Raw genomic sequence first — 144179 nt, 5'->3', positions numbered from 1 at the left:
CTTCATCTGTTTGAGGGTGAATTGTGGCTGGGAGTTTGATCTTTCTCCTTAAAGCTGCCATATTTGCATCCCTCAATTTTAATATTTCTTGTATGCCCTTGATATCTTTGGGATCATGCCCAATCTCAATAATTATGTCTTCTAAGGACCTTATTCTGTTGTCCTTTGCTTGAGATGATGCCCTTTCCAACTCAAGTTGGGCAGCTGTATTATTAAGGCTATTTTCCAGCCTATAATTGTCCAGTGTTTTGTCAGCCAAGGAGGCATAGACCATCTCACCTGTTTGCTTATGCAACTAAATTTTATCCATTGGGTGGATGTCTTTGGCAAGGACCTCAAGATTGGTCCTTATATAATCTGCATGAGACTGGGGCTGTGCTACAGCTGGCAAGAAATGACTCATGATCATTTTGCCTTCACTAACATCAAAAGCAGACATCAGTCTTTGCTGGTTAGTGGGAGCCATCTTCAGCAAATGATTATAGAGCTGTATTTTTATGGGCTCACTTCTTTTCTTTATGTCTATGAACTGTTGTTTGATGCTCAGTTCACCCTCCCTCTGCTGGCTAGAGGAGCTGACTTCTCCTCCCACAGTTTTATTCTGTTCCTCTTGGAAGGAACTTGCAGATGCTTCCCTGCTAGGTGGGCCCATGCCCAGAGACTGCCCTGTTGGCATTTCCTCATCAGAGAAAGGGTTCAATCTCTGTCTTTTCTCACCATGACTTTCTGATGTGGTCAAGGGAGTCTCTCTGTCCCTTTTTCTGCTAGTATCCTCCTTTTGTGAAGTTTGGAGGATTGATGCATCAACTGATGTTTCTTGCCTAGGAGGCACCGTATTTTGTGCCTGCTGTTCTGTGGAAATTGGGGCCTCAACTGCCCCTTCTTGCTGTGGGGGCTACTCTTTACTATGCTGCCCTTCTTCTTGCTGCAATTCCTATTGTTGTTGTTGTTGTACCTGTTGCTGCTGTTGCTGCACCTTCTCATGCGGTGGCTTTTCAGTATCCATCTCTTTTTCTTTGCCCTTGCTAGATATATCTTCAGTGGCTTTGGGTGCTTGCTGATTTACAGTCGAGGAGGATGCAACTGCTCCCACTTGTGTGCTTGGTAGTGAAAACACCTGTGAACAAAGTTCAAGGTCAGCCATCTTTTTAAGATTCCTCACCGCTCTTTGATTCAGCTCTTCTTGTGTGACCGGCTCTTCTAGGGTTCCTCTCCTCCATTTTGCTTGGTTTGCATGTTTTTCAATGTGAGGGATCTTTACATGATCATAGCCAGAGAGCCTATATCTGAGCCTTCTCAAAGTGATGAAGTGGTTGGGGTCATAAGGTTTCCAGAGGAAACTGGTTTGAAGGCCAAGGGACTCAAGCATCCTGTCTGCTTCTCTCCAACCTTCCTCCCTTTGGTTATAGACAAAGTGGCCAAGTTGGTTCCTAACTTTTAACTGTGCTTTCTTGCCTTTGCCTAAAAAGTGAAGCACATCAACATTGCCAAACTGCCTGACGTATTCTAGGGAAAATAGCCTCATAGGCACATATCTGGGTAGTCTGTAGGGAGGCAGTTCACACCCATACATCCTGATGACGGTGTGGTGCTGGTAAAAGTACCAGTCCCCAATGCTGTATGATTTGGATAACTGCAGGATCCTTTGCATTTCATCTGTGAGCCTTGGAGGAGGTGAGCCCATCATCATTGACATAGCTGGGTGGATGAACTGATCTATGAACTCACAATAAGTATAAGGAGTTTCAAATCTACAATGGAGAACAGATGACCAATAGACCACTGATCTTGGATTGCCTTGGGCATCCTCTCTTTTGATTGGGAAAGAGAATTTCTGATGTTGATGATATAAGATCAAGTGGTAAATGTAGGAGGTATACCTGAACACTCTTTCTCTTGCTAGGTTCATTAGTTGCTCATGTATTTTGTCTGCTATATAAGTGGCATAGTCATAGCAGATAGGAGACTTGCCAGGAGCAAACATGAGCATGATTACCAGCACAGTTTGATCAACAAACTCAATGGAGTTGTAGCCCAAAATGGGACTAATCATGTCTGCTAGATCTCTGCCCAGTTGGTTGAGGTACACTTGATTGATAGGAGGATACTTCACAAAGTCAGAGCCAATGTATAGCTGGTTTAGTTTGGTGACCTGAGCATCTATCATTCTGGCTCCTTGATTTATTAGGTCTACAAGTGATAGAGGGACTAGTTTCTTCTCAGTCCTGAAGCAGAGCATATCCTTGATAGCTTCTGGGGTGACATAAAACACAGCTGATCCTGAAGGGTCAAGAACTGCCCTCTGAGTGGGGTCATAGTTTTCAGCACACAAATGGATCAAATCAGGGAATTGGTTAACTTGAGGGAGCTTGAAAATAGGGAGGAATGAGTCCCATATGCCCAGCACATCTGTTCCAGCCTCATGCTTGGCCTTCAATTCATTAAGCAGGTGGATGTGGAACTTAGTACCCATCAGCATTTCCTCTGAAATTTGATAGTCCATGTCTGCCAGAGACTGCCATTCCAATTGTCTCTGAGGGGCATTCAATGGAGCAATGTTCAACGCTATTGGAGCTACTGGTGGATCCATGATTTCACCTAAGATTTATGGATGGAGTTGCTATGCAGAGCAACACAAAGAGTTTTCTTCAACGAAAAAAATGTGAATTGTATGGCACAGAGGGTGAGTGAAACAGCTGCAGCAATTGAAATACTGTTTAATGTGTGAATAAGACCAATGTGTGGTCTCAATCTGTCTTTTTTAACAGGTAGGTGCAGTTTCAGTAAGTTGTTTCGCGATTGCGCGAACAAAGTGCAGTTTTTTATGAAAATATGGTCAAACAAGGCTCAGCTAGTGTTTTTCGAGCTCACAGTTGTAAATGGGGGCTAGGCACCAAGATTTCGCCAGTGAATTTTGCGAGTTTTTTGTCGTTTAAGCTCTTTTGAGGGAATTCACAGACAAAGTAGGCATATGAAGAATTTATAATGGAGAATACCTGGTAAAGAGCGAGCAATGGTCACGGATGACTGTGGAAATAGCGCGCTGGACGTCTCCGAGTCGATTTCAGCAAAGGTGGTATAATTTGGACGTAAAATCATGCAGAGAAAGCCACAGCTCTTGCGGCAAAATGTATGAAAAAATGCTAAAATTGGCCTAAATATGGATTTTTGGCATATTGGCGCGTTTTTTTCTTGGATGATGTCAGCATGATGTCATCAGGTGTGGTCAAGGTCGGATGACGTCAACGTGACGTCATCGGGTGAGGTGGCAGGCTCTGATTGGTCCACGGGGATGATGAAGTGGCAAGACAGATCATCATGGGGGCGGACGCAGGGGCTGACGCGACGGCGGGGTGGCACTGACGTGGGTATGACGTGGTGGTGACGCTGGCTGGGCGGATTGACCAAAACCGGAAACGGTTAGCGGTTTCTCATCGCACCGCTTGTGATACGGAAGAGGGATTTGTCAGGCGTACCTCCGATAAACTGTGGGGATGACGCATGGCGGAGGCCTGACGTCACCTTCTGACAGATATCGGAAGGTATCTGTCGGACGTCGGGGCCGGTCCAATATGGATTGAGGCCGTCCGATCAAAAGCGCTCGATCGGACGGTTGACGGGTCGCTGAGTTGATCGGATGATACGGACGGGGATGAGGATTAAAATAATATATTTTTGGGGCGCGCGCTCAGCGGAAACTTTTGCAATATAGTGTTTGTAATGTTTTCAAATGAAAAATAATGCGGCCTCGACACTTTGGAAAATTGATACAAGTGGGTTTTGATATTATTTTGCAATTTAGAGCGGGTATGGGTAAAATGGGTCTTTTTATAAGGTTTTCTTAGTAAATGAAGGTTTTAAAGGGCAAAATGAATTCAGAGGAGGAGGGGGGGGGTTAGGCTTAGGTTTATCAAAGTGACCAGATGTCATTTCGATCCCTGACAGAAGGCATATGGCTATAATGCCAAGGGGAGGGATATTTATACAATGTTTAGGGTTTATACACCATGGTGTTATAATACTAGGGAAAGGGTAATATAGGGGAGTTACATAATAGAGTTAGGGTTAATATGGATGAAAAGGAGTGGATGAGGAGAGATAACACTAAGCTTTTTTGAAAACAACTTAGCTTAAGGAGTAGATCAAAATGAAAAGAGTTTTTAGACAAGAAATGTGGCTTCTAATAGGACTTAAGAACCATCATAGAGCCATGAATTGTTTCATGAATCACAACTGATGAGGGGATATTAGTAATGAATGAGAAAGGGAATAAGTGGGAAGTTAGACATGCTTCTTTGCTTGCTACAACTTGATAGAGAAGAAGACTTCTCCATCCATTGACTTTGCTTTGTGAAATAGGTTAGCATACCTTCAATTGTAAGGAATGATACTTCTGCAACCCCAACTGCCTACCCATCTACTTGCCTAGCATTTTTTGTTTCTTCTTGGAGGGTGCACTTAGGCTTGCAGACCCTTATTTGCCTTTTCTTTTCTTTGGCTTTTTTCTTTTGTGTTTCTATCTACTTCTACCCTTATTTCCTCCAAGGTTCCAGATTAAGCTGTTGGGAGCCTTTCTTCTCTACCTAAACTACTTGTCTGCCAAGATTAAACAGTTTGTACAAACTTCTTTCTCTATTCTACAACTGAAAATTCAAAACATGGCATGATCCAGATTAGGCTGTTGGAACATCCATCAAAATTTGAGTCCCCATCAAGCTATAAGCACAGATTATATTCTTATGAAAATATGTGATCTTTGCATCATCAAAGCAGAGCATATTTGGGCCTTTTCAATGCCAATCATGAAATATGAAACCTATTGGTATAGGTAGCTAACAGAAGCCTGCAAACTTGGTTGCCGAGCATCTGAACGTTGTAGACTTCTGTGGACTGATGCTAGGGACCCTGTGGGACCTCTCCTAGCCCTCCTGACCTTTCCCAAGCTTTCTCTCCCTTCGCACCACCTCTGCACAGCCAAACCCTAATAAGAAACAAAACCATAATCACTCCATCCACTTAAGCAAAAATACAAAAACAATGTTCTTTTCAATGAAAGTAGTTTGAGTTCATGCATTTCACATCACTAGAAGTAATGACATCATTTTTAGACATTTTCACTCTCACTATTGCATCATAGAGGTTAAACTAGTCAGATTAGGGTTTACTAGGGTTTCCATGCTTTGGTTGGCTTTCAGTTCATTTTTGCAAAGTAGATCAATTTCCCTTGAGATAGCCTTCGTCCATCATTTAGAAAGCTTCTTCTGAGAGCATATAGAAGTTGGCTTGAGCCCTAGCGGACTTGTGCCAGCTGACCAAGTGACAGCTGCGACAAGAGCTAGTACTTGTGCATACAGCACCGTCGCTTCCAAGTTTGTACGAACTACCGGGTTGATAAAATTAGAGATAGGGAGCCCCAGGAGTTGTAGCATTATTGCTACAATACTGGAGCCCACCAAAAATCTGATGGGAACTATGATACCAGCTTTGTACAACTTGTTCACTTCCTTTTTGATTGAGGGCAGCAGCTTTGGATTTATTCTTCTTAGCTTTTGGCGAAAAGGCTTTTGATTTGGCTTGATCGGGATCACATGTTGAATTATGCTCGTGTCATAAGCCTTCAAATCTGAATAATCCCAAGCGAATACATCAGTAAAAGAGGATAACAAACTGATATATTTTTCCTTCACCTGTGGGGGCAGTGCTTTTGATAATTTCACCATCTTGGGATGTTTAGCTGATCCAATGTTCACATCTTCAACTCCTTTTTCAGTTGGTAGCAAGGTCGGTTTTTTAGCCACATCATCCTAATCGAAAAGCTCCTCTAAAGGTATTAGACCTTTTGGAATGATGTTATCTTTGAGCTGCAAAACTTCCATCTGATTGACTTCTATATTCTCATCACCATTATCATACTCCATATCAATAGAAATGTCCTTGAATTTACCTTTATTTTGTAGAAATTCATTGATCTCCTCATCATCTTGGAACACTTGCCAATACCTTTGATTGTCGGGAACAGCCGGGTGATGCTTCACGTGAATCTAAAACTTATTGTTTGAGTTCATAGGAATCTTCAAATTGCTTGTTGTTGTTGCAAGTGAATCTGCAATGACATTCTGAGCACGGGGCACACAAGTGATAGTATAATCAGAAAATACTTTCAAGATATCCAACACCGCATTGCGGTAGGCCCACATCCAAGGATGCTTTTCTTGGTACTCACCTTTCACCTGCTTGATGACTAACTCAGAGTCACCATACACTGAAATCCTCTTAGCATTTAATTTTCTAAGAAATTTCAAACCAGCAATCAACGCTTCATATTCAGTCTCATTGTTTGAACAGTCAAAAGCTAATTTATAAGAGCAGGCCCTTACATTGCTTGGCACTTTGTTTGGGGCGAAAACCGGGCTGCGTATCCAAATACCAATTCCATCACCTTCTCTTCCTACAGCGCTGTCAAAGTCCATACTCCATAGGCCTATTTCATCCTCTTCTAAATGTTGAAACTCTTTTTCTTTACCTTGCTGTCCATCATTATGTTGTTACTGTCGGACTACTGATTTTTTAGTGATGCCATCAAGTCTTTGCCTTCTTGTCTCAAGACTTCTCTAAATTTTCAGTAATCTCAGGTATGTCTTCTACTTCCACTAGTTGGCTATTTACATCATTAAAACTATCTAAATACAAAACAAATGACTCTAGATCAGTATGTACATAGTTGATCAGATGATTTACCAGTTTCTCCTTGCTAGTGATCATGTACTTCATTTTCTGCTCCCGGTATAGTTTCCTCATCTGATCGAACATGGGAATCGTAGCATAGGAGAAATCAAGTTGCATTGTCCCTTCAATCTTTGCTCCCCAAGATCTAGAAAGAAGCATGCCAAATATGGGAGGTATATCCATCACCACCATGTCCATCAAAACATTCTTGGTCGGAATCTGATCCAAACTGACCACCAAATCTTTGATAAGCCCGATGCACCTTACTCTACCGGAATTGAAAGAGTAAAGGTCATGGTATTTCCTAGTGACATCCAATCCCAATTTCTCCATGATGGCTTTTGGCATAAGATTATGAGAAGCTCTGGAATCAAACATAGCATTATGTAAAATAAAGTCATGCACCCTGAGACTGATGTAGAAAGGAGCAACATCACTATCTTGATATTGACCTTCCAAAGCTGGCCCAAAGATCAATTCAAGACTGTCATCCTCCAAATTTACTATATCTCATGATGGATCTAAGCTCAAAATTTTTGACACCTGACCTTTATAATTGTTGTTCTTCATCAACTTGGTCAAAGGAATGGACATTTTCAACTTAGCAATTTCATTTTCTAAGTTAAAAACTAAAAATTTTTCTACCTCTTTTGCTGGAACATCCTTCTTTTCCATTTTCTCCTTTGACACATTTGGTTGGGTTGGTCTTTCATTCGCTGATGTCATTTTGCTGCTGCAAGGATCAACTATCTCTTTTCCCTTTTTCTGCACATTGGGAGGATCATTCTTTGACACTGCTGCCTCCTTCCTTTTCTGAATTGGATTTACAGGAACATCTCTATTTCGAAGTGAATATTGCCGTTGATGAGCTGATAAAACATTCATATATCCTCTTTGGTAATCATCGGACTCTTCCTCAAGAACCGTCTCATTTTCCAAAATAAAATCTTCATCCCCACGTTCTACTGGATTCTCGGAGTACTCCTCATCTTTAGTGATGTAACTTGGCATGTCATTGGGCGTAAAGAAATGATTTTCTTCTCCAATCACATTATCTTCCTCTTCTAATTCCAGACCAAGTACAACATTCTGTTGTAGAGGTGTCTGCACTTGCTTCTGCACTGTTTGATCTTGGGCTCGCTGCTCTCTTTGTTTGATCTTATATTGGGGCTGCTACTGGCCACGAAAATTAGGATTTCTGATTTTTAGTTCAGGCTTGTCAAGTTTTAGTCTATCCAACATCTGTTCCACCTTTCGAAGCACTTGATCTGATGAGGAAGATTCTTCTTTTATTGTAACTTTCTTTTCAGCTCTTGCTCTAGCTCTTTTGGCCAGTAGATTTGCTTCAACGCTGATAGCAATCTTCTGCATGTCTTCCAAGGTAGCCAGATCCCTTTCTCTTAATTGGTAAGCCATATTAGTGTCAAAACTGTCCGGAAACTTAATCAAGGCTAGCCCCATGGGTGGCTTTAGGTGATCAGGGATTGCATTGTAAACTGAATTGAATCTAATGTAGTAATCTTGAACAAACTCACCAGCATTTCATTTGATGTGCTCGTACTCAGAAAGAATCTGAAGGGGATTTTTCTTCACTTCCCAACAGTTTAAGAATTGTCTCTGTAGATTAGCCAGTGTAGTGAAGCTTGCAGCCGGCAAGGCCCTGAACCATTTCCTTACTTCACCACCAAATGTTTGTACAAACAGTCTCATGGTTACATTTTTTGCATCAATCTCATGAAGATCGAAGAAATCCATCATCCTGTCCACATGTTGCTGAATTGTGACACCATGACAAGTGCCATCAAACAAATGAATTTTTCTTTGATAATCGGCTGGCATATCATCCAGATTTTGAGGTAGTACAAGAGGTGCAAAACAAGCAGCCATTGCTTTTGGTGGATTTGCAATCGGTCTTGGGGATGTGGGGGGAGTAGGTGGAGCCGATGTATGGGGGGTATGAGGAGGTGTATATGGAGGTGAAGAAATCTTGGCTATTTTAGGAGTAGAAGGAGGCGATACTACTACAGATTTTTGATCAGAAATAGTAGGCTGCACAGGAATGGTAGGAATGAAAGGAGGTTTGGTGGGAATTATTGAACTAGACGCAATTGCGGATGACCCAAGGGTTGTAGAAGCAGTCTCTAGGAAATCAACAATATTAGAAGCCACAATTGTAGTCTGGAGTTGGTTCAAAATATAATCATCAATGGATTTATTAGCCCTTTCAGTTTCAAGATTTCTAATAAACTTAGGATTTAAGGCAGTTGAAGCAACGACACTTTCAGATTTGGTTTCGAACAAAGACAACTCAAATTGCTCATCAAATTCAAGATCCTCAATATACTCAAAACCAACAGGACACGATTGAGCTTTGAACACGGGAATAACAGAACTTCCTTGGCGAATGATTCTTGGAATAAGATTGGGATTGTCGTAGATAGGAGGGGGATCAGGATCCAGATTTGCTCTGGTATGTCTTCTAGAAGCCAGTGTGCTATTATTTTCAAGAAATCAAAAGGACATTAACAACATGTTCAGCCTATCAAATCCTCAACTTACCATCCAAAAGCTTAGAATTCTCAGAAGTACTCGGGTGATCTACAAGTTAGATACTATGTTTATAATACTAGACTGGAGATTGACTGAAGTAGCATTTATCTACTTGCGCTAATGCAAAGCAAAAGCATTTCGAAGGCTACCTGGCTAATCTTCAGGCTCCGTCTGTAGTTTATAAAATAAAGAATACCAAAAAACAAATAATTCAGTTCCCCAGTATGGTCGACACTATGTTAGGGCGTAGACTTACCTCAAGCTGAAAAGGTAGGATCCAAAGCCAACATCAAACTATGCTCAGCCTTGTAGCTAGCCCTACGAGGACAGGAGAGGGCTCTCTCTGGGTCAATCTCAACAAAAGATAATCAATGGGGCTTGAGATGACTGAAATAAAACTAATTTTAGGCTAGGTATGAAGTACAAGGATTTGATTTGATTTTTTGGGGGTTTTGTTGGAATCAAGGGAAAAGCAAATTTTGGGGTATGAGGATTGAGGCTTAGTTCTGTAGAGATCTCGATGGGGCAAGGTAGGCGATCATTTTGGCACTTAAATTTTAATGAGATGGAGGGAAAATACAGGTGAGTGTTGAAGAGGGAAATAGCAATCAAGAATCCTCCCCAAACAGCTGAAAACATCAAACAACTAAAGCAAACCTCAAGTAGAGCATTGCACTTTCAATGAATTCTACTTACACTCTTGTTTGTTTAGTTCAGAAGAAATAAGATAGATGATGCCATACATAAAAAAAATTCACAACTACAAAGAGAAGCACTGTACCAATACAAATTTCCACATGAATGCCAAAGAGTGTTGCAAATCCTGGTCTCAATTCCTTAGCCAAAATACTAAAAATGAATGTACAATGAAGCTCAAAGCTTTCTCAAGAGTCCAACAATGCTAATGACTGAAAAACAACATAATATAGACAAACATAGCTCCTCATTGCCTCTAGGGGTCAAGCTCATAAGTCTAGGAGCTGATCCACCTGATTCTAAACTGAGAACTAGAAACTAGGCAAGATAACAGCATGCCTCTAAAAACAAGGGAATTGATTCATTCAGTTTCAAACAACCTCTAAACTGATGAATCTACCTATACAAGTGAAAATCAAATATATTTACATCATAATACATAAATATTCATCAAATTACATCATAAATTTTTCGTTATCAAAGTGAAAAAGTCAAACTAGGCGAAGCTGGGCGAAAAACAGAGCAAAACTTGGTCAAACTGGCAATTTTCCCTCTATGCGCCGTGCCTGATTCTCTATGCATAGCGCATGTTTGGACCCATTTTTGGAGGTCTTTGCGATGTCCAAATGAGCTCAAGGTGTGCTTACTAGAAAGGTCTACCTGTCTACTTTCCAACCCAAGTGGAAGTTTTCAATTTGGCCTCCATTTTCCCCCCCAGGAGTCCATTCTCCCAACGCTGCTTCTTGTGTGTCAAAATAGGGGCAGTGAGGTCATTTTTTTGAGTGTTTTTTGACCTTTTGAGGGCTCAAAACCTGCCCAAATTTCTTGGTCATTGGTAGGCAAGCATAAATTTTCATGAAAAATCCAGAAATGCAAAGTTTTTGTGATTTGGAGCCCTCTAGCAAAAGCGAGTGCCACGTGGCGCGGCGCATAGGGAGGAAAACTCTGCTTTTTGTGCCAAAAATTTTCAAAAATGCAAAAATTGCTCCAAAATTATTGAAATTTGGGCTGAGTCTTCTCTATCAAGTGTTGTGATGGGCTAAGGAAGCCTCAACCAAGATTTGAAGTCCATCATCCTCTTTTTGCCTCTTTGATGCTCTCTTTAGCTTTGCTTTCAAATTCCTGATTTGTGCTTGGCACACCAAGTTTTGGGACAAGTAATGATATGACAAGTTTCTAATCATATTCTTCTCATTTATTTCCTTCTCTAGCTTCCTCTCCAAGTGGATATTGACTCTTTCGAGCCATGACTCCCTATCGGCATTGATCTCTTGCTCCAAGGAAGTGAACTCCACCCTCCTCCTTCGGGCACTATGGCGGTTTTGCCGAATATTATATAACTCCATCACCACCTGCTGATCCTCAAGCTGCTTCTTCCTCTGCTCCAAATACTGTATATTCCACTGGGCTCTATCCAAGTTGGTGGACAAGGCATCAATGTCCGCCTGTTGCTCCTCGATGATCTGTCTAAGGTTTGCACTTTGTGGGCCCATGTTAGTATCATCACCCTCAATGAGGATGAAATCAGTCTCTCGCTCACCTGATGGTCCTTCTTCCTATATAGACCTCTTGCCTCGATCCTAAATCTGCTGTGCTGATGGAGGAAGCGAGGCCCCTTCCACCCCAGGTGGAGATAACACTCGCTGCGCTACTACAAACAACCCTCTAGTGCCTTTCTGATAAGAGATGAACACCGGTACACCAGCGGTCTCATGGCCCTGCTGATAAAAAGGTCCACCTATCTCATACCCAACCTCTGAAGGTCCCTGTGAAGCTTTGAAAAATTCACGAGAGATGAAGTCATCCCAAGTGATGCCCTATAAACCAAGTTGATGAACGACCACAATTTTGATGAGAGCAAAATGATAAAGACTGTTGAACTGCTGCTGAAGGGTCTTGTGCTGCACAAGAGTGGTCATCTTCTCTATGTTTCAGCGTATGAAATAGGGAATGTTCATCATTTTCACCTGAGTGAAATGTATCATCAGCCTGATGTGATAAGCATACAATCGGGAGAACCGGCCCTCACAGGTGAAATACTTCATGATGAGTTTCATTAAAGGAGCATACTCATCCTTGAGAAACCGAAAAGGAAACACTCTCTTGAGCTGCCTCAGAAAACCAAGTTTGATGTATGGTTCATAGTGTTGCCAGTCAATATTCTATCTCTTATTCCATGGTTCTCCAATGTTTGGTATGCCGGTTGCCAATGAAATGGTTTCTGGTGTTAATGTGAAAGTAACACTAACAAGAGTGGCTTGATCACCATGCAAATGCAACACAAATAAGCGGGCCAACTCATGATGAAACTGAATATTAGCAACCTTTTCACAAAATTCATAACATGACTAATGCTGGAAATAGAAGATGGCAAGAGGGCAGGCCTGCAACTCGGCAAGAGTGGTAGGTTCTTCTCTGATATGTCTGCCACCTCTATGAGGCCTCCTGGGTGCATGTCCCTCCGTGGGTGAGTCACTTTGGGTCTCTTCTTCATAATCATATGAAGGATCAGATGCCATAACTACTGGTAGACAAATTGCCTTGAAGAAATAAGAGCTAATGTGTCAAACTGTGGTGGACTATTTTTGGTGATGTGCTTGATCTCTGCCACCAAGGGAAAACAGTGAAACAAGGGATTGTTAGGAGAGGGGAAAACTAGTGGGAAATTTGGGACTGTTGGGATAGACTTAGTTAGGGAAATATGGGATATTATGGGAGTTCTTGTATAGGATTAGGGTTTGGGGTTTACATTTGGAAATTTGGGAAAGGGATTTTGGGATAGGGAATTAATGAACATAGGGGGGTAGGGGAACTTTGGGAATGATGAAATCAAAGGACAAATGAGATGAGGGAGTGAACTTGGTGACAAAACAATGATTTGAAACCCTAGCAGCAAATTTCTTTGAAGTATTTCAAAAGGTAGGGTTTGATTGTTTTACACAAGCACCATGAAACACACACCATCAACAACCATTAATCTTGTATGACAAACCACGAATGAAGTTCAACCTACTTGTATCAATGTGTTTTGAGTGATTTTGGAGTGGATTTGGTAAATTTTGGGCTTCCTGGCTGTATGCGCCGCGCAGCATGCCCAGTGCGTCGCGCCCCACCAATACGCCACGCCCGTGTTAAAATGCATTGCGTGCTAAGGCCAAGTGCGCCGCGCCAGCTGTATGCGCTGCGCCTCCTACCTAGTGCGTGGCGCTGGTATTCTTACAAAGATTTTCGCCCAATTTCTCACTTTCTCACCAAATTTTCTCTATCTTGCTTCTATTTTGCAAATGAGCTTATCACGTGAAGGAATAGCTTATAAACAAAGAGATTTTGAAATTTTGGCTCATGAAACCCACTTTTATAATGTTTTGGATTTGAATTTATCTTTAAACTCCGTTTTTGAAATTTTTCACTGCTTTTTTCACTTTGTGATGAATTTAATGACCTGAGCTTTCTTGTTTTTACAGGTGTTGGAGCTTCTTGGCTAAGGAAAGAAACCAGGATGCAGATGAATGAATTTACAATGAGGATAAAAAAATTTTCTTGATTTTCTAACAATTAAAGCTAAATACTCTGTTTTTTTCCTCAAAACAGAGTTTTGAGGAAAAACACATTTTTGAACATTTGGCGATGCAATTTATTGATGTTGAAACCTCCTCATGGCCTGCTGGCAATTATTGGAAAATTTAACACATTTTTTGACGAAACCCTAATGAAACCCTAGACCTAACTGACCATGAAACCCTAAAGACAATCTTTGCAATTGTCAGGATAAAAAGAAGGCTGTATATGTTTTTCTTAATGATCAAATATGTGCCAGCAGGTAGATAACATGAGGGAAACTGGAGGAATGCCACTACCGTCAGATGATCTATGTGCCTAATGGAATGCAAGTGACTAGGCGGGACACCTAATATGAAATGCAACAATAGGATTTGATCTCTGATGGAGGGATGACAATACCGACTCTAACAGGATACATGACAACAGATGAACAACATATTATTGATTATTTCTTGCAATTATTTGCAACTACACCTTCCAACAGTTACAATTCAGGTGGCTCTTCAGTTGTGTGTGACTTACAAAGTCACATTCCATGGCAATGCAATTTCTTGAGAGGGGTGGATTGTCTTCACATTTCTCTTCAAGATTTCAGCTTTCTCCAAAACTCCAAATGCTCACAAATGTTATGTGAGAAAGGTGTGAGACAAATAGAGGGGTGGGAGATCTCTTTATAGCAATTTGCTCAGTTTAATGCTTTGATTTTTTTTAGTTTTTTAATTTAGTACTGATTTTTTCTTGGATTCTGTATGGGGTCATGATGCATCTTCTTAGCTATGTTGGGCTTATTTGGTACCAAGTTGGCCCATCGAGCCAAGTCAGACCAAGTTTTAGAGCACTAGTGTTGGGCCCTTGTCCATTGTCTCATCAAATTCAAAATAGGAGATAGATTTCAGATGATTTTCATTTGTAATTTAGAGAGGGAAATATTTGAATTTTGAAGAGAAAAATATTAAAAACAGGGATAGATTTTACAGCATATACATTTGCAATTTAAAGAGAGGGAAAACATGCCTGAAAATGAAAATAATGGGCAGTGGGCACAAGAATTTGGTCCACAACTCCTCCAAGCTTCAAGATACATTATAGCCTTTTGGTTATTAAGCTGCTTAAATCCATTGCAAAAAACCTCAAACAAATGCCAAACTAACACCAAGCTCAAGCGTCACATTGCTCTTCAAGATTTCAGCTCTGCTCCAGAACTTGAAATGCTCACAAATGCTCTGCGAAAAAGGTGTGAGACAAATAGAGGGGTGGGATGTCTCTTTATAGAACATTTTTCTTGGATTCTGTATGGGGTCATCATGCGTCTACCTGGATGAGTAGGTATTATTTGGTACCAAACTGACCCATCAAGCCAAGTCGAACCAAGTTTTAGAACAATAGTGTTGGGCCCTTGTCCATTGTCTCATAATATACTCAAAAGAAAATAATACTAAGTATAGTTGGGTTGTTGTCCACTAAATATAATAGAAGAAAGACATGCCAGTGTTGTATATAGCTTGGCTACTAGCCACTAAATCCTATGCTATTAGAACAATAGAAATAAAATATATAAACTAAACCCTCATAGAGAGGGGGACCTAAGATTCTTCATGTTATTCATTCACTTCAAGGAAATGGGATGGTGGATGTCTTCTCCAGCCTCGTGGTCTTCCCTTTGTCTCTCATCCCTAGCTTTTGGAGCAAGCTCTAAACCTTGGAGGGATTTCAACAAGTAGTATTCATCATTGAATTGTTGTAGCTTTCCTTTGATACCATTCAATAGGGGGTTCTTCTTTGAGGTTGATTCCATGTGACAGGTTATCATTTCTTTGGCATGCTATTATAGATCTATGGTCAAAGAGGGGTTGTTCTTCTTGTTTCTTGAAAACTCTGCATTGGGGATGATGTGAGACAAGTCCTTTTCTATATGCTTATTGTTGGTAGCAACTTTTTTTCCATTAACCTACTCCTCTAGTTTGCCAAGATTATGAACTGCGTTGTATTTGTGCCACTTATTGAAACCTTGTGCTATACATTGAGACTCACCTTTTTGCATTTTGTTCCCGTTCTTTCAACAGAATCTTCTTGAATGCTTATCTTTAGTGAATTTATATCCATAAATTCTTTGGCCTAAACATGTCTTTGAATATATAATAAATAAAGCTTGTCAATATTTTCTTTTCAATTATTAAGTTATAGGTATCATGTTTTATAAATGTTAAATTTAATATATTTATTATTTGATAGATGTTATATTGAAAAAATTATATCTATGTTTTCTATATAGATATATTTGAATTTAATGGTGAATTTTATTGAATTTTTGTATGGGGTGATTTTTTTTTTAAATTTGATGTTCAAACATGAACACAAACCAGGTAACTATGATTTTGGGGAGATGTACAAGGTGAAGTGTGCTATTTATGATAGTGTTGACTACCCTTCCACATCTCTTCTCTGCTAGAGATTTATGAGTTAAGCCTGTGGTATCATGGGTTTAGTGCAATAGCATTAAACCTTAGTCGAAAGAGACTTCAATCTTCCTAGCCACTTTGACATTACCAAAAAACCATTTTGGATCGCTCAACCTAAGTCATTAGTGATCTTCTCATTATATACATGAAAACCTTGAAGAAGGAGTGTAACTCTTACAACAACCTTGGGATTTCACCATTGTTTAATGCATGCTAATTTATGGAATCTATCTTATCAAACATCATTTATATGAAAATATTGGTTGAGTATCATCCTTGGGATTTCACCATTTTCTGATGCATAGAATTGGGTGGAATCCCTCTGATCAAACATCATTTATATGTAGGCCTTGGTTGAGTTTTATTCCTATGTCTCCAATGGATTCTGGAAAGGCAAGCAGGAGACTAATGGCATGAATTCCACTGTCTTGCTATGGCATAAGGTTTGGAGTGTGGTTTACAACATTCTCTTGTGTGGATATATTCACATGATTGTTCTTGAATGTTTCAAAAATATGAGAAATAAACCAATATCCAAAATTAAATACAAACAATATCATTCAGCCAACAATGAAGCTTTCAAAACCTTGCCAAATTTTTAAAGTACAACACCCTAGAGTCAAGGTAATGATAATATGGATTCCTTTCAAAGATTGTTCATTCAGAATGCCTATCTATATATGAATCTATGAATTTATGTTAGTTTAATACTAACAAAAAGATATAATGCTTAGAAGATCCATGAGATTTAAGCAGATATGTGCTATGCAATATTTCATTGGCTTCAAGGATTTGCACAACAAATGTATTGATCACGACAAATGAACAATGTTTTAGAAGTTGTAATTGGTATTTAAACTAAAGGGTCAGACTAGACTAGAACCATAAAATAAACTGGTGACTAGAAATTTATGAAGGATTTGGGTTGTGTGATTCTCTTATAGCCCATCAATAGTCATTTATTGGTGTTTGAGCCCATACACATCAGTGAGGGCATTATGTTCTATGCAATTCATAGTAGTATTCTACCCTTTCATTGTTCAATTTGATAAATGCTTGTAGGTAGAAAGCCATGTGTACCAAGTTCGAATTTATAGGGATTATAAGGTAGTCAACTATTGGGCTCAACCCCCACAAGTGATTTTCGAAAACAACTTTAGTATACCCTCAGAATTGATGGTAAGTTGACAAGTGGCATAGTGGTTTGATATCTGAAATACATGGACGACATGATGAGCATAATAGTGCAACTTCGAGGTTATGCATGGCTATTCATGCTAATTGGTATGGTTGCCCAAAGTGTCTGTAGTAGAATTTGCAACAACTTCACAAATTATGGGATCTCTTTTGACTTTGAGATCCATTCATCACAAAGAATACAATCTGTTTGCTAGAGTCATTTCTTATATGGAGGAACAACAAGTTATTTGTCTGTCTAGTCTATTACTTCTAACATTGATGTCCAAGGTGGAATTTTACACATTTATTACATACATGGCTACTTATTTGGGAGAAAGCACTTTTAGTGCACTAGGTCATGGTTTGGATCTATTCTGTGTGCACCATTTATGGAGAACCTTTGGAAAAAAAAATTCAATTATTCATGCCTAACTTGACTTCTAATGTTAACTACAACATAAGAAAGGCACAATAATTGCTTCACTCACTAATCCTCATTGGAATAACATTTGGCTTTTCATTCATTTCTAGGTTCACAGGTCCTTGCTCAAAGGTTTAACTAATTCCTGATGTTGCAAAATACTCAACTTGGACATGCATCACAAGAAAATTCCTCACCCCAAAATCCTTCCATCCTTGATGTATCAAGTAGAAACATTTGGCATGTGAAGGGTTAATTTTTGCAGGTGGAGTTGTCATTGAAACAAGACTGCAAGCTAAGGAAAATTGGAGCAATAATATCAAATTAGATGTTTCCCAATATGAACTCTCTCACATCCCAAAGGTTACGACATGACGATATTGGTCACTTTTGTAGTTCTCCTAAATAGAAGCTTGAATTCTGGATCATTGATTTTGGGTTGTAATGCATTACACCAAAGCTAGTTAAGTTCCATTTTGCACAATTGATTTTCTTTGGAAAATGCTCAGTGTGCAAACCTGACTACAGTTAGTGCCAGTGGTGTCATGGAAGTAGGAACAGAAGGTGATACTAATATTGTAGTGGGAAATTTACAGTCTCCATTTCCATTCCCATTGGTGGCATGCCTAGAAAAACACTAGGCATGCCCCATGTTTCATCTTCTAATTTACAACAAACTAGTAGCACTAGCCTTGTAGAAAATTTCATTAGCACTGACATTCAACAGCCCAAATGGGAAGGTGTTTTGTTCAAAAATCATGGCGATGTTGGAGGATCATCTGATTATGGAAATAATTCATCTAATCATATTTTTCTGATAACAAAAGCAACTTATTATGCCCCAAAATTTTAACTACCACCTTCACTCCTTCTAGTTACAGCACAACCAAATTCTAATTCTATGGATCACTGTAGTAACACTCCAAGTGTCATTTACTTATTTGATGATGACTAGAGCTATTGTAAAATATTTGTTGTTTATTAGTTTTGCAGCTAATGCTAGAAACCTCCAAAGGCTTTATGTAAATATACATTTTTTGTTATTGCTTACTAGAAAATCGTATTTGTTAGATTAAGAAAGTGGATAGAGATGTCGGAATTCCAAATTGCTAACAAATTCTATGTGAGTTAGCTACCAAAATTCTATATTCAGGTTTTATTGTTATTGGGAAAGTGTTGTTACAAACACATTGTCATGAGGAAATTGAATCATTTCAGTTTTTGTGGATTAATCAAATGAGGCACCTCAACTTTGATGTTGATGTTGGGAACATGAGTGGATATAGCACTAACACACTGTCAATAAAGATTATCCCTAGCCAACAGGGCTTGGTATTGTATGTGCAATCCCAAAGGCCTTAGAAACAACAAAGATTACAAAGTTGTTGAAGGTATTTTAACTAGAATGACCATTTAAAGTTCTAGAAGTTGAAAACATATTTTCCCTACATATTGAGACTCCGAGTAGTACTAGATCTTATATTTAATGAATAATTAGGGAGAATCATTACAAGGAACACTTAATTAGGAACTCTTGCATATGGAAGGAAATAAGGCTTACTATGTAAGAATCAAGATTGAATAATTGTACTCAAAGGAAGGAATAGATGAAGGAAAGTCTAGAATTGATATTTTCTATGGATACTAAAAAAGGCCTGCCAAAGCCTCCTCACATACATGGAATAGAACATCATTAAGCTCACTTTGTTTTGCAAGTGATGAAACACTAATTGTTTTAGCTGTAGAGTCATCTAGAAGAGCCCTCGAAATGACGAAGGTCAAGCCAGAGGATGTTGACTTGGTTTTGATGTGTACATCTACTCCAGATGATCTTTTTGGTGGTGCCCCTTAAGTAAGGATCATATGATATTTATTCGATCTATAGCTGAATAATTATCATTAACTTTTTATGACACTTTAATGTATTTGTACTCCATATTTTTTTGTTTTCCCATGTTTCTGCTTGGTTAAAATTGTTTGTGTTAATGTTTTCCATAATATGGGGGCTACTTGGACTAGAGATATTATGCTATATTTTTAGAATTTTTATGGGAATTTATTAGTTCTAGAATCTATATCATGATGGTATCATATTTTATTGATGTTATAGCAGTTAACATGGAGTTTATATACATTTCACTGAGTGGCAAACAATTCTTTTTTATCATGTATTGATTGGCTTGGTGAGCAATTGTGTTTGTCTAGGCTAATCTCAATTCAGAGGTGTTGGATTTTCAAATTATACAATTCACAATTTTGTTGATATCAAAACTCCTCATATTGCCGTGTTTTTTGTTTTGAGATGACGTTTGTAGCCAATATTTGGGCTTTGTTGTGACAATTTTTGTGTATAAGTTGATATAAAGGATGCCTTTAAAGTTTAAACTCATTACCTTTGTTGCATTAATTAAAAGAGAAGAATCTTCCTAATCTAAAAATCAATTGTAGTGACATTGAAGTTAAATGTGAAGTTATGCGTGCATTTATTCGTTAAGTTGTTAATGTTAGTTTCTATTGTAGTGAATCACTTTGATGTTGAGTTGTTTTGTTATAATTATCATTTCAATGGCTAGAAACATGTCTTGAATTCATGTAAGTGTTTCCTTGGGGTGTGTTGAAAATCCTTTGAAATAGGCACATGGGGGAGCAAGTAAATGCAGATTTGATCAAGCTTATTCTTAAAGGAATAGAAAGGGATATGGTGAGAAACTAGAGGCCTAAACATTTTACTTAATGCTTTGTACAGTTTCAAGGTTTGAGAAAGTTTTATCTATCATCATGTTCAAGGTTTTTTCTCAATGTCTATTCTACCCTTATGTGCTACGATGTTGGTCACTTCACTAACACTATTATTTAGTCTTGCCTTAGTCTTCGAGACACCCCTTTATTCACTATTGATATGGACATGTGGATGTTGCTTACAAAAATATTGTTATGAATTGCGATGTTCTCATGGCAAGATGGTCTTAAAAATTATCAATAGTCAATGGTGGTTATGACTTATCAAATTATCAATTATAATACATGGATGGCTAATAGTAACATGCATTAGAATTTTCTTTTTTGGTTTTGGTTATAAGCTTGTAGTTTTACTCTTGTCATTCCTTAATGGTTTTGATTATTGACTGTTTTTTTTTAATTGTCTTTCTTTATATATATTACAAAATATTTTTGTACTTGCCATTTTCCTACTATATTTGGATCCTAGCTTTTCAAAAATTTGGCAAATCTATGTCCAGATCCCTATTTGTATCCTGTTGAACTTAGATTGTAATTTATCTTTGCATCATGTCACCATCTAGCCATGCATTCCCAAGCAACTTCCTCCATTTGTTCTCAATGGTGGGATAAGAACTAAGGGTGTTGTTGAATGTTTAATACAAAGATTGAGTTAACTCTTTTCCTGTTAGGATTGTGGTCTTTGTGCCATAATCACCCTCATGTTTTGGATGGATTGGGATTCTAAAGGTATCCCTAGCAGGATGAGTAGTGGAGTCTTCATAACTATGGGTTTCATTATCATGTTCACTTCCATTTCTTCCTATTTCTTCTTGCATATATTTTGCCTCATGTTATAGCTTTCAATAGCATATTACATGTCAAATTATAATTTGGCTGAGTTTTTAGATAAATATTGAATTTTCCCTAGTATATTTTCTAGGTGTTGTTTTGATTGTCAGTGTATGTATAACCACCACCCCACCAATTTCCATGGGACAATAATTTCATAACATTTCATCCCCAACTATTTGGCAATGGTTCCATGTAGGATCCTTTTTATGTTTGGGAGACATGGAATTTTTTCTACCACATAAATAATTTGCAAATAAAGCCTTACATTTAATTTCTAGATTTTTTGAAAAAACTCTCTTAAGAGAAATAGGGTTTGAAGAATATTTGTAAATACCTTTGCAAGTTCCAAGTATTCACTCTGAATCAGTTCCAAGACCAGATCTAAATCAATTGTAGGAACATATTGAATCAACATCTGGAATCGGCAAAAGAGTAGCTCCAAAAACCAGTGTTGCAAACATTGTGATTATCATGGTCCTAGTATTATTGCAATGTCACAAATTTTACCCCAGAATGATATTATTGCCGATAAATTGTGAAGTGTTTTCATTCTCAAAAAAAGCATGAGAATATTGTAAATATCTTGATATTATCATGAGATGCATGAAATAATTTTCCCTACTCATTGATGGAAGGGCATAAAGTCAATTATTTGTGTCTTTGAATAGTTTTCTATTTTTAATTTTGCCTATATTTTGTGATATTTTCCTGATGTCAATATTTTGTTTTCCTTATTCTTGGTGATATTTTTGCTGGCATGATGTTTACAACATTACAAAAAATGCAAGAATCACCCCAATCAAATCTTCAACTCAATACTCCAAGTCTTAATCCAAATAAGGTTTAGTAATAGATCCAAGAAACTCACCAATCAAATCTTGAGTGCTCCAAATCATCAAATGAAACTCTATGAATCGGATTGAGAAGCACTATGAATTAACTCAAGAATATTGTTGAATCAACACTCTTTTCTCCTCAAATGATCAATGAGACGGTTGTGAAGAAAATATAGGGGGAATGATTAAATAGATGGGAAATGAGGTTTATGCCAGTTTTAGGATTTTTTGTAGGTTTATTTTTTCCTTTTTTCTGGGTTTGGGGCTGCAATGGTACAGAATTGGTCAAACTATCTAGTTTTATCATTTTTTTCCTAAACTGGAAGTTTTGGGAAAAACTGATCAATTCTAGTTTCATGGGTGGGTATTGACTGGAAATGCTCAAAGCAGTACTAGAACTAGTTACTTCTAGTTTGGATTGTCAATTTTCAAATTTGAGCAACACTAAGCTGAACATGGATCTAAAGATGTTAAATACAAGTTGATGATAGAATGGTTGACATTATCCTTTGCTATTCTTGTACCCTATTAGAGCCTAGATTGACCTCCGGCTGAAAGGAGGCAATTCTAGGGTAACCACAAACCATGCTTAACCTAGTAGCTAGCACTACCAGGTCGGAGAGGGATCTCTCCTTATGAATCTCAGTCAAGATGATTGGATCAGATATGGATTTTAGGCTAGGTATAGTAGCTCTAGGGTTTTTGTTTGATTTTGTTGGTTTTTTTGTTGGATCAAATGGAGCAGACAGCTTTGGGTCAGGGAAATCAAGTCAGGAATGCAGGGTGTTATATGGGCGAGGTAGGTAGGTGTTTTAGCACTTAAAATTGAGTGAGATGGTAGGTCTAAGACTGGTGAGGAGCCGAGGAGGGCATGAAAAGCTCATTAGTCCTCTTCAAACAGTAGAAAACATCAAAAACTAAATGGATTCCTAAGGCAGAGCACTGTAACCAATGTATTCTACCTATTTATCTTGATTTCATTTAGTTAGAAGCATGAATAAGATTGTGGCACACATAACACATGAGAAAAAATAATAACAACAAAAGAAACTATGCATAAACACTTTACCATAAGTATCCCACAAAAATAGTTGTAAATCCTGGTTTATTTCCTTGCCAAACTATAGTAAAGATGTACAATGTAGCTTAGAGCATCCAAGAGAGTCCAACCCTTGCTAATGACTGAAAAAATACATAATATAGACATAAAACCACCTAAGCTAGAAATCAGGGGTCGAATCCAAGAGATAAGGAACTGTTACAACCATTTCCAAACAGGGAACAAGAATATAGGTAGTGGAACAACTTGCCTCTATAAGCATGGAAACTGATTCATTGACCCCCAAACCAACTCAAACTGATGAATCTACCCTCTAAGTTCATTTCTCAATTAAATTTACATACCATAGCATTAATTACAATCATAAATTCATCCATGAAGAGATAAAGAGTCAACTCGTAGAGAAAAACTAGGCAAAAAGTGAATTTTTGAGCAAACTGGCTCTATGCGTAGCGCCACTAGCGAGGTGCGTAGCGCCACTTCACAGCTACTTTTGGAGGCCTTAACCTTAGCCAAATTGAGCCCAAGATATCTAATTGGAAAGGTTTTATTGTCTAGTTTCTGGAACATCTTGAATGTTTTCATTTGGACGTAATTTTCCCCCTCAAAAGTGAAGTCTCCCAAGGCTGATTCTATGTGTCCAAAAAGAGGCAGAGAGGTCATTTTTTGGTAGTTTTTTGACCTTTAGGTGACCTATTTTTGCTCCAAAATTGTTGATATTTTATGGGTTTGATGCTATCATCATGCTGAATCTACATATGTAAGCCATTTCTTGAAAATTTCCTCCAATGAAAAGCGTAGCGCCGGTGGCGCTACGCACCTACGACAATGTTCTGTGTTTCAAAATTTCAAAAATTGAAAATGACCAAAATTTGTCAAAACTTGCCCAGATTTGGCACAAGGCACCACCATTAGTTGCTTTGATGGGCTAGTGAGTCTTCAGCCAAGATTCTCAACTTTTCTTGCTCCTTCTTGCTCTTTAAGGCCTTCCTCAACCTAGCCTTAAGCTTCCTTATCCTTATGTTGCATATTTTATTACGAGTCATGTAGTGATAGGCCATGTGGCGAAGCATCTTCTTGTCTCTGTTGACCTTTTCAATCAACCCCTCAAGGTGTATTTTGACCCTCTCTAGGAATCCTTCCTCCTTTATGAGGCTTCCTTTCTTGTATGTTTCTCTCCCGGGAACTGTCACTAAGGGTGTCTTCTTCAAATTCATATTCGTTGTTTCTTTCCATTGTTTCTTGTGGATATGGGCACTTATGAACAATGATGGGATAGGGTGGATGAAATACAGATTATTATGAAGATATTTTGAGAAATGAGTAGGGTTTAGGGATATGAATATGTTTTAAGGAGCATATGGTTTAGGGAATATAGGGTTTGGAGAGTGTAAGTGGGACTATGAGAATGGGGAAAATGTATGGGGGGAATGGGATTTAGGGAAATAGGTGGATGGGGATGGGATTTGGTCTAGGGAAGAACGGAAAATATGGGGTAAGTGGAACAATGGAGAAATGGTGAAAACTAGGGTTTCACTTCTTGAGAGACAAAATCACCAAAGGCTGATGCAAAAACCCTTTTCAACAAGAATGATTGAGTTACTTACTTGAAAAGAGGTAATTTGGGAGTTTTGAGGAAAATTGGGGTGATTTGGAAATTTGGAGTGATTTGGAATGATCTAGAGCTTAGCTGCCAAGTGCGCGGTGCCTCACCCAGGTGCAGTAGCACCCGTTCACTTTTACACTGAGGAAATCTGCCAGGTGCGTAGTGCCAGCCTCTAGTGCGTAGCACCTTTTTTTAGGACACTTTTGACGGCCTTCTTGGTGTCCAAATTAGGCGGGGATAGCTCATTGGAAATCTTGTCGATTCCTCTTTTCAGAAAATCTTTAATTTTTCAATTTGGAGTTCATTTTCCCTGTCAATAGTCCAATCTCCCAAGACTAGTCAAAATATGAAGAATGAGGCTGCCAAAATGCATAGTGCTGTTGTAGTCAACTTTTGAAGGTCTTCCTCAACTCCAAATTGAGCTCATGATAGCTCATTGGAAATATATTTGTGTCTACTTATTAGTTGACTCATAAAGGAAGTATTTTGTCATTCTATCTAGGATAAAAATTGATTTGACGAAGGTCACTCCAGAGGTGCAACAACCCTCATGAGGCAAATGATGTTTTTGACATTTCACCCAAACCATGAAACCTGTGTAAAAAATGAAAGAGGTTTTTTTTCTCGGGTCAATGATGGAAAAAAACCTCTATAACTTTTGTCAAATTCATATTCTATTTCTCATAAACATCATTTGAATAAAACCTATCCCGATATGTGGAACAGGGGATTTGTAGAAATGAAGGGAAATGAAGGGGATAAGGGGCTTCTAAATTCTTGAGAAAATTTTGGAAAATAGGGAGGGATGTTAGGAAGCAGTGGAAAGTGGAATTTCAAATATTGAGTGAGGGGAAGGGGTCCAAAAGGGAAAAACACAGGCCTAGCCTAGAAAATTTTCAAATTGTAGCAATAAGCTAGGGTTTGTAGGAAAATGATGAATTTGAGGGATATCAGTGATGGGAAGTTCTTAAGAAGGTATATTAAGGATAAGGGAAGGTGTATGAGCATTAGGATACAATGTTTTTTGATGATTTGACCATCCAAGAAAAATTACCTTCAAAACCATAGGAGAGGGAAATGAGCCTTACCCAAGTACAACTAAAGCACGAACAAGATGTAAAATGACCCATTGGAACCAGAAATGATGATGAAATTTTTTTGAGTGATAGTACACTCAGCTAAATGGTGACATGGACTGACACATGGAAAACTTTGAAAGGAGTGAAAACAAATCCTAGACCTAATACCTAGTGACCAAATTTTACTTGAAGACTCATTGAAATGACAAAATTTGACTTTGACACCATAAGACCACTTTGTAAGAGCATTTTTTATTGCTGGTGAAGGCTTCAAAGACTAAAACTAATACGTCCCCCACCAAAAAAAAAGAAAATAAAAATATCATACCCATTGTTCTGGGGTTTTGGGGATTAAGGAAATGTCCCTTTGTGCAATGGATTTCATTAGGGATGAAGGGACTTGCTGGCCATACCCGAGACATTCCTGGAAAATTTCAGGGACGTTCTTGTATATAATTTCTCTTATATAGGGTAGGTCTTGTATATAATTGCTCATATCAAAATTCTTTTGCTGCATATGGAGGAATCTGTACATGTTGTGCAAATTTCTGACTTAAAGCATATGATTGTTATCCTAGTTTAGTCTGTTGCTTCTCACAAATAGTTTGTATTGAATTGTGAAAATCCTTCTTCTTTTTGAATGAAATTGTGCCTCTTGTTTGGAAATCTGAGTCAAAGATGATCATTCTATCATATTTTAGTATGTTATTCCTTGCAATTAGTTTATAGTGCCTTGTCATAATATATGCAAAGCATCCTTATTTTCCACATGCTAAGCATCCCTATTTTCCTTATTTTATTAGCTTGCTTCTTAGTGACTTAAGAGACTTTTTTATAACAACATCACTGTGAATATCCTCTATCCTTTTGGAACATACTTGTATTTACCATTTAGCCACCTATTCATGAATTTGTTTGAGTTGAGTCTCATACCAGTTCAAAATCCAATCAAAAAATCATTAAGGAAATAACCTATAAGACGTATAGAAAAGAAGCTTGTAATTGTTTTTTCATTCCCTAAGGATACTTTTTCGTTCCCTTTTTTAAAGTTGAATTTTTGCTTGTACAGTGAAACCCTCATAGCTTAGAGTTGCCACTTGCTAGCATATCCAAAGAGGTTTTCAGTACCTTTACAGATCAAATAGGGCATGTGTAGATCACCATATATAAAATTCTATAAACTCACCATATATAAAATTTATAGAATTTTATATATGGTGATCTAGACATGCCCTATTTGATCTGTAAAGGTATTGAAAACCTCTTTGCATATTGCATAAAGACAAAAAATTACAAATGGTTAAAACAATTGATACTAGATGGAGGTTAGAACACAAGCAAATTAGAAGCAGAGCATAACCAAGACGAGAAAGTGAGCATATTTTTGATGACTAACTAGACTAACTGACAAAACATATGAAATATCACAGTTAATCAGATTCTATTTTAATCATTCAGCATAATTTGATGGTCCTTTAACCCACATGTCCCATGGTCAGTAAACCACACTTCAGTCAATAGTTAGGTTTAATGTTTTGAATTTTTCAATAGATGAGCTTCCTTCAATGTTGTGGGCCTTATGATTGAGGCTACATTTGTTATCTATGCAAGGTAGCAACCAATTTCAAATGTATTTACACAGACTTAATCAAAGAACTTCACTGTAAGAGTTTCTCATTAGGATATATTTTGCAATCACTTCCATGACTTGGTGTCTTCAAAACTTGTTCTTGTGTGCATGTGTGTATTAATGTTTTAAAAAATGCCAGTTCTCTATTAGTAGTATTTGCTTCTCACATATGTAACAAAATGGTACCACAAAGTATTCCATCTATATCAATAATTATGTTGGTATATGAACATATTTCTACAACTACATTCATATTGGGTTTGAATGAAATTTGCATGAGGTAGCCACCACAAAGTGGATTGCCTCATGATATTCAAATGAAAAGTAATTGATATTAGTGATTGTGCATGTGTTGATTTTATGGAAATATATAATTGTTCAGTTTTTAAATGGGATCCAACCAAGGGTATATAAAATATTTTGTTTTCTCACTCTCAAAAGTTCCAATTTTTTGGATTTCATGTTACTGTTAGGATTACGTTTTTGCATGCTAACAACCTATGTCTTTAGGACATAACCTTTTTCCCCTTAACCATATTAAATTGGTATTTCTTGTGTCAATTTGTATAATTTTAACAAATACAATTTACTATGTGTAGATTTTAGATATTTTTTTGTAAAGTTTTGCATTAATTATTCATACTCATGATTCTATATTAGAAAAAAAATGCAATTTTGATATCAGGTACAAAGTGAGGTGGGTTGTATAAAAGCCTTGGATTTCGGCATTACAACTTCTTGTAATGGCTTTGTGTTGGGCCTTGTAACAACTACATGTTTCCTAAAAGGTGAGTTGTTGTGTTTATTTTGATCGTTGATAAATCCAATTTTTTTGTATAATTCATTTACTTATGGTTAGTATCCTTGGAACAATGACAGGTGGTGGATTTAAACATGTTTTTGTTATTGGAGCAGATTCTCATTCTAGATATGTTGATTGGACAGACCACAACTCCTGTGTTCTTTTCGGGGATGGAGCTGGTGTTGTGCTGTTACAGGTAGACATCCTTTTTTAGCCTTGCAAATTAAATTACCTTTACAAAAGTCTCACTGCTTTGACTACAGTAGCTCCCATATTTATTAATCCCTTTCTATTTTTAAACATGATTTTATACATTTCTATTTATATGTAAACTAAAAACTTCTTAAGTAATTGACATATCCTTTCAAGTGTTGGTATTTTTACCTTGTTGTCGCTATAATCTTACACATTGGAATACATAATTAGATGCTATATTGATTAGCTCATTTTGGTTGTCACAATAACTGTTAGGGCTGAAACATCAACCATTTTGAAATAATGGCTACTTGCATAACCTACACAATTTGCATGATGACAAACTTATACTTTCCAAAGCTCTTTTCTAAATCTATTTCCTTGAGTAAATTTTTCCTTTTACTTTAGGTAATGTAGATTGCTACTGTATGAAATATGCTATGATATAATTTCCTGGATAAATAGACAGAAGTGTTGTACAACATAGTCTTTCTTAAATATAAAGAAACAATATTTCCAAATACAAAGTTTATTAATTAAGAACATCTTTTAGACTTCTTTGATAAGTTATGATTATATTTCGGTAGGGGATTTTGTGTATGCTGATATTGTGTTGTCTCTTTGGTTTCTGTCAAGTAACAATGGTTAATAAGGAATGTGTTCTTGAGTAGTAGGCACACATATTATTATACTATTGATAGGAAACTCCATGGTTTTTAGGCATGGCAACAAAAACGTAGATGTCAGTGGGATATCCAAAGTCAGTGTTGGATGATTTAATACTAGTGATGATTTTGATTCCTTTTTAGATAAAGAATGTCACGAGTCAAATTCAAATAAATAGAAGCAGCTCAAGAATGAAGGTGAAGATATTGCTTTCTGTCCAAGTCAATTTCTTTTATTTGTTGGTTGTGTCATGTTTTGAGTGCGGACTTGTGAAATTCCAAATTGCATGTTGGTTTATGTAAAGGGGATATATATATATATATATATATATATATATATATATATATATATATATATATAATTTTTTTTTCATATGTCGTTCATGGTTTTCGGAGATCCGTGTTACATTTGCACAGAAGTTTAGATATCATTCAGATATCTAAACACCAAACAACAACAACATTGAGATTTTTCTTTCACTCAACCTATAACATATTGCATTTGTCTTCATCAATGTTCTTCTTCCATATGCTATTCACTTATGACATTTCCTTTGCAATATTTGGTGCATTTGTTAGTTATAAGTCATTTATAGATTATAAATGTCTTCAGAGTTTCACTTCTAATTGAGTATTCAACTGAACATATTGATTCTTTTATACATAATTATTTTTCCCTCCACCCACTTTTCATAACTTTCATAACCATTAGGCAAGGACTTGCAACTTCGATGTTGCTTTGCTTGTTTAGTAAAATATTATCTAGATTTCAATTTATTGAAAGTTGTAGAATTTACAATTTATGAAGTTTCAAGGTCTAATTTTTAAAATTCTAATTCTTTAAAGGGTGCTAGCTCAATGGAAGAGCACCTGCTTCACAAGCAGGAAATTGGTGGTTCAATTCCATTGTGCCCTGACATCCATATGGAATGGCGAAGATCCATTTTTGGTGATGGAGGCTCTTTTGACCATCACCAATGAGCTTTGGTGACATTTTTCTATCCTCACCAAAATACGAAATGGTGATGGCCAACGAATGCCACCATATATATGCATCAATAGTGATGGCCCTCAAAGGTTTGTAATCATAAATCATTGTTGTTGATATTAAATGGTGATGGTCATTGTCCATCATTATAGTCATTATTTGTGATGGATATTGAATGTCACCACAACCCCTATACTTTTGGCAATGCAACTTTTGGTGACAGTCAACAAACCTCATCATATATATGCACTAATAGTGATGGCCATGAAAGATCCATCACAATAAATTGTTGTTGTTCATATGAAATGGTGATGCTCACTATTTGTCATTATAATCAATATTCGTGACAGACCTTGAATGTTACCATAACACCTATAATTTTGGTGAAGCCACATTTGGTGACGTTTAGTTTTTGGTCACGGAGGCTATGGTCTGTCACCATTACTCATATGAAATTGTGACGCTCGTTATCCATCATTATATATCATTATTGGTGATGGACTTTGAATGTCACTACAACACCTATACTTTTAGCAACTCCACCTTTGGTGATGTTCAGTTTTTGGTGACGGAGGGTATGGTTCATCACCATTGCTCATATGAAATGGCAACGGTCACAATCTATCATTATAAATCATTATTGGTGATGGATTATGAATGTCACTACACACCTATACTTTTAGCAATGCCACCTTTGGTGACATTTAGTTTTTGGCGACGAAGGCTCTTTTGACTGTCACCAATGAGCTTATGGTGACATTTTTCACCCCTCACTATGGTCTTTTTCTTACTATTATCCTTATCCCAATTTCTCTTCTCTTTCTACTTCACACTCCATCCTTCTAGTTAGTTAGGGCTTGGCTAACTGGATTTTCCCTTTCCTACCATTTTGCCTCCCATTTTCTCCCCATCTATCATTTTCCCTCTTCCTAGGTCTATTCTAGAATTGACAAGGTGTGAGGGAGGAGGAAAATCCATTCATGTGTGCTAATAGGTTGCAAAATATATCCCCGCCCTCATTGACTACATCAAGGCATGTAAATATTATGCCTGTGAGTGTTTGTGAGTCTCTTCTTAGGTCTTGGGTCGAATTATTTTTTCTCTTTCTACTATATGAGTCGAGATATATGCTATTTAACCCCCTCATTTATATAATTCCTTATACTTGTATCATGCCCCTGATATAAAGACATATGTATAGGTTATTATGGTATATGTTGAACTTTGGTTATTACGCTCACCTTGAAGTCACTGAGGTTCCACTCCCCCTATTTAATACAAGGTTCATTGAGTTAGAAAAATGTGCCATCAATAATTATAAGTGGTTACCTTAAGGAAGGACCATTGTTGAAGCCTCATCAATGGATATTGGGTCGATGGTTAGGGTTTTGATTCAGTTAGACACTATTCACTATTATATTTATGGCAATAGAGTAGTTATGATCTTCCCCATGTACACAAGGATAACTAAGAAGTGTTTCCCATAATCATGCAAGTGGAACATCAACATGTACATTAGGGTAACCAAATAATATTTATCATATTTATACAATGCAAGGTGATAAGAAAATATTTACAATATATAAATGAATGTACTAAGATCAGGACCATTAGCATAATATCTACATACTTACCACAAGACGAGGGTCATTACAACCCCTTAAAAATAGCCATAAGGACTTCCTCTTTTGGATCTCCTTGACCACAAGGGTTTAATTAAAAAACACATAGTTCCTTTAAAGATTTGAAGGTTGAGGAAACCACTTCAAGCCCTTGAACTTAAAGATAATCAAATATTTGTAATTTGTTACAATAATAAGTCCATTATGTACACTCCTCATCTTAGAGTTGGGTAGAGAGGGAGAATACTTGATTGATGCCAACCTTGTAAATCAAGAACTTTTCCTGCTCATTGGTTGGACTCTCCACCTCTAGTTGACACCACTAACACAACCAAAAGTCCAAGATACCCATAAGATGTGCCCTACACCCAAGGGCTTAGACTACACCTCCATAAAATGTACCTTCAACTTTAGATGTCCCAAAACAGTAATATCCTAACCCAATATAGCCTATTTGTTAGATTTTTGTAACTTTCTCCTTAACTAACACTTTTTTTTTAACTTTTTAATCCACTTAACATATACTCTCTCTTGTTTGCACCCACCTAGTATACAAGAACACTTATGTTTTTAATAAAACCAAGTTAAGAGGTCATGTTTCTTTCTTACACTTAAAGGTTTTCAATACAACCAAGTTAAGTGCATGTGTTTCCTTTTCAAATTCCAAAAGTAGAACATGTCTATCTCTATAAACTAACAACAAAATCATTGCATAAAAAAGGTAAGCTTAAAATTAAATTAAAATTATATTATTATTATTATGATAAATACACCAAATATGGAAAAAATCTTTTCAAACACAACCATTGAAAAAGTGTTAGTTTGTCAAATGGAACTACAAAATTATTAAACCATCCTAGATCCATATTAACCTGGATCTATTAAGCACCGAGAGGGATCCATTTTCTTGATGTGAAAACCTCTTTTTTGGTGCTTGATAGATACAGGTTAAGATGGATCTAGGCTGGTTATATAATACTATATAATATCTATATTTGTATCTATGTGTCTCTTTCTTATTCCCTCTCTCTATATCACCCCCAAAACATACACACTCTCTCTCCATATCTCTCTCTCTCTCCCTCCCTCTTCCTCTCTGCCTCTCTCTCTTTCCTCTATCTCTCCTCTCTCCATTGCTCCCTTGTCACTCCCTCTCTCTCTCTACCTTTATCTCTCTATGTCTTTTTTCTTCCTTCCCTCTCTCCCCCTCCAACTTCATCTCTCTCTCCTCTCTCTTAGTCCTCTCTCTCCCTTTATCTCTCACCTCTCTCTGTCCCCCCCATCTTGCTCTCTTTTTCCCTTCTCTCCCTATATTTATCCCCACCTATTCTCTCTCTTCCCTCCTCTCTTCTCTCCCTCTCTCTCTATCCATCTATCCCTTGTCACTCCGTCTCTCTACACCTATATCTCCCTATGCCTTAGTTCTTTCCTCCCTCTCTCTTCCCTTCCAACTCCATATCTCTCTCTCCCCCCTCTCTTATTCTCTCTCTCCCCCTCCAACTCCATATCTCTCTCCCCTCTCTCTCTTCCTACCTCCTCTCCATCTCCCCCCATCACTCTCTCTTTCTCTCTCTCTCTCTCTCTCCACCCTCCATCTTTGTCACTACCTCCCTCCCCCTCTCTTCCCTTCACTTTGCTTGCTATCATCACTTGGATCCTTAGTTAAGATAGATCTATGTTGGTTCTTACTAATATTTGTATTAGATAAATTTCACATCTTTAAATATAAAAGTATTCTCATTTTTAATTTTATTAAAACCTTAATTTATTTTTTATGGGAATAATTTTAGTAGCCGTGAGGATAGAGGGTTTATATATATCTCAAAACTAATTACAACCCTTTTATCCATGGTAAAGTGGGGGTGAATATCGATGGTTAAGAATCTTTTCATATTGTTATAAAATATTTAGATTGTCAAATAAGATATGATATTTTTGGCATATGGTATTGATAAGCCATGGTATTATCCCATGCTACTGTAACAACGTCTATTCACAAGTTCATAATATCAATGATATCTGTGATTAAGAATCCTATCATCTTCTTATAAAATATTTTGATTTTGAAATAAGTTATGTTTTTTGGGCATGTGGTATTGATAAGCCATGGTATTGGCCCATGGTATTGTAACAAAGTCTATTTACAAGCTAATAATATCCATGGTAAAGTGAGAATGAATATCCATGGTTAAGAATATTTTCATATTGTTATAAAATAATTTGATTGTGAAATCAGTTATGTTCTTAGAGCATGTGGTATTGATAAGGCATAGTAGTGGTCCATGGTATTATAACAAAGCCAAATTTTTACAAGTTAATAATATCCACTGTAAAGTGGGGGGTGAATATCCATGGTTAAGAATGTTGTCATATTGTTATAAAATATTTTGGTTGTGAAATAAGTTATGGTTTTTGGGCTTGAGGTATTGATAAGCCATGGTATTGGATCATGGTATTATAACAAAACCTATTCACAAGTTAATAACAAAATCAAAATATAACAAATTGAATTTTATTATTTTTATTATTAATTGAGCCAACATTTAGATTTTTGCACTCATCATCATACTTTTGGCTTTTATTATTATTATTTAACTAAGCCCATATTTAGAATTGATTACATAATTACATCACACCTACACATCTACTCTATAATATATAAATATTCTATTTATTGTTTTTTAGGGAGGAAAATTTTAACATTTTTGAAAAAATTCAGCCTTAATTTTGATGTAACAAATCCCTCCCAAATCCATTCTTCATTTAGGTTCTAAAACAAGTAGTATATTTTCACTTTTCATAGGGCGAAGGGAAAACCAGTAGCACATTTTCACTTTTCACAGGGTGGGAGGGAAAACGAGATTGAAGAGATATTTTCACTTTTCAAAGGGCGGAGGGAAAACAAGTAGCACATTTTCACTTTTCATAGGGTGGGAGGGAAAACAAGATTGAAGAGAACAAGTAGTATATTTTTTCTTTTCATAGGGCAGAGGGAAAACGAGTAGCAAATTTTCAGTTTTCACAAGGTGGGAGGGAAAACGAGATTGAAGAGAGTTGTGAATTAAGGTTTTACTAGTAGCAGACTTATATCGAACCCTACCATTGGATCTTTAGTCCATTAATGGCACCCAGGTATGTTTCATTTATAACCTCATTGCATTTCCAACCCACTTTTAGTCTTCTTCCACACAGGGAGAAGTACACACACCTCAAATCTCTGGTTCAAAATTGACTTTTTTTTCCATCCTTGCTTTTAAGTTTATGCTTTAATCTTTGCGCTACACTTTGTTACCGTCCACCCCACTTTTAACCTTCTTCCACACAGGGAGGAGTACACAAACCTCATATCTCTAGTTCAAAATTCACTATTTTTTTCATCCTTTCTTTTAAGTTTATGTTTTAATCTCTGTGCCACACTTTGTCACTATTTGCAGGTATGGCATTGGCATTTGATGACTTTGGAGGGATGGCATTGGAATTTGATGACTTTGGGAGGCCATTTATCATAATAAAGAAGCGGAGGTAGAAGACCCAAATGAGAGGCTTAGATGTTCAAAATGTCTAACATTGTGGTCACCGGGGCTATTATGAGAATACTACGCACCTCACTCGACTCCAATGGAATAAAAATGACGCTCTAGAATCCCTGTGGTGATGTCATCATTAGTAAGCTCCTATTCCTTTTATTCATTCTCCGTAGCATTTACTTTAAAACTTGTATGATTCATAACTAAAAATTACTTAAATTTTCTATAAAGATTGAAATAAGCCAATACTCTGCAATCTACTCACTCTTTCTCATAGACCCCAAGGCCCACCGAGCTAGATGTCTGCCTACTAAAGCTCTTAAAATTGGCGAATGCATTCAGATATCTTTTGGATCATTGGATGTCTAATGTGGATTAAGGGCATTTCAACCACTAGATTTGTATGTTCCATATTCCATAATGTTGGTTCCATTTATAGGTGCATGTCAGTTTTAGTTGTGGGTAGAGCATGACACAATCATTTTGGATAGATTTCAAGAACTTGCTATTTAAAGTAGTTCTCCTATTTTATAGGAGATAAATTTTTAGTGCCTGCATGTTAAACATAGCTACATGGTATTGGTCCATGCATGTAACTTTTATGCACTTTGAGGATGTGGTACTTCAGTTTACCACCCAAATTCACACAAATTTATGAAGTAAATGAACTAAATAATTCACACAAAAACTGAACCCAAATCCACACAAATTTACAAAGTAATTGAATTTGAATTGTTTCTGTTATTAACTATTTACTATTGAATTGTTTCCGTTATTAACTATTTACTATTGTGAAGCCTGCAACTATAGATTTATGCAACCTAAATGCACACAACCATTCCATTATTCACGAATCCATAAATCACAAATGCTAATCTGTTATTAACTATTTACTATTGTTAGGCATGAAACTATGGATTTATGTGACCTAAATGCACACAACCATTCCATTATTCATGAATCCATAAATCAAAAATGCCGCTAACACAAGCAATTAGAGAGGCAACCTAAAAACATTAATTCAGCCATGAAATAAACCATAAAAAATTAGTAATAATTCAATACAATTCATATATACATTGAGGAATACTTAGCTATCTACAATTAGTTGCAGAAGAGGGAAGTAATATCACAACCATATAATCAAAGATCAATCACAATTCAAATTTTACTCGATCACTGGCTTCATCATTGACATTATCACAATTTCACTTGATCACATGATCCATTGTTAGTAAGATCTTTTTTTGACAATAGACCACACATAAGGGTATGTAGGCATATTATCTTACTGTCCATAAGCATCTCTGAAATATAATCTATTCATGAGTATAATTGATGGCCTTTACTATATTGGAGCTAAGAAGTTGCTAAATTGAATATTAATTTTTGAAAAGGATAGTGAGTAATTTCACTACGTTTTTTTGTTTATAAATCTTCATCCCAGGCCTGTAATTGTTCCTGGATGATAGGTATAGAAAAAACAACATGATGCACTTCTTTTATTCACATTATTGTTTGTCAAGTCTATGCTTCGATCAAGACATCATAGCCCTTTTGACGATGCAAAAAAAAAAAAAAAAATTAATACTTGGTGAATAATCTGAGTAAGTGCCTTGGTGTTGCTATGCACATACTTATGGACAAGAACAAGAAAGTGAAAAATATTTGTAAGATTGGTTAGAACATAGATTTAATACTGACCACTAGATCCATAAATAATGATCTCAAAATGATAGTAGATAATCGTCCCTTCAAATAATGATCCTCATATGTCTCGGGTTATTTTTGTTTTATTCCACCTTCCATGGCGTTGATCTATTATGTGGAAGAAATTTTCCAATGCAGGCTGCTAAATTAACAAACCAACTTCATAGGGCTCCAATTGACATTCTTATGTCCAACTTCTAATTTCTAGTCTTTAAGCTCTCTCACAATGGTATATATATATTGATGGGCCTTTCTGGACTATCTATATAAACAACTGATATTTCACTAGATAGAAAATGGAGTTAGCAACCTGAAGTTTTCTATCAATTTTTTTTTTTAAAAGAGAGTCCTCTAGTTTTTCTCTCAAGGTTCCTCTCAGGCTTCCTTGTTTCCCTTCATGTTCACTTCCTTCATTTATTTTGGCTATAATATTTCTCAATTGCGCTATTTCTATGGTTTTAGAGTTGTAGTAATTGTTCTCAACATCTCTGTAATTTTTTAATTTCTTCGATATATGCTTCTCCAATTCACGTCCACTCCTCCACATACCATGTTTTTTCTCTTTTCGCAACTGGCTTTTGGACATCATACTTCCTGTTCTCATAGTGGAGCTGTTTCTCTCCCCTGAATCTCCTTTGTCGGATTTGCAACAAAGGAGGGAGAAAACATCTTCTTTGTTAGATTTTCCTCACTGCAGGTTCTTCCTGCTTTAATACCAATTGATGGGTGCTATAAAATGCAAAACATGTAGATAAGAAATAAAATTTACTACCCATCACAGTGTACGGTGTTAATCACAATCAATGTATTTCGCTAAACAGAGGCCAAACAATTCCACATGACGATTTTATCTTTAAACTTGTATTATAACATTCAAGTAAATTAGTGAAATAATAGTGATTCTACTCAATTACATTCACTTTAAAACATAAATTGATCCTCATGCTCGGGATTGAGAAATGATAAATAAAAGGAAATACTCTATTTCTCATAGAACAATGGGTTGCATGGTTTCTTGTTTAGGCAGAGATTCCATGCTAGTTCTCTTTCCAGGAGTTTACCCTTCTCACTGCTCCATGTTTATTCCTTAACAATCTCCTTCATTATCAGTGGAGTGATCTTCCTCAATTTCCCAATGATATGCCTCAATTGATCCAAGGATCTTCTTGCCCAATGATTTTGCTCAATTGTAGTTGTGTAGAATACATAAGCCCTCTATAGTAACATCATCAGATGTGAGTACCAAATACACAACATTTCCATTCTCCAGCGGAGCTTGGAAGAAATTTCTCCTTACACCAGAGCTATAATTTGGCTCCGCTTCAGAGATATGCTGAGGGAATAACCATCATCGAACTCCTGCTTTCCTAGACTTTTATTTTCCATGTTGATGGCCTTGTTGGATTGACCACGGTATCTCCAAGTGGTTTTACACCAGCTGTACAAAGAGGGCTGTAGGGTCTTGTTGGCTTCCAAGGACTAAACAAAATATGCCACAATGGAATGTTGAGCAGGGTTGAATCTGCCATACCAAATCAGTTGAACATCGACAGTAGGACTACGAGTGAGTAGGGGACCATCGTGATAAGTTAAAACAAGGGGTTGCTATTCAGCCAATATGGAGGAACACAAATCAATTAGAAGAAGTAGACATACAATAAACTTAAACCATCCCATTCCCAAAATTAGAGGTACCCTACTGTTGTTGGGAAAAGTATCCAATACGGAATGACCCTATCCCACTCTAAGGGTGATAGTACCTCAGCAACAATCAAAGCAAAGCTATCTAAGATTTCTTCTTTATGAAAGTAAAATAGGGGAGAAAGAGATCCACTAACCGATGTCTTTCGCTAATGGTTGATCCAATCTTCTCTCCTTGCTGCTTGCTCCCAGCTCCTTGCTCTTTCACTGGCCCAGCTACACCAAGATCCTGCAAAATGGCAAGAGAGGGAAACTACAAGAAGCATTAATTCATAATTGATTCAACGATTAGAATAAATCAAATACACAAGTATAACAATACATCATTGAGACACATGTATATAGAAGAACCTCAAATGCTTTATTAATGGAAGAAGTAAAGTTCAGAAAGTGATACAACCATAAGAGGCCCAATCCAGCATCACCTTCCCAGCAGAAAGAAATCTCCTCTTCACCTCCTTCAAAGCAAATCACCCAATAGTTCTAAACTCAAACCAACAACAATTCTTTACATTCACAAGATTCTAGCCTCCCTAGACCTCATGAGAGAGATCTATATATAGGAGTTTTGGAGAAAGGATGAGTCAGCTTGAGACTGGCATGAAGCTGACTAGTGTCCTCTCTCACTTCAGTTATTCTTTAGTTCTTGAGTCCACTTGGAGGTTCTTGCTTCCACTTGGAGATCTAGAACCTCTTACTCATCACCAGTCGAATTCCTTGATCCAAGTGTCATTTTGGAAGCTTCCTGGGCATTGACACCTTGAGGAATGATTGTTCCACATGTCCAAACTCGCCCAGCACAGGTAGCCTTCTTTGTAGTTGACATTCAACGCAGGTAGATAGTGGAGCACTTGACATTCAGCGCAGATGCTCAGTGGAGCAGTTGACATGATCCAAAATTGCCTTGTTTTTGAGTGTTTTCAGGTGGAGAACTGTTATTCAGTGCTGTGGTTTGCTGGCCTTGTTCCTCTAGGGGTAGGAACAACATGTTTAGGGACTTTGGATCCCTTAGATTATGGACATTTCATGCTTCATGCTGTAAGGCACAAAAATTTCTATAACAGTTGCCCCCTAAAGTATGAGGTCGTTTATCGGGTGAAATGCTTTATCAGGAGGATCCGAAGTTCATTCAATCGCTGAGAGGTGACCTGTAATAAGATATAATACAATACATTATTTTTCATACTGCTTTCATGATCTAGCTGATGCGGGCATTCCCATGCTCAGCTTTATAAATACATTTTTCTGTACATAGAACAGACGATCGTCTGATGGTAGACTGATAATTCTCTGCTGAAATTATCATCCTTTGAGTAGGATGATCATCTGCTGCACATGTTAATGTCTTTATTTCCTGAATATATATCGCAACCCGGATGGATGAAACTAGATCCGGGGTCTTCAAACTCGTTCGATCTTCACTCTAAGTACAAGTCGATCCATGTGAGAATTGCGCTGAAGTCGAACATGGAAAGACATCGCTTGATTACCGGTCAATGACGTAAACCGTTAACAAGCGTGAGAGGAATCACCGATAATGATAATGACCCTCAAGGTACTGTAGTACAATTCACGTGGTGTGAATATAGGACTTGGCGTTGAACACCACGCAAAATCTTCTGGTCAAAGGTCATTGATGTATACTTGTCGCCAGAAGTGAGAAACTTGCCATTGAGGCATGCAAGCTTCAAAGTACTGAAGGGGTTGTTCCTAGATCAACTCCTTGGATAATGAGCTGATGTCGACAAGGAGCGATCCGTCAAAGGAGGGCCTTAATGAATCCCACATCAGTGACACGGAACGGAGCTAATGATTTTAATGGAGGTGAAAATGATCTGTGACATATGATTCAGGGTGGCGGTCATGAATGTATGAAAGATGATGTATGGTAGGGGATGGGACACGGTTGACTCTTTCTGGACAACATCTCTTGAACATATAATGACACTGATACGATGGATCGGTAGCATTACCCCAAATGTGGATGGTTTGGCGAGACCATGGTGATGAGACCGGTGAATGAAACAACCCAACCTGATGTGGTACGGAGGAAAAGTGTCATGTTCAAGAGCGACTTGCTACCATTAAAGCTTTGAGGTTCTCCCAATTTTTCCCCAGTCATTTCTGACCAGTACCTCTTTATTTTTGTCAAGCTTGAGGAGGATAACATATGCTTGTTCTATAACCTGCCCTTCGGGCAAGCCCATCGCTATGTTTTAACGAGCCTAGTGATAGGGAAACTCGTTCTCGTCTAAAGACAAGTTTGTCGCTATTTAATCATTTTAACGAGTCTAACGACAAGGAAAACTCGGTCCTTTTCATTTTTAGAGAGTCTGAAAAGGTACATAAAGTCAACTCCACAATTCCTTTTTCGTCATCTAATCCCTTAAGTCCGAAAAAGTATAAAACAATACGAAAGGGATGAGTTTTCGATAACTTTAACGAGCCGAATAAAACAAGCGCTCGACCTTTTTGTGCAATAATCCCTCAGGTCCAAAAAGATTAAAATCTAGAGGAGGGATAGCTCTTCCAGTCCTTTAACGAGCTGGAAGGCCAAAACTCGGCAAACTTTTCATATTTTACGAGTCAGTTGAAAAGAGCTCAAAGAAGACTCGTCTTTTGAGGAACGAGTGATAAACAGGGATATCAACTGATTCCAGGTACAGGTTGGAATTTTCCAATCACGGCAGTGTCACAAGGATGGCTAGGTGAAATCACTCTTCGCAGCTGTTCCTCAAAATGGGTAAACAATCATATGGAGGTGAACGATCGGCCAAATGAAGGTGGAGGTGGCGGGTGCAAACACGACCATGGGCTTTTTATGGCTGATAAATTTACGATCACAACGGTTATTTACCGGGATAGGTTCATTTTTTAGATAAAAATGAGCTTAAACTCTGGAGGAAACATTGCTCACTGCTTTTATTTATTTTTTAACGAGCATGAAGACCGCGTTAAAACTGCTCGGATCTTGCATTTATTTTTTAACGAGCATGAACTTTATGCTAAAACTGCTCGAATCTTGCGTTTATTTTTTAACGAGCATGAACTTTATGCTAAAACTGCTCGATATACCAGTCATAAGATAAGAAATGTCCCCTGTGAGATCTCTATTTTTTAAGGAGTTTCATCTTCACTAAGCTTTACTCCATATCCTTTCTTTATGCAAGTTTGGAAACGGCTAACCCAAAAAATAGATAAATAACCGCTCTTAGCTTGCACTCCAAAAGGTTTGCATGCCCCCAGGTATAAAATACAATTTCAAGGTTGCCCCTCCTCCTTCTCACCTCTGCTTTTCTTTGGGTGTTCACAGCTACTTGTCGTCTTGCCAGTCTAATGTTAACGATACTTGTCTTCTCGTTATTTTTAATGGGTCTTATGCGATACTTGTCTTCTTGTCAGCCCAACTTTTAACAGATCTTTTGCAAGATCGCAAGAGAACAGCTACTTGCGACAAGAGAGCAGCTACTTGCGACAAGAGAAGAACACTACTCAAAGACAAAACATTGGTGTTATTGAGGGAGGCTTACCTCTTTCTGGTTACCCAAAGATTATCTCGTTAATCTTTCAAACAAAACACTTCCTCGGCAATGCCTACCAAAATAGACAAGGGTGAATGACTGGTGCCAAACACGTAACCTTGACAAAAGAATCCTATTCCAGAACAACCCCTCTTCCATCCACGGACGGGGTACGGACTAGTAATATTCTCTCGCGGAAATTCTACCTTATACCTAGGGTTTTTTCTGCCCAAAGCAGACCAGGATGCATGCCCCTTGGGTTCCAGTCCCATCTTTCCGAATCACTCGCACTCATCGGGAAGGAGGACTGGGGGTGGAGACATTTCTTGATTGAATAGACCATTCAGGGTTGGTATGTGACTATTTGCGATGCGTGATCCCGGAAATGAAAGTTGGTCTACGAGCTTGACCATTCTTCCTTCGTGTGGAAAACACATTACTCTAAAGAGTGAGGAGACTATTGCTCCCATGCAATATATATAGTCTCGTCCAAGGAGTAGGTTATAATCCAAGGGTCCTTGGATGACCATCACGTTCATTTGAATGGTCTTCCCTTTCAATGTAACAGGCACATTGGGGAGGATCCCTAATGGTCGACTGGTTCCTTTATCGAAACCCGAGAGATTTCTTATCTCAGGCAAAAGCGCCGGGGAACCCAGTGCTTTCCAAGCAACAGAGGAAAGGATACTCACAGATGCCCCTTCATCAATGATAGTGCTAGCCATTACCATTCTGTATATTTGGACTATGATTCTGAATGGTATACTGGCTGGCAACCGGGGTCTGCCTAGTTGGTTCCAATCAAAGGACATAACCAGGTTGCTTGGTGGTGGGACCGAATACACGGCCGGATATGACCCTGACGATGTTCCTTCCTGCGATAAAGGAATGGGCACATTGCCCTGACGCTCGTCAGAGTCTGTGTTGATGAAAAGAATCTGGATGGTGTCATCCTTATTCTCTTCAGTGAGGGTGTCATTTGAAGATGAATCTTCAGTGACGGTGCCATTTGAAGATGAAACTTCTGAAGGGAGAACCGGGTCAACTGCCGCTTCGACCTTTGGACTTTCATCCGGTCTGGATTCAGTAGGTTCATTTTCAATGACTGACGCTTCAGCTGACCACTTGAGCGGGCCAGCTGTATTTTCAACCAACGAAGGACTTGGCACGAGTTTTTCGTATCCAGGAGGAAGTCTCAACGGTGAAACCGGAAGATCTTCCAAAACTCTCTTCACTTCGTCTAAGAAGGGAGAACGGTGGATGGCGTGATCGCCTTCACACAGTCTGCAGGGGGATCTTGTTCCCCCTCTTTGTCTTCAACCTTCACTTTCGCTGGTTGACGGTAAGCATTCAACATGGCTATCAGAGGTTGATGCTCCCGAATTGTGCAAACGAGGGGACCAGTCCCTTAGTATCTGGGGAATACAGGGACAATCTCTATGGAAGTGGTCTCCTCTACATATGACACATGGTGATTTAGGCCTGGTCTGTGCTGTGTGTGGATTTTTGTCAGATGTCTTTTGCTTGCCACCAGTCGCCTTAGGCTCCTTCTTCTTCTTCTCTGTCTTCTTCTTCTCCTTCTTCTCCATGGGAGCTTGGCTTTTGCCGGCTCTACCTTGCGAAGATGAAGGATTGGAGGAAGAGTTATAGGAAGTAGAAGGCTGGTGGGCAGCTCTAGACTGATCTAACTGTTGACTCGACTGTTCAGGAACCATGGTGTTCTGAACTACATTAGTTGAGAATAGCCAAATTGGCAGGCCAATTGTCAGTCCTGGAAGCGACAATATGGCCATGTGGGGTGCACCAACTTCCCCCCAAGAGGAGAAAGGACTAGGATTTCCATCATGGGGAATTCCTTGGTTGGTGTGTTCCATGTTCTCAACCTACAGATCAACGTAGGAATAGGAGGTGATTATGTTCCGTTTAAAATAAATTTTATAACGATGCTTTAGACACAACTTGCTTTTTCACTTTTTAAGAGTCGAGAAAAAGCTAAAGATGACTCTAGTCTCCTTCGATGTTTTAACGAGCCCGAAGTGACAAATGCTCGGATGGACTTTTTCAGTTATAGAGTTTGAAAAAGGCCAAAAGAAACTGCTCTGGAGATCTAGGCAGAGGGTGTGCCAAACTTTTCGCAAAACCACAGAATACGTTTTACGGTACGGGTGGTCGATCTTCGTGAATGCTGTGTTCACTGCATTGCAATCAGTAGGGCGGCCGACACGGCTTCCTATGGATAAAGGCTTTGTTCCTATAGGGGTCTCCCAATATATACGCGACGGTACATGGGAGCACAAGTCCGTATTGATACTTATCGCTTCACCGTGGAGGAATCACCCAACCACTCAACGCTAAGATATCACGTTTAACGACGCCGGAACACGTCTCTAGCTTAGACCTCTATGTGTTTGTGTTATGTTTCAATGCGTTGTTATGTAAATTCAATTTATTTTAGGTTGATCTTGTTTAGCAGTTTGCCTTTATGGATCACCACGAGATGTATGGTACAACTCCTAAATGCAGTCTAAAGATGAGAAGCAAGCTTTTTCAATCTTTTCAACTTATGAAAATCTTAACTACTGAGGGAAAAGAAAGACATCATCTTTTCACACAGATCATAGAGCACACACTAATGCACTTTTTTCCTAAATCAACATGCAAGCTGTCAAAATGCACATGCACAATGCAGGTATTTCTTTTCTCTTTCTTAATGTTGATGTACTACAAAAGAAAGCTGTTGTATAACTTTGAATTCAATTTCAAGTGAAAGCAAACAAGCTTTTGTCCAAAATCAAAAGACACCTTAAGGTTTACTTGTTTCAACACTAGAAATACATAAATTCAAACCATATGACGAAAGCAAAAGCTCAATCAGCTATGAACAGCAAACAAACTAACTCTTAAGATCAAAACGACACTTATCACAGGTCTAGATCTAAGAGGTCACAGCAAGACTAGTTCACTTTCGTTATGGGAAACTGCAAATGATATAAGAAATACACAAAGAACAAATACAGTTTCTTTATACAACCGAGGCGGAATAGTGGCAAAGAAAGGTGGTTTCAGATAGGTACATTGACTGATAACAGGCTGCAAAAACAGGGATGAAAACAGGGCAACAGAAAGCAGAGAACCTCAGTTGCACTAGGCCACACTAGTCCAGCGCAGGTAGAACACTGTCAGTTTGAAATTCAGCGCAGGTAGCCCCTTCGGGACCTGCGATGAAATGCAGACTGCCTTCACAGTGCCTGCAATGAAGAGAGAAACTCTCGTTTTTCTCAGGTTCTGGGTCACAGATTGCTCAAAAATCAACAGTTTTTGGCCAAATCAAAGCTACCAATCAGTACACACTAAAGGATGACTCAAAGGAGGATGAAAAGCTATCACTAAGAGCTGTTCAGAGTCCTTGTGGATCAGCTCTTCAAATCATAAACATGCCTAGAAACTGAGCTAGAGTAGCTGCCCTCTACTTTGCATTTGAAAGATCCAAATGCAGTTCGATTCGGTACTCCCTGTGTTTAGGAAATGAATAGCAAAAACACAAACAACCAACAAGATACGATCCCCAGCGGAGTCGCCAATTTGTTGTTGGGAAAAGTATCCAATACGGAATGACCCTATCCCACTCTAAGTGTGATAGTACCTCAGCAACAATCAAAGCAAAGCTATCTAAGATTTCTTCTTTATGAAAGTAAAATAGGGGAGAAAGAGATCCACTAACCGATGTCTTTCGCTAATGGTTGATCCAATCTTCTCTCCTTGCTGCTTGCTCCTAGCTCCTTGCTCTTTCACTGGCCCAGCTACACCAAGATCCTGCAAAATGGCAAGAGAGGGAAACTACAAGAAGCATTCATTCATAATTGATTCAAGGATTAGAATAAATCAAATACACAAGTATAACAATACATCATTGAGACACATGTATATAGAAGAACCTCAAATGCTTTATTAATGGAAGAAGTAAAGTTCAGGAAGTGATACAACCATAAGAAGCCTAATCCAACATCACCTTCCCAGCAGAAAGAAATCTCCTCTTCACCTCCTTCAAAGCAAATCACCCAATAGTTATAAACTCAAACCAACAGCAATTCTTTACATTCACAAGATTCCAGCCTCCCTAGACCTCATGAGAGAGATCTATATATAGGAGTTTTGGAGAAAGGATGAGTCAGCTTGAGACTGGCATGAAGTTGACTAGTGTCCTCTCTCACTTCAGTTATTCTTCAGTTCTTGAGTCCACTTGGAGGTTCTTGCTTCCACTTGGAGATCTAGAACCTCTTACACATCACTAGTCGAATTCCTTGATCCAAGTGTCATTTTGAAAGCTTCCTGGGCATTGACACCTTGAGGAATGACTGTGCCACATGTCCAAACTCGCCCATGGCAGGTAGCCTTCTTTGCAGTTGACATTCAACGTTGGTAGACAGTGGAGCACTTGACATTCAGCGCAGATGCTCAGTGGAGCAGTTGACATGATCCAGAATTGCCTTGTTTTTGAGTGTTTTCAGGTGGAGAACTGTTATTCAGTGCTGTGGTTTGCTGGCCTTGTTTCTCTAGGGGTAGGAACAACATGTTTAGGGACTTTGGATCCCTTAGATTATGGACATTTCATGCTTCATGCTGTAAGGCACAAAAATGTCTATAACACCTACAAACCCTAGTGCTGCTGGGTTTTGCATCACAGACAAGAAATTCCTAAATTTGTTTCTCCCTCCTTTGGATTTTCCTCACTGTAGGTTATTCCTGCTTTAATACTAATCGATGGGTGGTGGAAAATGAAAAACCTGCACAAATACGTAGTAATTTGTTATAGGTAGATAAGAAATAAAATTTACTACCCATCTCAGTGGATGGTGTCAATCACAATCAATGTACATCACTAAATAGAATCCAAACAATTCCACATGAATATTTTATCATTGAATTTGTATTATAACATTCAAGTAAATCGATTAAATAACAATGATGCTACTCAATTACATTCATTGTGCATCATAAATTGATCCTCATGCGCGGGATTAAGAAAGGATGAATAAAAATAAATACTCTATTTCTCACACAAAAATGGGTTGAATGGTTTCTTGTTTAGGCACAAATTCCATGCTAGTTCTCTTTCCATGAATTTACCCTTCTTACTACTTAGAGATTATTCATTAACAATCTCCTTCATTTTCAGTGGAGTGATCTTCCTCAATTGCCCGGTGATATGCCTCAACTTCTCCAAGGATATTCTTTCCCAATTATTTTGCTCAAATGCATTTGTGGAAGTTGATGCCTTATTCTAGAGAGAGTCTCTTGCTTCTCTTAATTTGTTTTCCTCAGTGAATTCTTCCACTTTAGCCTACTGATTTTTGGTCTATGTTAAAATTTCTTTCTCAGTGATCTCCTCCTTTTCAATGAATGTCTTAATTATTACTGGAGTTGATTTATGTCTCATCATTTAGCAAGATGTTTTTGAAATAGCAAGATCCATGATGCCATGCCATCACATCATGTTGTATTTATGTTATTTCGGTATCTCTTTGTTTTTGTCTTATTTCTCTAGTAGTATAAATATGTCATCTCAACTCCTCTTGCTTTTATTATTGTTCCAGTGTAATGGGTGAATAAACTAAGTACATTGTATCTTTCCATTCCTGCTGGTTATTTTTAGAAATGTCATGTTTAAAACGGGAGTTGGTGAAACTAAGAGTGATCTCCTATGGGCTCATGTAAGTCTCACAAGCACAAATTGATGACTAAACATGAACGAGATGTTGGAATTTAAACACTAATGGACTGGGGATGCTCTTGCATCACTCATTCCAATGTCTAGCATGTTGTTTCTTAAGAAACCAATTTCCTGGCTGTAGAGAAATTGTGCTTAAGACATTAATAAATATTATTTACTATCACTTATTGTTTGTTGTGTTTGGAAATGAAGGACCTGGAAAACTTGGTCTTTTAACCCTTAATACATGCATGACTGGAACATCTCAGAATGCCATTTGTTGCTAGATATAAATGATGAGTGACAAAATCTTGAAGGAGAAGTTAAATATAATATGTTGGTTTTTCACAGAAACTACTATCTGTAACTTAGAAGAATTATGGAAATGAGAACTGAATCATAGACAATATGCTGCTTAACGTAGAAACTACTATCTAAGATTCTTGAAGAAGTTAAAGATAATATGCTAGTCTTTCACATAACTATTATCTATAACTTAGAAAGGAAGGTGAAACTTCAAGTATAGGAGTGCTCTTTTAAGGAATTTTAACTTTATCTACATAAAAAAATGAAGACCTCCAGCTTCATTACTATACTTAAAAGAAGAAAACATAACATGACACATCACAGAGAAGGTTAGAAAATTATACCCAATAACTCATGGAAACTTCTGATTCTCTCATTAATCAATGATGATATCAGGAATACAGTGGCCTAGTCTCCAGGTTCTCCAAAATTCAAACCCTTTCTTTGTAAATTTTCATCTTTTTATACATTGTGGAATAGTTGTTGATTTCTAAAACTGCCCAAATTATTTAATTGCTTCTTTAACTATATAAAGTAAAAACTATTACAGAATTTTATAGAGGTTAAAAGACACCTCAAATAACATGAAATAACAGGAACATAACTGAATTGAGAAGAGGACGATAACTGCTAGCTTGCTCTGTTAATCTGCTGCCGAGTTCCTTCGTATATTCCCTAATGATGTTTAATTCACTTTAGCCATAATGAAATGTGTTTACTTGTGTAATCCCGAGCTTACATATGTATCAGGTGCATTTCAATTAGCTAGAACACCAAGAAGCTTGACCAACTGCCTTTTCTTCAAATTTGGCTTTAACACTGATTTTTTCCTTTACATAACAAAATTAACGCAAAGCAAGAAAAAGAGGAACTGAAAAAGAATTAACCTAGTTCAATAACTCCATCGGATCCATCCTTTCATAGTTGCATTAACTTCCCATCGCAAATTGCAATTGGCCCATTTTATTGTTATATCAACCCAATCCTTAATAAACTGCGGCATGACGGACGCGATGGAGTTATAAAACGCAATATATATCATATTGGGTCCAGCCATTGCATATGCATAAATCCTTCATATTTGTGCTATTTCTATTATATACCTTTTATAATAGAAATATGCCATAAAACATGCCTTTTCCGCCAATATAATGCTTGCAATGCGATATTTAAATCCCCGTCGTTGATTCTCTGCCACCAGATCAACGGCTGTTGTCTTCTCCGAACAACACAACTTGCCTGATAGATCCCCACCGTAGATCTGTGCTTAATGGATCTGACAGTCTACAAATATTTTGGGTGGGACATAAGCCCGGAGAATACCTACCCAAAATGGGTGGTTTTCTCTCTCCACCCAGTTACTGTGTGTCAAACGATAAGTGGGATCGGGTGAGCTCCACTAAAAACCACTTACTATTTTTGCTCCAGCAGAAATCTCGCTTGTAAATTTAAATTTGCCTTTCCATACGCCTTGCGGACCCACCAAGACTTTACAACAAAATATATATATTTCAGGTTCGCCATTGCAAATCACAATCGGCGGAACACATATACATGTATATGAAGGGCTTTTTGATACAATTGAACTGCCGAAATTATAAACACAATGAATATATGTTTTAGGTCTGGTTATTGTGAATTGCAATCGACAATTGGTGAATGAACCAATACATATGCCTTCGACACTTTATGGACCCGTCGGGCTTTTAAATATAATATATATATTTCAGGTCAGGATCTTTAACACTTTATAACTTGTTTCTTTTGTGATTTTGATACACAATATGCTTTGCGATATATATACGTATACATTCATATAACCATTGGCTTAATCCTTGGCTATACCGAGGTCAATTCTTTTATTTTTACTTGTTCCTTTACAAAGAAAACATACCTGATATACCATTATTACTTCTTCCTTTTGATTTTATATATTTTTTGAAATATTTTCAAGTTCTTGTATGAAAAATGAATACTACAAGCAACAAAAATGCATGTTACAACATCTGGCTGCACCTGGGGATAGTGCTTTTACCATAGAAGCACTATGATTCGCAAATTAGTGCCTTCACCTCAATCATGGAGTCATATATTGCTTTGCATAAATTGAAATGCTATGGCATTTGTACACTGATTTCACTCCGGTATTTACAATGAGATGATGCTTATTCTTCAGAACTGGAAGTAATGCTTTAAGTATTGCCCATTGATAGGTAGCTGTAGAGTTTCACCATCAAGATTCTCAAGAATGAAGGTATTATTAGATCTTACTTCATAAATTCTAAAAGGGTCATACCAGAGAGGATCAAACTTCCCATGTTTACCCTTATCTTCTCTTCTGGTATCCCATCTTAATACTAAATTTGCAACTTTAAAATCAATTTCCTTGGCTTTTCTGTCAAAAATATTTTTCATCTTGGATTAATACATAATCAAGTTGTCTCTTACCTTGTCCCTGTTCTCGTTTAGCTCCACCACTTTTTTCATTCTTCTTATCAAAGCATTTGGTTCTTCTTTCACCTTTTGAATCATTGCAATCACCGGCTTCACAAGTTGACTTGGAAACAGAGCCTGAGTTCCATATACTAATTCAAAAGGTGATTTCCCTGTAGCTCTTCTTGTTGTTACTCTAGCAACCCACAGAGAAAACTTTAACTTAGAATCCTAATCTCTTTGATTTTATACAATGGTTTTCTTAAGGATCTTCATCAAAGTTTTGTTAGTAGATTCAGCTAATCCATTTCCCTGAGGATGGTAAGTGATTGAATGGGACAAAATAACATTATACGTGTGAAGAAAAGCATTGAACTTACTTGAATTGAAGACTTGAGCATTGTCTGTTATAATTTTAATGGGGCATCCAAATCTGCTAAAAATATTTTCCTCCAGGAACTTCATTACTATCTGATCATTTGCTCTCTTACTAGGAATTGCCTCTACCCATTTGGTGAAGTAATTAGTTGCTGTGAGAACCCACCTATGCTATCTACATGAAGGTGGATTGATTTCTCCAACAAAGTCCAATCCCCATTGTCTAAATGGATCCTCTATGAAAACTGGAATCAAAGGTAAAGGGGCTAATCTCTTTTTCTCAACAAAAAGCTAACACTTCTGACAACTTCTAACAAACTTATATGTATCACCAAATAAATTAGGCCAATAAAATCTTGCCTGAAGGATCTTATGTGTAGTTTCTTTCCAATTGTAATGTCCTCCACAAAACCCCTCATGATAATCTTTGATTGTTTCTGTAAATTCATCCCCTATTAAACATAGCAATAAAATTCTAGCAAGATCCTTCCAGTACAATTTGCCTTCCACAATCACATATGGTTGTGCCTTGATCTTTAGTGCCCTATAATTTGTTCTATCTAAGGATTGGGGACAAGAAATAAATCACAAATGATGAATTATATGCTTATACCATTCTGAACACAAAAAATTATACCTGATCTTCATACCTGGATCTTGCTCTCCTTCATTTTCTTCAGTTGCTTTTTCATCCACAGGTGCTAACAAGTTAATTCCCAATGCCTAAAAGTTTGATTCTATCAACATTTTTGCCAATCCTTGTCATTTCACCAACTTTGTGGGTTTTATGTCCAAATCATATTCTTGGATCTTGGTTGTCCACTTTCCTCTCTTGCCTTCTACATCTCCTTGTAGTAATGCATCTTTCACTATAGCATTTGGCACATATGCAATGATTTGTGACTATAACACATAAGTTATAAAAGCTTTCAGGGCTTTTACCAAAGCATACACCTATTTCTCAAGAATATTATATTTCAGCTTAGAATCCCTAAGAATCTTACTGAAGAATGCAATTGGCTGCTCTTTCTCTTCATCATTCTTCTATAGTAAGACAACAACTATTGAACTTGATGATGCAAATGAAAAAACTTGGAAAGGCTTTTGGTAATTAGGGCTGATTAAAATTGGAGTTGCCTGTAATGCCTCTTTAATCCTCGAAAATGATTCTCTAGCTTCTTTGTTCCAATTCACTTCATTCTCCTTCTTTACAATATTAGTAATTTCTTTTACAATTTCTGCATAGTTGGATACAAATCTTCAAAGGAAGTTTACCTTTCCCAGAAACTTTTGAATATCCTTTTTACTCCTAGGCAATGGTATTTTTTGCACATCTTATACTCTGGCTAGATCTATTTTCACTCCATCTCTGGAAACAATGTGTCCCAATAGTTTTCCTTCCTCCAGAGAAAAAATGGATTTCTTGGGATTTAAGGAAAGTCCAAATCTTCTACATTTATCAAAAGAACTTTTCAAATGGTCCAAATGTTCTTCATCAGACTTTGAGAAAATAGTAATATCATCCAAATATATTACTACAAACTTATCTCCAAAAAAAGCGATGTCCATAGCCCTTTGAAATGTAGCACCTACATTCATCAATCCGAAAGGCATTCATGCATACATAAATGTTCTCCAAGGAGTTGTGAACACTGCTTTCTTCTGATCCTCCTTGTCCACAGCCACCTGGTTATAACTAGAAAATCCATCTAGCATTAACATTCTAAAAGATCCTATTACCTTTTGCAGCACATGATCCATCTTAGGCAATGGATAATTATCTTTCAAAGAAGCCCTGTTGAGATTTCTGAAGTCCACACATAACCTTATTTCTCCATTTTTCTTTCTCACAGGTACTAAATTAGCCACCCAATCAGAATACCTGAGTGGGACTATTATTTTGGCATCAAGCAACTTCTTGCTCTACTTTTCAATTGATGGTAGAAGCAGAGGTTTTATCTGTCTAAGCTTCTATTTGTAGGGTTTAATTCCCTCCTTCAAAGGAATCTTATGCAGAATAATATTTACATCATAGGTTTTGAGATCCTCATAGGACCATGCAAAGACATCAACATAATTCTTGAAAATTTTAATATATATTTCTTGAAAATTAGGTGAAACTCCACCATATAATTTGACTAACCTGGGATTCTCCTGAGTTCCAATGTTTTGATCCTAAATATGTTCATCCTATGAAATTTTCCCTAAGTCCACAACCACATCATTGGAATTAGAAAGCCTTTCAAGAGGAGCAAGTCCCATTGGCAGAATATTATCTTTCAATTCAAAGATCTTCTAATTTGATATTGAATCTTTTAAACCACTGACTTCTACAATTTTTGTTGTCTCTTCTTCATCCTGATCAATTTCTATACCTTGGAACTCTTCAACCATAGTCAAAAACTCCTTAATTTGCTGGTCATCCTCAAAATCTTGCCAATTCTTAACATTATTAGGAATAGAACGTCTGTGTCTCATTTCTACCTCATATCTTAGTTTTGGATTAATAGGAGGATTGAAAGTACTAGCAGCCACAACCAATGAATCTGCTAATCTATTCTCATCTCTTGGAATGAATTGAATATTAAAAGCTTCAAAAAAGTTCTCAATCAAATCCCATACCTCATTTCTATATGCCCTGAGCATAGGATGCTTTGTTTGGCAGTGATCTTTTATTTGCTTAATAATCAACTCTGAATCGCCAAAAGCATAAATTGACTTAACTCCCTTTTGTTTAGCTGTTTGTAGAGCAATAATCAAGGACTCAAATTCTGCCACAATGTTTGTTGCCTCAAACTCTAATTTAGAAGAAAAAGGGAACATATTACCTCCATGTGCAATTAGAATAAAACCAACAGTTGTTCCTTCCTTGGAATAAGCTCCATCAAAGAAATATTTCCACACTTCTTTAGTTTGCAACACTATAATTACATTGGCTAAAGCAAGCTGCTTCTGATTATCTTCAGCGAGCTTTGCATTATCATGCAGTGTGAAACAAGAAAAGTCATCCTTCTCTTGACTATATACAGGTGAATTGCTTGCTCCATTTTTTGTAACTGTTTTTACAAACCTAGTTTCTGTGTACAATCTCCTCTCCTCCCCACTAAAAATCGATATAATAACTTATGTAAAATCTAGCTTCAAAACACCTCCCAATTTAGGCCCCTAGGACCTATATAGAATCATTCCAAATCTAGCAAGGATATCTGCTACTACAACATCCATGACCAAGCTTCTAGCTAGAATTTGGGCTAGTGACATTGCTAGATCCTTAATAACCCCTAGACACTTGACTTTGTTCAAATCAAAAGAATACAAATCCCTATAAGGTTTGGTCACTTGTAGATTTAGTTGCTTCAACACTGACAAAGGCATAAGATTATGTGAAGCTCCCGAATCAAACTTACAATTATCTACGAGGAAATCATGAACCAATAAGGAAATATAAAAAGGAGGTATTGAATAATCTACTTCCTCTACATGTGGACCAAAAACCACTACTGGTTTATCTTCCTGTAGATTCACAGTGTCATTTATATTCTCATTTTCTTTTAAATTAATAAATTCAGCAATCTCCTTTTGATAAGTTGGTTTTTTTGAAAATTATGTAAGGGGAACTTGTATTCTTACCTTTTCTAACTCCTTAGTAGGACTAAACAAGTGACCTTATTTAGCAGTACTTTCATTCTCATGTTGACCTTTCTTCATGACTGGAATTACTTGAGGAATTAAAAAAAGTTTCTCCAAAGGAATTCTTTCAGTTTGATCTTGAGAAAACTCATCTTGAAATATCTGTGTCTTTCCATTTGCATTCTGTTGTTGCTTTCCTTTATTTACTTGTTTTGCAAGCTGAACTTCTTGTGGAGTCGCCTTTGGTGAGGAAGTTGAAACTTGTTGCTCACTTTCATTTCCTTGATTTCTTAATCTTTTCCTGGATCTCAGGTCATATTTCTTATGTATTTCAATCTGCATAAAATCGGAAAATTGTTTCCAATATTCATCAATTTCATTTTCATCATGAATGGCATCTGCTTCATCATAGACAAACTCTTCTCCTTCAATTCCAAGTTCATCTTCATCTACTCCATATAATGTAGAAATTTGATCTTTAGGTTGTTCTTCATCAGGATCTGCTTCTATATATAATGGTGCTTGAATTTGATTTTGATCTTTTCCTTCCTTTTGCAGGATTTGCAAAGGTGGTTTTCTGTATTGGGGATTAAAGTTCTTATTATACTTTGTTTGCTTCTGCAAATTCTTATTTCCTAACTCTAATTTTTTAACTTATCTGAAAAAGTTTTAAACATATCCTCCAATGCTTGACTTTGAGAGGATTCTATCTTTGCCTTTCCCTTGTCTTGGGTAGTCCGTGTCTCTGGTGCTTTTCCTGCAACCACCATATTTGCTTCTATCTCTAATGAATTTGTTTGGATTTGATCAAGGGTTGGAGATCTTCTTTCCCTTAATGTGAATCCAAAATTTGATTCAAAACCCCTTGCAAAAGTTATTTTGGCACTAGCAATAGGAGGCTTAGTCTCCTCTGGGAGTCTATTGTATAATTTGTTAAATCTTCTGACAAATTCGGCCACAGTTTCATCAGACTTCTTCTTTATGGCATCAAAATCTATTAATGAATACCCATGGTCTCTTTTTTCTCCCCATTTCTGGATGAATAAATGTTCCATCTCTTCCCAGGAAGGAATAGAATTATTAGGAAGTCCTTTAAACCATTTCCTTGCTTATCCATCCAAGGACTGAACAAAATGTCTTAGAATAACATCTAAATGTTCAACGTTTAGGCCGTCTGCAAAATTGCAAAATACTGACACATGATTCTCTGTAGTTTGTTCATCTTCCCTTGTAAAACGAGGAAGAATCTTGAGGTAATCCTGTGGCATTTTATTAAACAGTTGTGGCAGTTGAAGGGGTGCATACCTATTCATCACGAATGTAGGTACTACCATGTTTATTGAACCTTGATTACCAACAGATGTGGAACTTGACTTAGAAGTAAATGGAGTGTGCAGAGGTGGTAATGTGGATATTGGTTCAGGTTGAATAATTATAGTAGGTAAATGAAAAGTAATGGACTCTAAAGATTTCTCTTGACAGTTAGGTTCCTGAAATGAAGATGATGAAAAAGATGACTCTTTATCAGATGAATGTTCGGATAAGTTTCTGCCTAATGCAGATAATGTAGGAATTGGTGTAATTGGGATCTTAGACTTTCCAACCCTCCTAGAAACTAGCCTTTCAGGATTTGAAAGAGCTTGAACCTTCTGTTGTGAAGTTTCTGATCTTGTATGGGGTCTTCTTTAAGCCAAAGTTATTTCTTTGTTTCAAAATAGCCAAATATTTCCTCCTCACTGAACAACCAGAGGAAAATATTGAAAACCCAGGGAAAAATGTTCTTATCTTCTGTCCACGGCAATGGCGCCAATTAATGTTCTACCTTAAGAAACCAATTTCCTGGCTGTAGAGAAATTGTGCTTAAGACATTCATAAATATTATTTACTGTCACTTATTGCTTTTGTGTTCTCAAATGAAGGACCTGGAAAACTTGGTATTTTAACCCTTAATACATGCATGACCAAAACATCTCAGAATGCCATTTGTCGCTAGATATAAATGATGAGTGAAGGAAGCTTGAAGGATAAGTTAAAGATAATATGTTGGTTTTTCATAGAAACTACTATCTGTAACTTAGAAGAATTGTGAAAATGAGAACTGAATCATAGACAATATGTTGCTTAACACAAAAACTACTATCTATGACTCTTGAAGAAGTTAAAGATAATATGTTGGTCTTTCACAGAAACTATTATCTATAACTTAGAAAGGAAGGTGAAACTTCAAGTATAGAAGAGTTCTTTTAAGGAATTTTAACTTTATCTACATAAGCAAATAAAGACCTATAGCTTCATTACTATACTTGAAAGAAGAAAACATAACATGACACATGACAGAGAAGGTTACAAAATTATACCCAACAACTCATGGAAACTTCTGATTCTTTAATTAATCAACGATGATATTAGGAATACAGTGGCCTAGTCTCTGGGTTCTCAAAATTCAAACCTTTTCTTTGTAAATTTTCATCTTTTTATACATTGTGGAAGAGTTGTTAATTTCTAAAACTGCCCAAATTATGTAACTGCTTCTCTAACTATATAAAGTAAAAACTATTACAAAATTTTACAGAGGGTAAAAGACACCTCAAAGAACATGAAATAATAGGAACATAACTAAATTCAGAAGATGACGATAACTATTGGCTTGCGCCGTTAATCCATTGTCAAGTTCCTTTGTATATGCCCTAATGATGTTTAATTCACTTTAGCCATAATGAAATGTCTTGACTTGTGTAATCCTAGGCTTACATATGTATTGGGCGCATTTCAATTGCCAAAACACCAAGAAGCTTGACCAACTATCTTTTCTTCAAATTTTGCTTTAACACTGATTTTTTCCTTTACACGGCAAAATTAACACAAAGCACGCAAAAGAGGAACTGAGAAAGAATTAACGTAGTTTAATAACTCCATCGGATCCGTCCGTTCATCATTGCATTAACTTCCCATTGCAAATCGCAATCAGCCCATTTATTGTTATATCAACCCAATCCTTAATAAACTACAGCATGACGGATGCGACTGAGTTATAAAATGTAATATATATCATATCGGGTCCGGCCATCCCATATGCATAAATCCTTCATATTTGTGTTATTTCTATTATATACCTTTTATAATAGAAATATGCCATAAAACATGCCTTTTCCACCAATATAATGTGTGCGATGCGATATTTAAATCCCTGCCATTAATTCTCCACCACCAGATCAACGGCCGGTGTCTTCTCTGAACAGCACAACTTTCCTGATAGATCCCCACCATCGATCTACACTTAGTGGATCTAACAGTCTAGAAAGATTTTGGGTGGGACATAAGCCCAGAGAATACCCCCCCGAAATGGGCAGTTTTCTCTCTCCACCCAGTTGCTACGTGTCAAACGATAAGTGGGATCAGATGAGCTCCACTAAAAACCACTTACCATTTTTGCTCTGCCCGAAATCCTGCTTGTAACTTTAAATCTACCTTTTCATATGCCTTGCGGACCCACCAAGACTTTACAACAAAATATATATATTTCTGGTTCACCATCGCAAATCGCAATTGCCGGAACCCATATACATGTATATGAAGGGCTTTTCGATACAGCGGACCCGCCGAAATTATAAACACAATGAATATATGTTTCAGGTCTGGCTATTGTGAATCGCAATAAAAAATTGGTGAATGAACCAATACATATGCCTTCGACGCTTTACGGACCTGCCGAGCTTTTAAATATAATATATATATTTCAGGTTTGAATCTTTGAACTTGTTTTTTTTGTGATTCTGATACGCAATATGCTTTGTGATATATGTATACATATACATTGATATAACCATTGGCTTAATCGTTGGCTATACTAGGGTCGATTCTTTTATTTTTACTTGTTCCTTTACAAAGAAAACATACCCGATATACCATTATTACTTCTTCCTTTTTCTTTTATCTATTTTTTGAAATATTTTCAAGTTCTTGTAGGAAAAATGAATAGTAAAAGCAACAAAAATGCATGTTACAGCACAATAGATAGCCTTTGTTTGAAAATATAGGTTGAAGTTACAATTTATTTATCATGTGGCACCATTTGGTGCAATTATAACAGATTGAGTAGACAAGTAGATGAATAGATTCAATAGAGAAGTGGATCCAAGCCTTAGATTCCAATGGTATTTTTCTTGATTTCAATGATAGGAATTGGATTTTCAACATGCCCCTGGTGTTTTTAACTACTTTCAACTTTTCCATTTGACAACATGTTTATGCCCTTGTTTGAATGCTACAATTTAGTTGTTTTCCCAATAACTATTCGGAGTAGTTTATGTTCTATTTGCAGCAGTAATCTTTATTTATCAGGTTTCTTTGAATTTATAGGTTCATGTTTAAAGACATATACATTTGAGTTCCCCTGGGTCTAGTTCATTTTATTTCATCCTTTTATCCTATCAATCCTTGTGTTTGTTGGTGATTTACAATTTGGTGAAATTAGTTTCCAGCTACAACACCTTGTTGGATTTCTTAAAGATATTTCCTTGCCTTTATCTTACTATCTTTCTTGCTAATCATGATTATTTATTTTCATAGGTAGGGTTGAAGTTTAAGCAAATGGTTCTGCATTTGAAGGACGATTTTTTTATATTATTTGGTTTTGTTTGGCATGTATATCAACCTTCATAAGAAGAAGTGATTAGATTTCTTGATCCCTATGTAAATATAGTTTGCTTAGATTGTAATGAGGCCGGTGATAGTGATATTTTATTATTGTGTGATCGTTATGACTCAACATATCATACATATTGTGTTGGCCTTGGAAGGGTTATCCTTGAAGGAGATTGGTATTGGCAAGGCTATCAAACATCTATGCCTTGACATTCCAACGCACATGATGAAGATGTTGAGGATTTTGTTCTTGATTTTGACAATGGGGATGAAGCTTAGGAATCAGAGGATTTGTGGAAGATTCTCTAGTTGGGATGGCTGTAGAAAGAATAAACTTAGAGCTCAATTTATCACCTCCTTCTTCTTCTGTTGATCCTCTCATAGAGATAAGGCCAACTCATGTAAGAACAATTCACAAAAGGATTTTGCGATGAAGCACTCCAAATTTGTCTCCTAGATTGCCAGATGTAGCAAGGGCTTCACTTAGGCAAACTGAAGTATCTGGGTCTACATCCCAAGTATCCGTTATATAAACAAAAACTCTCTCAGGTTAGGACATACTTCAGGAGCGTGTACAAGCTTTACATGACAATTGGTCTGCACCAGGAAGAGGAGTTTAGCAGTCTTCACCTAGCTCCTCCCTTGATAGATTTGAGGCTAGAGATGGGACTGATGCAATTGTACAACCCACACCCAAAAACATGTCGCTTCTCTTTCGTGAATCAGCTCGAAGAAGTAATTTAGCCCATGTTTTAGAGATGGAAAATTATACAGTTAAATCTGATGTTGATCAGGCATGGGCAATGATGGAACGTACTCTAGCATCAAGAGAAGATAATATAGGTCCAACTAATTCTCATAAAGATGGAAGACATTGGCAGGGATCATCTTCTGGTCATAAAAAAATGATTTATAAGAATTGATGGGCAATGCAAGGTCAATTGTTGTGAGTGGAAGCATCTTAACTGCTCATGTACGATCAAGAACTAGATATAGTCAAGATAGACACATTCCTGCAACTACTAACTATTTGGAAAATCCAGAAAGGATAACAGAGGAGATCTCATGTAGGGATGTTGGAAATAATAGGCTGCCAGCACCTAGTGTTTCTAATGAGATATTGGGTATAATATTATCTAAAAGAAGTAATAGTTTACATCATCAACTAAACAATGGCAGTTCATTTAGTAAACCTCATGAAAATGGAGTCTGCAAAGTTGAAGGTGAAAAGGAGAAGGTGATCTCCATGGTAAAATCTCACATGAAGCACACACTCAAAAGGGAACATAAGTCAAAGCATAGGTATTTTTCCTTCTTTTATGGTTTGTCTCTATAGAGTTGAATTTACTAGGTATACACTGTATGCATCTCAAAATTTATTTTTAGGAAATCCTATTTTTGTTCTTTCCAAGAAAAAATCTCTAGGGAATCCCAATGGATGTTTCCCCACCTTCATGGATGGGATCCCTGGTAAACCCATTGGAATTAACTAGGTCACCTCACCCAAGGGATTTCGAAAAGGGCACCTACCAACATAGAACTAGCCAAATACCTAGTAACATTAATGACATTCAGTTGGGTTAACCCCATGGGCTGAATAAATCATGATCAACTACACTATTTTCAATATTAACATATTGATCATATTTAACATTTTTCTAGAGTAACCATAACAATCCATGTCTATTCCTATTTTTATTTTGATTTTTAATTGCTTTTTTGGTGTGGTGATAACTTTATATGATCGTATAGATATTTATTTTTGTCAGATTATATGTTGAAAAGTAGACGCTTTCTTACATTCTACCTTGTCTGTTATGTGTTGATGGAGTTCAGTTTCATTACTTGTGACCAAAGAACCATGTGATGCATGTATAAAAGGATTCTTGTATCAATATTTATAAAATGAACATTGTCCTTAAAAAAGAAAAGTAGATCCTTAATACTGCATGTTTGCATCTCAGGGAACTTCCAGTCCTAATAAATTAGGTGAAATTTAAGTGTTTCCAGAATCCAAATATCAGGTTTTTTGAATTCTCTCATATATTGTCCTAGAAAAGAGAAGTGAAATTTAATTATTTCTAAATCTTAAGTTCTGTGAATTCACTCATATTTGGTGTTGGAATCTTTTGAGAAAATACGAAGAATTTCTTTTAGTTGCATTCAAATTTTCAAAAAATAATACTAAATTTCTCCTTGGCTAAAATTCTCCATGAAATTGCTTTGGGATTGAAAATTTTGTAAATAATTTTAGGGAAAAAACCCAATATACTTTTTCTAGATTAGAGTTTTATAACAATGGGTACTAAAACAGTCTTCTATTTTCTGCTGCAAATGTTTGATAGAGTCTGCCCAAAAACTAATCAGAAAATTAGGTAGATGCATTGGATAGACTAAATAATTTTTAATGAATAATCACTTAACATAAATGATATATTAGGTTGCATAAATATATAACTTAGAAGCATGAACTGAAGAAGAAATCTCAATGAGATTTATATATTCTTAATTGAGTTGAATGAGGCCAGGAATAGCTTTGACGAGAGGGTGTTGAAAATGGCATAATTTTGTTCTAGTTGGATAGATTTAGAACTAAAAATTAGTAGTTTTCTTGCTTGCATAACTTGGGAAGATTTTTGTATCTCAAATCTCAACCTTATTGAATAGTATGATTTATGCCTTTTAATGTTGAGATATGTTGTGATACCACTTTCTAGTAACCTAAACACTTTGGATGAAAATTTAGTTGTGAATTTTACAAGATATAAGTGCAAATATAGATTAATTGTCCCTTCTGTAGAATTTCGTTGAAATTATTCTACTGCTTGAATGAATAAATATGAAACTAGTTGTTGCACCAAGACAAAAATGTCTCTACCAATTTGTAGTGGAATAGAACATAAATAAAACATAGTCATCTTGAGAGATTAATTTTTCAGATTAAATCTCTTAATATTAATTGTCAACCCAAGGTTTGTAAGCACGAATTGCCTTGCGCTTCCTTTGTTCAGGCTATGTCAGAGTTTAATGTTTTCCTTATTAATGATTTACAAAAGAAATACTTGCAAATCTTATCGTCTAATGAACAAACCCAGCAATCAAATCTTACCTAAAATCTTCATAAATCTCAATATTCAAATTTGCACTTAACTAAATATTCCTAATGAAAATGAACTTTTATTCACACCAAACCCTAATCAAACTTTGCATGCTCGTACCAGACTCTCTATAAACAATCACTTAATCATTTTCAACAAGCATTCTATAATGACCATTCCTTGAAAGAAATCAAACAATCTTATGATAATCACCACTCAGCTTATTAAACTATTGAATGCCATAATCATTCATTACTAGAGAAAATAATGATAAATATTCTATGAAAATCCAATTACTAATTCAATAAGTGACGTATCCTGCTAATGCTTCAATCAACCAATTATAAGGGTTTAAGTTCAGATCGAGTTTTAAGATTCAAGTATCAATTGCAGGAATTACTCTATTTTGATACATTCTACTATTTTGTTATTCCATGGATCAATTACATAATTCTAATAGGTTGAGAGAAACCATGACACTTATTTCACTTGATGTTCAGCTATCAAATCTGAGCCTATACCTAATTCTATGCTATGATCAAAATAAATCCCTACCTCTTGCTGCGATAAGGCATAACAATGTTTAATTCATGGAGTAAACACCCTTAATATATAACTGAGAAAGAGTTTATTCAAATGAGGTTGCCTTTTGCATGAAAGGGAGGATGACCATTTCAATTTACCACCGGTATTGAATGAACAGAAAAGATAAAGGTGACTATGGGATAGATCTTTTGAAAACATCCCTGTAGTGTTTGTTCCAGTTTACAATGCATCAATCCACCATAAAACAAGTTAATTAATTATTTGTGCAACCCAGACATTCTCATATTCAGACTATCAATTCAACAGTTCAATTGAGTTCATTCATCTCTTCGAATGATCTAACTAATTTCTTACGGATTTCAAATGCCTCTGCAATACCATAATTGAGGTTAATTTAAATTGATTTCTTGACAATAAAACAGAGGTTGATTTAAGGGAAGCCTGTCCAATTTAATCGAAATCGTTCTCCATCTAACTACTCAAAAGATTTAGGGCTCAACCATTCACTAAGGGTGACAATCCAAGTATATTGATGGCTATGTGATGCATTTCAATCGAAGGCAACACAATGAGGTGGCTCTGGTTCGAAGGGCACAATACCACACTGGAATTCAATTACAACTCAGAGAATGACAAAGACTCTGCAAACATAACCAGCGATCAATTAACCAAATAAAAATTCACACAATAGAACTATAAATGAATAGAAGATTAAGCAAATCTAAAATCGCAGTGTCACTACTATTTCAAAACACAAACAATCCCAGATGGGTGGGCCTAGCCACACCTGGGGTTGGAGAACTTACAGTAGCTTAAGTAATTCAATGCACAGTTAAAACATAAACGTCAATCCACCACGCATTTGAAACCGCTTCAGAACAATAACATTCGATTATATTCAAATTGGTTTTATCATACATTAAAATTGCTTCATAAGTTCAATGCCACACTGCCAGCTTCCTTTCTCGCTGCTTTGCTTTTATACATGCTAGACATTAATTACATTCTAAGTCAAATGGGACAGCAAACAAATTTGACTTCTCTAGATGGCCTTCGAATAGCTAATGGTTGTTGTTGATTTTGATCAATGCATGAATGGAGGAAATGATCTTATCAAACCGTAACTATTGCACAAAAATAGGCAAATCCAAATTTCACTGTTAGGTAGAACTCTGGACATTTTATATAAATTGGCCTCAGAGAACTCTACATATCTTCCAAACTGTAAGGAATTTTAGAAAACTGTTTGAAGGTTAGTAAATTGGTTATACTGGGACCAAAACCCATGTGCCATATTTTCTTCATTCATCTTCACCTACGCGAAAATCTAGGCGGAAGTTGGCTGTTTGAAAATTATTGCAGATTTGGGCAAATTTGGGAATTTCCTTCTAGAGACCCACAGGAGAGACCTGGGTGCAATCCAGGTTATGGAGAGGTATGAAAACATAATTTTTGACGATAACCTCTCTCGTTTTCTCTGGAAGCATGCCGAAAATGTCAAAAGCCCCAAATTGGTCATTTCCGTACTCTACTGGCTTGTGCAGAAACTTGGCGTTGGAACCTTATGAAAGTGAGCTTAGCAAAACCATCATTAGTAAATAATGGCATAATCATATTTAATTATATAAAAATCTAAGAAAACTAATGATAGTCAACCACAAAACATAAAATGTAATTTGGTGGCAAGTTGATGGAATTAGGGTATGGAACAGGCTAAAAACCTAGGGTTTTAGGGTATGAATGGAAATATTGCATGATGAAAACATGGGCATTTCCGAGGCCCATCATCCCCCCATGCCTGAGGTTTTTCATGTCCTCATGCAAACAAATACTTTGCTAGGAGGAGGAAAATAATGAATAAGATGATAGGTGACAATGGAAATGGTAGATGGTAATGGAGATGTGTTTGCATGCGCTATTTTTACAACGCTTTATGTGTGGTCCCTTATGAAAGGTAGAAATGAATTCATACTCTATAGGATTCAACTGACAATATGTGTGAATGTAGGAGGGGAAGGCATTATAGACATTGCTTTTGTTTACATGAACCAATATGACTGTGACCTAACTAAAGGTAGCGTGAAAATGGAGGGTATATGGAATATGTAGTGGTTTAATCATCAAAAGTTCCCTTAAATTTCTAATCAATTAAAGAATCTTAAGCCTCCTCTACCTCAAGTTTACCCCTGTTATTGGTGTGCCTGATGCCGCAAGATGAAGTGGAGAATGCAAGGGCTGTAGTTGTTGTAATTGTTGATAGAACCTACTGCAAAAGGAAAAAGATCTTGACATCCTCATTATCCCAAAAATTTTGATGCATGTGTCATCCCCATTATCCCACAAATGTTGATGTATGTGCGTCGCAGCTTCTTGAGACAACACAAGCACCATCATCAATAATCCTCTTTATTGAAACAAAGGAAATAGGTAAAATAAAAAACAATTACTTGATCATGCTCCAAGCTCAACAATTATGAAACCATAAGTAAGTGTAGGGTGAAAATGTTAATTTATTCATGAAAATTTTCTCTCTCCTAACATCTTCTCCCTCTCCCCCCATGCCTATCATCTTGCATGCCCTCATGCAAGAAAAACCTCTGACAGAGATCAACAATTGAAGTACTAGGGTTTCTATTTTATAATATGTTTCATTGACTTAAACCATAGGGTTAATTAAATGAGAGCATGTCAGTAAGTTTCATGTGATGTCAACTTCCTTTGTATCAATAAGATAATAAAAACAGTAACTAGGGATCCAAGTGATGTCCAGACTAACTTTTATTATTGTAAAAGAATAACTAAAGCTAAGGCTATAAAAAGAATGCCAACAACATTGTTACTGCAGAGATGATGTCATCCTGAAATTTTTAATCATAATAATTTCCACAAAACATCTCAAGATTAGTCCAAAGTAGAAGGTTTTTACTTTTAATAGCCTCATTTTTAAAAGTAAAAGTGACTTTATTTAAAAACCAAGGCTTTACAATGGATCGAAAACAGGGGAAAATGACAAAATGATACCTTTCCAGAATGAATGTCTTAACATCACCCAAGCTTATAATTAAATGTTCTCTTATTCAATAAGAGTGAATCACCTATACTAATGGTCCCACATCCATAAAAACCAAATCATTTCTGAAAAAAATAGAACTCCAGAGCATATTATTGAAAGGATCTTAAAGCCATTCTCAGAGAGATATGATGGTGAGTTCAAGGAAGGAAAAAAGCAACCAAGTAAATCATAATGTAAGGTTAACTTTTATACCACAGGTAGGGCCCTACTGCCAGCAGGCGTCTCTAGCCTCGACGGGGATGCCTTTTAACCTAACGAAATGTCTGGGTCCCACTTACTAGATATAGATTTAGAGTTAGCTTATTTGACTTTTAGATAAAGTCCATTTTCCGGGCTTGGTAACCAACTGATGGCAGTGCCACTCACAAGAATTAACATGGATGAACAGGCTGGCTCGTAATGAGACATCCCATCTTCCAACTTTTGGGCTGAAAGGCATTACTCTGGCTTAGTGACCAGGAGCAGTAATGTCATGCATGTTAGGTCTTATGATCGTGGTAGGTCGACTCACTATGAGACCTCATATCTTCTCCTAAATATTTTTGTAGACTCTGATTATGGTTAACCTTAGAGGTTACTTAATAAGTGGGGAGATAAATCTACTTCTTAAGAGCGTAGGATGGCATAAAAAGTTTTTGATTACTAATCCTTACTGGTTGATCCTGCTACCCTAAGGACTCAAGAAAAATAAGACATCTCAGATAATGACTAAAAGACTCATTGAGTTAGTCATGCTAGGGTTCTTATGAGAGCTCATTAGGAGGATTTTCATTAAACCTTCGACGAGAAACTTGGAAAGTTTTCTTGGATGACAATCTGCTAAGTTTATAAATGGAAAGTATAACAATAACAATCCCCTAACTAATCTAATGAATGCTCTCAGAAAATAATCAAAGTCACTTTATGAGGCATTAATAGTGAATTTATCCTAACAAATCTTACCCCGAGAGTGCATAATAACAGAAATTGAATGGTTATGCCTTAGGGATTGTAGTTTCATGTGTACTTCTGTAAAAATTTTGTTCATTTTCCTATACTACCCTATTCATAGTTAGAGAGAGAGGAAGATATCCTTTAAGTGTAGGTGTACTTCCAATGCAACCATGTGCGGAGTAGGTGCAAATAGATATTCATGCTCAGATTTAACATATAAACTTGGAACTGTTCATGAGCATGAAAAGCCAACCAATGTACTTGATATGACAACAAGAATTTTAAAAGAGAAGAATACTCCCTCGCTTGAGTCATTGTTCGGAACCAATGTTCGATATGATCATGGTATTCTTGATTGATCTTCTAATTTGGCCCATGCTGCTCATCCTCTTCTTCCATGTCATGTTGATTGTTTTCCATAGGGTGAGTAGTCTCTTGATTACATTCTAGATCTACTGATAGACATGTCAATAAATCCTTGGTCTTAGGTTCTAGTGGATGTTCTCCATTGATTATAGTGCATGATTCATTCGTCTCCTTAGATGACTGGTCAGGGAAATCAAAAGAGACTTCCAAATCCTCTTGCAGTGGTGGAGAAATGGACAAGTTCTTGAATATTGTCAAGAAGTTCTCTTCTTGAGAGATAGATGTCCAGATCCCAGCAGCTGCTAGGGCTTGTGAGAGGTCGTTCATATTTAACATCTTCAATTCCATTTGGTTGATTGATAGTCCCTGTCTCCACACACATATTAGTAATGTTGTTCTTAGATCACCCCAAAATGATATAATGTTAAAGATCTAAAGATGAATTTAAAAGCTATATTGATAGATCCAAAAGTTGTAGGAAATTTAGAATTTAAAATAAATCTACCTTTGTTGTTCCTAGGTCTACCTGTACTCTTATGCATAAAGATGAAGGAAATATAAATTCAAGAACAAGTAGTGACCGGTTAGACTTTGGAGCAACCCCACAAAAGTGGATGCGTAGCTCTTCACTCACGTCTTACCGTACTCTCCCCACGCTGTGACAGTTTGACAAGTTCTTGAAACTCAAATGACAGTGACTACATGAATAAGAAATGGCAATTTCCCTGACAACGGCACAAAAATGTTGAGAGATTAATTTGTCAGATTAAATCTCTTAATATTAATTATCAACCGGGGGTTTGTAAGCACGAATTGCCTTGCACTTCCTTTGTTCAGGCTATGTCAGAGTTTAATGTTTTCCTTGTTAATGATTTACGAAAGAAATACTTGCAAATATTATCATCTAATGAGCAAACCGACCAATCAAATCTTACCTAAAATCTTCATAAATCTCAATATTCAAATATGCACTTAACTAAATATTCCTAATGAAAATGAACTTCTATTCACCCTAAACCCTAATCAAACTTTGCATGCTGGTACCAGACTCTCTATAAACAATCACTCAATCATTTTCAACAAGCATTCTATAATGACCATTCCTTGAAAGAAATCAAACAATCCTATGATAATCACCACTCAGCTTATTAAACTATTTTATGCCATAATCATTAATTTCCAGAGCAAATAATGATAAATAATCTATGACAATCCAATTACTAATTCAATAGGTGACCTATCCTACTAATGCTTCAAATCAGCCAATTATAAGGGTTTAAGTTCAGATTGAGTTTTAAGATTCAAGTATCAATTGGAGGAATTACTTTGTTTTGATACATTCTATTGTTTTGTTATTCCATGGATTAATTACAGAATTCTAATAGATTGAGAGCAACCATGACACTTATTTCACTTGATGTTCGGCTATTAAATTTGAGCCTATACCTAATTCTATGCTATGATCAAAATAAATCCCTGCCTCTTGCTTTAATTCATGGAGTAAACGCCCTTAATATATAACAGAGAAAGAGTTTATTCAAATGAGGCTGCCTTTTGCATGAAAGGGAGGATGACCATTTCAGTTTACCACTAGTATTTAATGAACAAAAAAGATAAAGCTAACTGTGGGATAGATCTTTTGAAAACGTCCCTGTAGTGTTTGTTCTGGTTTACAATAGCATCATTCCACCATAAAACAAGTTAACTAATTATTTGTGCAACCCAGACATTCTCATACTTAGACTATCAATTCAATAGTTCAGTTGAGTTCATTCAACTCTTCGAATGATCTAACTAATTTCTTCCGGATTTCAAATTCCTCTGCAATACCATAATTGAGGTTAATTTAAATCGATTTCTTGACAATAAAACAAAGGTTGATTTAAGGGAAGCTTGTCCAATTTAATTGAAATCGTTCTCCATCTAACTACTCAAAAGTTTTAGGGCTCAACCGTTCAATAAGGGTGACAATCCAAGTATATTGATGGCTATGTGATGCATTTCAATCGAAGGCAACATGACGGGGTGGCTCTGGTTCGAAGAGCACAATATCACACTAGAATTCAATTACAACCCAAAGAATGACAAAGACTCTGCAAACATAACCAGTGTTGAATTAACCAAATAACAATTCACATAACAGAACTATAAATGAATAGAAGATTAAGCAAATCTAAAATTGTAGTCTCATTGCTGTTTCAAAATACAAAAAATCCCAAATGGGTGGGCCTGGCCACAACTGGGGTTGGAGAACTTACAGTAGCTTAAGTAATTCGATGCACAGTTAAAACATAAACGTTAATCCATCACGCATTTGAAACCACTTTAAAACAATAACATTCGATTATATTCAAACTGGTTCAATCATACATTAAAATTGCTTCATAAGTTCAGTGCCACACTGCCAGCTTCCTTTCTTGCTGCTCTGCTTTTATACATGCTGGAGATTAATTACATTCTAAATCAAATGGGACAACAAACAAATTTGACTTCTCTAGATGGCCTTCGAATAGCTAATGGTTGCTGTTGATGTTGATCAATGCATGAATGGAGGAAAGGATCTTATCAAACCGTAATTGTGGCACAAAAATAGGCAAATCTGAATTTCACTGTTAGGTAGAAGTATGGACATTTTATATAAATTGGCCTCAGAGAACTCTGCATATCTTCTAAACCGTAAGGAATGTTAGAAAATTGTTTGAGGATTAGTAAATTGGTTATATTGGGATCAAATCCCATGTGCTATATTTTCTTCATTCATCTTCACCTGAACGAAAATCGAGGTGGAAATTGGTAGTTTGAAAATTACTGCAGATTTGGGCAAATTTGGGAATTTTCTTCTAGAGACCCACAGGAGTGATCTGGGTGAAATCCAAGTTATGGAAAGGTATTACAATATCAGTTTTGACAATAACCTCTCTCGGTCCCTCCAGAAGCATGCTGAAAGTGTCAAAAGCCCCAAATTGGTCATTTCCATACTCTACTAGCTTGTGCAGAAACTTGGCGTTGGAACCCTATGAAAGTGAGCTTAGTGAAACCATCATTGGTATATAATGGAATAATCATCTTTAATCATATAAAAATATAAGAAAACTAATGATATTCAACCACAAAACATAAAATGTGATTTGGCGGCAAGTTGATGGAATTAGGGTATGGAACAAGCTAAAAACCTAGGGTTCTAGGGTATGAATGGCAATATTGCATGATGAAAACATGGGAATTTCCTAGGCCCATCAAGTCGCACTATAGCAAAAAAACAGAACTTTCTAGGGAACCCAACTGGGAAAACCCTCTCCTAGCTGTAAAAATTTAAAATACTATCCATATTAGAGTTTGAGACACCTTCTTCAAGACCAGGTTCATCGATGCTTAGTTATTTCCATATTCATTTTCATAAGAATTAGGGTTGTTGTCCAACAAATCAAAGTAGCTAGAAAGTGTCTCTTTGATTTCAAAAAGTATACCAAGATCAACTTCATCCAAGAATCCCCCAGAAGGCCCATCAGTAGCAAGAAGAAATGTCTTTTTTTATTTTATTTCATCACATGCATCGATCATAATCACTTATTTGTCTTCATTTCTTTGATAGTCATTTTCAATGTTATATGCAAAAGGTAATTTAGTATGATATAATCCTTAGGTAACCAACCTCAGACATATCATTGGTTAATTTATGTTGTTTGAAGTTTATTGAGTTTGAGTTTTATCATGAAACTACTAGAAGCGTACTAGCATGGGTGAGTTGATTATCTTGATAACAATGTTATGGTTTGATCTAGTCCTTGAAAGGAACTGATAGTTTATGGTCAAAATTTTACATTCCATTCTTTTTTATCTTCACATATAACAAATATCTTTATGTTATAGCCTCTAGCTAGATATATACAGTAACTTCCACTCAGAAGTTGGATGCCATCATTTTGGAGCTTGAGCTTACTCAACTTACCTTTGTTTGAGTTGAAAATGTCATTAGATCTCATTATATTGTCTATTGTAGAGCATGAAACCAATTTACCTTTGTTTCAGTTAAAAATGTGATTAGATCTTGCTATATCATCTTTTGCAGAGAATGAATCCAATTTCTTAGAGTACATTTGCTTGAGGTATAACAAATCTACTTTAATTCATTAAACTTACTTTTCATATTATGTTTGTTGATTTTGATTCCGCAAGCCACATCTGCATTGGAAAAGGGGCATATTTAATGAAGTGTGGAAGGAGAGGGAAGCTTCAGTTATGTCCTTTCAAACTTTCTAAGGTATGTAATAAAATTAAAGAAAAAAACTCTCCATAGAATGTTGTGCTTTAACTTTTTCTTTTGATAATGGATTATTTATGTGATCTCCCCTCTCTCACACACAACCAGAGTCTAGACATACATGGTTTTTTGGGATATGTGGAAAGTGGATAGATTTGGGCTCGTCATTTATCTAGAAATTTACACTGTAGAAGTTCATGCATTTACAATTGAATATTTCCTTGCCACTAAATTAGATTTGAAGGGTCAGACTCCTATTTTTCAAGCATATACCTCACTTTTAAATCAGTTTATTGATGACTCTGTGTAGACCTTCCATGGGAGGGCAAAGAGTGATCACTACCATTGCTTAATCATTTTTCAGGCCAAGTAAAGATTCCAAATGTGTATAAGTTAGTGGCGCTATTGTAGCAACAAGAAATTCATTTATTTTGGGTTCTTCGTTAGTGCATTGATAGTATATTGTTTTCTACATGCAATACCTCAACAGTTTATGATCAAATTATAGTTGAGCCCGTCATAATATTTTTACTTACCCTCTTTTAGATGGAAACTAGAGTATGTCAAGCTTTCACATCACAATTGTATCATGTAGAGTTTACCTGGGACAATTTTGGTGGATCTAAGCAGCAAGATACCTATTGGAATTCAAGAGGCAACAAGACTACGAAGTGGGAAAGAGGTTTCATAGTTAAACTAGCTTTCACATTATGGTTGGAGTCAGTTTGTTGGCAAGATGTTGGATACCCCAACTTCCTTTTTATAACTACGTGCAAGATTGAATATTTCGACATATTCCTTGCTCAATTTTCATTAAGTGATGGGTTTTGTCAGAAGTGGTTCACACCTATAAACTTTACCACATTTGTTCTTGAGTCTTTGGAGGTGGTTAGCTTTTCAAAGCACACTAGTACAAGAAGATGAGAAATAATATGCCCAACCAATTTGAAGTTATCTCCCTATGAATAGGGTGTTCCCATTAATAAACCTGACAACTTGCTCTACTTCTTTCTAGTGAACAACTTTGGAACTTGCCATGAATCATGAGACAATTCCAACCCCATAACTATAAATTTCTTATTTAAATCTATACCCACTAGATTAGAATCTGCACAAGGAGAACTCCATTCTTGTTTTGAAATAACATGCAATTGACTTCTACCATGCTATTTAATATTTTATGTATTTAGGAATTTAGACTTCTGTGATCCATAACATTGTTTATATAATCTTCGGCAAAATCACATAACCAATCTTTTTTCGACGTGTTTCGAACCAACCAATGTGGTTCATCATCAGGACAAGTTGAAGAACCAATCCGGCTTAGCTTGATTAAATAGAGTGTGTAGAGACTCCAACGGCTATAATGCTAACGGCTAATTTTGACCTAATGAACCTAGTCAAACCACTAATTTTTTATTAATATTCTTAGAAATAGTTAAAACGATTCATTTGTTAATTTGAGTATAATATAATATTTATATAATCCACTTTTTATTATTTAAATATAATGGTCATTAATAAATTATATCTCGTATAATAGTACATATTTATTAAATAATCTATATATATTATTATTCAATATTATTTAAATAAATAGTATTAAATTACTATTATTCTAAGAATTTTGTTACAATTAGGTAATATAGTATTTATTTAATAATAATTATCTAAATCTAATGGTCCATAGGTAAACTCTAATATATCATTTTTAATTAATTATTTAATTATAATGGCCCAATCGAAATTAAGCCAATAAGTTATATACAATAAATTATGTTTATTAAATCATCTATATAATTTATGATTCCAATATTATTAAAATAAATAGTATTCTTGTTAAATCATTATTATTTAATTACATTAGGTAAATACCATAACAAAGTACATGTTTATTAATAATAGTATATCCAAAAAATATATAACCAACTCAAACTAACTCAATATTAATGGTATATCATATATTCATATCAAATTACTATATATAAATATTAATAATTTTTTATTTATCATTTAACCTAAAGGTCATAATGTTAAACTACATCTCCTCTTATAATTAATTTAATAATTTATATTTATTAAATAATCAATATTTATTCACTAAAAAATTATTAGAATTAATTATATCATTAGGTAAATAATTTATTACTTATAAGGTTTAAAAAGGTTTTTTTAGTTAAATATATAAGAAATTAGATAAAGGGAAAAACTAAAGGAATGGTATATAACTTAACATAGATAGAGCCATATAACATAATAGTGTTTCCCAAACATAGATAGAGCCATATTTAGTATGCTTTTATAGTTTGACTTAGATGCTCACTTTTCTTAATTTAGGTATTTTTCTTAGTTCTATTTTATGCACAGATTTACCTTTAAGAAAAGTGCATAGTAGAGAAGGGTTCTATATTTTGAGCAAGGGACACACTTTTAGGTAGGAGCTACTCTATTGTAGGAAGCTTTTGTCATGTAGGTTAGGTGGTTTATACGAGAATCCCAACAGTGGTGCTATTGTAGCAATAAGAAATTCATTTATTTTGAGTTCTTCATTAGTGCATTGATAGTATATTGTTTATTCCATGCAATACCCCAATAGTGCATGATCAAATTATAGTTAATATTGTCATAATATTTTGACTTACCCTCTTTTAGAGGGAAACTAGAGTGTGTGTCAGGTTTTCACGTCACAATTGAATCATGCAGAGTTTACTTGACACGAATTTTGTGGATCTAAGTAGCTAGATACCTGATCCAAATTGGATCCATAGAAGACTGTAAAGAACCATGATGGAATCAGGTCAAACAAATCTCTAAAGAAATCCAAAACAATGATCAAAAACACCTTGAACTAGTGGCAATGGCGGCCAATGTGGAACAACGAGGACCTCGATCAAAGCGCGCTGACCGAGGCCCATGGAGACCGCGCGAGAGGCCAAAGTAGCCCCTAGGAGCCCCGGAATGGGAAAAGGAAGAGGTTTTTGATGCTAATCTCTCATCACTAGGCGAACAGGGCCATAATGGGAAAATCCCAAGCACTCGGTTGTGTGGGCAAACCAGAGAACTGCGAGTGGAAAAAGTAAAAAAAGCACTAAACGTACACAGTGGGACCCGTGCTCTGGAAATCGGCAGTTTTGACCGGGGCGCCCTTGAATGGTAAGAGGTTTTGGACAATAGAAAAGCAATTCCATACACTGATCGACACGTGGCAGGCAGAGGTGAGAGAAAATCATCGTTGATTGCGCACTATCGAACGAGCAAGTCAACCACGCCAAACGTGCATATGGCGTCAGATTTGGAGGGCCCAGATCAGATGACTGAGATCGCACCCAATGGAAAGAAGTAGAATCAATAGGGAATTAAGCCATGTTTGAAGAGATTTGGAATTTCTTTGAATGCCACGGTAGAGGAAGAATGCATCCACGATGTAACTGAAGAAACGAACCGATGAAGCATTGCTGGCGCCATTTAAAGGAGGAGAAGTGGCCACTCCCTCAGCGTTCATGATGACACTGAACACAAGGAAGTCCAAGTGCAGTTACAGAAGGTGAATCGGCACAGGCAGAAGAGGAACCAAACAAGCATAGGGATCGAATGGCTAAAGCCATGAACAGAGACAGTCGAATCAGTTAGAGTTGAGTAGAGTCCAAGCGACCAAGAGAGATAGTGAACAGTGAACCCTGAGAGGAGGACTGCACACAGAGAACAGTAAAGCATAGCAGAAGAGACAGAGGGCCGAGCTGATCAGCAGTAGCATCGAGCACTAGAGAGCTTGAGGATCCAAGCCATCCCATAGAGGAATCTGTCTGGACTGAGCATCACATTTGGCTCTTTCCACTGTAGACCAAAAGGTCATAGAGCTGGTAGGAAGAAGAAGAGTCTGTGTACTCCAAGTGGCTTGGGGAATCCAAGAACCACCCTGCCAAGCTAAATCTGCTTCAGGAGAACTCATATTGAGTCCCTGTATTGTATTTTCTTTGCTTGAAGACACAATAAAACAAGGCCACCACTGAAATCTGGACCGGAGACGTAGCCCTAGAGAATAGGGTGAACTCCTTATTAAAATTGCTTGTGTCTTTATGTTTTCTTACTGTATTTCTCTACTGTCTTTCCATTTTATTATCTGTGTATTGGCAATCTGATCGATTTGTTGCTTCAATAACATAGAACACACACACACCAGCACATGAGTCTGTAATACCTTAGTTTAATAAATCTTTAACTGATGTCACTCATAGGGTGAATATCAGATCAAGTGGTATCAGAGCTCTAGGTTGTAAGGTTAGACAAGCTTGTGTTGGTATAGCTATGAATGCTCACAAGATCAAAGCTCAAGTTAGAAGAAGGAGAGTTGGTGGAAACTAATTGGGAGAGTCTATTCTCGAAAGACAATGTCAAAAGGAGGTTCTGTAGGGCCAAACCCTCAATTCATAGAGAGTCTCCTAGCTATAAAGTCTATGTTTGAAGAAATGTACAGAGACTTTATAAAGCAAAAGGTGGAAGAAGCATCAGGCTCTAAGCAAGAGAAAGAAGAAGATGAGTCTCACTTCCATGACAACTCCAAAGGAAAGGGGAAAGAGGAAAAATTTCTCACACCTCCTAATAGCCCCGTGCATAATAAGAAAGCATCTTTGATTAAGTTAGATGTTAAATTTGATTTGCCTATATATGATGGAGAGCTAAATGCTAAAAAAATAGACAATTGGATTAGGCAAATTGATGTGTATTGCAGGGTACAGAACATAAACTCAGACAAGAGTAAGATTTAGCTAGCAAGCCTATGCCTAGGAGGCACTGCCTTGGTTTGGTGGGAAGGTAGAACCCAAGCTGATATGAAAAGACATGGTAAGACCCTCTATGTCTGGAGTGACTTTGTTTCTGCAATAAAAAATCAGTTCTATCCGTTGGCCTGCATGCAACAAGCCATGACGAGTTGGCAAACTCTTCGGCAGTTGAAGGGGAAAAGTGTGCAAGGGTATACTCAAGAGTTCAGAAAGATAGCATTGACGTTGGGTATCTCACTACACTCACCAGAGACTCTTTTGAAGTACATTGGTGGTCTACACAGCTACATGAGGCATACCATCCTCATGTTTATTCCCACTAGTATAGATGAGGTATCTGTACAAGCTACTCATCTGGAAGCTAGAGGAAGGAATGGCAATCCAGAAGTTGGGGGACCATCCCAACCCACTGTAAGAAAGAGCGAGGACAAAAGAGAATAGAAGTGGAAAGAAAGGAAGGCTAATACTGCACAGAAAGCTAAAGCTTCATGCACTCACTGTAAAAAGGAGGGGCATGGTGATGAGCATTGTTGGATTCTACATCTAGAGCTGAGACCTAAGAAGTCCGAGGGCAAGAAGAAGAAGATAGTTGTATCTATTCAGAGAGATTTGGGGTCAGACTCGGGAGATGAAACAACCATAGCAGCCATAGGTATAAAAGGTTGTCTACTTTAGAGAATGTTGAAATCAAGAAGTAGGTGCAGGAGTTTCTCGAGAAGCGCTTCATTAGGCCTAGCACATCACCATGTGGGTCACCAATCGTTTTGGTGAGAAAGAAAGATGGCTCTTGGAGAATGTGCATTGATTACCGAGCACTGAATAAGATAACAATCAAGAATCGTTATCCCCTTCCTCGCATACATGATCATTTATATCAATTGAAAGAAGTTGTTTATTTCACCAAGCTGGATTTGCACAGTGGATACCATCAAGTCAGAGTTGCAGAGAAAAATGCATGGAAGATTGCTTTCAAAACAAAGTAGGGATTGTATGAATGGTTGGTTATGCCTTTTGGCTTAACCAATGCTCCTGCTACCTTCATGAGATTAATGAATGATGTACTCAGACCTTTTCTTGATGATTTTGTTATTTTGTATCTAGATGACATTCTGTTTTTTAGTAAAACATGGGAAGAACATTTAAATCATGTTAAGCAGACATTAGATGTTTTGAAAAGAGAAAAAAATTATGTTAAACTCTCAAAATGTGAATTTTGCAAAACATCTCTAAACTACTTGGGTCATATAGTAGGGGGAGGTGAATTGAAAATAGATCCCTCTAAAGTGGCAGTCATTTTGAACTGGCCTAAACCTAGGTCTGCTACAGAAGTGAGAAGCTTCTTAGGAGTAGCACAATATTGGAGGAAGTTCATTTCTAACTTCTCCTCGATTGTAGATTCCTTACATGCTTTAACAGGATTGAATAAGGTGTTTTAGTGGGGAGGCAAACATCAGAAAGCCTTTGAACCTTGAAAGAGAAAATTAGTACAACACCTGTACTAGCACTGCCTGATTTACAAAGACCATTTGAGATCCAAACTAATGCCAGTGACTCTACCATGGGATCAGTGTTGACACATCATGGTAAATCCATATGTTATCATTCTGAAACTTTTAATCCTGCAGTAGTTAGCTATCATACATATGATAAGGAATTGTATGCATTAGTTCAGAGTGTGAAAAAGTGGAAACATTACTTAATGGGAAAAGAGACAGTAATACATACTGATCATCAACCACTTCAATATCTATACTCCCAAACTAAGTTGTAGCAATCAATACATTACAGATGGATGGGGTTTCTACAATAGTTTCACGTAGTCATCAAATATAAAAATGGCATACATAAAAAGGTTGCAGATATTTTATCTAGACCCATTATATATGCATCTACCATACTTAAGCATAATTCAGTGCTACATGAAAGCTACATTGAACAATATGCTCAGGATATGGATTTTAAAGATGTATATGCAACTTTGAGTCAAGGCAAAAGAGTAGAAGAATTGGACTATCATATAAAGGACCGACTCTTATACCATTGTGGGAAACTTTGCATTCCACAAACTAAGAGGATAAAGATAATTAGGGAAGCACACACTTCTATGATATCAGGTCACTTTGGGGTAAGTAAAACAGTTGCACAGCTGCAAAGATTCTGCTATTGGCCGAAAATGATGAGACAATTTCTAGGTATGTAAGAGGGCGTGCCATGCGTGCTAAAAGCAAGCCCAGTAATAGAAAACTAGGCTTGTACACTCCATTGCCAGTTCCTTCTCACCCTTGGGAAAGTGTTTCCATGGATTTTATTGGAGGACTGCCTAAATCTAGGAAAGGTCATGATTATCTATATGTTGTTGTGGATAGGTTCAGCAAAATGTGTATTTTGATACCTTGTAGTAAATAGATCACAGCTGAACAGACTGCAAAATTGTTCTTTGAACATATATGGGTTCATTTTGGATTACCCACTTCCATTGTATCTGATCGAGACACCCGATTTGTGGGGAAGTTTTGTTCTAGTCTGTGGGAACTGATGGACACCAAACTAAAGAAAAGCACAACTTTTCATCCACAAACAGATGGCCAGACAGAAGTAATAAACAGGACCGTGATCCAGTTACTGAGAAGATATTGCAGTAAACATCCTAAACTTTGGGATGAACACTTGTGTTATGTGCAACATGCTTATAACAGAGCTAAACACTCTTCTACACAGAGATCTCCTTTTGAGACCTGTTTTGGTTTCATACCAAGGTCTCCTTTGGATTTTGTCTTTGGTAAAGATACCATGGTTGATGGACACAGTGATGTGGACAAGGCAACTAGGTTCATTGAACAGATCCAGGAGATCCACCAAGCAGTACATGAATAGATGGAAAAGAGCCAGGCCAAGTATAAGGCTAGGCATGATGAGCATCAGATGGAGCATAGTTTTCAAGTTGGAGACCAATTATGGCTGTATATCAGCAAGGATAGGATGCAAGGTGAAGGTAAAAAGCTAAAACCTATGAGGTATGGACCTTTTAGGATACTTGAGAAGATTGGTGAAAATGCTTTTTGCCTTGATCTACCAGCTTACATGCACATCAACTCAGTCGTAAATGTCGATTGCTTGAGATTTTTTTAGCCTTCAATGATTAAGGACCCTGAACAACAAAGTCAATTTCCTTCTATTGATGACCTGCTACCTGAATACCTCAATGAGTTGCAGGAAGACACAGTGTTGGACAGGAAGGTGAGCACAACGTGCAGGGGAGATGTTGAGTACCTCAAGATTGGGCTCAAAGGTTCAAAGCCGAGTAGTGCAAAGTGGATTGAGATTGGACAAGTGAAGAAACAATATCCTCACTTAGTCAATGCTTGAAAACCAACTTTTGGTGGTCCAAAAGCCTTTCAGTAGGGAGGCCGTGATCCGAATTGGATCCATAGAAGACTATCAAAGAACCATGACTGAATCAGGTCAAACAAATCTCTAAAGAAATCCAAAACAGCAATAAAAAACACCCTAAACCAGTGGCAATGGTAGCCAATGTGGAACAATTAGGACCTTGTCAAAGCGCGTTGACCGAGGCCCATGGAGACTGCGTGGGAGGCCAAACTAGCCCGTGGGAGCCCCGAAATGGGAAAAGGAAGAGGTTTTTGATGCGAAGTTAGCGGTGATAATCGTGCATTGCTAGGTGAACAAGGCCATAATGGGAAAAGCCCGAGCACTCGGTCGCATGGGGGAACCAGAGGACCACGGGCAGAAAAAGGGAAAAAAGCACTAAACGTACATGGCAGGACCCGCGCTTTGGAAACTGGCAGTTTTGATCGGAGCGCCCTTGAATGCTAAGAGGTTTTGGATAGAAGTGGAGCGATTCCATACACCAATCGATGCGTGGCAGGCGGAGGTGAGAGGAAACTGTCATTGATCGCATGCTATTGGTCGAGCAAGTCAACCATGTGAAACGTGTGTATGGCGTCGGATCTGGAGGGCCCAGATCAGATGGCTGAGATCGCGCTCGATGGAAAGAAGTGGAATCGACAGGGAATTAAGCCGTGTTTGAAGAGATTTAGAATCCATTTGACTACCAAAGTGGAGGAAGAATGCATCCATGGCATAACTAAAGAAACGAACCGAAGAAGCATTGTTGGCACCATTTAGAGGAGGAAAAGTGGCCACTCCCTAAGCATACATGATGACGTCGAACACAGGGAACTCCAAGCACAACTGCAGAAGGTGAATCGAAACAGGTGGAAGAGGAACCAAACAAGCATAGGGATCAAATGGCTAAAGCCATGAATAGAGACAGTCGAATCAGTTAGAGTTGAGTAGAGTCCAAGCGACCAAGAGAGACAATGAACAGTGAACCCTGAGAGGAGGACTGCACACAGAGAATAGTAAAGCATAGCAAAGGAGACAGAGGGCCAAGATGAGCAGCAGCAACATCGAGCACCAAAGAGCTTGAGGATCCAGGCCTTCCCATAGAGGAATCTGTCTGGACTGAGCATCACATTTGGCTCTTTCCACTATAGACAAAAAGGTCACGGAGTTGGTAGGAAGAAGAAGAGTCTGTGTACTCCAAGAACAACCCTGCCAAGTTAAATTTGCTTCAGGAGAACTCATATTGAGTCCCTGTATTGTATTTTCTATACTTGAAGACACAATAAAAAAATGCCACCACTGAAAGCTGGACCTGAGATGTAGCCCTGGAGAATAGGGTGAACTCCTTATTAAAATTTCTTGTGTATTTATGTTTTCTTACTGTATTTCTCTGTTGTATTTCCATTTTATTGTCTGTGTATTGGCAATCTGATCGATCCATTGCTTCAATAACACAAAACACACACACACCAGCACATGAGTCTGTAATACCTTAGTTTAATAAATCTTTAAATAATGTCACTCATATGGTGAATATCAGATCAATAATTATTGGAATTCAAGAGGCAACAATACTACAAAGTGGGAAAGAGGATTCATAGTTAGCTTGCCTTTCACATTATGGTTGGAGTCAGTTTGTTGGCAAGATGCTAGATACCCCAACTTCCTTTTTATGACTGAGTGCAAGATTGAATCCTTCGACATATTCCTCTCTCAATTTTCATTAAGTGATGGGTTTTCTCAGAAGTGCTTCACATATATAAATTTAACTAGAGTTGTTATTGAGTCTTTGGATGTGGTTATCTTTTCAAAGCATACATGTACAAGAAGATGAGAAATAATATTCCCGACTAATTTTAAGTTATCTTCCTACGAATAGGGTGTTCCCTTACATAAAACTGATGACTCACTCTCCTTCTTTCTAGTGAACACATTTGGGACTTTTCATGAATTGTGAGAAAATTCCAACCCCACAACTATCAATTTCTTATTTAAAGTTATACCCACTATATTAGAACCTGCACAAGGATAATTCCATTTGTGTTTCAAAAGAACCTACAATTGACTTATACCATGCTATTTAATATTTTATGTATTTCTTTGTATCCTTGGCTTGTGACATAAAGATGCGACAGGCTACCTTGCATTTTCTATACTAACTCTCCTAAACAATAATAAAGTATGTCCAAATCTATCATTTCAAATGATCTATGCTTCTCACCTTTTGGTTTTTAAATTATTGAAGTTATTACCTATATTGATGAGATCATATACTGTTAGTGTCAGTATCTTCATCCCTCCATCAGTGATCAAATTCTCTTGTTGCATTGCATGTTAGGTGTCTCATCCAATCAGCTGCATTCCATTAGGGTCATGGATTGTTTGATGGTAGTGGAATATTATACATTTTCCCTCATGTTCTTTACCTGCTGACCCATTTTCATACATTTAGGTTATTTGCAGTCATTTTTTGCCTTTAAATATGCAAAAGTCATTTTTAGGGTTTTAAGTCTCATTAGGTCTAGGGTTTTGTTAATAAGGTCTTGAAAATTCTCAATAATGGGCAGCAGACACACGAGGAGGTCAAATAAAGTCTCAGCAACAAAAATTTCAATAATCACATGCTCAGTGATTGATTTTTCCTCAAAACCCTGTTTTGAGGAAAAACAAAGTTTTTATGTTTTATGTACAAAATCTCATGTAATTTCATTTTTTCTATATGTAATAATTTCAAGTGGCAGCCCTGGTCATCTTGCCAAGCCTCCGCACTCTAGTTCCTGCAAAAGAAACAAAATGTCAAAGCATTTAATCCATCAAAGGAAAAAAGTAAGACAAACTGCCCAAAACATAGTTTTAAAAAGAAAATGAAAGGCAAACATTAGCACAGTGGGTTTTCATAAGTCAAAAATTAAAACCATTGGTATATAAAGTGTTTTTCATGTCAAAGAGGATCATTTATGTCCAAAGGAGAAGAGAGCAAGTTCAATTTGTGTTTTTGAAGCCAAGGAAGCGATTTTGCAGTCAAAAGGTAAAAATTTGCAGGCGCGGTGCACCTGGCCTACGCGGCGCACACAGAGCGGAGTTTGTACTGAAATTTATAACTGGCACAATGCACCAGCGAGGCACCGTGCACCTGTCAGTGGGTGCGACGCACCAGTATTCAAGGCCAAAAATCATCCAAATATTCCTCCAAAGCTCCCAAAATCATAAATTCCTCATTGCACAAGTAAGTGAACACTCCTATATGGCCAATGTATGAGTTTTGATCAGTATTTATGGTGATTTAATAGGGAAATAATTAAACCCTAGTTCCTTGCACAGTTTGTTAAAAAACTGCCTAGTGTTTACAAATCATTGCACTACATTTCACACCTATCTTCCCCCTCCCTTTTCATTCATACTTACCTATTCCCTATTCCCCATATCCCTAAAATACTAACCCTAATCACTACCTTCACTTATCCCAAACCCTAAATATTATTCCCTAAACCCTTCTATTCCCCAAAAACCCAACCAGTAGCATCCCCAACCCTTGATTTATAGTCCCTTCAGACTCCTTATCATCGGTCCCTATCTTTTAGCAACAAATACCGATTGTCAATCTAAAATATCTTCATACTCATGTAAGAAACTCAAGTGTTGGAAAACATGGAGTCAGATTCTTCCTATGACAGAAATGAGGAAACAGTTAGTGACTCTTCCAAAGAAATTCATTCACCAAGGAGACCTCATAAAAGTGGAAAACATAACCGGGAGGAGCCTACTTCACTTGCTGGGCTATTGGCTTGCCCTCTTGTTGTCACATGCTTCCAACATCAATCTTGTTATCAATTTTGTGAGATGGTGGAAAGAGTCAAATACCACCATGAGCTTGCTAGACTATTTGTACTCCATCTTCATAATGGCCAGGTCAATTTGGCTGGTGTGACATTCACTTTGACATCTGAGACTATAGCTCAAGCAACCGGTATTCCAAATGTAGGTGAGCAGTGGAATAAGGGGTAGCTGGTGGACAGAGATCATTATGAGCCTTATATAAAGGCTAGTTTTTAAAGGCATGTCAGTAGAGTCTTTCGCTTCAGGTACCTACAGGACACATATGCTCCCCTAATGAAACTCATAATCAAATATTTTAGCTGTGAGGGCGGATTTTCTCGCTTATACACCTATCATATCATATTGTTGATGAATTTTACTAGAGTTAGGATGATGAACCTCCCATATTTCATTTGCCAGAATATTGAGAAGATGACCAGACTGGTGCAAAGGAAGCCTCCTCATCAGCAGTATAATAGAATCTATCACTTTGCACTAATCAAAATTGTGGTTTTGCATTAGTTCAATTTACTGAATGTTTCATGGGAGGATTTCATTTCACATGAGGTCTGTATAGGTCCTCAAGTGCCCCAATTAGTTTTTCATGAGGTAGGATAGCCTTCACATCAGCAAGAGGTGCATGAGACACAAGCCACTAGTGGGCCATTGTTTGTCACATACCAAAAGCGTACTAGGAGATTGTTTGAACCAGAAAAATGAGTACTATCTCCACTCGAGGTGGAAGGGGTCTCGTTTCCTTCATCAAAGAGTAGGTACAGGACAAGGGTAAGCAGCCATTACATGATGAGCAACCTTTAGGGGGTCAAGAGGCAGATTTCATTCTTATTCAAGATGATGACACTGATTTGAGCTTAAAGCTCAAAGAGATCATTTGGGAGCAGCAAAATGACATTCATGACTTGTTACTCAACCTGGAAAGAGCCAAGGGGATAATCAACTATTTGGAATAGAGTAAAAAATAGTTAGAGGATCAGCAAACCATCATGGAGCTCCAAAACATAAGGGCAAACCGGCAAGCTTCCAAGAAGAAGAAAACCAAGTTAGCACCACTTAAAAAAGAAATTGAAGCTGATCGTGAATATTGGCTTGAGAGGACAAACATGCACTTGGAAAAGATGCTAGAGAAGGCCAAAAAAGATAAAAGGATGTTGAGGCACATGGCCTACCACTACTTGGCGAGAAACAAAGCTTGCAAAGCGAGAATTAGGAGTTTGAAGGCCAAGTTGAGGAAAGCATTGAGGAAGAGAAAAGAGCAAGATAAACTCCAGATATTGGTTGAGGCTTCCTTAGCCCAAAACAGCGCTTGATGAAGGACACTCAGCTCAAATTTCAAGAAATTTGGGAAAAAATTTTCAAATTTTGAATTTCTGGACTAAAAAACAGGTTTTCTGCTTGGTGTGTCGCGCCACCTGGCACACGCTTTTGCTAGCGACCTCCTTTGGAGGAAAACTTAGCATTTTTGGATTTCTCATGAAAAAATATGAAGGCCCTCACATGGCAAGAAATTTTGATAGGTTTTGAGTTTCCAAAAGGGTCAAAAACACCTCAAAAATGCCCTTTCTACCCCTTTTTGGCTACACAGGAAGCAGTGTTGGGAGAACTCATTTTTGAAGGGGAAAATGGATAGAAAATTCAGAAATTCCATTGGTTCTGGAAAGTAGACAGACAGAACTTTCCAACAAGCCTATTTGGAGAAAAATTTGTGCATGAGAAGGCCTCCAAAATCATCTCCAAAGTAGCGCAGTTCACAGCGCCAGGAGCGCGGCGCACAGGATGAAATTTTGTCATTTTGGCAAAAAAACTCTATTTTTTGCCTAGTTTTTTCTTAGTTTGACTTTTATCTCTCTAATAGTCAAAATCATGATGTAATTTGATGTGACTTGATGGATTTTGATGTAAATATGCTAAATTGTCACTCATGGAGGTAGATACATCATGAAAAGGTAGTTTGTGACTGAATGAATCAGTTTCCTAGGTTTTAGAGGCAAGCTATTCCACTGCTGACTTTTCAGTTCTTAGTTTAGATATTGTTGAAACAGCTCCTCAACTCATTATTTCAACCCCTAAATCCTAGCATGAGTTGTTTGTTGCCTATATCTAGTAGTTTTTCAGTCATTGGTAAAGTTTGGACTCTTGTGAATGCTTTGAGCATTATTGTACATTTATCTCTGCAATTTGGCAAAGGAATAGACTAGGGTTTGTAGCACTTTGTGGGATTCTTGTGGCAACTTGATTTGGTATTGTTTTTTCTTTTGTAATTGCAAGTTTACATGTGTTTTATGTATGCCATCATCTCTCTCTGTTCATCTTAACTAAATGAAACAAGGATTTAGGTAGAATTCATTGAGTTGTAGTGCTCTACCTAGGGTTTGTTTAGTTATTTATGTTTTCAACTGTTTGAAGAGGATCCCTAAGATTTTCATGCCCTCTCCAACTGCTCACCAGTCTAAAATCTCTCCATCTCACTCAATTTGAAGTACTAAGCCATTTTCCTACCTCGCCCCATAGAGATCTTTGTAAGACTGTGTCCATTCCCTAGACCTAAATCTGCCTTTCACATTTGAGGTAGAAAAACAAAATTAAAAATCAAACTCCTCTGAACATATACCTAGCCTAAAATCAATCTTTACATTAGTCATCTCAAGCTTTATTGACCATCTTTTACTGAGATTGACAAGGAGAGAGCCCTCTCCCGACTTGGTAGGGCTAGCTATCAGGTTAAGCATGGTTTGATGTTACCCTAGATCCTACCTTTCTCAGCCTGAGGTAGATTTAGGCCCTAACATATACAACCAAGGCTATAGTGACAATATCTATTAGATTTTTGTCCGTGTTGCACTAAAGGTGTTTTTTATTCAGTTGCACTACAATACATTGTAGTTTCCATTCAACGGAGAAGTGTACCTAGTAGTAGCCTTGGTATGTGTGCAAATGAGTTGAATCCATAATAGACTTTATCTGTTATTTTGAAGGTGTTTCTCCTTCAATAGTACTTCATCTCGGTAGATCCATTCAATCTACACCTTTAGAAGATGCATACATCCTTGGGGCACATGCTATAGATTCCAGTTTTGTTGTGAGGGTATAGGAATGATGAAAGAATCACATCAATTTTAGGCATCTTATGGTTTTTGTATGCAAGCATTCTTTTCTAGTGTTTCCCAAACTTGTATAGATCCATATTTAGTATAATTTTATAGTTTAACTTAGATGCTCACTTTTCTTAATTTAGGTGTTTTTTCTTAGTGCTATTTTATGCATAGATTTATCTTTAAGAAAAGTGCATAGTAGAGAAGGGTTCTATATTTTGAGTAGGGGACACTCATCTAACTAGGAAGTTCTCTATTCTAGGGAGCTTTTGTCATGCATGTTAGGTGCTTTATCCTAGACAAAGTTCCAAGTCCCTGCCTCCTTGACAAAGTCCCTACCAAAAAAGACAATGGTGGACAAGGTCCCAAGTCCCTAAATTTTCCAAAAACCCACCTGAGCCTAGCTATCTAGCCTAAAATCCTTTACATTCCAGTCATCTCTTGGTTGTGATTTCATAGAGAGAGCCCTCTCTAGTTTCGTAGGACTAGCTACCAAACTAAAAGCTTGGTCTGTGGTTACCTCCATCGATCTCCTCATCAGCGTGGGACATTCTGGAGGATAACAGAGGACATGACAACTAGGGAGTGCCAAGGTGTTCTTTTGAATGTAAGGTTCCCAAGTCATGGAAAAATGTCATGCTAGTTGTGAGGTCATGACTGCTAAGGTGTGTTAGGGAATGTTAGGGCATGCTAACATGTTCCAGATAGTACAAAGACATATCAAACAAGGTAAGATGTGCCAAGTGCTAAGGCATGCTAAGATGTACAAGGGTTCCAAGTCCTTTCCTCCTCTTCTTCCATATTCTATCCACTTATGAAATTTACTTTTCAATATTTGGTGCATTTGCTAGTTATAGGTCATTTATAGGTTATAAATGTCTTCAGAGTTTCACTTCTAATTGAGTATTCAACTGAACATATTGATTCTCTTATACAAAACTATTTTTCCCTCCACCCACTTTTCATAATTTCAATAGCCATTAGGTAGGGACCTACAACTTCGATGTTTCTTTACTTGTTTAGTAAAATATTACCAAGACTTTAATTTATTAAAATTTCTAGAATTTACAATTTATGAAGTTTCAAGGTCTAATTTTTAAAAATATAATTCTTTAAAGGGTGCTAGCCTAATGGAAGAGCACCTAATTTATAAGCAGGAGGTTGGTTGTTTGATTCCATCATGCCCTGACATCCATATGGAAAGGAGACGATCATTTTTTGGTGACAGAGGCTCTTTTGACCATCACCAAAGAGCTTTGGTGAAATTTTTTGACCCTCACCAAACATATGAAATGGTGACGGTCAATGAACGCCATCATATATATGCATCAATAGCAACGACCCTCAAAGGTCTGTAACCATAAATCATTGTTGTTGATATGAAATGGTGACAGTCGTCATTCGTCATTATAGTCATTATTTGTGACGTACCTTCAATATCACCACATCACCTATACTTCTAGCAATGCGGATTTTGGTGAAGGTCAACGAACATCACAATATATATGCACCAATAGTGATGACCATTAACAATCCATCACAATAAATCATTGTTGTTCATATGAAATGGTGACGGTCACTATCCATCATTATAATCAATATTCGTGACAGACCTTGAATGTCAACATAACACCTATACTTTTGGCGACGCCACCTTCGGTGACGTTCAGTTTTTGGTCACCGAGGCTATCGTCTGTCACCATTTCTCATATGCAATGGTGACATTCAGTTTTTGGTCACCAAGGCTATCGTCAGTCACCATTTCTCGTATGCAATGGTGACAATCACTATCTGTCATTATAAATCGTTATTGGTGACGAAATCTGAATGTCACTACAACACCTATAATTTTGGCGATGCCACCTTTGGTGATGTCTAGTTTTTAGTGACAGAGGCTATGGTCCATCACCATTGCTCATATGAAATGCTGACAGTCACTATCTGTCATTATAAATCATTATTGGTGATGGAATTTGCATGTCACTACAACACCTATACTTTTGGCGATGCCACCTTTGGTGATGTTCAGTTTTTGGTGACGAATTTTCTTTTGACCATCACCAATGATCTTATGGTGACATTTTTTCCCCTCACCAATGTCCTTTTTTCTTGTAGTGACATCTAGCCTAGAAATAAAATCAGCTACCACACTATATTTCCCAGGTTTATCTAGGATAGCTATATCAAATTCATGTAACAACAATAACCACCGTGTAATCCTACCATTAGCGACTAGTTTGTTCATCAAAAATCAAATGGTAGAGTGGTCAGTGTGGAAAAACACTTGATATCCTGTGATGTAGTGCGGAAATTTATTGATGGCATGCACTACTGCAAGGAATTCCTTCTCAGTCACTGTGTAATTGAGTTCAACTGGAGTCAAGTTTTTACTTATATAATAAATGGCATATGGTTTCTTGTCCTCCAGCTAGCCCAAAAAAACTCCCATAGCAGTATCAGATGCATCTGTAGCTATATGGAATGGAAAATTCCAGTTCGAACCCCACAAAATAGGATTTGTTGATACACAGTCTTTTAATTTCGCAAAGGCTTGCTCACATTTTTTTTTCCATACAAACTCTACATCTTTCACAAGTAAATAAAATAAAGGAGATGAAATATTTGAAAGCATTTTTATTAACCTCCAATAGTACCCTGCATGACCCAAGAAACTATGTACCTCTTTAGGTGTCTTGGGGATTGGGGTTTTCAATATTATGTCTATATTTGCAGGGTCCAATTTAATCTCGTCAACTGAAATAAGATGTCCGATAACGACCCATTCATTCATCATCATGTGACATTTATATTTACTCAAAGCAACATTATTCTATACACATCTCTCTAATAATTTTTCCAAATTAACTAATGTTGTCGTAGGGTGTGAAGTCATCCATGAAAATTTCTAGACAACCATTCAACATATCTGAGAAAATTCCAAGTATCGCCCTTTCAAAAGTTCTTGGCACATTACATAGTCCAAAATGAAGAAACATGTATGCGAAAGTTCGCCAAGAGCAGGTAAAGGTCGTTTTATCTTGGTCTTTTGAGGAAATCTGTATTTGGTTGTACCCACTAAACCCATCTAAAAATGACAAAAAAATCTTTTTGGACAGGGTATCAACGACTTGGTCTATAAATGGCAAGGGGAAATGGTCCTTTTGAGTGGCTTTACTAATTTCTCTATAATCCACATAGACCCTTCACTTGCCATTCTTTTTGGGGACAATGACAAGCGGAGATACCAATTGATCGCCAGAAATGCATAAATGAAGTTGGCATTCACGAGTTTCTACAATTCTTCTTTTACTACCTCCTTCAATGCAGGGTTCATGCGTTGTTGCGGTTGTCTTACTAGATTGCAACCATCCTTCAAATAGATGTGGTAAGTGCACAAGCTAGGATGGATACCCTTCATATTTGTAAAGTCCCACAGAAACACCTTTTTGTATTTTTGTAACAACTATAATAACAATCTATTATGCTCAGCAGTCAATTTGGGATTGAAATTAAGATATTTGCATTGTCCTATTTCAATAGGACTGTTGTTGATACTTGGAGCAGTCTTCATCTGTTCAAGGCTCAAATCTTCTACAACATCCTCCTCCCCCGAGTCTTCAATGGAAGTAATAGAAATTAAATTACTAATAAAACCACTTATGATATCATCCTCCATTTCATTCTTAAAGTATTGTGCCTTCTCAAGGGTGAGAAGTGGTTGTGAGTGATCTGGCTCTGGTTCAAATTTATCCCACAAGGGATTTCTTGAATCCATATTTGTTTTTGCTGGGGGATAAAGATTGATACTCTTAGTGTACTGACCATCAAAAATCATCATAGACGTAGACATGCATCGTATGAATGCATCTGTAGTGTCTAGCCATGGCCTTCCTAAGATTAAAGGATGCCACCCTAGGTTTGATTTAGTGTGTAAAATAAGGAAGTCAATAGGATATCGCCAAGAATCTACTATAATCTCTATGTCTTCTAACAACCCATCAAGTTTGACATGGGACCTATATTCTAACTCCAACACTGTAGGTGTGTGACTTAGTCCATGTAACCCTAAGGTGATGAAGAGCTCTTTCATCATTAAATGAATGGTTACCCCTAAATCAATTAATTGTTGGAAACAAGCTTGCCATCGATGTAAACAGTGACAGTAGGATTCCCAAGATCATTGTATTTGGTTAAAAGGAGTTGATTAATCATCAACTTAGAAAAATTTCCCATCACATGAATAGTAGCAGGGTCCTTAAGATTCCTTCTAGGTTTTTTAACTCAAATCCCTTACTTTTTTTTCATAAACACACACATCTCGAATAGCATGTAGTAGAGGAATCTATATGTGTAATTTTCTCAACTACTTGTGAAAATATGATTCCAGGTGTGAAGTCATACCAATATCTTCTAGCCTTCGAGGATATGGAGGGTCTTTGGCTTTTATAGTCAAGTCAGTTGTTACCAATGTATCAGCTTTACTCGAACTAGTTGTTACAAGTGCATTAGTCCCTTCTGAATCAACTGTTACGGGTGTGACAACAACTTCAAAATCTATATAACCCCACTAGGTGACTCACATTCTTCTTCAGTTATAACAGGGGAGAGTTTTTGGTTAACCACTTTCCCTGACCGAAGATGGATTTTGTTATACCCGACAGGAGTGATACAGTAAGTCTGAAAGGTAGTTGAGGCTTTAATGATCCGGGCTTCCTTACATTTTGGGTTAGGGTTAGGTTGCATAGGTAATTGGGGTCATATGGAAGGTGTAGCAACAGGTGTTTGAAGAGGTGGTAGCTACAACTCTTGTTGTACTGGTATTACAGGAGGAACCAGATCCTAGGGAATTTCCTCTCCAATTCTGAGTCCAAGGATATGGTTGTGATGGTGGGTATTGTAAAGGTGATGAGGAAGACCACTGATTCCAAGGTGAAGAATATTGTGCCAGAGGAGGGGAAGAATACTGCCATGGAAATTTCTGAACATTATGTGTATTATTCCATGGATTAAAAGAAGAGAAGTCTTGAGGCATACCCAAGGATCATGATTTCGATGGTTTCCTAGATCCAATGAAGTAGGAAGACTGAACCTCCTTACTTGATTCCTTAAGCACGACTTTCAATCTAGGAAGCTCCGAGAAATGACCTATGGAATGCTCTAGATCATAGATGTTGCATAGGCTGATGTTTTTTATCCTACATTCCTTATGGGAATGCTTGTCCTTGCATATCGGGCAAAACATGGCTAAAGCTACATCAGCTTCATTCTATGCTTTCTTCACTTGTGTCATGATTATTTGAGTAGACAGGGTAATGAGAAGATCGGTTTTAAGATTCTCGAACAAGTTTCTGATTTCTGCCCTGGTCACACCACCATTTACAGATTTCTATATCTAGGAAAATCCATCTCCTACCATGCTTCCCCCCTTCAATGATTCTCTAGACCATCTCAAACAAAGCTTTACTATCTCACGAAATGGTTCCTGATATATGTCCCCCTTCCCTAGTAGATTCGAGGTATCAAGGCAGTCATCTCTCATTCCCCTTACGAATATGGTTTTCAAGATTTCTTGATCTAAGTCACTGTGTTTACATCTCTACAAATTGTAATGGAATCAATCCACATAGTCCTCCAAGCTTTATTCCTCTTTTTGTGTCATCCTAAATATTTCTTCCCTCAAATCCCTAGTTCTGCAATAATCAGATACTTAGATAGAAATGTCCCTTTCATGTCGCTCCACGTCTGAATGGTAGTTGAGCCTAACCCCATGAACCATCTCAATGTTGCTCCTTTTTGAGTAGCAGGGAATAATTTTAGCTTCTGAGCATCTGAAATATAATCATAGCTCCTACACAAGACATGAAATTCAAATAAGAAGGTGTCAGGGTCTTCTATAGTCATCCCTTGAAACGATGGGAGAGATGACAAAGGATTTTTTTTCATGGGAGCCTCGCTTCTGATATCCCCTATTGGAAACTCAAAGGTGGTAATGGTGGCATCTTTTTTAGAATTGTTGTTATTGTTGTCCCCCATTGTTGATCCTCCTTATCCTTGCTATGAGAGGTCTTCTTCGGACCATTTTGGTGACTGTCTTATCATTGAAGATTTGTTAATTGATAGCTCAAGTTGCTTTGGGGCTGATGGTTTAACTACGCTTCCTAAATCAGGATATTGATAAGTTAATTAATGCTTTTCTACCTTAGGCTCCTGGTGTTCCCCACCGGTTTCTCCTTGAACCTCAGTTCTAAGGTCTTGATCACTAGCCTTCCACTGCTACTCTTGATTTGGATACTTAGTTTTGGGAGTGGCTACACTAGTTTAGGATGATACAGTCTAGAGACAGAGGAACCAGATGCTTCTGTTCTTATTATGGGAGTAACAACTTTTTGTGGCCCTATTTTCCTTGCATCCCTCTGAGAATTTGATTGTTCTTTTTCTTCTTTTGAGATCAGGTCATGAATAAATGTTTTCCTCCCCAAATCTATGCTCTTCTTATTTCTTTTATGACCCATTTTTCTTGTGCTTTATTATAATGGTTGTATTTTGGGTTTTCTATTACTCCTACACTTTACACATGGACCCTATGCATATTTATTCAAGAAATAAATGTCTTAGCTTATATAGTGGTGAGTCAACTCAAGTATATTAGAGCAATGTGTATGTTCTTACCTCTCGTCTTACTGCCCAACACCTGTAAAGCTAAGAGCACATATAAAGAATCAAGGAATTCACACAACCTAAGTGTCCTAGTGACCACAGGGGTGAGCCCGCCTAGGTATATTAGAGCGATGCGCAAGTTCTTACCTCTCATATTACCACCCAACACCTATGCACTAGAAACACTATGTTAACAAAACACACTTAGTTGATTGCATCGTCAACTGCCTTCCCCAGAAATGATGCCAAAATGCTGAGTTGATTTAATCGCTGTTAATATGAATAAATCACACACCACACCACTAACTAAGCCAGCTCATTGAATATTATGTTCAAATCAATCCTGTGTGACAACATATCAAAAATCTAGAGACATAAATAAACCTATTCTTCACATTACACGTCGACATAAATAATTTCACACTTACTGAAAGGAACAATAATTAATCTACCACTATGGTACTACTACTACTGGAATCCATGCTAAATAGGAGGGCCCTTCCACCCTAATAGTGAATAGGGATGAGATGCGAATTAGTAAAACCTCAACACAACTTATGTAAAAACATAAAAAAAGTTGTTCTTTGTATTAAAATTATTATGAGTTACAGAAGAAAAATAAGAATACTATCTGTCCTATCTACATGGAACTAAGTCTCCTTTGTAAGATTTACATGTCCAAAATAAGAAACATATCAATCGTGAGAATCTCATGATTATCATATTGATTGATATTGAGAGAAAGTAGAAATCATTACAACGGATTCTAAATACTAGGCCTATAGTTGTTACAACATTTCTAAAAATCACAACTACCTTGAATCCTTAGCCACCCATAGATAATATAATCTTTATGATAGCTATCTTACAGAATAGTACCCACTGTCCTAGATAATTGTGGTGTAATCAATGTCCCACGGTGTAACAACAATTCGATGTATAGCAGTAATGCTTGAAGTGTAACAACAAAGCTTGAGGTGTAACAAAAATTCGGGGTGTAACAACAATGGTCTGAAACAACAAGTATGGAAAAACTCCTTTGTGAATTATCACACCGTTTTTCATCCTTTGGCCATAGACTTTGGAGCATCACATGAAATAAACAGAGCCAGAGAACTTTTTTCCATAATTTCCTTGGTTTGTCATCAAAAATATATCACCTCATTCATATTTAACAAAAATGGAAAAATAATATGTCAGAGCGAAAATGGATTCTTATAACTGGGAAAAAGGTAATTATGATATAAAGTCCACATTTTCAGAGGTGGTTATGGATGGTGGGAGGAAAGGTGTCCAAAATATGGACAAAATCTACACCCAACATATATTCTGCGAGACAACTTGTCACAAAAATCTACTAAAATAGATTAAAAAATCCATAAGATAGGATATGATGATTTATTTCTCCTTAGATTTCTTGATCTATAAATTACTATTTCCTGCATATGCATGCAAATTATAATTACACATGAAAATAAAGAATAGTGAAATAAAACTCAAAAACTACAAATTAACAAAAGATATAACTTAGGAAACCTTTTTGGGAGAAAACCTATCTAGAAGGTGAGGCTATTGTGCTCTCTTTCTCTGAATGTAAAAATGGATGCAAGTAAAAAGAAGTGATGCCCCTAGCCAATGGGATGTTATAACACACAAACCATTTCTGTTGTATCTCTCCTTATCCACTCTTGTTTACTCTACTTTTTTATGGAACAAAATCAACTCAAATATAATGAAACCCCTTTTCGACCTAGTGCCTTGTTTATAACATAGGCGAACATCATGCTAGTGATTATCCTTGATTCCTTCAACTCTTACGTCGAGTTACAATAAGGACTGTTCTAGATTCTTCTTCATCATTATCACATGGATATGTTGGTTTTCATGAATAATGGTGGATGACATGGCATCCTCTCGAGTTTTAGTGGTGAAAATAGTAAAGCCAACTTCCAATTGGCATAAATTTTACATACTAACTCTAATTGAGGTGATTACTACACTGTTGGGAATGTATCCATGTTTATAATTATAATAAAAGGTGTTATACTTAGGTAGAAGAAAAATTCAATCTAAAAAATCATTTGATGCTTCAAACTGCTTCTAGAAGGTTTCAAACCCTAATTTACTAAAATGGGTCCTACAAATGGAAATGGTCATGTGTGGAGATTCCTCCACTTTTCCTACACTAAAAGCATCAAGATGGATGAAAAAAATATAATGATCCAATCTAAGTCACACCTCCTAATTTTCGGAGGCTTTTGGTCTGAAAAATGATTCTACTAAATCACATGAGAAATTTCCCCGCCAGCTTCTCTCAGGTGTACCATTTCACTTTGCATGGAATTTTCCATTTGAACCTAATCTACCAATGGTCTGTTGGAATAAGGAATTACTGAGAGGGTGGCTTAATCAACAATAGTGAGGTTCTTAAAACATTTTATGAATATATTTTTAGTTCTTTCCTCTACTGTTTGTTACTTATGATAAAATTAATACATAATACAAATGAGCAGCAAGATGATACATTCATATGTACATACAATCCATCACATGAGAAGCATACACATATTGACACCAATATTTTCACATGGAAACCCAAAGGGAAAAAACCACCAATATGTTTGTTGTTATGATGTAAATTAAGCACCTACTTAATTACATCAGTTTGTTTGTGAGCACCCACTCACAGGAGGCACTAACCCCCTTAGGATAACAAGCACCTACTTGCCAAGAGGAACCAACCTCTTATGAATTCAGGCCACCACTTAGTCTTGCCACTGTTCTACTTTTTAAAAACTTTCAAACTAAAAACAAAGGAAAACAGATATACAAAGAAATACAAATTTGGTTCACTATAGAAACTTCTGCTCTTGGTTCTTTAATTATCTGTCAGATCTCTTGGCCTCACACAACAACACACTATCTTCTGCTCACCATCGCATATACTTTTCTCTCAGCCTTCTCTCGCACATGCTCTCTATAGAACTTTACTTCAGTTCAACACTTGGCCGAGTTACACTGCTACCTCTCAGCTCAATACTCTTCAACACATACACATCAATACTCTCTTCCCCCACTTTTCTCAATGGAAATCACTAGCTTTATTCATCTACTGCACACTACTCAATGCTACCTTTGGTTCTTGTTTCCACACTTCCCAAGTGTACATCTGTATGGCTCCTCCATGCTTCTATTGTGTCTAATGATGCAAATACAATACTACATTAAACATAACGATGGGCACCTAAGCACTTTACCAACTCTCTGTGTGATTGTTCATGATGAGAATTCAATCTCAGTCCAACTATACACTTCATCGAGGGATCCCATGCTTATCAATCGCTCTATGATCTTGATTGTACCTTAGGATGGCTTATTTGCTCTTCATTTAATCCACTAAAGCATGTCTCAACTCACGATAGGCCCAACACTTCATCCTATGTAACTGTGGTCCTCTTTGTGATGGTCTCCTACCTTCAACAGTCGCCATTCACTCCATTAACCCTTGAAAGTCACTATTTACTCCTGCAACCAACCTCACTATGCACACTTTTACTCTAATGTTGACCCATTCATCCTTTAACAACATTGTGCTACACAATCAGAGCTCCACTCATTGTAACTTTTATTAAAACAATGTTACGATATTACAATATTTCGATGCCTTTAGCTCCTTCTTGCTTAGCCCCTTTTCCTTTTTCCCTTAATAGGACTATTTTCTATGACTAGTGGCTTCCATCATGCTACAATTTTGGGGATTCGACATTTCATAAGTTTTATTAGAAGAGGTGTTATGAAATTGTAGGGATCGAATTGGCCTTTAGCACCTTATGATTAGCCCCTTATCACATTTTCACCATAGGATTGGAAGTTGTGACCAATGACATAGATTTAGGTGTTAATCCCTTTAGGACTTATTGGGGGATTATCTCTTTACATTCTAGCACTACTCCCTTAGTTCTCTAGATTCTACGACCAAGCACTACCACATTGGAGCTCCCTATATTGGGACTTCCCCTTAATTCAATTTCGAAGAATTTCCCCAATTTCAACCTTCAAAATGATCATACCACTTGGGTGCGAGGCCTGCTTTATGGGTCAGCTCTTTGAACATTCATGACCAAGTGTCAATCCACAATGGAGTCCCTTTCATCAGATTGGAAAATTTATTTAAAATAGTTAGACAATATTTACAAAAACTCCAACCCCCGATATGTTGACCTCCGAAATGACGTCATGTTGTCATTATCTTTTCCACATGGCAGCTTCTTGGTGGTGACACTTGTCACAAAGATTTGCCCCATTAGACCACCCATTGTTTCCTAATATGGCTTCCACATGTCCTATGAACTGCGCCATCATGCTGACACCATATACCTCATCAACTCATGAGGGGCCAATCAACTATTGCCATGTGTTTTGTAGAGGAGAGAGAAAGGGTCGTCTTGGTCCTTGGTTTTTCAATGAGTTCCTTTTTATTTCTAATTTCCCACATTCCTCGGTGCTTTCAAATAAATCCCATTGATAAGGAATTACAAGGTTATTACCTTCAATATTCCAAGGTTTTGATGTTATGATGGCCCCAAGCTTCTGAAAATTAGCTCCTGATGTTCTCCTGCTCTGATTAACTGAGGCTCCAACCTCCGATATTGTTACTTGAACTGATATTTCAGGTTCTAAAATCTATAGGATCTTTAGGTTTCAATATCGAATCGTGATATGTTGCCTTCCTCTAATATTCGATTTTTTGAGGTTCTAACTTCCGTCTGATGTCTTGGACCTCAAGACCCTGACTTCGATAGTCCATAACTTTTGATCCAGGAGGCCATTTTTAGGCTTCAACACACTGTTGGAAATCTCTTTCAGAGAAATTTCTAATGGAAATGATATGATGTAGTCTTTGGGACCATATGCTACCTGAGAAATGGTTGAAAATATCTCTCCCTCAATTCTAGTCCAGTTCACATCAATGGCAACATACCAAATTCCATAATCTGACAATTTCAATTGGCCAACAATCTCCCCCTTTGGAATTGATGGAAACAACATAAGCTCCCACTAAAACTAGGCATGGTCTTCTTTACTATTTTTCTTCTCATTTTCTCCAATAATATTCTCCCCCTTTGGCATCAATGGAAAATGATGCCCTTGAATACTCCCCCTAAACCACTACAACATACTCTTCCATTGATCCCACATGTTGAATAGCTTCCAACACACACCATTGATCTTCCATTAATATTCCATTGAGTCATTTGAGAGGAGGAGTCATAACTCCTATCTACTACCTGAGATATTCAAAGGGTTCTCTTGTCAGTGGATTAGTAAAGATATTAGCAAGTTTGTATTCAGTGGCCACATATTCAAGTCTAACAACATTGGTTGCAACCTATTCCCTTAAAAAATGGAACTTGATAGGGATGTTCTTGGTCTTGGAATGCATGAAATGATTCTTAGAGATATTGATGGAACTTGTATTATCACACATGATTGGAATAGGATCATTCAACTCTACCTTAATATCCTTCAATTTCTACTCCATCCATAGAATTTGCGAGCAACAAGTGGCAGTTACAATATACTCTACTTTAGAAGTTGATAAAGAAATGGATGCTTGTTTCTTGCTGACACATGACACTAAGTCATTTCCCAAAATGAATTTTGCACCTACAGTGCTCTTCTTGTGATCAATACTATCTGCCCAATTGGTATTAGTGTAGGCCTTCAACTTAAAATATCTACTTTTATCATACCATAGTCCATAATTCATTTTCCCTTGAAGATATTTGAAGATCATTTTGACAATGATGACATGAATTTCATGAGGGAAAGCTTGAAATATTGCCACAAGACCCACCAATTGCATGATGTCTGGTCGTGAAGTTGTGAGATACAATAATATTCCTATCATGGATCTATATTAAGTCTGATTTACCAGTGGTGTCTCATCTTCTTTACATAATTTGTAACCTGTAACCATAGGTGTGCTAACTAGCTTCCAATATTCCAACCTAAACTTGTTTAGAGTTTCTCATAGGTACTTGGATTGGGAAATAAATTCTCCATTCTAAGACAGAGAAATTTGCAATCCCAAGAAGAAAGACAACTCTCTGATGATGGACATCTAAAACTATGCCTACATACCATTTGTGAATAGATATCCCAATTGTTCCATGTCATTGCGAAATATTATGTCGTCCACGTATACTACTACAATTAGTAGATGGTCGCCTTCACACTTTATGATTGCTATCTACAATACCTTTCTTAAATCCCCGTTTCAAAAGGTATTGATCCAGTCTTGTGTACCAAGCTCTCACACCCTATTTGAGTCCATATAGGGACTTTTCTAGCTTTCACACACTCTTTATCTTTGGCGAGTGTGAACCCTTCTGGATGCTCAATATAAACCTCTTATTCAAAATCTCTAATGAGAAATGTAGAATTCACATCCATTTGATACACCTTGATATTTTTGTGATTGGAAAAGGCAAGAAACATTATGATAGATTCCATTCTCACTACTGGTGCAAACATTTCCTCAAAGTCTACCCCTTCTATTTGGGCATGCCCTTTGTAGACCAATCGAGCCTTATTCCTAGTTACTTGACCCTCCTCATTTATATTTTTTTTGTAAACACATTTGGTTCCAATGACATTTTTCTCTTTTAGTCTTGGAACAAGCTTCGAAGTTTCATTCGTTTCAATTTGGTAGAGTTATTCGTAGGTTGCTATCACCCAAAATTTGTCGTCACTTGCCTGGCTAATATTTTTAGGCTCAATATGAGACAGTAGTGCCAAATTTGCACAACTTGAACTGCCAAAAAGTTTCCTCCTGGTCTGAACACCATGTGTTTGATCCCTAAGAATATTACTCTCAAGATGTTCCTTCTATACATACCTAGAAGTTTTTTTGGGCCTTGAAGTTGTGCTCGTTTCCTCACCATCATTATCTAAATCTATTTCTTCTTTATCTATGGGCCTTATGTATGAATTTTCTTCTCCATTTGATTTGATATTTCCTTTGGAGGACTTAGTGAATTTATTTCATCTACTACTACATCAATGCAATCTTCAACCCTCTTTAGTCATTTTTGTAATACTTGCATCCTTTGCTTCGAGTAGAGTACCCAACTAATATACCCTCATCATCACGTGAATCAAGTTTTCTGAGATTTGTACCCTTCCTTTTGATAAAGAATTTTGTCCCAAAGACCCTGAAGTGTTTAACTGATGTAGGTCTTCCCTTCCAGAACTCGTAGGGAGTTTTATCACCATTATGCCTAAGTTGAGTTTTGTTTGATAAGTACACCATTACTTGATCTACTTCTTCTCAAAAGATATGGGATACATCTCCTTCATCCATCATACCTTTGGCCATTTCCTGTATTATTATGTTATTTCTCTCCAGTACTTCATTTTGTTGTGGATTTCTGTGCACTAAATATTTCCTCCTAATGTCATGCTCTTCACAGAATTATTCAAACTCTCTTGAAGTGTATTCTCCTCCTTTATGTGATCTTAAGCATTTGATCTTTAAGTTTTTCTCATTTTCTACTTGAGCTTTAAATTTTTTTAAATTCTTAAATGCTTCTTATTTTTCTTTTAAGAGCACGTTCCAAGTGGCCTTGGTAAAATCATCAATGAGCAACATAAAATGCCTTTATCCTCTTAGGACTTTTTCTCTAAATGGACCACAGATATCTGTGTGAATCAGCTCCATTGGTCTAGATGAAGAGAACTCTTTTGACTTGAAATGAGTCTTGGTTTTCTTACCAAATTGACATGACTTTCAATTTGAGTTATCAGGTCTTGACAATCTTGGAAATCCTCTCATAGCTCCCAGTTTGCAGACTCTTATCAAACTATAAAAACGCATATGGCCAAGCCTCCTGTGCCAAAATTGTGCTTCATTCCTCTTGCTTAAATAGAAATTTACTCGAGTCATCAAACACATATACATTATTGTGAGTTCTTATTAATTTTCCCACTAGCTTTCCATCCTTCACATTGCATATCTCACAGTCCTTGGATTGGAAGGACACAGCATAATTGTTATCACACATTTGGATTACACTAAGACATTTGTGCTTGAGACCTTACACACACAACACATTTTTTGCCTTTTTCTTTTGATCAAGATTGAATATTCCTTTACTCTTAATTCTTGTTGGAGCATTTTTACCAAAAGTGACATTTTTACCTCTATCCTTTTCATTTAGTGAAGAAACTTACTCTTATCCCCAGTCATATGCTTGGAGCAAACACTATCCACATACCATTTGTTTTCTCGATTTTGTGATTATAGAGAAAGTCCACATTCCATGTTATTTCCATATTTTCATGTCCAATAATCCTTATTCTTTTGAACTACTGACTACCAAGTGTTTTGATACTTGGATAGGTACTCTATCGTACTTTTGCACTCACTTTACTTGTGCCCAAAACTATTAGATTTAAAACATTCAACAACACTCATTAAGGGAGAGAAATCATTTTTTTAACTCAACAAGAGCACTAATGAACTCTCATTCAATGTCCACCACTTTTTATTCTTCTTCTTCCTCTTCAGATTCAATAATATTTTGTTTCTTGGAGTATTTTCCAAATGTCATGAGTAAATACTTATCTAAATCATCCTCTGAAGAATTTTCACTGCCTAACCTTGGTGTTGAGCTATCTTCTTTGGAGTACAACCCATTTTTCTTATAGAACTTATTCTTCTGATGTTTCTGATATTTGTTTCCAAATTTTTGATCATCTTCCTTTTTATCCCTTTCTTTGTAAGGGAACTTGGACAAAAAATGTCCAACTCTTCCACAGTCAAAGAATTTAAAGGGCAACTTCCATTTATATTTTCTAGATCCATCTCCTGATCAGATTCATAGTTGGAGTAGTCTTGATGATATGTGTGCTTCTTTACCTTCTTTTACACTTTTAACACTGCCTCCTTGGGTTCACACATCTCTCTTCCTACTCTCATATCATAGGCTCAGAGTACCAAGCAACTGGCCCATCCTGAGATCCATTAGATTAGCCATTTGTTCAATAACTAAGATTTTGGCATTAAATCTCATGGGTAGGGATCTTAAGACATTTTGAAAAATAATATCCTCCTTGACTTCTTCACGAAGCCTCCTAATCATATTACTTACTTTATCAACTTTTAGTAAGTACTCTGCTATCTTTCTTCTTCACTCATTTCTGAACTTTCAAACCTAATTTTGAAAGCTTGAAGTTTGGCCTACTTGACTTTGTCATCTACTTCATGAATCTGATTGAAATTGACCCACATTTCCCTAGCAAACTTCAAACTTAGAGTGCATAACCTTTACGAGTTCATATTGACTAAGTCCAAAGAGAATCACATTCTTTTCTTTAGCATTATTTCCATACAATTTTCGACCATGAAAATTAGTGGCAAGGACATCAAGGATATCATAATCTACTAGTACATGGCTCCAAACATCTACCCATAGGGACATAAGATAGGCTTCCATCCTAACTTTCCAGAAGGCATAGTTTATCCCACTAAATACTTGTATCTTGCTTGAATAAGCATCTTGAATCTCTTTCCTTGACATAAATCCTTATGGATCTACCTTCCAGTAGCTAGACTGTTCTTGAGGGAACTTAGCTCTTATACCAATTGTTGCAGTAAGGAATTAAATGGGGGGGGAGGCGGGGTGGGGGTGAATCAGTAATAGTGAGGTTCCTAAAACGTTTTATGAATGTATCTTTTCTTATTTCCTCTAGTATCTATTACTTATGAAGTAATTCATACATAATGAAAATGAGCAGAAATATGAGACATTCATATGTACATACAATCTATCACATGAAAATCATACACATATCGACACCATTATTTTTCACGTGGAAACCCAAAGGAAAAAATATACCAATATGTTTTTTGTTATGATGTAAATTAATAACCTACTTAATTACATCAATTTTTTTGTGAGCACCCACTCACAAGAGGCACCGACCCCCTTAGAATAACAAGAAACTACTTGCCAAGACATACCAACTTCTTATGAATTCAGACCATGACCTTCTCTTTCCACTGTTCTACTTTTGATAGAATTTTCAAACTGAAAAAAGAGGAAAACACATATATAGAGAAATACCAATTTGGTTCACTACAAAAACTTCTACTCTAGATTCTCTACTGTTCCATGGGCTCTCTCAGCCTCACACAATAAGACACTATCCTCTACTCACCACATCATATACCTTTCACTCAGCATTCTCTCGCACAAACTCTATGTAGAACTTTAATTCAGTTCAACACTTGGCCCAGTTACACTGCTAACTCTCAACTCAACACTCTTCAGAACATACACAACAATACTCTCCTCCCCCACTTTTCTTAATGGAAATCACTGGTTTTATTCATCAGCTACACATTGCTCAATGTTTCTTTTTCTTCATGTTTCCACACTTCCTGAGTGGACCTTTATATGGCTCCTCCATGTTTTTGTTGTGTCTAATGCTACAATTTTGCAACTGAATTAAACAAAAGGATTGGCACATGATCACTTTACCAACTCTCTATGTAATTATTCATGATGTGAATTCAATCTTAGTCGAACTCTACACTTCATTTACGGATCCCATGCTTATTCATGGCTCTATGAGCTTGAATGTACCTCAAGATGGCTTCTTTGTCATTCATCTAATCCACTGAGGTGTGTCTCAGCTCACGAAAAGCCCAAAACTTCATCTTGTTCAACCATGCTCCTCTCTATCATGGTCTCTTGTGTTCAAGAATCACCATTGACTCCATGCTCCCTTGACAGTCATTATTTACTACTATGACCAACCTCAATGTGCACAAAATTACTCTGTTACTGACCCATTCAACCTTTAGCGCCTTTGTGCTTCACAATCAGATTTCCACTCATCGTACTTCTATTAAAAAATGTTACGATATTACAATATTCCTATTCCTTTCGCTCCTTATTTCTTAGCCCCTTTTCCTTTTTCCCCTCCATAGGGCTGTTGTTTGTGATTAGTGGCTTCCACTATGCTACAATTTTCAGGCTTCAACATTTCATAACATTTATTAAAAGAGACATTATGAAATCACGGGGTTCTGATTATCCTTTAGCCCCTTTTTTGTAGCCCAATCTGCTAAGTCCCTTATCAAATTTTCACTATAGGACTTAGAGTTGTGGTCAATGACATAGATTTTAGGTTCTAAGACCTTTAGGACTTTTGGGGGGCCTATCTCTTTGTAGTCCAGCACTGCACCCTTGGTTCTCTGGCTTCTATGACCAAGCACTACCACATCAGAGCTCCCCATATTAGGACTTCCCCTTAATTCAATTTTGGACAACTTTTGAAATCCCAACCTTTGAAATTCTCATAAAACTTGAGTGCTAGACCTATTATGCACCCTCGGTTCTCTGAACATTCATGACCAAGTTCCAATCCACATCGGGACCCCTTCCATTAGATCATAACATTTCTTTAAAACAATTAGACAAGAGTTATGAAAACTCCAACCTACGATATGTTGACCTCTGAAATGACATCATGTTATCATTATATTTTCGAGGTGGCATATTCTTAGTGGTGACACTTGTCACCAATATTTTACCCATTAGGCCACCCAATGTTGTTGAATCTGACTGTCATGTGTCCTCCAAACTTCCACATCATGCTGGCATCATCTGCCTCATCATCCCCTAAGGGGCCAATCAATTGTTGCCATGTGTCCTGCAAAGGAGAGAGAAAGGGTCCTCTTGGTCCTTGTTTTTCAATGAGTTCCTCTATAATTATTATTTTTTAATTCCTTAGTGCTTTTAAATGAATTCCATTAATAAGGATTTACAAGGTTCTGACCTCCAATATTCCATGATTATGAGGTTGTGATGCCCCCAACCTTTCGAAAGTTGGCTCCTGATGTTCTCATTCTCCGATTATACGAGGATTCAACCTATAATATTATGACTTCATCTGATATTTTGGGTTCTAAAATCTCTAAGCTCCCTGGGTTATGCTATTGGGTCCTGATATGATGCCTTCGTCTGATTTTAAAGTTCTAAGGTTCCAACTTCCCTTCGAAGTCCTAGACCTTAAGACCTTAACATCGGCAATCCATAAGTTTTAATCCAGGAGCCCATTTTCAGGCATCCACACAACATTAGAAATCTCTTTCAGAGCACTTTATAATGGATAGGGTTCATTGTAGGCTTTGGGCCCATATACTACCTAAGAAATTGCTAGAAATATCTCTCCCTAAATGTTAGACCTATCAACATCAATGCCAACATACCAAATGCTATAATTTGACAATGTCAATTGGAAAACATCGTCATGTTTCCATTGTGTTATAGTTCTAAACGTCTTCAATAAAAACATATTTGTTACACAAAATATTGTCACCATGACTTTCTACAGTCAGTGTGAGCCTATCATCACTCATACTGTCCTCCTTTGCAAGTCTTAAATCTCAGCTCTTCATGTCAAGCCTTAAAGATGAGAGAAAGTCTTTGAAAATCTCTAAAACTCTGGTTCCGCACTTTCTCTTAGCATTACCTGCATTCCCGCACCCCTTGGTCATGTTCCCTGTGGACTTGCCTGCTCTGTCTCTAAAGTAATGGGTGCGGACCCCTGTAAAAGTAAAAAAGGCGCAACTTTATTATTAAAAACTCACTTTGGATTAATTTTGGACGCTTCTAGAAGGAATCTTGAGGTGGAAAGTTTGCTCCTACGTGGTTCATGCATCCCATAACTAAAGGAGTTAACCCCTTGATGAGAGGAGCTTATTCCTTTGAAGGTGGACCTGGTAACTTCCTTCCTCTACACTATAAAATGAGGCATTGGGCTAGTTGGTAGAGAAGTTGAAAGCTGAATATTTTTGAGGGTAAATGCTGTTGGAATTTAGACTTCCTAATTGAGCTTGAGAGGAGAGATTACATACCTTTTGGCTTCATTGGGAAGAGAGTGAAACTTGTCAAAGCAGAGGAGATTCTTGCTGGACCCTGCGAGGAGCTTGTAAAACATCAAGGCACCAAGGTTGTAAAGTTATTCTGTGTTTAAAGTTAATACAATCAAATTCATTTTTCTCAATAAATTGTCTTCTATGGTGTATTTCATGAATTCCTTGATCATCATGATAAATATGGTTTATTATATTGGCTATGCAGGTGTTATTTGATGTGTGCCTGTTTGTGTTTGCAGGTTCTTTAAGAGGGAGCTCATTTGGATGAATGGAGCGTGGCTTCCACAAACTGGCATTGGACTTGAGGTAGGGTCTAAAACATCTATTGGCTTTTATTTATAAATCGCAATATTTAGAGAAAGATAGAATTTGTTTGGTTTGCTTGTCTCTAGATATCCATAGATACTAGGGAGATCGGTCTTGTTTGCAAGAATGATTTATCCACCCAACAAAATGGCAACTGTACTGGGGACTTGAATTTTTGGTTTTTGCCTTCGCTTTTACTTTGACTTGAGAAAATTTTTCTTTGTTTCTGGTTTTTGCTTGATGTGTGTGGGATTGGGTAGTTCTTTAGATTTTGAATTTTTTTTGTTTTTCACGCTTTTGAAAGAGGACCACGCGTTCTGGTTGTAACACAGTGCGGACATCCCCACACTGTTGCTTTACTACACAAAGCGATACAGCACTTGGTTATACTGGGAGCCTGTAGACCCTGTCAAAATTTTGAAAAACTTAAAATTTTCTCATTCAGTTAAGCTTAGGATTTGTTTATGTGTTTTAGCCTCTACCCAGATCTGCACGTGTCTTGTCAAAAAAATTTTGTAGGTGAATTCCATTGACATTTAGGTTTTAGGTGAATTTCTAGAAGTTTTGTGTGGCTGGCTTGATTTTCATTTGGTCTTTGTAGTAACTCAGAGCTTAGAAGCCTTAGAAACCTCAGATCACCCTAGTTTTTGCTGGTCTTCTTTATGAGTTTGACCGATTTGTAAAATCTACCTTTGGTGAGGAATACATCTCGTTTTTCTCTTTGCGAAGCTTTGAAAGAACTTGTTTTGAAAGCTTTGGATTTCATTTTTAAAAAGAAAAAAAAAACTGGTTTTTTTTTTTTATTAATTTGTTATTCTGAACGAATTAGTCCTTAGTTTGCTGATAACTAAGTAAAAAATCCTTGAATAGAAATTTTGTAAGCTTTTGCTTCATTAGGTTTTTAGAAGTTATATATCTCAAGATTAGATTTTTAATAGTTTTGAGTGTTTTCTAGGAATTTTAAAATCTCTTTTGAAAAAGAATTTGTTTTCTGTAGTGTTTGAGTGTTGAAAAGAAAGGGATATTTTTCGTGAGCATAATTAGTAGTCTTGTTTTTGAGTTTATTGGAAAAGACAAAAAAGTTTTTTTATTTATTTATTTGTTTGTTAAGTAAAGATTTGTTTTTTCAAGCAATTGCATTCTCAACTCTTTCTTTAGCTAGAAATCCGTTGAAGAAAAAGGATTGTTTATCATCTTAGGTGCATTTTTAGTGTTTTGGAGTCGAGTCTTCACACCATAAAGTTTCATCTCCACACCTTTTGACTTAAGAAACAACCATAAAAATAATGCTTAAAGTAAAATCTCTCTAGCAATCTTTTATTTCTAGGGCTATTTATCACCAACATAGCTTAGGCTAGTATCTTGGAGTAGGGAGTAATTAACTCTCCAAGATAGTAAAAACAAACAAGTAGCTATATCTTGCGGTAGGAGATAAATTCCAATTGTTACATCTATGCTCTGGGAAGCTCCTCTTAAAGGAGTCAAGCACGAGGTCATATCCGAACCAGTGGGGTAATCAATCCTTCCTCATTGGGAACGATAGCAGATATATGAATCCTTGTTTCTTATCAGCACTCTTGATCCATGGTATGGAGATATCATAGTTTATCTCCAAACCCAATCCTTTCGGCCTGAAATTTCAAGATCTCAGCGTCGGAAAATACGATTCCAATCCCAACAATACAAAATTATTGGAGATACACTTTATCGTCATGGGGCAGACTCTGTTTTCCGACGTTGTTTAACTCATGAGGAAGCTGAAAGGGTTCTAAATGACTGTCACTCTGGAGCGTGTGGCGGTCATATGTCTGGGTTTGCCACAACCCAAAAGATATTGTGTGCTGGCTATTTATAGCTGTCTTTGTTTAAATATTGTATTAACGCGGTCCAAAAATGCCACAACTGCCAAATTTTTGATCTAAAGATGCGTGCTCCACCTACTCCTCTCCACCCTATAATTGTCGTCGGTTCTTTTGTGAAATCGGGTATCGATTTTATTACATGTAACCCTCACTCGGCCGGGGGGCATGCATATATCATCCTTGCGGTAGATTATTTTACCAAGTGGGCCGAGGCGATGCCTACATTTTCGGCAGACGGCAAAACTGCTGCGATTTTCATTTTCAATCATATAATTACTAGATTCGGTGTTCCACAAGTGATTATCACTGATCATGGGCGTCATTTTCGAAACATCATGATGACTGAACTAACAGATCAACTTGGCCTGCGTCACGATAGTTCTACTCCATATTACCCATAGGCTAATGGTTTGGTTGAAGCCATCAACAAAGTTCTAGTCATTATGATCCAATGAATCATTGGGATTCATAGGTCAAATTGGCATAACATGTTATTTTCAACGCTTTGGGCGTATCGAACCTCAGTAAAAACATCAACTGGTTTCACTCCTTTTCAACTAGTTTACAGTTTGGAAGTTGTGTTACCCATTGAATGTGAAATCCTGTCATTGCAAATGGCCATAGAATTACTTCCAGCCACTTCCGAAGAGGAGAAAAGTTTGTTGTACTTGGCTCAGCTAGATGAGAATCGACGTGATGCTGCACAAGCAATTGAAACTCATGCCAAATGTATTAAAGCTCAGTATGATCGAAATATTACACCTCGTAATTTTTCGGAAGGAGACCTACTCTTACTATACGATCAAGCAAATGATAAGCTAGGGGCTAGAAAATTCGTACCCATGTGGCATGGTCCTTATGTTGTTAAGCGAAAGCTGCCAAAAGGGGCCTATGAATTGGTAGATTTTGACGGTGTCTCTTTAGGTAAACCCAGAAATGGTCTTTAACTGAAGAGATATTATGCTTAAATCTAGGTGTGGAGATTTTTAGTTAGGTTAGTTTTCTTTCTAGCTGGTGTGTTTTAGATTAGAAAAGTGTGCTTAGTTTAGAGAGTGTTTTTTTCATTATTCCTCCTTATCTAGATTTTACTCTTGATATTGCAGATGTCGATGTCTCTTCAAACATACATTGGTTTTGCTGATGGTGCTTGTCATAATACACGAAACATTTCTTCCGCAACTTGGGATATCTATTCACCCTCTGATGAGTTGGTATCTATGCATGGGGTAAGCCTCGGTCAAACAACGAACAACATTGTAGAGTATAGTGCAGTGATTGAGTTATTATCTGAATCCATCTCATTTGGGATTCGGAGTTTGATTGTGAGGTTAGATTTTGAACTCGTTGTATTCCAGCTTAATAGAGTTTATGCCATTAGAAATCCAGTGTTATTGAGATTATTTTTGAGAGTTCATCTCTTGGAACATGAATTTGACTATATTGATATCAGCATATTCCAAGATATTTAAATACATTAGCAGATGCAATTGCTTATCGAATGTTAAGTAGACATTTGCAATAATCAAATAGTAAATTTAAAAACATTTCATAACATGTTTTACAAGATAGCCAGTAATAGCGATATAGCATAGGATAGAAGTGTGTCAAATATACATCGTCTTTGAACATAGGTTGAAAAACACCTTATGATCGGCAAAAATGATAGTACAAAAAGTAAAAATGTCATATGAGTCTACAAAAGGCGATCATCCTATCACTGGTGATGATCACGATAAGAAACCACTGTACGGGCCACCCTACAAAGGAACCTCCTGAAAGGTCGTGGGACCCCAATCACATAGCACTATAGCCTAAGAGGAATGTCATCTATGCTAGTCTCTAGAATGTCTGTTGTCAAATGCTGTAGATGGTTTTCCAATTCGGCTAGGGTCTCTATAGATTCGTCCTATGGGGCTGGTACTACTGCAGCTGGATGTTTCCTCTCATAAGGTCGGAGAGTGGCTGGTCGCCGTGGACCTACATCTGCATTTGAAACTTTTTACTATCAATTTTGGATGATTTAAAAAAAAAAAAAAAAAAAAAAATTAGAAAATATTGAAAATGATTTTACCTGAGTCATCCCATTGCTCTCATGGTGGAAGAGCCATGTCTGGGTCACCACGATAATCCATCCCAGCATAAGGAAAATCCTGAATCGAAAAAACTTGGTTCTCTAACCAATGAAAATACTTAGGAGGAAATCGAACAACCTTTGAACCCTCCTCAGGATGACGGGCCATAACTGCAACCCAACGCATCAGCTTGGGCTCTCGGGGAAGTCCAGCTTCAACGGAAAGATGTTGTGGGACCAACATTGGGACCCTCTCTAGACCAAAGCTCACAACTAAGAAACCATATCCAAAGTTTTTCAGTTGTTCGTTCTTTGCTCTAGTCAGTTGGCCTTTTACATTAGCCAACACAGCTTCGCACTAGTTGAAGACGGTGCCTCGAAAACAGTCTACTGCCATCCGCATTTGGGATCCGGTGGCCATATGTAATGTTACGCTTCCGCAGAGTCTGTTGATAGTAAATGCAATCACTTTGAGTTCAGGGCAGGAGATGGTTTTGATATCAATCCCTTTGTCCTAGGTTTGGTCGTTACAAAACTCTAGCTGGAGGCTATCGACAGACTGGCCACCTGGCCTAGTCCCGAATAGAGTCAATTGTTCACCTCTCTTGGGAAAACCAGTCAAAAAGTAAATATCCTCTGGCTCCATTTCGAGCTGGTGGCCACCAATAATGAAACACTAGTCCTGTATATTCCACTGTCCACTAGCCACTGCAGAAAGTCTACTTGGGCCCTCATGCCAGGTATGGCCCAGAATTTAAATAACTCGCATGCCTTTAATGCATCAATTGAAGGTTGATGATTGATTGCGATGAGGTCCACATCTTTGTGCTCCCATTCCTGCCAACCAAGCATGGTGTATATCCTACATTAAAAGAAAAGGAAGATTAAAACATTTTAAATCAAAGTTTTTGGGCGGAATTTGAAGAATTTGGAATTTTAGAACCTATGTCGCGAGGACCGCACTCTCTAGTTAGAGACAGTGCGTAGGTCCGCACTCTGCCCGAATAGCAGGTGCAGGCCCCTAGCTCTTTCCTGTGTGGGAAAAAGTCTGGGTCAGCAGGTTTCGCAATGCTGCACCTGCGGACCCCCGCGAGCGGACTTTTAAACAAATTTCTTCCTATAAATCAAAATATAAACCTAAAAACAAAATTCAAAGGGTTGAAATGCAAGAGTAAAGTGATGTGGATTACCTGAGGTGACGATTCCAACAGACAAATTTTCCGCAATCTTCACAGGAAGTTTCTTACCCAAAAGCTCTCTTTTCTCACTCTAAAGTCAAATGGTAAAAATGAATTTACAAAAGCCCTTTTTATAAGCTTTTTTGAATAAATGAATCTTTAATCTGTTTAGTTTTCACTTTAAAGAGGTAACTTTTGAAGCATTTTTATTTATTTTAAACAGGTATGAGTAATGTTTGACTTTTTGTGCAGGATATCGGATTTTTCAGGCCAAATTGATCATTCTCGACAAAAACATTAGAGTCATCTTTAAGCTCTTTTCTGACTCCTAAAATATGAAAATATTGCCGAGTTTTTCTTTTTAAGCTCGTTAAAACGGAATTAAAAGGACGGTCCACTTACAGCTCTTTTCTAACCATATAAACATGAAAAGATTGCTGGATTTTTGTCATTTCAAATTCGATATTGGTTATAAAACGACATGTCATTAATAACTTTTTTACCTTTTCGGATCAGAGACACTAATGATGAAAAGTACTCCTTGATCGTAATGGTCAAGTGATTATCTCAAATATTATTTTATACTTTTTCGGGCTTGGGAGACACAAATTTACGAAAAAGGACAACCATGGAGTTTTCTTAAGTTTTTCTTCTGACTCCCTAAAATTGAAAAACACCGACTTTCTCCTATATTGGACTCGTTAAAATTTAATAGTAAAGGACTTGCTCAATTACAAACAGGAACGGACCACTCCTTCTTAGGGTTCGAATTTAAACTAAGTTGGACTCATCTGAAGGATGAGCTTATAATCAAGCAAATGTTATCCTCCTCAAGCTTGTCAAAAATAAATAGGTACTTGCCAGAAATGGTGGGGGAAAAGAGAGAAAAATGAACCTGTTTTTCATATTTTGTCTCTCAAAAAAACATTTAACCACTCTTGAACATGACACTTTTTGTTCACCTGGGTTGGGAAATCCTTTTCCTAACAGTTAATCAAACCATATTAAATGTCTTCAGCTGGTTTCTGGGTATTAGCTTTGGGTCAATTGTCACCAAACCATCTACAGTGTTGTTATGTGTTCAAGAGGTCAGTGCAATAAACCATTCATCTGCAAAATATCTGTCATCCATCTTGACCATCCTTGAGTCAGTCCTTGCAAATATATTTCTTCAAACATGATCTATGATTTCGTGTTGTGGGCTTGCCTACGACGGATCGCTTTCTATCAACTTCAGCTCATTATCTAGAAAGATGATCTAGAAATTGTCAATACCTTGGGATCTGCATGCCTCAATGGCAGGTTTCTCGCCTTCGACGATAGGTTGCATCACTGACCTTCGATCAAAGGATTCCATGACATGTTTGACATCAACACATATATTCACATTTCATGGATTGTACTGAGTACTTTGAGAGCCATTGAAATTACTGGTGGTTTCTCTCACACTTGTTAACAGTTTACATCATTGACTGGTAATCAAGTGGTTTCTACCATGTTCGACTTCGATACATTCATTCGCATGGATAGAATCGTACCATTTCGGGAAGTAGAGATCAAGACCCTGGATCTAGTTTCCACCATCCAGGTTGCGAGGAATTTTGTTTTTCATTATACAGTGGACTATTCATAAACAGATGGTTGCATCCATACTGTGTCTACATGTGTCTATACTTGTGATGTATTACAAGATCATTCCTATATCAGAGTAGTTTAGTTAGTTTTGATCTGAGTATGGGAATGCCTACCTCAGCGATGATCTGATGTCATATATATATTTTCTATTGAATGTTTTTACATGTTCCAACCAGGATCTCCACAAGATGATCCTCGAAATGATAAAGTACTTCACTCTTCTTAGATGAAAAATACTATCTATTACAGACTTCGCACTCTAGGGGGCAATCTGTTACACAAAATATTGTCATGATGACTTTCTGTAGTTAGTCTGAGCCTATAATCACTCATACTATCCTCCTTTGCAAGTCTTAAACCTCAACTCTTCATGTCAAGCCTTAAAAATGAGAGAAAGTCTTTGAAAATCTCTAAAACTCTGGTTCCGCACTTTCTCTTAGCATTACCTGCGGTCCCGCACCCCTTGGTCATGTTCCCTACGGACCTGCCTGCTCTGTCTCTAAAGGAATGGGTGCGGACCCCTGTAAAAGTCAAAAAGGCGCAAGTTTATTATTAAAAACTCACTTTGGATTAATTCTGGATGCTTCTAGAAGGAATCTTGAGGTGGCAAGTTCGCTCCTAGGTGGTTCATGCATCCCATAACTAAAGGAGCTAACCCCTTGATGAGAGGAGCTTATCCCTTTGAAGGAGGACTCTATCCCTTTGAAGGTGGACCTGGTAACTTCCTTCCTCTACACTATAAAATGAGGCATTGGACTGGTCGCTGGAGAGATTGAAAGCTGAATATTTTTTAGGGTAAATGCTGTTGGAATTTAGACTTCCTAATTGAGCTTCAGAGGAGAGATTACATACCTTTTGGCTTCATTGGGAAGAGGGTGAAACTTGTCAAAGTAGAGGAGATTCTTGCTGGACCCTGGGAGGAGCTTGTACAACATCAAGGCACCAAGGTTGTAAAGTTCTTCTTTGTTTAAAGTTAATACAATCAGATTCATTTTTCTCAATAAATTGTCTTCTATGGTTTATTTCATGAATTCCTTGATCATCATGATAAATATGGTTTATTATATTGGCTATGCAGGTGTTATTTGATGTGTGCCTATTTGTGTTTGCAGGTTCTTTAAAAGGGAGCTCATTTGGACGAATGGAGCGTGGCTTCCACAAACTGGCATTGGACTTGAGGTAGGGTCTAAAACATCTATTGGCTTTTATTTATAAATCACAATATTTAGAGAAAGATAGAATTTGTTTGGTTTGCTTGTCGCTAGATATCCATAGATACTAGGGAGATCAGTCTTGTCCGCAAGAACGATTTATCTGCCCGACAGTATCCTCTGTAAACTTTGTTTGAGCATATAGTGCCAAATCCTCCACAGAAGATAACACCTATTCTTCTTCCTGGTCTAACATGGAAGGCTCATTGAGTTTTAGATTCTCTACATTTACCATTGAGTAACTGCGCATGTATGGGGCTATAATAAGTCTATAAGCATTATCTCCTACCAATTATAGTTTCTCAAAAGGACCATATCATTAATCCTTTATTTTCTTACCATGGCCCTGTACCCTCTCATCGTTCAATAGTAACCATACTTTTCCTCCCACATTGAATGAATTATCTTTTCTGTGTTAAACATGCTTGGATTTAATTTTTTCCTATGACTTCTGTAGTGTCTCCTATAATTATATATTATTTTTCCTTATCTTCTCAAAAAAATAAATTCCCTTAAGTCATCCCTTGTAATATCCTCGCTCACTCCTCTTTACTTTCCATATGCAATACACAAAAGTAAGGGTGGAAAATATCTCAAAAAAGTTTGAAATGGGGACTTACCAATCGAAGTATGTACTACTATTGTATAAGAGTGTTATACATATACCATGTTTTCATCTCGAGTCTTGTTATGATTCTGATTGTAACCCCTCAAAATTTCCATCAAGGTCATGTTGACTAGTTCTATCTTCCCTATTGAAAAATTTAGCAAGAAATTCTCAATATGGTTTTTCCTTGATTAAATTGAGAAAATTCGAATTTCCACATCAATAGACAACTTGGATGATGTTAACTTGTGTGACATGGATTTTTTCACCTAGTTTACTTAGTAAATTTGAGTTGGAGGAGTTAGGGTTTAGTTCAGCGCATGTGATTGCTAATTTGTAGCAATCAAGGTTAGTTATCTCAGGATGTTTTTAGTTAAACTAATTCCAACTTTTGGAGGAACTAGTGGAAGGCAAATTAAGCAATGCGACTTTGGTCAAACTTACTAATAATCTAGTTAACTGATCAAGCAGCCCAAAATATCTAGTGCATGCAGAGAATTTCAGTTCCCCGGGCTTAGTGGAGATTCCAAGGTAGTGCAACATCAATTGTAGACTAGTCTTGAGTATGCAGGTGTTGCATGTAGTCAGATAATCAACCTAAAGGAATTGAGCAATAAACTTGAGGAATTTCCTAAATATTAGAGGCATAATTTCTAAAAGAACGTCAAAAGGAAATAAGATCTCAAGCAGAGGTAAAATTTCACTAAGTCTAGGTTAGATCCTTTCAGTGAGCAGAGAGATAAGTTATACACTTGCAGGTTGTGCTTGGTTGAGAAAAGAAATTGTAATACATTTATATTCTTTGGTTTAATGCAAGAAGGCATTAGGGTTTTTAGTAGATTTTTTTCCCCTGGAAAAATACTTGTTGCATGTGTGTTATTTCTTAGTGCATGTCTAAAAACTTTATTCTAGATTGTGAATTACTTTCTGCAAAGAAATAGAGTAGGTTTGTGTCTTGTCCTTTCGATTAAAACTTCATGAGGAGATGAAAATATACATCATAATTTTTTCATGGTATCAAAGTAGGATTCACAATAGAGAAGGAATTTGAATTTGTGCTTAGGAGATTCGATTTTGAATCTCATTGTAGCAAGATTTATTTAGAGTCGAGAAGATGGCCTTCAATGGACTAAGGCTAGAGTATGCCTTGGAAGGGACCTCTAATTTTGTTGCATGGAAATTTCACATGGAGGTGGTATTTGATGACAATGGATTGATAAAATACATCAAATCAGATGTTGCAAAACCACAAGAATTTGATACCAAGAACCTTTCTCAGTGGAAGAAAGATGAATCCAAGGTGAGGAGAATAATATTGGATGGAGTATGGGATCACATTATATCAAATATCCATAGAAAGGAAACTTTGTTCAAAATGTGGAAAGCATTGATAGAATTGTTCGAGAATAATAGTGACCACAGGAAGCTGGTGCTCAGGAATAAACTTCAAAGTATCAATATGCAAAAGAATGAAACTATTCTATAGTATTTGAGAAAGTTCACACAATGTCCTGATGAACTTGGCGGGGTCGGTGTTAATGTTCCTAAAGGAGACTAGGTAATCATATCCCTTCTAGGTCTTCCCAAGAGCTAGCATGACTATCAAGATTCGATGAATGGGAGGGAGACAATACGGAATTGGGAGCACTTATGCTCTGATTTGGTACCATAGGAAATAGGGAAGAATACCAAAGATGGGACTTAATCCAATAGCGAGGATGAAGAAAAATTTTCTTTGGCTGGAAAGGAAAATAAGGGAAAAGGGTAGAAATCTCAATAAAAAATAGAATTCATTCAAGGGGGAAAGAAGAAATATTTTTTTGAAATTAAATGTTTCCATTGTGATGAATTCAGACACTATGCCATGAAGTGTCTATAATAGCCTTGGTCAAAATTCCATGTAATAAAGTTAATAAATGAAAATAAATAACCAAGGTCATGGGACATGTATTCCAAGTTTTGTGTTGGGAAAAACATCCTAGTGTGGATGTTCATCTGATTTATTATGGCTAAGGAAATTGGCAAAGGAAATGGCAAAGGCTCCCAAAGATGGGACTTAATCCAAGGGCGAGGATGAAGAAAATTTTTCTTTGGCTGGAAAGGAAAATAACGGAAAAGGGAAGAAATCTCAATAAAAAATAGAATTCATTCAAGGGGGAAAGAAGAAATATTTTTTTGAAATTAAAAGTTTCCATTGTGATGAATTCAGACACTATGCCATGAAGTGTCTATAATAGCCTTGGTCAAAATTCCATGTAATAAAGTTAATAAATGAAAATAAATAACCAAGGTCATGGGAAATGTATTCCAAGTTGTATGTTGGGAAAAACATCCTAGTGTGGATGTTCGTCTGATTTATTATGGCTAAGGAAATTGGCAAAGGAAATGGCAAAGGCTCTGGAAAGAAATGAGGCATTAATTGGAATTTTATTTATGAATATATGGAGATTAGGAGAAAAGGAAGGTGAAAGGTCATATGTTTCATGTTAGGAGGAAATGAAGGAAAATAATGGAAAATTTAAGAAAATAGAGGCCTCATTAATAAAAAGGCTTATGAGGATCAATTGGTACTTTTTGGTCAGTTCTTTTTTAGAGAACTCTCTCTCTCTCTCTCTCTCTCTCTCTCTCTCTCTTCGACACATGGAGCATTCTTGGACCACTCTAGCATTGGATTGAGGAAAGCAAAGGAAGGACCAAGAAGGCAAAGGAAATAAAATATTGAGCAAGGAAGAGTGGCATCTAGTAGCTATAATGGGATTATTTTCAAGCATCGCTTTTCATGGGTGATTTCCCTGCTGGATTTCACATGCATGGTACATGTATGTGAGCATTTCGTTTTCTTGTTGTCATTAGCATTGGTTTTCTAGGTGTGATAGTGTTATTCAACCTTTCCTTTCCATTTATGGATAAACATGGTGTGATGGGTTCTCTTGTATTTAGTTGAGTTGGATTGTTGGATGGTTTCAAAACCTAGTGATGTGGTCTCTGAAGAAAAAACACAAGGCCTAAAAACTCCTGGACTGGAGAAGGTGGGATTGCAGTAAACATGGATTTTCTGTGCCTTGATTGGTGTTGGGCATGGAATCCCCCCACAGCATGTTTTGGGGCTCAAAGCCCAAGTTTTGGTCAAGTGTATTGTAAAGGCTCCGTGAATTGCGGGCGTAGAGTGCGAAGTGTAGGATGAGTCATAGGGTTGTCTGCCCTAAGGTATTGTAATGTAAAGTAAAGTCATGTTAGCCTACCCATGGTCCGTGGACCATGGGATTGTATAAATAGAGCGAGGCTCTAAGTTGTAAAGAGAGCGAACAAGGAAGATAGAATACAAATGGTTCAATCATAGAGTAAGAGTCTAAGTGTATTAGGCCATAGTGGTAGGAAAAGGCTCTGCAGCTGAGTTCGCAGAGGCCTAGTAGAGTCTGCAGCTGAGTGCACGGACTCCTGCAGCTGAGTGCGCAGGGTAGTGTCGAGTCTATAATCTTGATCGAAGAATAATAAAGAGAATTTGATTCCTATTTTTGTGTATCCACTTGTGCATTGCCTTCTTTATATTTATACTATTTTATTTATCACGCACACTGATATGATTGCTGAATATGTTGTAATAATCATTAATCTTACAAAAATAAGTTAAGTAATTGAGTAATAATAGATCGAATAGAAAGGAACTTGGGTATTATACAAGTTGTGCCCCGAGTAGGGTTGTCTGGAAGCAGCATCGTATTTTGCGAAGGAATAACAAGTGCGCATAACAATGTGCGCGTAGTGTCAAACAGCAGAAACCTGGGTGTGGAAACCTGGTTCTAACACCCTCCCATACTAATTCAGGCGAGACCTCAATCCACGCTCCGTAGACTGTTGCTGAAAGGGATAATAGTACTGGGATTTGCTTGGCTAAATCACCTTTGAACCTGGGTCAGGCCCATACAAGCCAACAAATGGTTCCATTGTCGAGACTGAGATCTACTTAAGGGATGTCTGATGTCATTCCATTGGAATCCAACAAAGCAAGAAATTTAAGAGTGGCTGGACAAGAAGATTTACGAGTTCGCAACGCAGGAAAATAGAACTCTGTGAGTATCTAAGGAACAGTGGTTGTAGCGCTACTTGTATATGGAAATCCACGATTTCTTTGCATCCTTTCCTTCTCAGCTATATGAGTGGATCGCGATGTTAGCAAATAGCTAGGGAAGGTGTAGGCTCAACAAACCAATAGTGTTGACTCTGGAATTATTGCACAGACTAGAAGCGTTAGGAGATAAGATCACACGAGTTGTTGACCATTGGGTTGACCAAATAATAGGAGAATTTATCACTGATTTTGCGGTAGGCACAACCATTAGCTACAGTGAGGCAGAACGACGTTTCCTCAAGGGACTGCGAGGTAAGTATATTAAATCTTTGAGTAGTTGGATTAAGATGCTATTGTGTGAAAAGTGGGTTATGTGAATAAATTAATGTTTGTAGTTATGAGAGGCGGGAAGATCTACAAGAGCGGAGGTAGAGAAGAATTAGAAACCAGTCCCTTAATTTCACCCTTGCGGGAAAGCGAGGAATAGCTCGTGAAAGCTTCTCCGAGAAGCGCAGTTAGTTTTATAAGGTAGTGAGTTCTGTGTTTACCACCTCCACCCACACCGCCACCCATCTCACCCTCCTCACCTCCATCTCCAAGCACCCCACCTCCGCCACCACCACAGTTTAGTATGGCGAGTACGATCAAACTACCAGTATTTAGAGGAGTGGGGAATGAAGATCCAGACCAATTCTTGTTCATGGTAAGAGCAGTATGGGAAGCACAAGGTGTCATGGATGACAATATTAAAAAGGCTATGCTAGTGAGCGCACTGCAAGATCACGCATTAAAATGGTATATCAAGCATTCTAATGACCACACAAACACAGGAATCACAGAGATCCAGGCCGCGCTAAACAGGGAATTTGGCAGGCCAAAATTAGAAACACAATCAATCATCGAGTTGAAGGAGATTGCGATGCTCCCAAGCGAAACCCCCTGGGATCTGGACGAAAGGCTGAAGAGTATGATTTGTGAAGCCAATATGACGTTGATAGATGGATAGCATCGCGCATGGTTTGTAGCATCACTGATGCCACACTTAAGGATGATGTTGTCACAGCAAAAACTTTCTACCCAGGCTGAAAAGTTGGAGATGGAAATGAGATTACATGAGACCCCTATACAAGACCTTGGGTTGCGAGTCCAACAAATCCAAGTGCAAATGTAGAATCTATGTCTGGAAATGAAAAGTTTGAAATAGGACAGGACACCTTGGTCGGAGGCATGCGAGGAGGTATGGTGCATAAAATGCAAAGGCCAAGGGCATGATAAGGACCATTGTCTAGTGTTCATGAACTACTTGGCAGGAGGAGGGCCGATGCCGTTAAGACCTGAGGGACAGGTAGGGCCGAGCATGGTGCCTGCATTATGGTGTGTGATCTGTCAGATAGGAGGAAAGCACACTACGCATAGTTATCATTTGTTGCAGAAGTATACGCAGACGTCCCAGCAATTGTTTTGTAATTTATGTAGGTCGGTAGGCCATGATGAACGCACCTGTCGAAGCTACGATCTAATGATGGATCAAACTCCTGCCTATAGGGTGCAGACCGAAATGTGAGCCCTCGACCCAAATGCAGGGATGGCCTTCTCTAGATTTCACGGGCGCAGTCGAGGTCGAGGTAGAATGGGACTAGGAAGGGGTCATGGACAACTAATTTGTTACAATTGTGGAGGTCTAGGGCACTATGTCTGCAATTGCACAAACCCAAAAAGAACATCATGTTAGTACTGTACTCAATTTTATCATGAGGCAAAAGACTTCCCTTCACTGATAGCGAGGCTGCACAAAATGGGGGTACTCCAGCCCTTTCCGACTCAGAATTTACAGATGATGAGGTCTGAGCCACACGAAGAAGACCCAAATGTAAACATGATGCTCAGGAGCATTATGACTACTCGCAATGATAAAGGGAAGAAGCCAGAAGAAAGTGCATGGGTTTACAAGGCTCTTACAAAGGAACCTGAATTTGATGTAGAACGCATAAAGGAGACATTCATGGAAGCTAAGAAGAGCTTCACGAAGGCCTCCACTTCAGGTCGTAAGGATCAACTAGAACTAGGGATGGATCTTTCAATGTTCACTACCTTTCTAAAGACATGCATGAAACTACCGTATGACATCAAGGTAGTCAAAGGACTACAGGGACTTATCACTAGGTGCGCAGGGTCAGGAGAACCGCACGTAGTTCAGAAACTTGGAAAGCATGCATTGCACAGAGGAAGGGAAATGAGGTTGACTGTGAAAATCACTGAGTATGAAATGGATTAGGTAATCTTGGATATGGGTTTGGACATGAATGTACTACCAAAGCAAACATGGGAACGCATGGGCAAATAGTTGTTACAATGATCCCCTATTTAATTACGAATGGTGAACCAACAGAATATTTTTCCAATGGGAAGATTGCAAGGGGTAATAGTCAATATTGAAGGTGCAAGCACACAGGCAGAGTTTGAAGTGATAGAGATTGTCAATGATAGTAATCGCTATCCCTCACTACTAGGAATAGACTGGGCCACCGATATGAATGGAGTCATAAATCTGAAGAAGCGTAAAATGATCTTCGAGAAAAGGTCACTGCACGTAGTAGTACTGCTAGATCTAGCCGAAGGAGTGTGATACATTGAACCGGTGCGTGCTGATGATAGTGATGATGATCTCGATTGTATTTACAAGATAACTACATGAGAATAGGATTGAGTGAGTCTGACTACAAATGGAAGAATTTCGTAGGAGCACGAAAGCTCCTCCACTTCAGATTCAGATGAAGAAGTAGAACGGTGGCATAATCCGCTGCATGAAGTAACAACGCTTAATTACAGCATGATGCTTAGATCACTGCATTGCATGAGAACAGAGGCAAGGGAGCTACCAACGTATGATGGATTGACAACGGTGGAGGAATTTCTAAGCAAATTTGAAAGTCCAGTACTAGAACAGTAGTGATTCGATGCTCTAAAATGGGTACTGCGTGCAACACCCACATGATGGTGGGCTACGCATCAAGAAAGTTTTGAGGACTGGCACGGATGTAGAAGGATGATGTGCCTATGTTTCAGAAAACCCCAACTCTGAATGATAGCCAGTCAGCACAGGTGGAACAACTTATGCGCCCACCTTTCCCGATGGGCACAAACATATGCTATATAGTCCACACAAGTGCACACCACCCCCAGAATAGAGAATCGGAACAACCCACAGTAGCAGAAAAGGCGAAGCACGCTACCAATTATCTATGACGAAGCATTAAATAGGATGTGCGGAGTACTAAACAAGGTTCACCAAGTAAGATGCACTGATTGGGACCTGTATGTACTAGCAGTTCGATGGGCCTATAGGACCATGTGCAAAATCATGACCACGGAGATGATTCCAAAGGTGGGGAACAGAGTAGAGACTGCAATTTCTAAAGAGAATACAAAAAGGAATCCATACGTAATGGCTCCCGTATTTGTGACGGTGCGCAATGACCAGGTCGAAGAAATCACACAGCTACGCGAGGTCGAACATATAAGGATTCAATAAGCCCTTTGGGGAGGGAACCTTAGACTTCATGAACTCGAAAAGGACCAATTACGATTGAGGAGGAAAAGCATTTTGATGGACATTGAGATCAAGAAGCTGGAAAATGAGATCATGCAAGCATGTCTCATCGATAAACCAAGGATGACAAGGCAAGCTACAGATGATCATACCACTACATTAGAATATTGGTGCCGAGAATTTATGACTCTGCTGCCATGGCTACGACCACACCTCACCAAACACAGTAACCAAGGTGTACACTACATATAGTAGAACGCGTGGTGTCGGATGTCACGAAAGCAATTGAGAATTTTTGGCGGACTATACTGGAAGGTTAGTTGAAGTCTTGCACAGGTGGTACAGCCACCTGACTAGGCATGGGCAGCACAGTCTCAGTGCTCCAGGCAGTTGAAAGAGAGTGTGAGACTATAAAAGAGTCTATTTGGGAGGTGCGCGATGAGAGAGGTGCGCGTAGAATCAGCATGTCACAAGGGTCATGACCGTGCAAGGGGGGGTGCACTACCACGCGGGTAGGCTGGGAAGTGACTGTTGGTGTCACTATTCATGACAAGATGTTCGATTTAATGCAAAAGGGAGTGAGCGGTGGGAGTTTAAGACATGAATTAAGGGCAAGATTTGGGGCAATTTGCCACTAAGAAAGCATTGATGAGCCAGAATTAGGGGGAACGGTCCAATTTGAATTCAAAAGGCACTATAAAACTCCAGGGGCTAGCCACGAGACAACACTTGTTCACTTGAGATTTGAGCAGTTGATTAGAGCACAGAGTGTTGAGCGCTGAGCAAGATTTGAACCCCAAATTTCATGCACGACCATAGACAGTTCAAACAGAATGACGATACCAGGAGAGGTTTGGGATCTACAGAAGGAACCACTGATGAGGCCACGTGGAACGCCACGATACATGATGTTCCCAGAGACACTGGGGTTACACTGGAAATCTCGAAATCACCTCGGACGTCGAGGCCAAAAAAACATAAGTAGGCAGTGGGACCAATCCGCATGTCCCCGCGGTTTGGTAAACTCTCAATGGAAGAAAATGGCAATGCTGTCACCATTGAGACCGACAAGGAGGAGGAGGACCTACAGGCTCTCATCGATGAGATAGAGGAAGCAGAAAACATGGAAGAGGACATCCATCCGATGTGCTTTGCAATGAAATTTCCCAAGTATCTCCCTCCGCAGAAAGGGAAAACTAAGACACCAAAGAACCTGGATGCCACTAAGAGCACACTGCAGACCCCGCTCTTCCCCGATGGAATTATGTTTGAGGGCTTGCACCTGGGATACATGCCCAAAATGAAGTTTAAAGATTGTGACCTCACAGACAGCAAGAAGTTCCCACACTTAGAGACATAGAACCTTATGAAGCATAGCATGGAGGGGCCAGTCACAACACTAAATCCACGAAAATGGTTGCGCAGTGTGGAGAAGGCCAGATTACTTCATCTGTTGTGGATTCCACACTTTACCTGTGTTTTTATCACTATTTTCATCATCAGGTAGCTACTTTTCCTGGTGCACGATGGGTACTTATGGCTGGAGGAGCCTATTCCCATCACAGTAGATCTCATCCATAGAATTTCCTAGCTCCCCTATAAGGGAAAGGACCCCGCAACGATAGCAGGAAAAAGCAGAGATTTGGCATTTGTAGAGGCCATGAAAAAAAAATACAAGCTCGAGAAGAAAAATATGGGTTACGCAATCAGAAACATCAAAGGTAAAGGGGTGTGCGAAGCCACCCAACTCCTGGCTGAGAAGGTAATAAGAAAATGTCGCGGCGATGAGGTACCAACACCAGTAGTTGAGCTGGCCGAAGAATGCATAGAGGGGGTCCAATTGAACTGGGCTGAGTTCCTCTGTGAGGAATTCTTGACCAACTGGAAGGAATCCCAGGAGCAGGGCAAGACCTTCCACTACGCCTAGTTGCTCTTGCCCATTTTGTTGGTAACAGGGGAACTACCCGAGGACAGTCAGTTCCCTAGCATTGAATAGGAATTACCAGAGGCCGCAAAGTATGCGTCGCTCTAGGTCATCAAGGACAAAAAGTGGATTTGTGAGACAAAGATCTTCTGGATGCTCATGGAAGCAAGCATCCAGATATGGATCAATAGACGGTTGCGCTTGTCCCCCACAGTGCAAAATTGTTTACGGAGCTTTGCAAACTTCAAGGCAGACATGCATAATGTTTACATCAAGGCGCATAAGGATCCATGTAGCAATGTGTTAGTGTTAGTCTTTCCAGCCTTCCTCCTATGATCAAATATGCTCTTACAAAGTGGTCTGAGAGTGTCAAGGTCAAATTTTGTCATTTCAAAGAGTCTTCATGCAAAATTTGGTCACTAGGCATTAGGTCTAGGGTTTGCTTTCACTACTTCTAAAGTTGTCCAAATGTTGGTCCATGTAATCATTCATCTGAGTGTATCATCATTCATAGGGTTGTCATCATCATGACAGGTTCCATTGGGTCATTCTACACCTTGTTCATGCTTCAGTTGTGCCTAGGCAAGGTTCATTTCCCTCTCCTAGGGTTTTGAAGGTAATTTCTCTTGGATGGCTAAATCATCGGAAAAATTTGTATCTAGATGTTTTTACACCTTCCCCTATCCTTAATGTACCTTATTAAACACTTCCCATCACTGAGATCCCCCAAATTCCTCATTTTCGCACAAACCCTAGTTTCTTGCTACAACCTAGCAATTTTCTAGGTTGGGCCTGTGTTTTGCCCTTTTGGACCCCTTCCCCTCACTCGATCTCCATGATTCCACTTTTCCCTACTTCCTAACATCCCTCCATACTCCCCAAAATTTCCTCAAGAATTTAGAAGCCCCCTATCCCCTTCATTTCGCTTCATTTCGACAAAATCTCTTGTTCCACACATCGGGGTAGGTTTTACTCAAATGATGCTTCTGAGAAATAAAAGATGAATTCGGGAAAACTGAGAGCGGTTTTTGTCAAAAACATGCCAAGGAAGAAAAACCTCCTTCACTTTTTACACAGGTGTCACGGTTTTAGAGAAATTTCAAAAATATCGTTGCCTCAGGAGAATCGAATGCACCTCTGAAGTGACATTGGAAAAATCAAGTTTTCTCCTAGCTTGGTTGGCCAAATGACTTTTTTGATGAATCAAATGATAGCTAGACACAAAGATATTTCCAATGAGCTATCATGAGCTCAATTTGAAGGTGAGGAAGGCATTCAAACGTTGACTGCAACAGCACTCTTCCTTGAGGCAGCCTCATTTGGCACATTTTGACCAGTCTTGGGAGATTTGATTTTTGACAAGGAAAATGAACTCCAAATTAAAAAATTATAGTTTTGATGGAAATTAGACTCAAGGAACTTTCCAACAAGCTATCCTGCGTCCAATTTGGACACTAGGAAGGCCTCCAAAAAGCATCTAAAAGTCGCGCTACGCGTAGGGCTCAGGCGCGCTATGCATCAGGGTTTTGGCTCAACGCGTAGCGCGCCGCGCGCTACCCTTAAGTTGGGGAGGTCCATTTCACGAAAACTCAGAATTTTTGGATTTTTCATGACAAAATACACTTTCTCATCCACTGCCAAGAAGTTTCATGGAGATTTGATCCCCCAAAAGGTCAAAAAACAAGCTAAAAATGACCTTCTGCCACTTTTTGGACACACAGGAAGCAGTCTTGGGAGATTGCAATTTTCGAGGGGAAAATGGCCACCAAATTGAGAAATTCTACTTAGGCTGGAGAGTAGACATCCAGAACTTTCCAACAAGCCCACTTGTGCCTCATTTGGATGCCGGGAAGTGCCTCAAAAGTGGCCTGAAAGGCGCGCTACGCGTTGAGAAATGGCGCGCTACGCGTTGGGAAAATTTGCCAGTTTTGCACCTTCAGCTCAGGAAAACGCAGCATTGACTAGTTTTGACTTTTTGGTGGGATTTTTCATCCTCTTTGATGTAATTGATGTAATTTCATGTTGACATGACACTTTTTTACCTATTCTAGAAGATTCATTCATAAAATGGCAAAAAATTAATGAATGAATTGGTTTCCTAGCTTATAGAGGCAAGTTGTTTTGATTGCCTAGATTGTAGTGCTCAGTTTAGAATTGGTTGAAATAGCTCCTAGGATGATGAGCTCGACCCCTAGAGGCTAGGGAATGGGTTGGCATGGTCTATATTATGTATTTTCTAAATCATTTTCATGGTTGGAGAGGTTGGACTCTTGAGGGATAAGCTTAGACTGTATTACTCTTTGTATCTCTGCAATTTTGGCAAAGGAAAGACCAGGGTTTTGCAGCACTATTTGGGATTCCTGTGGTGATTTGTGTTGATGGTGTGTTTCTCTCATGTACTTGTAAGTTTGTTATGTGTATTATTTTCCTACCCCTCTCTTCTGAAAATTAAGTAAATGAAGTGTTAAGGTAGAATTCATGGTTTCTATGCTCTGCCTTTTATGTTTGCTTAATATCTATGTTTTCATCTGTCTAAGGAGAACTATCGAAGGTTTCTTGCTCTCTTTAGCTCCTCACCGGTCATTCCTATCCATTCACTTAATTGAAAGGCATCAAGACAATCTCCTACCTTGCCCCAAAAAGACCTCTGCAAAAACTGTGTCTCATCCCCGCACCCAAAATTTCCGTGCTCAGTTTTCCAACAAAACCCTAAAAATTTGAAAGCAAATTTTCCCTATCAGTTTACTAGCCTAAAATCAGTGTTCTTTATTGGTCATCTCAACCCTTTGAAGACATTTTTCCGAGATAGACCCGGAGAGAGCCCTCTCCTGTCCTCGTAGGGCTAGCTACGAGGCTAAGTGGTTTGATGTTGCCTTGGATTTTGCCTTCTTCAGCCTGAGGCAGATTTTGAGCGCTAACATATTGGTGACCATACTGGGGAGAACAAATGGTTTCCTGGTTGATGTCATTTGTTTTATAAGCTACAGATGGAGCCTGAAGTTATGCCAGGTAGCCTTTGAAATGCTTTTGCTTTGCATTAGCGGAAGTAGATAAATGCTGCTTCAGTCAATCTCCGGTCTAGCTTGTAAACGTGACATTTAACTTGTTAATTACCCCAGTACATGTATCAAGTTCAGATTTGATTGTTGATGGCGGACAACGATCAGACACTGGCATGGCTGAAATCATTCATCTAGCGACTCTAAATCATTTTCGATATCAGACCCAAAGACTCCACTGGAGGATGATCCCGACCAGCAAAAACATGAAAGGACAACATGAACAGATCAGGTATTCAAGTTGGAATTTCATCCAAGACATTTTGTTCTTTGTCATAAATTATTTCTTCTCTTTTCCCAAGAATGTCAAGAAGGCTTTGCAAAGTATACTATGCTTGAGAAAAGATCCTCGGCCTGCAGCGGATTCTTTCCCTTTGAAGATTGTGAATACCAAAGATTTGCATGCCTTTGAGCTTGATCAGGATCCTTTTTTCGAATTTTGTGATGACCATCTTCAAATTGACGAGTCTCAAGAGACCAAGACTGATTCTATACTTGCTGTACATACCCCTACACCTTGTAAAATTCCAGATCGGTATAAACCTCTTGTTTTACCTTCTGTTCTTCACGCCTTCCCCAAAAACTATTATCTATACTTGCCGAGGTTTGATGGTGAATGTAAGAATGTCAACGCTGAGCAACATGTGCAGAATTTTGAGTCTTTTCTAGATCTTTTTGAAGTTCATGAAGAAGATGCCAGTATAAGGCTTTTTGCTCTTTCTTTGCAAGCTAAAGTGAAGAGTTGGTTCAAAATCCTGCCTGATGTGAGCATCTCAGATTTCCAGCAATTCGTCAAATTTTTTCTCGATAGGTGGATGATCGGACAGAACCTTTTCTTGATTGTAGAAGAGTATAACCAGCTGAAAAGCCTACCAGGGGAGACAGTACAACAATTTTCTGCCAGATTTAATCAAGTTTATTATTCGATGCCAGTTGATATAAGACCTACTCCTAGATCGGCTCTCTTGCACTATCCGGGTGCCTTTGATCCGGAGATGAAGTTTCAGCTGAGAGAAAGGGATATTGCAACACTTCACGAGATGCAAAACAGTGCAGTAAATGTAGAAGCTCATCTGCTGATCCGAAGGGCAAGGTTGAACGAAGAAGAGATGAAAAACATAGATCCGGAAAAATCGACATCTCTATAGGTGAAGCTTGACATTTTGGTAAGTGCAGTAGAAGAGATGATGCAGAAGGTCACCACAAGGAATGATTATGATGTTCAAGGCTCGCTGATTGAAAAGGAACAAGTTGCTGATCCAAAACATCTTCTTTCTTATCCCAGTTGTCATAGATCTAATAATGATTGTCTTATAGATCATCTTGGAGAGGAGAGATCTATTGATATGACATGTATGATTGATGATGTGTTTACAGTGATGATTTGCCTCATTTTGATCAGTATGATGATGATTATGTTCTCCAAACAAAAGCTACTATTGCATACGAACCAGCAGCTAGTTTGTGGGAGGAAGAAGTTCATTTTCAGCAGCTTGAATACAATGTTCAACCATCACATATCAGCTATGACAGTGACGAGGAAAGTGCATCAAAGTTTGAAGTAAGTGGAGGATCTTTGCCTTTTTGTTTTGATTCGTTTCAGTTCATCAGAGATAACTACCATGCAATCAGAAATCAAATGTCAACAAGTCTTGATTTGAATCATCTTGAGAGAAATGAAAATTTTGTTCAAGACTTCTCATATTCAGATTTGCAACCCCCAAAAGCCATTGATTGTCAAGTTGCAGCTAAAGACTTGGAAGTGGACACATATGATTTAATGATTCAAGGTGACTCCGTACCATTCTGTTTTGAATCATTTCAGTTTTTGAAGGGTAGATTGCATAGTAAATCTTCAAATGAACAACCTATAACAAATCAGCAATCTCTCAGTGTTAATGTTGAGGATGAGACAGATAACAAAATTCTTGAGCAGCCTGTAGCATCAGATTTGCAGCCACCAAATGAAATTGAAGGGCAGATTACAGATGAAGCTGTGGAAGATGAAATACATGATTTGATGATGCAGGAAGATTCTATACCCTTTTGTTTCGAAGCATTTCAGTTTATAAGGCAGAATTTTCGTACTATCTCTAAAGAAAAAGATGAACAGCCAGAAGGATGTCATACATTTTCAATGGATACATTACAGCAGCCTTTTCAAGTTTTTCATGATCTAATAGCTGATGTTTTGGATGAGGTTTGCAGTCAAAGTCTTTCTCCATTGACTACATGTGAGCTTGAAACATGTGTTGATATGAATTTGATCCGGCAGCCGGTTTCTTTGTCATTTTCAACAGAGGTCTCGTCACAAGGCTCAGATCAAAGTTTGCATTCATGGTATGAGGAAACGAGAAGAAACCCATTAGATGAGCTAAGTCCCAGTGTGCATGAACTTCAAGATCCTTATGCAGTGTTTTTGGAGGCGGATAGAGAATTCATATCATTCAATGGATTTGTTTCCAAGTTTTCATGGGAGTTTCCTTTCAGTAGTTCTCTCTTGTTATTCATAAGCGAGAAATTGTGGAGAATTCAACCAACAGGCGGAAAACTTACTTGGTTACATTGGTTGTTTCATTTCACTTGACCAGGTGATGAATGAAACTGCTAGAGTAGGTTTTGATGAATAAGATCCACTTTGAGCATCATTTTCAGTTTGTTGGTTGCGTTTAAGTATCGAGTCAGTTTTTAGTTGAGTCATGAGTCCTTTGTGAGTCAATTTTCAGTCTTGTTGTTAAGTTAGTTTGTGTCAGTTTTCAGTCATGCATTTTAGTTTGAGTTTTTGACTCCATTGCCCAATGGATAAGGCACTGGTCTGCTATCCCAAAGATCTGTCGTTCTTGGCACCTCCAAGGAGCTACCATCCCCATTGGAGCCAATGTTAGTGTCAGTCTTTCCAGCCTTCCTCCAGTGATCAAATATGCTCTTACAAAGTGGTCTCAGAGTGTCAAGGTCAAATTTTGTCATTTCAAAGAGTCTTCATGCAAAATTTGGTCACTAGGCATTAGGTCTAGGGTTTGCTTTCACTACTTCTAAAGTTGTCCAAATGTCGGTCCATGTCATCATTCATCTGAGTGTATCATCATTCATAGGGTTTTCATCATCATGACAGGTTCCATTGGGTCATTCTACACCTTGTTCATGCTTCAGTTGTGCCTAGGCAAGGTTCATTTCCCTCTCCTAGGGTTTTGGAGGTAATTTCTCTTTGATGGCTAAATCATCGGAAAAATTTGTATCCTGATGTTCGTACACCTTCCCCTATCCTTAATGTACCTTATTAAACACTTCCCATCACTGAGATCCCCCAAATTCCTCATTTTCGCACAAACCCTAGTTTCTTGCTACAACCTGGCAATTTTCTAGGTTGGGCCTGTGTTTTGCCCTTTTGGACCCCTTCCCCTCACTCGATCTCCATGATTCCACTTTCTCCTACTTCCTAAAATCCCTCCCTACTCCCCAAAATTTCCTCAAGAATTTAGAAGCCCCCTATCCCCTTCATTTCGCTTCATTTCGACAAAATCTCTTGTTCCACACATCGGGGTAGGTTTTACTCAAATGATGTTTCTGAGAAATCAAAGATGAATTTGGGAAAACTGATAGAGGTTTTTTTCCAAAACCTGCCAAGGAAGAAAAACCTCCTTCACATTTTACACAGGTGTCATGGTTTTAGAGAAATGTCAAAAATACCGTTGCCTAAGGAGAATCGAATGCACCTCTGAAGTGACCTTGGGAAAATCAAGTTTTCTCCTAGCTTGGTTGGCCAAATGAATTTTTTGATGAGTCAAATGATAACTAGACACAAATATCATTCCAATGAGCTATCATTAGCTCAATTTGGATGTGACGAATGCATTCAAAAGTTGACTGAAACAGCACTCTGCCTTGAGGCAGCCTCATTTGGCACATTTTGAACAGTCATAGGCCTTACTCAATACCATGTTCCAAAACCACTTAGAACCAATACTTGGGACCCAGTACCTGGGTTCAACACTTCAGACGAGATACCATGGTCCAAAACCATAGGTCCAAATACGAAGGACTAAATACCATGGACTAAAAAATACGTTTTCCCACATGTACGTGCTTTCCCTTGCATGAAAGTGCGTGCATATGTATACACGCTTATTGATCGTCGATCCCGCCTGTATACGCAACTTGATTAAGAGGAACCTACGTATATCTCTTTTTCCTTCATTCTGAGAGTCTGAACTTTGATCTATCATTTGAGTGAGTTTCCATCCAGGACAACACCTGTGTCATAGTGCCAAACCTGTGTCATAATGCCAACAATCTCCCCCTTTAGACTTGATGGCAACCCCAAGTCACTCAAAGTCATTCTCCCCCTTTGTCATCAAGGGTAAAGGGTTATGCTCCCCCTAAGTACATGCTGAAATCTCTGCTCTACTGTGCTGTCCATGCTCCCCCTGACTGTAGGCAAGGTATGCAAAAAGATGTTCTACAAGAAGGAACATGACTCTATTCATCATAAATGACCTTCCTATCACCAAAGGCTCATACATACATCCATATCCCAACCAAGTTGGGAATACACCAAAAGTTTACACATGATAAAACATGAACATCCATCCCAGGCATAGTGGGGAAACCAAAATAGGTCGTTACATGACCTTGAAAAAGAAATGCATGACATAGAGACTAAATATCTAAGACAAGACTATGATAGTCATCAACAACTATCACCAGTAGCATCTGTCAATCCTCATCCAGACCAGCAACCATGATCTCCCTCTGCACCTGTTCCATCTGAAGCAAAAGCAGCTGTGAAATAGAACCCAGGTCTTCTAAGATAATGCCAACAATGCATTATTAGAAGTATATGCTCCCCCTAAACCTGTGCCAGCTAGTATCTATCAGACTTATATCAGACTCTCTTCATCCTGAGTCTGGCCCAGTGATATTCTTCAAACCCACATATACGCTACTGCATCTATAGAAACCGACGTATGTACACGGATATGCTTCATTAAACTCGTCTACACCCACTTTTCTCTAAAACAGATAAGTGTAAACAACAAGATGATGCATCAACTACTCCCAGCTTCTGTCTAAGATATTCAAATGTCTCCCTGGTCAGTGGTTTGGTGAATATATCAACAGCCTATTCCTTGGAGGGAACATACTCCAATTTGACCTTTTGTTCAAGCACTTGTTTCGAAAGAAAATGATATTTGATAGGTATGTGCTTGGTCTTGGAATGCATGACAGGATTATTTGAGTTGTTGATTGCACTTGTAGTATCACATAGAATCGAGATAGGTGGAGTATAAGTGATTTGAATGTCTTGTAATGTTTGCATCATCCAAAGGAGTTGTGTGCAGCAAGATGCAACAGCCACATATTCTACTTCAGCTGTAGATAAAGCAATTGAACTTTGTTTCTTGTTGAACCAAGACACTAATTTGGATCCCATAAATAATGCACCACCACTAGTGCTTTTTCTGTCATCCACACTTCCTGCCCAATCTGCATCTATATATGCATGAAGCGTGATATCAGTATCTCTAGGATACCATAAGCCATATTTTTGAGTTCCTTGAAGATATTTGAAAATTCTTTTAACTGCCTGAAGATGAGTTTCCTTTGGATTTGCCTAAAATCTTCCAACTATTCCAACTGCATGCATGATGTCTAGTCGGGTACCTACTAGATAGAGAAAACTACCAATCATGGATTTATAGGTTGGTTGATGTACTACTACTGATTCATCATTTGCACTGAGGCTGCATCCTGTTACCACAGGGTACATACTGGTTTCGACTCTTCCATGCCATATTTCTTCAAGATTTGCTTGAGGTACTTGGTTTGTGATAGAAAGATACCGTCTTTGTTTTGCTGGACTTGTAAACCAAGAAAGTATGTGAGTTCACCAAGTAGGGACATTTCAAATTCTCTTTGCATCACCAAGGAAAATTTTTGACTCATGTCTTCTTCGTTGCTACCAAAGATGATATCATCAACATACACAACAAGTATTAATAGCTTATCATTGTCAATTTTTATATATAGATTGCTATCTGTTGATCCTTTTGAAAAACCTTTTTGATGGAGGTACTTATCCAAATGATAATATCAGCCCTTGGAGCTTGTTTAAGGCCATAGATAGCATTTTTGAGTCTGCATACAAGTGTTGGATCATTCCCAAGGATGAATCCATCTAGTTGCTCAATATACACTTCTTCTTCTAGGTCTCCATTTAGAAAGGCATATTTCACGTCCATTTGATATATTTTGAACTTCTGAAAGCTGGAAAGAGCAAGAAACATTCTTATCGCTTCAAGTTTGGTAAATGGTGCAAAATTTTCTTCAAAGTCTATACCTTCTTGTTGAGCATACCCTTTACAAACAAGTCTGGACTTGTTTCTAATAAAATCTCCATTTTCATTCAGCTTGTTTTTGAATATCCATTGTGTCCCTATGACATTCTTATCATTTGGTCTAGGAACCAACTCCCAAGTGTTATTCTTTTCAATATGCTCAAGTTATTCATTCATGGCCTTGACCCATCATTCATCTTTGCATGCTTCACTAACATTTCGTCTTTCGACAGAGGAGAGCAATGCTAGATAGCTTGAAGCTTCTGTAATAGTTCTTCTTGTTTGTACACCTGCCTCTTTCTGCCCGAAAATTTGAGTCTCTAGATGGTTGTTCTGGACATACCTGGATGGAGTCTTTTCTTCTATCCTTATCTATTCTTCTAGTGCCTCATAGGTTTCTTCTTCATCATTAGTCTGATTTGATGTTGAAGGATAGTCCTCATCATCTTCAAAATCTTCGGATTTTACCTTCTTTGGATTTTTGCCTGCTTCATTAATCACCACATTAATACTTTCAACAATTTTTCCAAGTCTTTTATTGTAACACTTATATCCCTTACTTTGGGTTCAAACTTGCCAAGCTTTTCATCAGTCCTTTTGATGTAACATTTGCTTCCAAAAACTTTGAAGTATTTTACTGTAGGAGTCTTACCATACCAAACTTCATGAGGAGTTTGAGTTTTGTTTACCCGGACGTTTGTTTTGTTGAGAATAGTAATGGTAGCAAATGCAGCTTCAACCCAGAAGGTTGCAGGAGTTTCAGACTCATCAAGCATAGCACGAGCCATTTGTTGAACCATTATGTTCATCCTTTCTAGCACTCCATTTTGCAGAGGAGTCCTTGCAGTAGAGAATTCCCTTCTTATTCCATGTTCTTCACAAAAGTCGAAAAATTCATTTGAGGTAAATTTCCCTCCTCGATCAGACCTGTGACATTTGATTTTGTGATCTGATTCATTTTCAACCAAGGCTTTGAAAGCTTTGAACTTTTTGAAAGCTTCGCCTTTATGCTTCAGAAGTCCTATCCAACACATCCTGGAAATGTTGTCAATGAACAATATAAAGTATTCTTCTCCTCGTGGTGACTTTTTCCTTGATGGACCACATAAATCAGTATGGACAAGTTCAAGTGGCTTACTAGCTGATCCTTCCTTTTCAGGGAAATGTGTTCTAATTTGCTTACCAAACTGACATGATTTGCATATTGCATTGTTTGGTATTCTGATGTCTGGAAGATCTTGAACAGTCTGATATTTGCATGCTTTCCTTATCTGAGGGAAGCTCAAATGCCCCAATCTTCTGTGCCATAGCCAATGTTCATCACTTTTTCTTAGATAGCATTGTTTTTGTCCTCCCTTGAGTATGTATAAATTATTTGGAGTTATTATGCCTTTGATCACTGTTTCTCCTGTATCAAGCTCACTAACAATACATCCATTTGATCGAAAGACTACCTCATTTCCTTGATCACACATTTGAATAACACTCAATAGATTATGATTTAAGCCATCAACATACATAACATTTCTAGCTTTGACCTTTTCTTTTAAAAGAATAGAGCCTTTCCCTTTTATGAGAGCAGGGGTGTCATTTCCAAATGAGACCTTCCTTTCCTTTTCTAAGGCACTATATGACTGAAGTTTTTCTCTATCATCTGTCATATGTCAAGCATCCACTGTCGATGTACCACTGATTTTCCTGTCCTTATGCATATAAGGCTATACCACATCTTTCTGGTTGTGGTTCTTTCTTTCTCCGTGTTTTGGGTCCAAATGAAGCTTGCTCCTTCTGAGATGTTTGTCGAAACCTACTCCTACATTTAGCATCTTCATGACCGAAGTTGTTACAAATAGAGCATTCTATTTCATTTTCAAGAGTAGAAAAGTTAATGTAGGTCCTCTACATGATCCCAGTCATGCTCCTTTGACTTCGTGTTTCTCGAGTCATGATGGTCTTGTAGGCAACACATTGAGTAGCTTTGTGTCCAAAGTTATGACATGAAAAACATTGGCCATTGAAGAAATTCCTGCGATTATCAAATCGATTGTCCAAGTGATTGTAGTTTCCATTGACATTCATTCTTGAGGCAAATTGAGAATAATTTGCCTATGGTTGGTTGTAGCTTTTATTCATCCTTGAAGTAGATTGACCCCGATTTACCTAGTGATCTACTTTATACATTTTCTATCGATTGTCAACCTGTTCACTTCTCCTTGCTACATCAAGATAACTCTTGGAGGTGGATGGCCTTTGTGCTTGAGATGCTTCTTCAGTATATCCAAGACCTATCTTTATTAGAGGAGAATGCTGCACTTTGATAATCTCATCTAAAGTTTCATCTCATCTAGCAAATCTAAGATTAAGAGCTTTTGTTTTCTCAATATCTTTTCTAAGTCCCACAATTTCACATTCTAACTTTTCATTATGCTTCTCCCTTTCAACAAGTTGGAATGTCAGAGTATCTATAATCATGCTCTTTTCTTCTAAAAAAAATTTAAGTTTAGAAATTTATTCATAGAGATCATCTTCATCTATAGCATCCAAGAAATCATCATCTTCAAAAGCCATCAAAAGTCTATAATCATTACCATGTTCATCTTTATCACTATTTGAAAGTCCATCGCTGTCTTCATGTGTATAATAGCTCTTCTTACTTATACTCTGTTTTCTATTCCATTTAACTGGTTCATTACCTTTATCAAGCTTATCTTTATGAGGAAATTTGGTTGCAGAGTGACCAACTCTTCCACAAGCAAAGAATTTGAAAGGTAGCTTACCTCTGAATCTTCCAGAACCCCGTTGAAGGTTTTTGAAAAATTTTGATTCTTCCTCTCCTTCTAACGTATTTCCTGACTCATTGTATTCTCCTTTGAATGCGACTTCTCTCATGTTTGATGGATTCTCATCTCGAAAGCAGTTAGGATTATGTGCAGCTGTGACATGGTAATACTCTGAAGATTCTGCTTTTCTTCTATGGCAAAAACGTTTGATTCAAACTTAGATGACAAAGATCTTAGAACCTTTTCAACCAAAGTAACTTATTTTATCTCTTAACCCAAGTTTTCATGTCATTAACAATCTTATCTATACGTAAGAAATAATTAGCCACACTTTTGTCATTGTGCATTCTAAGAGTTTCATATTGAATTCTGAGAGATTGTAGTTTTGCACGTTTTACCTGATCATCTCCTTCATAGCTCAGAATGATCTTGTCCCATATTTCTTTGGCGGTTTTGAGCTGCATCACCTTGATGAATTTTGATTGAGATAAGCTCCCCAATAAAGTATTAACAGCCTTTGCATTTGTTTCATACTACTTTTTACCAGCCGTATCTGTAGGAGTTGCTGATGTAAATGTGTATCCTCCTTCCATGATATCCCAAACTTCTGTACCAAGAGATTGAAGATAGGTTGTGATTCTTACCTTCCAATAGACGAAGTTGCGCCCATCAAATATTGGCAGCCTGATAGATGCCTCTTTTTTGTAGTTTCTCATGATGATAGATCTTCCTTCAAGCGATCAAGCTTCTTCTAAAGGACCTGGCTCTAATTCCAATTATTGGAAATAATACTGAGAGGGGGGGTGAATCAGTATTATCAAGTCAATTATTTTTCATTTGACAATCAATTTTGTATACGCTACTTTAGTTAGTAAAAACTGTGTATATACGCAACTACAGTTCAGGAAACTAGTGTATAGCCTACAGACTTATAATTTAATTTATTCTTTAGATGTTGATCATTAATCTGTGCATCAGAACCATATAAACAGTAACCAAGAACAATAAAACAGAGCAGACAGTCATGTAGAAGAACACAAGATATAAGGTGGAAACCCAATGTGGGTGAAAACCACCTGCTACAATTCGTCTCTATCTTGTTTTAATTAGAAACTTCTTTTTACAATGTTTCTATACTGGTGCAGTCTTATACCAGTATGGAGGCTTCTACCTGCAAAAGGCTACAACCTTCTCTCATTCTCCAGCTTCTCCTAGAAGGGAGCTACAAACCACTTAGCTCTTGTACTAGCTGATCTACTAGTACGTAGGTGCTGACCTACAGAAGGCTACAACCTTCTCTTTTCTTCCAGGGACCACGTTTCATAAATTTTCAAACTGGATCCAACAATAAAATCAATCAAACATCAAGTATATCTGCATCAACCAATCTCCTTTGCACCCACCAAAACTAAATCAAATAATCACTTCTCTGAATGTTGTAACCAGAATACAGTAACAGTAACCAGAAACTAATCCTGAACCCAAAACACTACAACAATAGAAAGAAATAGCTAAAACATATTTTATGAGTCGTACACTACTTCAATATGTAAAAACTGTGTGCATACGCTACTGTATTGAGGCAAACCTGCGTATACACATTTCTGAAACACCAAACCAGTGTGTATACAGGCCTTTTCTATGCGGAACCTCCGCACAGATCTATAAAAGATAATTTACCCTTTACATATATGCAGACATTAGTTATACCCAGATTATCAAATTTGTAGATCAAGTCATGCGCCAAATATAACATATCAAAATCACACAAAGATACTTCTCTTCAAGCCTTGAGATCTTGACCCATCAATAGAACTTATCCTTCTCCTTGTGCTCAGGTTCAGATCCAGCTATGCACCATAACCCAATGACTAGTATTCTAGATCTTTCTCTTCACAAGATATTCAATTCTTGAGTGGCTTTGCCTAATGATCTCCTTCCCCTTTTATAGTCTTAGGCCTTAATCAATACCATGGTCCAAAGCCATAGGTCCAAATACCAAGGACTAAATACGATGGACTAAAAAGTAAGTTTTCTCACATGCACATGCTTTTCTTTGCATGAAAGTGCGTGCATACGTATATGCGCATTTTGGTCGCTGATCCTGTGTGTATACATGACTTGATTAAGAGGAACTTGCGTATATCTCTTTTTCCTTCATTCTAACAGCCTGAACTGTGATCTGTCATTTGAGTGAGTTGCCATCCAAGACAACACTTATGTCATAGTGCCAAACCTGTGTCATAATGCCAACAACAGAAGCAAAAGGATGAGGCCAAGCTTCATGTCACAAAGTTGGCTGAGAAGAGGTGCAATGAAAAAGCAGCCATGGAGGTAAGGGCAGCCACGGAGGTAAGGGTTGTTCACAAGGCAGTAAGGGTAGCTGCGGAGGAGGCAAAGGTCGTCGAAGAAGTAGCAGGAGTGCAAGCAACAAGGGCCACCACAACGCAGGACAAGACGGGCCAGGACTTGTCTACAGGACAGGAAGCAGAGGACATAGACCTTGTAGGAGAAGGCGTGGACCCAGGCACAACTTCCACCCAGCTGAAAAGGTCGCGCGTCACAGAGAGATCAAGTCCACGAAAAAAGGTAAAGGCATCCAAATTGGCCATCAACCGATCACATTAATAGAAGGCGATGTCTACGACATCGGCGACACGGTTCATGAGTTCAGAAAAGAAGCTCTCCATGAAGCCATGTCGAAGCAATAGATTGTGTTGGGGGCCCTAAGGGTGCAGCTGCAGGAACTACAAGTACGGCCCCCACAGGAAGGAACCGTATCCACCTACAGCATAGCAGGAACATGAACAATGGAGCAGCTACTATGTGCAAATATGGCTAACACCATAGTGCTACAAGAAGGAGTGCTAACAATAGAGAAAGAGGATGATAGAGTTGCGATGGGTAGGATAAAGGGACTTGGCCTAAATTTGGCTGCCCTTCCACGAGACATATTAGACCAACTCTAGGATGGCATAACAGCAGAGCTCTGTGCCAGGCAGGGCCTTGCGATTCAGGTGATGAGTGAGCAAAAGATCGACATCGAACAACTTAGCCTGCAGTGTGATGAACTGGTGTCACAGAACCAGCAAATCATGCAGATAGTTGATGAAGCATGCCAGTGAGTCCCAGAGTTTTCCATCACCGTAGACCTACCAACAGAGATACGGATCCACTGTTTGGAAAGTGCAGTCTGAAGCGCGCACAAGGAAACAATGCAAGTGCAGCTGGAGCTAAATCTCCAGATTTCCAAGCTGTAGGTGAAGGCACAACCTTCCACTCCTCTAAAATTTAGAGAACAACATGTTAGCACTATTCAAAAAGGATTGGAAGAAATTGGATGGGCAGTGCAGGACCATACCAGTATGTTGGACCAAGCCTTTGGCATCCTCGCAAAATTATAGGAGGACCCCAACATACACCACCTGGAAACAAAGGCACGAGCTTTAGGAGTAGTATGATAATGTAAGGGGAACTACACAGACAGTTGTCCTCACCCAGCGGCTGGCAAAGATGCAACAAGAAAGGGCACTGAAGGAGCAGGTGGATGCCGCAAGACAGAAAGAGGCACTTCTCAAAGCACGCGTCCAGCCATGGATTGATGAGGCCTTCACCATTATGGTAGATATTGATGGCAAGCTTGCATAGGTGCAGGGACTCTACGCACTAAGGCAGAAAATTGATCCTCACAAAGAAGCATCGAAAGAGTGCATGCAGTAGGTCTAGCAAACCGTATAATAGTGCGTCGTAGACTTCCAACCAATACGGGACTAGTTGGATGGGCACCACGCCAAGATCACCCCACCAACAGAGTGACTCGGGATGAGTCACGATGATTGTGTTGGGGGCCTAGTGGGCATGGAATCCCCCCACATCATGTTTTGGGGCTCAAAGCCCAAGTTTTGGTCAAGTGTATTGTAAAGGCTCTGCAAATTGCAGGTGCGGAGCACGAAGTATAGGATGAGTCATAGGTCTGGCTTCCCTAAAGTATTGTAACGTAATGTAAAGTTATGTCGGCCTACCCATGGTCCGCAGACCATTGGATTGTATAAATAGGGTGAGGCTCTAAGTTGTAAAGATAGAGAACAAGGGAGAGAGAAGAATACGAATGGTTCGATCATAGAGCAAGAGTCTAAGTGTATTGGGTCGTAGTGGTAGGAAGAGGCTCTGTAGCTAAGTGCACAGAGGCCTAGTAGAGTCCACAGCTAAGTGCACAGACCCCTGCAACTAAGTGCGCAGGGCAGTGTCAAGTCTATAATCTTGATCGAAGAATAATAAAGAGAAGTTGATTCCTATTTTTGTGTATCTACTTGTGCATTGCCTTCTTTACATTTATACTATTTTATTTATCATGCAAATTGATATGATTATTGACTATGCTGTAATAATCATTAATGTTACACAAATAAATTAAGTAATCAGGTAATAACAGATTGAATAGCAAGGAACTTGGGTATTATACGGGTTGCGCCTCGAGTAAGGCTGCGCGTGAGCAGCATCGCAAGTTGTGAAGGAATAACAAATGCGTGTAGCGACATGCATGCAAGGTCAAATCGTAGACCTCTAGAAGCCCATCAGACATCCCTGGGGTGCAGAAACCTAGTTCTAGCACCCTTCCATACTACTTCGGGTGAGACCTCAGTCCGCGCTCTGTGGAATGTTGCTGAAAGGGCCAGTAGTAGTAGGATTTTCTTGGCTAAATCACCTCTAAACCTAGGTCAGGACCATATAAGCCAACAATGGGCATAGGAATCCTAGATCGATGAATTGAGGGATATACGATAAATTTCTTTGATGTGTGCCCTCGATCAAGCTCAAGAATCCTCAAATGATGAATGGAAGGATATATGGTAAATCCTGAAGGGTGGAGGCTTAATTAGGCCAAGTAATCCTCGACCTTTGTATGGTGGGATATACAGTAAAGCCTAGAGACTAGGAGATAGAAAAATCCCTCATTGTGTAGGTGGAGAAATCGAGTAGCATCCATGCTTTCTTAGGTCCTAGTGATCCTATGGGGATTGTGGTAAAGTCTGAGGAATCCTAGTTTGTTTTGGTTTTGAGTCCCACATTCATGCTTAGAATATGGCATGGGGCTAATTAGATGAAAGAAAGATTTGGTTCAACCAATCTATGGTTGAGTGGTTTACGGAAGTCCCAAACTTGGTTGGATTTTTCATTCATTAATAAGAGCTCCTTATCCTTGGTATTTCATGTGTAAATGTATTGGATTATATGTGGATTTTATGGATATTATATCCTTGTTATTTTTGTTGGTTGTATGTTGGCTATGAGTATGTTTTATGAAAGACTTGATGTATGGCTCTCATCATGTTTTGATTTACAAATGAATGTATAATGAATATATGAACTAATAGATGATAATGCAGTTGCTATGATAGGGAAACAATTCTTATTTACGAATCTTCGATAAGTATGAGAGCCCTATGCTCAAATATGTTGATATGAGCTATAGGTTTCATATTTGTGACATGTTTGAAGACATTCCTAACATGGCTAATGGGGGTCCATTTAATTTATTTATCAAGTGCTTTCATTAGTACCTTTGTTCCAATTCTGTTTATTATTTCTAGAAGTTTCATGAAGTTTTGGATAGTGGCCTGAGTCCTGACCCTGAAAAGTGGCACAAAATCTAAGGTCATTGGCTCAAAATGAGTTGAAAAAGTCCATAGCCAGTGGCATTCGTTGCCCTGGGTGTGACTAGAAGGCCTCAGTTGTCTCATTAGAGTGACTGAGAGTCCATATCAGTGAAATTTCAAGTTGTATCAAGGGTTGGCCTCCTAGAAAGGTTGGTTGTGTCTTGAAGGTTTTGTAGCATGTGTGGAAGGTTAGAATAGTTTTTTTATGCAACCAACTCACAAATAGATAGGTCAATGACTTAAAATTATCCTCTTTGAGGGGTAAACCTTCTTTACATTACATAAATTAAAAATTCTTGGATGATACAAATGAGAAGACCTCCTTTGTATATATAGGAGTCTAAGGGGTCACAATATCATCATAGCCTACATAAAAATAATAATGTAAGGGCATAAAAATAACAATTGTGGGCTTCTCTAAGGCACAAAAATAAAAATATGGGGGATACATGGGCACAAAAATAAAAATAAGGGGGATACACTAGTATTATATGTACCTAACGTGGCCCTCTCCTTCAGAAAAGTGTTGTCCTCAACGTTTGAGTAGTTCTGTATGCTTCTCTATAAAATTATCATCCTCCCATGTGGAATATTTAGTGGGTAAGTCCTTCGGCTTAATGATATACAATAAAATTGATTGATTCAATAGTTGTTGGGTTCTTTTTTCCGTTACTTCTTCAGGCTCATATATGATTTTTCATTCTTCGTCAATTTCTGGCAACACTGTTTGAACTGGAAGCTTGTCACCTACAATCTTTTTTAAGCATGAAACATGAAAAATTGGGTGTACTCGTGAAGATGTAGGAAACTCCAATTTGTATTCCATAGTACCAATCTTTTGCAACACCTTGTAAGGACCGTAGTACTCGGGTGATAACTTATTATTCTTCTTAGATTGCTTGAGAGACATTTGCTTGTATGGTTGTAGCCGTAAAAATACCTAGTCACCTACATCAAAACTTATTTCACTTTGATGCTAATCTACCTATTGTTTCATTCGATTATGTTCCAAAGTGAGGTTATAATTTAAGATTTGGACAACTTTTTGTTGACACTCGATGTGATCTTCCATTGCTTGAACCTTAGATTTTTCTATTAAAGATGATGTGATGGATGGTGGATGATATCCATAAATTTCCATAAATGGGGTCATTTTTTCTTTAGTATGGAAGGAAGTGTTATACCACCATTCAGATAGAGGTAACCACTTGACCCATTTTGTTTTTTTGTCAGATACAAAGCACTGAAGATATCCTTCCAAACATTTGTTCACTATCTTAGTTTTCCCATCAAATTGAGGATGATAAGATGAGCTATGAGTTAATTGAGTACCAAGACCATAAAATAATTATGTCCAAACATTTCTAGTGACAATGGGATCTCTGTCACTTCCTTTAATCTTTGGATTTCCATGAAGCTTTTGAGTTCTTTACATAAATGCAATAGCAACTGTGCTAGATTTAAAAGGATGAGATAATGCACAAAAGTGTCAATGCTTGGTAAGACTATCAACTACCACCATGATGACACTCTTTCCTTTAGACTTGGGTAAACTCGTGATAAAATCCAATGATACATCCTCCAAACACTGAATTAGAATGGATAAAGGTTGTAGTAAACCCGAGGTCTTAACTATCACAACTTTATTTTATTGGTAAACCGAACATTCTATCACAAATTTCTAAATATCAGATTTAAGGCCATCCAAAAAAAATCCTTCTTTACCCTATGGTAAGTTTCTAAAAATCCTAAGTTCTATCTTAAGGGA

Source organism: Pinus tabuliformis, chromosome 5_2 (genome assembly GCF_031772625.1).
Source record: "Pinus tabuliformis cultivar Carrire ecotype Pingquan chromosome 5_2, CPIR1, whole genome shotgun sequence".
Classification (NCBI taxonomy): Eukaryota; Viridiplantae; Streptophyta; class Pinopsida; order Pinales; family Pinaceae; genus Pinus; species Pinus tabuliformis.
This window is presented reverse-complemented; position numbering follows the sequence as displayed.